Source organism: Nerophis lumbriciformis, linkage group LG02 (genome assembly GCF_033978685.3).
Source record: "Nerophis lumbriciformis linkage group LG02, RoL_Nlum_v2.1, whole genome shotgun sequence".
In the NCBI taxonomy this organism is placed as follows: Eukaryota; Metazoa; Chordata; class Actinopteri; order Syngnathiformes; family Syngnathidae; genus Nerophis; species Nerophis lumbriciformis.
The window spans coordinates 25,774,742-25,918,920 of NC_084549.2; the positions used below are offsets into that span (position 1 = coordinate 25,774,742).

The 144,179-nt window shown below is 39.9% G+C and overlaps 4 protein-coding genes across 6 annotated transcripts in view; 2 read left to right on the plus strand and 2 right to left on the minus strand.

Moving 5' to 3' along the window:
• fbln7 (fibulin 7) overlaps positions 1-16,677 on the plus strand; it is a 35,990-nt gene extending 19,313 nt beyond the window's left edge. Inside the window, exons 4-8 of one of the 2 annotated variants that reach the window (XM_061959530.1) lie at positions 1,020-1,145; positions 2,640-2,777; positions 4,880-5,017; positions 8,949-9,087; positions 14,901-16,677. In XM_061959530.1, the coding sequence (XP_061815514.1) occupies positions 1,020-1,145; positions 2,640-2,777; positions 4,880-5,017; positions 8,949-9,087; positions 14,901-15,273 (914 nt within the window). In that variant the 3' untranslated portion in view covers positions 15,274-16,677. The remainder of the gene's footprint in view (positions 1-1,019; positions 1,146-2,639; positions 2,778-4,879; positions 5,018-8,948; positions 9,088-14,900) is intronic. The other variant, XM_061959538.1, reaches the window with a different exon arrangement.
• A 13,576-nt stretch (positions 16,678-30,253) lies between these two features.
• Positions 30,254-46,383, minus strand: tmem87b (transmembrane protein 87B). 2 transcript variants are annotated; one of them, XM_061959520.1, is made up of 19 exons: positions 46,185-46,383; positions 44,205-44,265; positions 44,037-44,128; positions 43,822-43,956; positions 43,674-43,727; positions 43,423-43,591; positions 40,535-40,596; positions 38,936-39,119; positions 38,752-38,851; positions 37,789-37,882; positions 36,616-36,687; positions 34,933-35,041; positions 34,792-34,850; positions 34,608-34,711; positions 34,462-34,535; positions 31,881-31,951; positions 31,727-31,779; positions 31,605-31,635; positions 30,254-31,514 (listed from the first exon to the last, which is right to left on the minus strand). In XM_061959520.1, the coding sequence occupies exons 1-19, from the start codon at positions 46,299-46,301 to the stop codon at positions 31,473-31,475; spliced, it is 1,683 nt and encodes a 560-aa protein (XP_061815504.1). In that variant the 5' UTR covers positions 46,302-46,383; the 3' UTR covers positions 30,254-31,472. The 2 variants fall into 2 exon arrangements, with proteins under 2 accessions (XP_061815504.1, XP_061815498.1); XM_061959514.1 differs by lacking the exons at positions 30,254-31,514; positions 31,605-31,635; positions 31,727-31,779; ... (3 more) ...; positions 34,792-34,850; positions 34,933-35,041 and adding an exon at positions 36,776-36,904 and having other exon boundaries at positions 36,204-36,687.
• A 3,774-nt stretch (positions 46,384-50,157) lies between these two features.
• Positions 50,158-95,711, minus strand: mertka (c-mer proto-oncogene tyrosine kinase a). Its single transcript, XM_061959552.1, has 19 exons — positions 95,430-95,711; positions 92,626-92,941; positions 90,549-90,649; positions 90,307-90,477; positions 77,428-77,514; positions 72,521-72,636; positions 72,260-72,449; positions 71,752-71,897; positions 59,506-59,641; positions 56,427-56,577; positions 55,836-55,924; positions 54,421-54,516; positions 54,267-54,347; positions 54,100-54,192; positions 53,895-54,013; positions 52,786-52,895; positions 52,527-52,686; positions 51,009-51,145; positions 50,158-50,915 (listed from the first exon to the last, which is right to left on the minus strand). Exons 1-19 carry the CDS (start codon positions 95,509-95,511, stop codon positions 50,471-50,473), a joined length of 2,826 nt encoding a protein of 941 aa, XP_061815536.1. The 5' UTR covers positions 95,512-95,711; the 3' UTR covers positions 50,158-50,470.
• Positions 95,712-108,975: 13,264 nt separating this feature from the next.
• sft2d1 (SFT2 domain containing 1) lies at positions 108,976-134,542 on the plus strand. Its single transcript, XM_061959563.2, has 8 exons — positions 108,976-109,335; positions 111,063-111,149; positions 113,992-114,077; positions 116,447-116,528; positions 116,797-116,832; positions 116,919-116,977; positions 131,127-131,156; positions 132,909-134,542. The coding sequence occupies exons 1-8, from the start codon at positions 109,270-109,272 to the stop codon at positions 132,946-132,948; spliced, it is 486 nt and encodes a 161-aa protein (XP_061815547.1). The 5' UTR covers positions 108,976-109,269; the 3' UTR covers positions 132,949-134,542.
• Positions 134,543-144,179: the final 9,637 nt, after the last annotated feature.

Below are 144,179 nucleotides of genomic sequence, written 5' to 3' on the forward strand. Positions count from 1 at the left end.
TTTTTTTTCTCTCTTAAAACACCTCCTTGTGGTCTACATAACATATAATGGTAGTTATTTGGTCAAAATGTTGTATAGATTATGTTTTACAAGCCACTTTCTAACCGTCTCTTCAGGATGCGCCGTTTTGTGGGCGGTCTTATTTACCTGGTTCCACTTCGACACCATCTTTTCTGTTATCTTGAATTAGTTTTTAGCGCTTCCATTGCGAGACTACTGATAGATATAAGTTGGAACTGTATGCTACTTTATATTAGAAATGGCAACAGTAGAGGATGAATTCCCCCAATAACAAGAGGATAGAGGAAAAAAAGAAGCGTATTAACTACGGCACAGACTACAATGGCGGACATGCGCACATTTTGGGGATTTATTTAGATCCCAAATACATATCAGCAGGTATCTGCAAGTAAGAAAAGTTGGTTTTGCATAATAGGGCGAACAAAATGTCAGATAGTATGTCTCCTAATAGTTGCCATTTTGGGATCTTTATACACACATCATTATAATACCCGTATGTTGAAGCACAGTACGTCTGACTATGGTAGCCATATTGCTCTGACATATATCCATCAAGCTGCGCAGCTTTGTCCCTTACCAAAGTCGTACTAAAACATTTTGACAGATTTTTGAGCACCATGTGTAATGTTCTATATTCTCAATGAAATATCAAAGCTTTGGGCTTGCTTGCTTAAAGGTACTTGCTACCGTCATTTATTGAACAGGCGTCAACCTCCAGTCTACACGTATCGCTTATGTATGACTGCCATCTACTGGTCACACTTATCACAAATAAAATTGCTTTGAGGTCAGGAAGCACAACAACAATTATTACATACATTAGACACACTGTCGATTTTATCCGAAAATTCAATGATTTTAAATGTGCCATATACAGTAGTCCAAAAAATACGGTAAGTATGATTTCATTGAAACATAATGCATAGTATAACAAGACTGACTCATGATTTAGTGTCCAAAAGGCAAAATAATAAGTTCCCTGTGTCCCGTGTCCTCAGACATCAGCGAGTGTGCAAGTAACCCCTGCCAAAATGGAGGCACATGTGTGGATGGTGTCAGTCAGTACAAATGCACCTGCTCCCAGAACTGGAGTGGCTCCCACTGCCAGCACCAAACTCAGACAGGTGACATCCACTAAATCGTTGATTCTCAAACTGTGGTATGCTGGCTTCATCTTGAATCACTTGATTAGAATACAGTGTATATTCAGACACAGTATTACTGTTCAAACTGTGTGTAATAATACAGTGCCAAAAAATATGGAATTCAGTTTTTAAATAAAACATCTGCCTTGTTTTTAATGTATACATAGCCCTAATAAACTACTATATTTTAATGTTGGTCATTATGGTGGAACTTGGAGAGACAAGTTTTTTTCTGATATAGTACATGGTGAAAAAAGTTTTAGAACCACTGCACTAAATAATGCAGGCAGTGCTAGGCAGTAACACGCTACTTGAAGGTAAGCTACGTAGCTTAACTACATTTTTCAGTAGCTTGGCGGTAGTTTAGCTACTTTTTTAACGAGTAGCTTTTCCTGTAGTTTAGCTACAAAGAGAGAAAATGGACTGCGAATCCAGGCCCAAAAAATACGGAGAAAATGCAATGACCTGGATGAATGAAAACATCCATATATACGGAGAAAACCCATAATTGGTTGGAGTTCCTATGATGAGTCACAATTGGATAAGGTTAGGACAAAACATTACAGACTGGCCAATCAGAGGCAAGATAAGACGGGTCATCAAAAATAGTTAGCAAAGTCATAACAGTCACACACTCATGTCAGATGACAACAAGGGAGTCGCAGACAGAGGGACGCTTCAAGCTGACAACTAAAAAAAATCCCCCAAAAAAACACTTGAATAAATTGTGTTCCGCGGGTTAGATTTTTCTTTTAGTGATTAAGACGTGCAGGAAACCCACAATAATGCGTTTCCTTAGCCATATTTGTACAAATGTATGCATTTAGAGAAAACAATGCCCAAAACATTAGTTTTTAGATGTTTACTCTGTAAGCCAAAATCATAACTGCTCTCTTCATGACACAAATTTAGGAACACACATTATGTTGAGTTCATGAAAAGTTTTACTGCACATAACCATTACTAACTGTTCCCAAACAACACAAGTCATTGTTTTTTTTTGTCAAGATATAGATAGATGCTGTTTTTTTTTTTTTTTTTTACTGTCGGTAGAAAAAATTAATAACATTATACGGGTGGGCCGGAGAAAAGGCAAACTAAATAAATGCATACAGTGGGGTGCGGGGAACACTAAATGTCCACAGCTAGATGACATATAGTTAATAGTAACGGACTCTTATTGGGGCCATTTGTACACTCTCAGTTACATTAACACTGATATTATACATGTGGGACCATAGGTATAAATGCCGTTAAATGTAGCTTTGATGTAGCAAGCTACTATTGCTGTGCAGCTTGCTACAATTCTCCTGGGATAGCTTCCCCTGTAGCTTTGCTACATATAATCAAGAGTAACTTGTAGCTTAGCTTACTATATACTACTATCCAAGGAGCTTGCCCATCACTGCTTGCAGATTATTTTAGCTGCAGAAGCCAAACATTTTGTTTTGTCTTATTTTTTTTTTAATGCAGCTCCTCCTGAGTGGAGCGTCATGAACGATCCAGCGTTTAGCCGAAAACCTCGCTGTGCCCAAGTGAACCGAGCCCAACACTGCAGCTGTGATGCAGGCTTTCACATGAGTGGCACATCAGACAACAGTATCTGCCAGGGTGAGCTACAACCACTACAGTACAACTACTGCAATACTATTAACACTGTGCTGACCAAGCGTGACATTGTAACCATCTCTCATGCTGATGTGCAAACCATGCACAAGAAACTGCCCCTAAACTCCTGAAATAACCAGTTAATAGAAATAACAGGTTAACAACCTTGTCAAATGACATGAAACCATGTGTGATGCACAACGATTATTATTAAGCCTTAGGTCAGGCGGATTACAAAAATAAATACTAACAAAATATACTGAAAAAGAAGGGACTCCTAATAACTGATGAAAAATAAATATAACTACAATTACACAGTATTAAAAATAAAACAAATATAACTAAATGTATATATATATATGTGTGTTTCTTAAATAAACTGTCAATAACATTTAAGTGCAAATGAAAATACAACTTCACCACTTTAGTCATAATTTTTGCGCTTAAAGGGGAACTGCACTTTTTTTGGGAAATTTGCCTATCGTTCACAATCATTATAAAAGACATGACGAGGGATGTTATTTTTCTATTTTTTCTGAATATTAAATACATTTGATCAAAGGCCTGCTTACAATGGAGCCCAAAGGATCAGTTCAATTCTACCTATGGAGCCCCTAAAAAATAATCCAAACACCTCCATTATGGTTGTATATACATGATGTAAGTATATATGTAATGTACTAACGGGCATTTTTATAATAACGTTTAATATTTATATATTTTGATCATGGCTTCCGTGTTTGCGATATGCTATTGTTATGTTGGTTTATTTATGTTCTCGATTCCTCTGCGTTCGGCACTTTTCTTTTGTTTGTTTCTGTCTTTTTGGTACGGTGTATTATTTATGATTAATACATCATATCCTACCTTCACGTTTTCGTCCGGAGTGTCCGTGTTGCATCTGGAGGAACGATCCCGCATAAAGATGCGACCCCCACGTGACAACATTCAGGAGTCGACACTTTGGGTACTGTCATTTTCTGTGCAGGGGTGTTCATATAATCAGAATGGCGATCGAACTGTTTAAATTTCAGAGGATAAAACCCGAGAACGTACGTCGTCACAACATCCTGTTTTGTTGAAGTCGAAAATGCAACTTTGGGCCAAAATTATTCAGTAGCCAAAAATTTGGTGCATCACATGTTTTTTAATTATATTTCCATGGGTTTCCAAACATTTTGGAGTGCATTAACTTGCACGAAAATTCACCAAACTTTGCAAGCACATCAGGCCCGATGATAAATGTGGGATCTAAAGGGTTCCAAACTAGAGATGTTACGATCAGAGTTTTTTTTACTTTTATTTACTGAATTTCGTTCTTCTGTTTAAAGATTTTTCTTCTAATTCCACAAACTTCACTGTGGAAAGAATCTAATAAAAATGTGACAGTGAAATCCTCAGTCAAGGTTAAGTGTTAGCAGGTGTGGGAAGCGAGGCAGTCATCTACACACATGACAATGTTTTAGGGTAAAGTCTAATTTTAGGAAGTGGATATAGTCATTCAATTGTATTTTCCCAGTGTTAACAATACTTTATATTAATTGTATTTATTAGCGATGCATCAAAGCAATGGACAGCAAACATTACTGATATTGTATTGTACATATAGGGAAAAAGCAGCAGAAATGGTTGGATGAATTGTATTTCCTGGGGGACGCAAATAGCACTGATTCAGTGGTAAGTGTATACTTGGTCATTAAGTCACGACCTACTTTTGTTGAAGTCAAACCATGGGAAAATCTGCAGTCCTAAATTGAGGCCAGTTGAGAACCCCTCTTCCGCACTATGCTAAAAGTTCCCTTAACACAACTTCTTTTGCCACTTTCTTGTGTCATTTACAACCAAAAATACCCTTTCAACACGATAAAAATGGTGACCACAGGATGAATGACTTTGGTCTTAACTGTATATGTATTTAATATATTTCATGCATGTCTTGTTCATAATACCGAGGCAAGGTGGTTGACAGAAACAGTCTACCCAGATGTTTGTTCCAGTATGTGTTTTAATACGGTGAATTTCCTCCATCCCAAACATTCCTGCCGTCTTGTGTACAGCAGCCCCTGCATGGTCCTGATATGCCTGCCTTTTCCTGTTTTTAACAGATGTCAACGAGTGTGAAGTCTACCGTCTGGACCAGGGAGGCACGTTATGCGTCCATGAATGTGTCAACGTGCCGGGCTCATACCACTGCTCCTGCCCCAGCGGCTACAAGCTGCTCCCAGATGGGCGGAGCTGTGAGGGTGAGTGACGGGAGGGCACATGGGGACAAAGGCTCATTCACGAGGCTGCAGCAGCTGCACATCTTACTAGCTGTGTGGCAGCATCAACAGGGGCTACCTGGCGATCTAACAAGAAGCTTCACAACTTTAAAAAGTGTCATATTATACTATTTTTAATCATTTTAAATACGTCTCAGAGGTCCAACAATAGTGTAGAATGCATCCTTTTGTGCCTTTGTAGTTTAGAAGCACTAATGTGTACTTTATCCACTTTTTACATACTGTCATTTCCAGGCTATAGAGCGCACCCACCTATTTTTTGGAAAAATTAAACCTCTGGATGTATTGGCCACAGAAGTCTACACATTAAAACAAAAAATATTTACACAGGTGCTTGTGTTCATTCACAAATTTAATGAACAACAGTGCCTGTAACACAGCATAAGTAGCCTACCGGAAAAGTCATTTAGCACGGTCTTCGTGCTTCTCCTCCTTTTTCGATGGCCGGGTCGATCGTCTTAGGCATTGGTGCTGCATCCTGTGGATTTTGTTAGTTCTTCTCCATGATGAGGGTGAGTCTATAAAGTGCTAAACATCTGACTGCATAATTGTGTGAATGTGTTTGATTTAATGTGAACAATGTAATTGGTTTACCACGACCCATTCTGCAATTTCATCGGTCTGATGATATCATGATGACAAGGATAAATTTATTGGCGGCATGTGAAGTTCGTTAACCTGGAAGAATCCATAAATTAGCCGCATTTTGTTATATAAAATGTTATATATCACATACAACAATGTAACATTAACAAATGGGGGTGGTCACAAATGTTGTCAACACTAGCATAGCTACTGCATGTGAGCACTCGGGCTGGACGGGTAAAATCATGGCATAATAACAAATAATAACAATAATAATAACAAATAATAACAATAATAACAAATAATAACAAAGACAACTTCAGATTATTTTCTTTGTCTGACTTTGGCCAAAAATAGAACAAGTACATTCTGAAAATGTACATACTACAAATAATCCTCTTGGCAAAAAACTTGACGTAAGTTGAAAACTCTAAGGAAAAAATTGGTGCGGTTTCAAAAACACCATGAAGAACACAATGAACTTAGACTTTGTCTCAGTGTTTTTACAAAGCCATAAAACTTTAAGCACTTGCTGTTTAGCATTCCAACGTTGGCAATTTATTAAAAATGTTTGGAAAATCAACCGATTGTTTCCACAAACCGCCGCATTGGTGAAATCCGCATACTGCCACAACACATTCATTTATCATCATTCAAATATTACAATTATAATTAAACATGGTGTCAGTTATCAAAACGACACCATAGCTTTGTCCATATTCTTGTCTTTGTGTTTCTTAGACTTTTCATAGTGCCTTCTTAGATTATATTCTTTCATTACATCCACACAGAAGACACACAGGTTTGCCTTTTATCTCTGTGAACATGTACTCTGCCTGCCACCTGGCTTGAAACCCCATGTTCTCAACGTCCACCTTCCGTTTAGCCATTATTGGGGAGGGGGGTTGCTGAAAGTTGACATCTGCCCTGAATGCTGATGAATAATGAAGCTGAGGCCCACTTGCAGCGCTGCAGTGAGTTTGCAGGCTACCGTTGCATTGTGGGGAATGGAGTATTGGTGCGTGCAAAACAGCAGCAGGCGGCTGTGGCCTGCGGGCCGGTTCTAGTACTAATGAAATATTATCCCAGGGGCCATAGGCCCGCGGGCCTTGACTTTGACACATAGGCAATAGAGGGTTTCTGCTACTCGCAGATCCTAAATACACACGCGCAGATTGTATTGCGCGCATGCACTTCTGAATGTGCGCACACGTTGTATTACACGCTCAGGAATCTGGATGCGCTTGCTCCAATCTTACACGGCAGAAGTGTCGCAAAAGTCACGTGTAAGTAGACAGCCTATCGAGAGTTCTTTCTGATTAGGGGCAGACGAACAACTTAAAACACACATACGCGGATCTGAATACACACACTTGGATTGATATATAGACACACAAATTAGTAGACGTCAATTGGATTACACTAGCACAGATTAAGATACACGTTTGCAAATAATTTTGCTACAATAGTACTTCCATAGCTAACATTACACCAACATTTTAAGAGCAAATCATGCTAGGTTAGCCTTTTTGCTGTAGAAAAAATCTAAATCAGGCCACCTGCAAAATCCTAAAACATCTGTGTAACGAAGCCTGATTTTTAAATTATTATTTTTTTACAAAGCTGTCCTCTGAATTGGTGCTTGTCGGGCTCATTTAGCTAGGGGCGGGTCAAAGGTGGGCATGTGCACGGAAATGCGGCCACAATAATAGCACCAGCGCTTGTGTAAGAGGTAGTAAACTGACCGGAAAAAGAAGCTGTCAGTGCTTCATGTTGGTGCGAAATAAATGCAGTCACAGAAACCTGAGAATCAGCACCTCCAAGTCCGAGTCCATGGTTCTTGCCCGGAAAAGGGTGGAGTGCCATCTCTGGGTTGCGGAGGAGACCCAGTCCCAAGTGGAGGAGTTCAAGTACCTCGGAGTCTTGTTCACGAGTGAGGGAAGAGTGGATTGTGAGATTGACAGGCGGATCGGTGCGGCGTCTTCAGTAATGCGGACGCTGTATCGATCCGTTGTGGTGAAGAAGGAGCTGAGCCGGAAGGCAAAGCTCTCAATTTACCGGTCGATCTACGTTCCCATCCTCACCTATGGTCATGAGCTTTGGGTTATGACCGAAAGGACAAGATCACGGGTACAAGCGGCCGAAATGAGTTTCCGCCGCCGGGTGGCAGGGCTCTTCCTTAGAGATAGGGTGAGAAGCTCTGTCATCCGGGGGGAGCTCAAAGTAAAGCCGCTGCTCCTCCACATCGAGAGGAGCCAGATGAGGTGGTTCGGGCATCTGGTCAGGATGCCACCCGATCGCCTCCCCAGGGAGGTGTTTAGGGCACGTCCGACTGGTAGGAGGCCACGGGGAAGACCCAGGACACGTTGGGAAGACTATGTCTCCCGGCTGGCCTGGGAACACCTCGGGATCCCCCGGGAGGAGCTGGAGGAAGTGGCTGGGGAGAGGGAAGTCTGGGCTTCCCTGCTTAGGCTGCTGCCCCCACGACCCGACCTCGGATAAGCGGAAGAAGATGGATGGATGGGTGGCAGAAACCTGCAACAAGTACTCATGACCCCTGGAATTATGAACATCACTATTACAAATGTCGCATTTTTGCACATTTTCTGTGTTCTGTATTGCTGCAATAATTATAACAATTTGTTGTGGGTTTTAGTACTTATTTTCTAATGTACTGCCTAGTTATGTAGTAGATATAATAATGTAAATATAATGAATATACTGTCTGGTTTACTACTAATTAACTAGTCTGTTCAACTTGAATGTCACAAAATTATGTAAAAAAAAAAAGTTTAGTTTTTTCGCAAAAATTTACAAGTTTAAAAAAAAAATTTAAATACAGATGTTGTACTAGTATTGGTTAAAATGCAGAAGATTCTCAAGTGGCGTCATCGTCACTAAAAAGGAAATTCTTCCTTCATGATGTCATGAAAACACAGAATCAACCGATTGCGTGTCTCTTCTCTCAAAATAGGAGCAAACAAGTGAGAGAGATGATGGATTTTTCTCATGTTTGGTGCTCATAAACAGTTTCTAGGAACACATATTTACTGTGAGCACACCATCAAAAAGTTAATTTTGCATAACAGAGGACCTTTGCGATCCTGTCAGACACGTTTTTGGCCCTAAAATGAATGACCTCACCATTTCCCAGCAAAAGGGATCTTTAGGACATGAAGCGTTTATGTGAGACTGAACCGAAAAACCAAATAAACAGCTGGAGCTCAGCACCCGGTGCTCAGACTGCGGACGGTCTGGCTGCCGGCCCCTCGCTCTTCTTACATGCCTCTGCTGTTTTGTCTTCCAGATGTGGACGAATGTTTAAACCAGCAGCACAACTGTAGCCGAGGAACAACATGTATCAACACAGGGGGAGGCTTTCAGTGTGTCAACCCAGACTGTCCCCGCTCCCATGGCAACATCACCTACGTCAAAACATCTTCCTTGTACGTGCTCTTTTACTTCTTTTCGATCGGCCAAAGATCCAGTACGTGTATGCTAAATGTGGAAGAATGGGCTCTTGGGGGACATTTTGACTAATAGCAGGAAATAGGAGTGATAAATGTAAAAACTCTATTCTGATTTGTTTATAACCCTCAAACCATGTCCAAGTCCACCCCTGTAAGTCAGGTCTATATTTGGAGACGAGTCCTTGGATAGGATGTCGTATGTCGAAGAAAAAAATAGATTTCATACATGTTGGCTCATATTCTGTTAGTTTTGGTCAACACAAAGTTCACTGGATATAAATTTAGCGCTGTGCTCTGGGTTGGAGCTGAAGGTGTGCAGTGCATGCCTGGATGAGGAGGAAGTGTGATAAATAATAATGAAGTACCTCATCTGTTTGTACTGTAGGTGCTACTTTTCTTCTTCTTCACATGACAGCTGTTCCTGTTCCTCTGCAAACTGAGCTGAAATGTAAACCAAAATCAGCCATGAAAAATCACTGCAACACATCATACTTTCTTTAGATAGGACAGCTCTGGTCGTCCTCTGCTCTCGATTAGAGCTGTCCTATCTAGTCTCTGAACATGAACTGATGAAGCCTTCCTGGATGTTTATGTTCAAAGACTAGATAGAACAGCTCTAGTCTTGTCAGCTGTAGTCTAGTCTAAACTACAGTTTTATCTAGTCTCTGAACATGAACTGATGAATCCTTCCTGGATGTTCGTATTCAAAGACTAGATAGAACAGCACTAGTCTAATTGTTGGATCTAGTCTTTGGGCACATAAAGCTGATAAAGCCTGCTTGGATGAGAGGCGGGATGTCTTTGATACTAGATAGGATAGCTTCAGTATAGTCTAGTGAGCTAGAGTCTGGCCTAGAGTTGTTCTATCTAGTCTTTGAGCATGACCACCCAAGCAGACTTAATCAGTTTAGGACTAAGACTAGATAGGACAGCTTTAGTTTAGACTGGAGCTGCCCTATCTATTCTTTGAGCAATATTTTAGTCTTTGAGCAAGACTAGATAGGACAGCTCTAGTTTTGTCTAGAGAGCTCTAGTCTAGTGTTTTTCTACAGTAGCTAGTCTTTGAGTATAAACTGATGAAGCCGACTCGGACATTCATGCTCAAAGACTAGTTAGGACAGCTCTTGTCTAGTCTAGAGAGCTCCAAACTAGTCTAGAGTTGTTCTATCTAGTCTTTGAGCATAAACTGATTACGTTTAAGAAGATGTTCATGGTGAAACACTAGTTTGGACAGCTGCAGTCTAGTCTAAGCTGCCTATTTAGTCTTTGCATATACTAATAGGGCTTTTTCTGAAGAGAGGCAGAATGTCTTGCTCAAAGACTAAGTACGATAGCACTAGTCTAGTCTAGCGATGTCTAGGGATGTTACAGTTTAGTATAAAATTGTTCAATCTAGTCTTTTAGCACAAACTACCGTCCTCTCTACGTTATGCCTCTCATCCGAGCAAGCTTCATCAATTTATGCTTAGTTTGATGGGAAAGGATTAGATAGGACAGCTATAGAGTTGCTCTATCTTGTCTTTGAGCATAAACTGCTTACTCCTGCTTGGGTAAGATGCAAAATGTATTGTTCAAAATCTAGATAGGACAGCTCTAGTCTAGTGAGCCCTAGTCTATAGTTGTTCTACAGCATCTAATCTTTGAGCATAAACTAATGAAATACACTCGGATATTCATGCTCAGAGACTAGTTAGGACAGCTCTAATGTAGTCAAGTGCTGTCCTATCTAGTCTTTGAGTATAAACTGCTTACTCCTGCTTGGGTAAGATGAAAAACGTCTTGCTGAAAAACTAGATAGGACAGATCTAGTCTAGTCTAGAGAGCTCTAGTCAAGTCTTACCTAGTTGTTCTACAGTATCTAGTCTTTGAGCGTAAACTAATGAAGTCCACGCGGATATTATTGCTCAAAGACTAGTTAGGACAGCTCGTGTCTAGTCTTGGGGGCTTAAGTGTAGTCTGGAGTTGTTCTGTCTAGTCTTTGAGCATTAACTGATAAAGTTTAAGAAGATGTTCCTTCTGAAAGACTAGGTAGGACAGCTATAGTCTAGTCTAAGATGCCTATTTAGTCTTTGCATAAGATAAGGCTTGCTCAGAAGAGAGGCAGGACTTGTTGCTCAAAGACGAGATAGGATAGCTCTAGTCTCGTCTAGCAATGTTCTATCTAGTCTTTGAGCATGAACTGATAAAGCCGGCTCAGATGTTAATGCTCAAAGACTAGATAGGACAGCTCCAGTCTAGACAGCTGTAGTCTAGTCTAACATTTGCTTCACTTTTCAGACGATGCAGTCTTTGTTGGACCTTTTGGAAAGCATTACTAATGAAAACTGAGGAGCCGATGAGTTGGACTAATCAGTAAAATGCTGTGACTGCAAAGTACAACCACAGCAATATTACGTAATTATCAAAACTGAGCATTATCATTAATATCTTTATTGCAATTGGATTTGGCAAGCGTACATATGTTGGGGGTGTTTCATCCTTGACAACCCTGGAGGGCAGCTCCAAGGAGGGGGAGATGATTGCACGCACGCACACAGAAGCCACATGAGAAGCCACATGAAACTGTGTGGTAAAAGCTGCATAATAGTGACACAAACCATATGTGACAAGAGCATGCACGCTCAGCAGAACCTCGCTGGTGAACATTATGTTCGCTTTAATGGGATTCCAATTGCTGAGAAACATTACAACTTCTCTTGTCAAGCCAGGCCGCCTGCTCGAAAGAGCTGAAACACGGTACTGCGCGCTCCTACCGAAGCAGCAGCGTGCCAGCAAAAGGAGTGACTGAGGGTTTTGTCTTACAACAGAGGACAAAGCAAAGCATTGCTGAGTACAAACCAAACATGCAAAAAGTCTGCTTTCATAACATAATAATGTCCAGTGTTGATTGATAATGTCAGACCGATATTCATTATGTTTATTATAATAATTGTAGGACTGAACCGTAGAGACAAAAACACGAAACTTGCATTTTTCCCCCAGTTTTTCTTCACCCAAGAAACTTGATTTTTCTAGTATTTTCAAAACAAATATGCTGAAAAACCTTCATGCTTGTTTACAAACACTTGCTTGATCTTGTAAGTATAAGTGCTTGTACAGTATGTACAGAATGTGTCACATCACCTCAAAGCTTTAATGGCTTCTTAACTAACAGGCTCTGTACACTACTTACTTTCCCACAATGTTTATTAAATGTATTAATTTGCCAGTAGAGTGGAAAAACAAGTTGATGTTATACAAACCCCTAAAACCAGTGAAGTTGGCACGTTGTGTAAATTGTAAATAAAAACAAAACACAATAATTGGCAAATCCTTTTCAACCTATGTTCAATTGAATAAACTGCAAAGACAAGATATTTAACGTTCGAACTGGAAAACTTTGTTTTTTTTGCAAATATTAGCTCATTTGGAATTTGATGCCTGCAACATGTTTCAAAAAAGCTGGCACAAGTGGCAAAAAAGACTAAGAAAGTTGAGGAATGCTCATCAAACACTTATTTGGAACATCCCACAGGTGAACAGGCTGATTGGGAACAGGTGGGTGCCATGATTGGGTATAAAAGCATCTTCCATGAAATGCTCAGTCATTAACAAACAAGGATGGGGCGAGGGAACAAATGCGTGAGCAAATTGTCCAACAGTTTAAGAACAACATTTCTCAACAAGCTATTGCAAGGAATTTAGGGATTTTACCATCTACGGTCCTTAATATCATCAAAAGGTTCAGAGAATCTGGAGAAATCACTGCACGTAAGCGATGATATTACAGACCTTCGATCCCCCAGGCGGTACTGCATCAAAAACTGACATCAGTGTGTAAAGGATATCACAACATGGGCTCAAGAACACTTCTGAAAACCACTGTCAGTAACTACAGTTTGTCGCTACATCTGTAAGTGCAAGTTAAAACTCTTCTATGCAAAGCGAAAGCCATTTATCAACAACACCCATAAACGCTGCCAGCTTCGCTGGGCCAGAGCTCATCTAAGATGGACTGATGCAAAGTGGAAAAGTGTTCTGTGGTCTGACAAGTCCACATTTCAAATTGTTTTTGGAAACTGTGGACGTTGTGTCCTTCGGACCAAAGAGGAAAAGAACCATCCGGATTGTTGTAGGCGCAAAGTTTAAAACCCAGCATCTGTGATGGTATGGGGGTGTATTAGTGCCCAAGGTATGGGTAACTTACACTTCTGTGAAAGCACCATTAATGCTGAAAGGCACTTACAGGTTTTGGAGCAACATACTGTATGTTGCCATCCAAGCAACGTTATCATGGACGCCTCTGCTTATTTCAGCAAGACAATGCCAAGCCACGTGTTACAACTGCGTGGCTTCGTAGTAAAAGAGTGTGGGTACTAGACTGGCCTGCTTGTAGTCCAGACCTGTCTCCCATTGAAAATGTGTGTCGCATTATGAATCGTAAAATAGGCTGGTGCCTAACAATAAGAAGGGGGCTCGGGGTCTTTCTGTGTGTAGTTTGCATGTTTTCCCCGTGACTGCATGGGTTCTCTCTCGCTTCCTCCCACCTCCAAAGACATGCACCTGGGGATAAGTTGATTGGCAACACAAAATTGTCCCTTGTGTGTGAATGTGAATGTTGTCTGTCTATCTCTCTGTTATGAGGTGCCGATTTGTCCAGGGTGTACTGCGCCTTCCGCCCGATTGCAGCTGCAATAGGCTCCAGCCACCCTCGCGAACCAGACAGGATGAATGGACTTTATATGCTTAATTGTGTTTCAATGTATCCATTAAACCATATCCAACTGTATTTACAATTCACAAAGTATGTGAAAATACCGTCAAAACATCACAAAATGCCACAAATTCAGTCAGCCATTTTGAATATTCCGCTCCGAAACGCCTTCGGCTAGTTTCGGAGATTGACATCACGATATAACGCTTCTGCACTCTGACCATGTCATCAGATCAGTCATAATGGAAATAAACAAAAATTGGAAAGAGATGTGCTGTTTATCATTCACCATCCTAATGTAAGACAAGAACACATATGCTTGGCTTTTTTTTATGCATTCAAAATCATAAATAGCCAACAATTGAGTCAACAGATCGAGAGTCCTCTGTTGCGCTCAATATACTCTCTCTAAAACAACCAGAAACCGCTTTCAATACTCCACAGCAAATAATAACCTGTGATTAATCATGATTAATCCAAATTTAAATTTGTGATTAATCAAAAGTTTTAAATAAATAATTTGCCAGCACTAATTCATACACATTCATACAGACTGAAAGGCTGGTCTAAAAAATGTGTTTCCTGTTCAAATTCCTTGCTCCTTTAGGGCTGTCAAACAATTAATATTTTAAATGGTATTAATCACACTTTTGTATTTGTATTTATCATGATAAATCACAGGTTATTATTCACTTATTTAATTAAATTGATTTAGAAAAAAAACAGATATGTCTTGCCTTTTAAAAATATATATTTTTCACATTACATAACATTGTGACAATGGGGTTGGTTGTCACGTGTTCGAATATCTTGGATACAGTGTGAGTACCTCTGATAGTCATTTTAGCCTTGGTGGAGGTCTGAGCTCTACCAAGTAACTTGTTACAGTATATGTGGTCATTAAACATATTTAATGGTGGCTGAAGAGTGTTTTCGTTGCACATTGTAAGAGTTGTCTTCAGTGTAATGTGGGGCGTAGAACTAGAAACACTGACTTCTGAGGATGTGACTGTGGGCCTTCTACTGCACATGACAGCTAACCAAAAGTGTTGACCTTCCCTGCGCCTCTAACAGGATGTGTTTGTGTCCTGTGTAGTCAGTGTGAGAGGAACCCCTGCCCCATGGACAGCCGCTCCTGCAACCTGGCTCCAAAGACGGTCTCCTTCCACTTCCTCTCCCTCCCTTCCAACTTGCAAACACCCGCCACCCTTTTCCGTATGGCCACTGCGGGGGCCCCCGGGCGCGCGGGGCCCGACAGCCTGCGTTTCGGCATCGTAGGAGGAAACTCCCGAGGCACTTTTGTCATGCAGCGCTCGGACAGACAAACCGGCGAGCTGATACTGGTCCAGCAGCTGCGCGGCCCACAGGAGATCAGCGTGGACGTGGACATGTCGGAATATGCCGACCGCACCTTTCAAGCAAAGCATGTGGCCAGAGTCCACATTCTGGTGTCACCCTACAACTTCTGAGGAACAGATTGTACTGGTCACCTTCATCACCTCGCAGGCCGAGCCTCGCTTTATTTTGAAGTCAACTGTGCAACTGTCATAATATTCCTATTAGCACAAACAGCAGCATTAGAATGTCACTCAGTTGGATCAGCATCAAACAAATATTATTTGTCATTAGGATGCATGCTTTAATGCTCTAGGACACATGTATCAAACTCAAGGCCCGGGGACCAATTCTATCCCACCACATCATTGCAATGTGGACGCCATATCATTTTATTGAAGACCGCCACATTTTAAAGTCCATCCATCCATCCATCTTCTTCCGCTTATCCGAGGTCGGTCCCCAGCCACTTCGTCCAGCTCTTCCCGGGGGATCCCGAGGCGTTCCAAGGCCAGCCGGGAGTCATTTTAAAGTGCCCCGTCCAATAATTTTAACTTGGCCTACCACATTATGTTTATTGTGGCCCTCCACGTCATTTTATGTGGTCCGCCACATCATTTAACTGTAAACCGCCATGTTTTAAAGTGCCCCGTCCAATACTTTTGATGTGGCCCACCACATAATTTTTATTGTGGCCCTACACGTCATTTTATGTGGTCCGCCACATCATTTTAAAGTGCCCGTCACATCATTTTACTATAGACCGCCACATTTTAAAAAGCCTCGTCCAATAATTTTGAAGTGGCCTACCACTTAATTTTTATTTTGGCCCTTCACGTCATTTTATGTGGTCCGCCACATCATTTTAAAGTGACCCTCCACGTCATTTAACAATAGACAGCCAGTTTTAAAGTGCCCCGTCCAATAATTTTGATGTGGCCCTTCACGTCATTTTTTGTGGTCCGCCACATCATTTTAAAGTGGCCCTCCACGTCCTTTTACTGTACACAGACAGTTTTAAAGTGCCCCGTCCAATATTTTTGATGTGGCCTACCACATCATGTTTATCGTGGCCCTCCACGTCATTTTATGTGGCCCGCAACATCATTTTCCTGTAGACCGCCACATTTTAAAGTGCCCCATCCAATACTTTTGATGTGGCCTACCACATCATGTTTATTGTGGCCCGCCACGTCATTTTAAAGTAGCCCTCCACGTAATTTAACTGCAGACAGCCAGTTTTAAAGTGCCCTGTCAAATAATTTTAATTTGGCCAACCACATCATGTTTATTGTGGCCCTCCACGTCATTTTATGTGGTCCGCCACGTCATTTTTACTGTAGACCGCAACGTTTTAAAGTGCCCCGTCCAGTAATTATTTTTTTTGCGGCCCACCACATTATTTTATTTTGGCCCACTTTATAATTTTGATGTGGCCCTCTACGTCATTTTGTGGTCCGCCACATCATTTACGCGGCCCACTATGTCATTATGGGAACCGCGAAAGGCTGGAAATAAAAAAGCACCTTCTGGCTAAATGTATTTGTTCTTTCAACTTCGACAGACAAATGTTGCACATGCGATTGTCAACTGTATGTTCTACACTTGAATATTATCTGATGTTCCAAGCATTTATTTTGGTTATCAAAAGTAAACACTTAAATATCTGCCTGTCATCCTGACACACAATTTCAAAACAAGCTATCCATCGGTCTATAAAAATCAAAAACAGTTTTCTTTGCAAATTGTGTGACAAGGCTGCTATAAGTTTATACTCCTATATATTCACTCTTTCATGTGGCCCTCCGAGGGCAGCTATAATTGCAATGTGGCCCCCACTAATAGTTAGTTTGACACCCCTGCTCTAGGAAATAAGATTGAACCATTTTAATTAGGGATCTTCCGATCAGGGTTTTATGCAGCCAACTCCGATACAGATCATCCATGAGTGATATCGGCTGATATTAATACAGATATCGATCTCATGTATGAACTGTAATTTTTCCATTCATTAATGGTAAGTGCAATTGACAGTTTAACAATAGCAACGCAATATTTAAACTTCTCCGTATTATCTTTTGTTACATACAATTTAATCAAAACAAAGTCAATAGTGAACAATAACTAAACAAAAGCAAAAACTACTATCTACTACTCATTAACAAAACAACCAAAAAATTATTTTGAGGGAATAAAAATATTGATGTAATCACTCTATACTATAGTATCGCTTATATACTGATACCGCCTTTAATACCGACACTACAAATGTATAGATGGATCCGCCCTCCTCTTACAATGCTGACACACCAACAGTTGTTATATTAACCCCTCGCTAGACCAGGGGTGTCCAAAGTGCGGCCCGGGGGCCATTTGCGGCCCGCAGCTCGAGTTTTGTAGGGCCTGTAGCCAACTGTCAGAACAAACAGTAAAAATGTAGGGGAAAAAAAGAATGGGGAAAAAAGCTGAAATTGTAATACTAATAACTAATAATAATATAATTTGTGGCCTATACTAACACAACGCTGGGACTAAATTCTGGCTTTAAATATATTTAATGTCTGTTTTCAGCATTGTATTTTACAAAATAAAAAAATATCCAAATGGCCCCCGCATACTTTGACTTTTCCATACGCAGCCCTTGATGAAAAAAGTTTAGACAGCCCTGCTCTAGACTTATATTAATCTACTTCTAAATTTCTGTGGTTTCGTTTACCCTTCTTTAACTTTACTAAGCACTTATTTCTTGGTGGTGTTTAACGCTAATTTAGTGGTTAGCTTAGCGATTAACATGCCTGCTCCTTGCTTGTTTAGCCTTATCCTCCAATGACAGTAATACAGATATCAAGGAATGCAGTTAATTTGCAGTTATAGAGGTGATAATTATTAGCTTAGGGAAGCGTCTCCACACTGTGTATGGAGATCCATAATTAGCTGCTAGCCACTTGTCAGCCGGGGGACTAAAGATAAATACAGTGTCAGTCAGAGGGGATTGCCGTTTTCTACCGGCAATAAAAGTCATTAATCTGCAATGGCGATCACATACTTTATCACAAAAATTGTTCGATACCGATCGGCACATCCTTAATTTTAATACATCTCATGCAAAAGCAAAATAATTGAGAAAGAAAAGTTACGGTACCTGCCTGTAACTTTTCCACAGAAATGTACAGTATCTCACAAAAATGAGTGATTTTAGCAACCGTTTTGTTACAGTATATTTTCTCAAGGGGCAATACTTTAAAAATTACCTTGGATACATTTTAGAGGAGTCGGTGTATCAATGTACTATCCTCTAAAAATAGTCAACACACAACTATTTTTTTTTTTTGTTGTTGTTTTTTTACAATGCTTAGACAACTTGACGTCATCTTTACTGATGAAAAGTCTGGGGCTGCATGAGTGCCACTGGGGAGCTGTGGTTCACTGAGGGAATTCCAACACAAACTGACATTCTGACACACCTTACGTTATGACACAGTTTGTACATTCCACAATGAGGTGTAAGCTGTACGTGGACTACTTTAGTTTTACACTACCAGTACTTTAAGCTTCACTTCTATTGTATTGCCCCCTGAGAATATATGATAAATAGTTGTTCAACTGTTTATCATCACATTGCAGCATTCTAATGATAAATACCTACTTTTATATTTTGGATAAGTATTTTACATTGTTAATCCATTAAGGGAGTAATGTTTTTAAGCGCAGGTCATGTAACCTTTCATAAAGTCTTCGTAAATGAAATAAAGTCAGCGTAAACCTTGCTTTGTTAGTCACCTCACTTGTCCTTTTTTCCATTTAAGTAGGAGCATATAAAGCAAAACCATTCTGATTAATGAACCCTGGATAGTTGTTCAAAACTTTGTATGGATGACAAGGGCGCAGCTAACTGTCAAATATGTCCAAAAACCAAAACACACATCATCTCGCTGTCTTGTTTGATAGCGAAATAAGAGTCTAATGTTCAACACGTGTGTTCTCTTTCTTGCCCTTCTGTCCTCTCACATCTCCATTCAGGGCTTTGCATTTGCAATAAAATGAAATACCGTGTTTCCTGGAGGGGGTGAATGTGATGAAAACTCAGAACGTGACAACATGCTTTCATGGCCGACATGATTTCCTCCTTTAAACACATGAGAAGTCTGAGCTTGTTCAAACTGATGTTGAATTGCTATTTTCAGGAATAAGATACGTGTTTGCAGGTGAGACGTCAGACTATCAGTTCAGTGACGGGCATGTTTTGCTTCTTCCTGAACTTTTTTTTTTTGCCACACTTGATGCAAAAGATGAGCCGACGTAACGTGAGACATGCACAAACATTGCAAGACATTACCATGTTTCATAAGCTCTAAGCAATAGGATTACCGTATTTTCCGGACTATTAGGCGTTACTTTTCCCCCACGCTTTGAACCCTGCGGCTTATAAAACGTTGCAGCCAATTTATGTTTTTTTTTCGCTAACCATCATAATGTTTTGTATTCAAAAAATTGATTTCATAGAATATCGACAGAAACACTGAAAAGGTGTGTTATTGCTTGTGCTATGACGTCATCTTTTAGACGAGTTCGCTCACTGCAGATGCTGCGTGTTGAAAATGTGCTTCCTGTTTCGTTCCTTGAACCGGAAATATATTCATCCATAGCGTTTCTGCACGAAACAATTATTCGTTCATCACTTCAAACAAAGTTTGTAAGTTTTACAATGTAACTAAAACAATTCATACTTACCACCCCATGTGTGAGGACAGTAGGAGTCTTTTACTGCATATTTGCACCTGCTATTGTAATGCAATCAAGCTAGCGTCGTTAGCATTAGCTAATATGCTAACACCTTTACAACTGTCTGGTATTATTAACTTAAAAACATATTATTTTTGTTTTGTTTCAGTTTTGTAAATCCACCAAAACATCACCGTCTGTTTAGCTGATTGTAGAGCTAGCTTCCGCAGCTAGTGGGTCCATGATAAGGAGTTTTGTTTTGTTTGATCAGCTGTTTTACTGTCTTGTGACAGGCACTGTTTGGAGACAATTAAGGTATGTAAATAAACATGTACAAAACTTTTCGTTCTGGTATGTATCAACAGCTTAGTTGCGGCTAAAATATGTAAACATATTTATTTATTCTAAAATTTAGTGGGTGCGGCTTAAATACCGGTGTGCTTTATATTAATTTTGGGCTTTTTGTAGTTTTTGTGTGACACTTATTTTAAAAAAAATCAACCATTCCCATCATTGGAAGTTAAATGACCCGAGGGTGTCCAAAGTGTGGCCGGGGAGACAGGTTATCTATTGGCTCTCAGCATATTCTGAAAACAAAATTAATTCATTAGGAATTTTATATATTTGATTATTATTCCAGGTTTGTGCATGTCTTGCCAAAACACCAGCTTGAATGTAAGAGCAAGCTTAACCCTTGTGTAATGTTTATATTGTTGTTACTCAGCCAGCGTTTGTGGGTCTGAACAGATGTTTATTGGGATAAGGTAAACGTCTGTTCAGTATTTTTAATATAAAAGTGTTTGATTGTGAGGCATTAAAAGCCACAAAATGCAACGGGTCCATCAGACCCACAAACGCTGGCTGAGTAACAACAATATGAACTTTGCACGGAAAATTTCTCTGCCAGTTTCTGCATCCCACAGGGATTCTTCTTTTGTGTTTCTGCACCTGCGGTTCCCACACAAGGTTGCAACATTGTTTGTCAACACTGTCTGCGCTCATTTTCTCGCACATTTGACCCTCTGATATTCTGTGTACCTACACTCTGTCCTCCCCCTGTCTAGGCCTGCTGTGTGTGTGTGTGTGTGTGTGTGTGTGTGTGTGTGTGTGTGTGTGTGTGTGTGTGTGTGTGTGTGTGTGTGTGTGTGTGTGTGTGTGTGGTACACAGAACATCCATTTTCATACTTCTATTAGCCCCGGGTCCATTGGACCCGGAGATCTTATATGTAATAGAAATGTGTAGGGGAGGGTGTATGGTGTGTGGTCATAAAATATCTATTCTGATATATGTTCTTCACAGAAAATGAGCCAAAGTCAGTGAGTCTCAGTTTGAAAAATTAATTAATTGTATCATTTTTCTTTTTATAAAAAATGAAAACGGGTCCCCAGACCCGAACACCACACAAGGCTTTGTCGATCCACAGTGCAAAGCCGCTTCTAAAAGGTACAAATCCGCACCTCCATGACAGAAAATACACTAAGTTTCTTCCGAGTATTATTATCACTGGAGGACTAGAGAAAAAAGAATGGCTAAATATGTTGCACACGCACACCGAGCAGGACAACACTAGAAGCCAACCACTAAAGCTTCAATGTATGTTAAGCAGGAGTGATCGATCCAGATGTCTATGCTATTGATACCTAGTGATCAGATTGATATTTGTCTTTTGCCTGTTCTTATTGTGACTGAATCATTGTTTGTTTGTTTGTTTTTGTTATTGTTTACAAAGTCAGTGAGTACATCTTAAGATACAGGAAGGATTTGAGGGCAAAACCCAAATTATTTAAATAGGAGCCAATAGTATTTTTTGATTTTGTTTAGTTATTGTGCACTAGCTGTGACGATTGCGCATGTCAGGTGTTGGTGGGATCCCGGAATGCAAAGAAGGCAAGCGACGTGCAGGAAGAAAGTCTTTTAATAAGAAACTAGGCAGAAAAAGGTAATAAAGGTCTAGCAGGAACTCAAAACAACAGAACACTTTGGCATGTACTTAATAATGAACCAGTACTTAAGGAATGTTTACAAATTCTAAATTCAATAAGGTAAGCGTTATAAAATGTGTTATTTTGTTTATTTTAGTAGTTTCTAAAAATGTTTTCAATTTTATAATAGTCAAAATATCGCAACGTGACTTGAAATTGGATTGGATCTGAAACTAAACATTTTGATCACAACATCCCTTTATATGTTAATTTGCTTTACCATCTATTCTAAAAAGCTAAACTAGTACCAAAATGTATGACTCTGAGGTGTATACAGTACAGGCCAAACGTTTGGACACACCTTCTCATTTCAATGCATTTTCTTTATTTTCATGACTATTTACATTGTAGATTGTCACTGTAGGCATCAAAAGTATGACACCTGTGAAGTGAAACCCCTTTCAGGTGACTACCTCTTGAAGCTCATCGAGAGAATGCCAAGAGTGTGCAAAACAGTAATCAGAGCTAAGGGTGGCTATTTTTAAGAAACTAGAATATAAAACACGTTTTCAGTTATTTCACAAGTACATAATTCCACGTGTTCATTCATAGTGTTGATGCCTTCAGTGTCACGAAAATAAAGAAAACGCATTGAATGAGGAGAAGGTGTGTCCAAACTTTTGGCCTGTACTGTATGTGCAAAATTAGCTAAAAAAAATAGCATGCTAACATGAGCATGCTAACAGTTAACATGTGTCAAGTACCACAATATATGATTCTGAGGTGTATCTATGCAAAAATAGCTAAAAGAAGAAAATGCGGCTAGCAGCTAGTGTTAGCATTAGCAAGACCTAGACTTAGAAAATCTTTATTGTCCCCGAGGGGCAATTTGGTTTGCAGCAGTAGTCATTAAAAAACAAGGTTCAACAGTAAAACGAGGTACAACAGTAAAACAAGGTACAAATACATAAAATACATACAACATACAATCCATCATGAAAGCATTGAGCTAAAAACTAAAAACATTTGTAAAACAATAAAAACTAATCATCACACGTCGCTTCCCACTAAAGTGACTGCATAGCAGCTAAGCTTGTTTAAGAAGCTCATTTATAAAGGCAACAGCTGAGGGAACAAAGGATCTTATGTATCAGTTGATTTTGGCCTTTCTATTAGTAGGGGTGTACCTGCATCCTGAGGGTAAGAGTCTAAACTCTGAGAAGAGAGGGTGCTGAGGGTTGACCAGAATTGCCTTTGCCTTCTGGATGACTCTGGCCTGATAGATCTGGTTCAGGGGGTTCAAGGTAGAGCCTATGGTCTTTTGGCACACCTTGATTATACCACCCAATCTATTTTTATTGGCCACACTGAGGTTACCAAACCAGGAAGTGATGGAATACGTTAAAATAGATTCAATACAAGATGAATAGAACATCCTCATCAGTGTCCTATCAACCTGAAAGCCCCTCAGTCTCCTCGAGAAAAACAGCCTCTGATTGGCCTTCTTACAAATACGGTCAGTGTTGGCATAAAAGGTCAATTTATTGTCTAAAATTGTGCCTAGATACTTGTAATCACGGACTATCTCACCAGCAGAGCCATTAATGAGAATGGGTGCTTTGGCACGGGGATCACGGCAAAAGTCAATGTACATCTCCTTCGTTTTATCGCCATTAAGCTCCAGGTACGAATCATCGCACCATTTTACGAAGTTCTCCAGAACAGGACCGTGGTCTAACTCTTTGTCCTACAGGAGGCTGACTATGACCGAGTCGTCGGCAAACTTAATAATGTACCTTGACTGAAGTGTGCTCTGACAGTCATTTGTGTACAGTACAAACAGCAGGGGGGACAGGACCCGTCCCTGGGGTGATCCTGTGGAGCATAAGCGAGCATCAGACAGTGTACTATTAACACGGGTCCTCTGTGATCTTGAGGTGAGAAAGTCCACTAGCCAGTATATAGTACCAAAGGAAGGCAGCATTTTGACTTTGGAATGGTTTGAATCGTTTGAGAAACATGTGAAAAGTAGGAAAAACATTTCACTTTGAATGGGAAAACATGTCCTGGAAAATGTGGGATTTTTTGGAAAATAAAAAAATGGTAACACTCCTATCATGAATGAGCCAAACATTTTGAAAGTAGAACGCTTTGAACCGGATGAAAAATGTGGGAAAAGAAGGCGACGAAAAATAGTGTGGAATAATAATTAGCACACATAACACCTTTGTCATTCATCATTACACCTTTAGTGTTTTTTACCAATCAAAATTAGTGTTTAGCTTATTTTACACTTGTAAAGCTGTCAAAAGTGTTGAAATTCCGCTTTACAGCTCAATTTACAGTTGGTTCTCTTTCCGTAACTTCTGTGGGAAATATTGTTTGGAGATCAGAACAAATCAGAAGCTCCATTGTTTGTTTTCCAGCCTTGTCCACATTGTGCATCCATTGTGCGAGGGAGACATGTTGCCAGAGACAATTTGAGCACGCCACTTCCTGACACAACCCATTCGCTGGAGAGCGACATGGGCGAGAAGGCCTTGAGGTAAAGCCAGGCTCTAGTGTGCTTTGGCCCGTGTGTCGTATCGAGGTCTCAAACCCGCGGTGGCTTGCAGTGTGCCAAACTCACAGGGGAGGACAAAATAAGTGAGAAACCGCTAAAAGGCAAATTGATGTGGTTGACTTCAATCCTTTGAGGAGCAGTGCAACTCAGTGACCTTCTTTACATGCTTGGTGTTTACATGTGAAATAACATCGAATACGCACACTTTGGAATCAGACTTTTTTTTCGTGAAAATGAGTTAACAGATGGTGTAACTCAATGATGTTTTTATTAATCAAAAAAATATGGGGCGACAATGAGACATCTGTTATCACATTGTTGCCGTTGGGCGTCAGGCCTAAGGATGGGAAGATGTCATAAATTTGACTTGTTGGTGGAACAAATAAGATCAGATTAAAACATCTGGTCGTACTTGCTAGCATTAGCTTATACAGTAGAGGTACCGGTACCAAAATGTATTTCGATATTTTGATACTTTTCTAAATAAAGGGGACCACATAAAATTGCATTATTGGCTTTATTTTAACAAAAAATCTTATGGTACATTAAACATATGTTTCTTATTGCAAGTTTGTCCTTAAATAAAATAGTGAACATACAAGACAACTTGTCTTTTATTAGTAAGTAAACAAAGGCTCCTGATTTAGTCTGCTGACATATGCAGTAACATATTGTGTCATTTTCCATTCTATTACTTTGTCAACATTATTAAGGACAAGTGATAGAAAATGAATTATTAATCTACTTGTTCATTTACTATTAATATTTGCTTATTTTCTCTTTTAACATGTTCTATCTAGACTCCTGTTAAAATGTATTAATGACTTATTCTTCTGTTGTTTGGATGCTTTACATTAGTTTTGGATGATACCACAAATGTAGGTATCAATCTGATACCAAGTAGTTACAGAATCATACATTGGTCATATTCAAAGTCCTCATGTGTCTTTTTACGTTTTAGAGGTGATATAGTCCCAAATATGATTCATTAGTATTATTACCGGTATACCATACAACCCTACTATGGTAATCTAAGGCACAGCAGCTCAGACGAGGCACCAAGCAGTGTGGGAGTGTTTCCACAGAGCAGATAGTAGGAGGGTTTTTTTTTTAACCCTTTGCGTTCATATTTCGCTCTGTTTGTTGTATTTTTGTTGCGTTTTGCTTGATTGTAAAATATGTCGATTGAGAGGGGGTGTGACATTCATATGTTGTCAATATTCAGTGTTTTATCGATTATAGTTGATAGCGTAAATCCCACATTATTTATTTTAATGTACATCCTGGGTGCCTCATTCAGTTAAAAAAATTTAAATCCCATTCCGTTTTTAAGGTGGTCTGTCATAACATGTTTAGCATTCAATCAGACATTATTGTGAGGTTTTGTATTAGTGTTCTTAAAAATTAGATATATCGGCCCCCAGACAAATTTTTTCTCTAATTTTCTCAAAATAATTGCCCAGGTCTGCCGTAGAAGTCCACTCTCCATGATAAATGCTGTTCATTATTAATAATACATTACTTCCTAAAACTACTGTAGTGGTTAGTAGTGCATTTATAATATTTCATATTAAAAGTGTTTCTTTTTCAAATGTCCCATGTTAAAATTTGTTTCAATTTATTCGTTAAGTGTTCATTTCAAATTAAGATAAAAGTGTTTTGATTTTAAGAGGTCTAAGCTCGTAAATTGAGGTACTACATTTGAAAGGACGAGGCGTGGACCTCTGATAAAGCCAAGCAGAGAAGCCGGTGGTCTCATGTGACCCCTAACAGATAGACACACAAAACACCTACACCAGATCTAGGCAAATAAAGGCCCAGGGGCCGCATACGGCCCGCTAAGATTTTCAATCTGGCCCGCCAGACATTCCCAAATAATTTTTTTTAGATCTTTAAGATGGAAACTGTAGCTGCCATTATGATGTGCAGTGATGTTTTCAAATGACCGTAAGTCTTGAACTATACAAAGTATTTCAATGGTTGGAATCTACGCTTTTGCATGATATACTAGTTACTATGGTAATCTAATTAGCTTCTATGGTAATCTAAATCCCATCAGCTCAGACTGTGGGTGGGGAGCATTTCCACAGAGTGTTTCCAGAGCAGCCAGCCTGTAATGCGGGTGTCAGGGACAGACACAGAAGGGGATTTTTACAACAAAGTTCTAAAGCTTAGTGATATATCAGATTGTAGGTGGGGTTTTTTTACCCTTCGCGTTCATATTTCGCTGTGTTTGTTGCATTGTTGTTGCATTTCGCTTGATTATAAAATATGTCGATCGAGAGGGGGTGTGACGTTCATATGTTGTCAATATTCAGCGTTTTACCGTTCATAGTTAATATTGTAAATCCCCCATTTATTTATTTTAATGTACATGCTGGGTGTCTCATTCAGTAAAAAAAATGTAAAAGTCCATTCCGTTTTTTCAGGCGGTCTGTCATGTTTTTAGCATTCAGACATTATTGTGAGGTTTTGTATTTGTGTTTCTAAAAATCAGATATACCTGCCCCTAGACACATTTTTTCTCTAAATTTGACCCCCCCCCCCCGAGTCAAAATAATTGCCCATGTCTGCCGTAGAAAATCAATACATTACTTGGGGACGGCGTGGTGCGGTTGGGAGAGTGGCCATGCCAGCAACCTGAGGGTTCCTGGTTCGATCCCCAGCTTCTACCAACCTAGTCACATCTGTTGTGTCCTTAAGCAAGACACGTCATCTTTTCTCCTGATGGGTCCTGGTTAGGGCCATGCATGGCAGCTCCCGCCATCAGTGTGTGAATGTGTGTGTGAATGGCATACTTGTTCGGCCACCGTGTTCAATGGAGAAGTCTGATCTACAAAATTTGCAGGCAGCATACCCCTTCCCCTTCGAGCTGTCCTGGATGAACTGAAATTATTTTTTCCAATCATTTTGGAATTTGCAAGCGTACTTCTTCTTACTCGTAGTCGCCATGTCTCTTCTTCATTCTTCTGCTTCGTCTCTGTTATGTTTTTGAACATTACTACTTGCCGTAGATTTGAAGCAATGCATGGTGGGAATCCGGTAGTTGTGTGTCAGTGTGTTAACGTGCCTGCTGGAATAAACACACGCTGAGAAATAGCTCTGTGCCTGCCTACTTTATGGGTTATAGATAAACCTATGGATAACGGAGACATATATAATAGTCTCCTTTTCAGGTGAGAGAGGACGCTAAAGGCAGTGCCTTTAAGGCATGCCCCCAATATTGTTGTCAGTGTGGAAATCGGGAGAAATTCGGGAGAATAGTTGCCCCGGGAGATTTTCGGGAGGGGCACTGAAATTTGGTAGTCTCCCGGGAATATCGGGAGGGTTGGCAAGTATGGAATGGGCATACTTATATCCATCCATCCATCCATTTTCTACCGCTTATTCCCTTTGGGGTCGCGGGGGGCGCTGGAGCCTATCTCAGCTACAATCGGGCGGAAGGCGGGGTACACCCTGGACAAGTCGCCACCTCATCGCAGGGCCAACACAGATATATATATATATATATATATATATATATATATATATATATATATATATATATATATATATACACCGTATTTTTCGGACTATAAGTCGCTCCGGGGTATAAGTCGCACCGGCCGAAAATGCATAATAAAGAAGGAAAAAAACATATATAAGTCGCACTGGAGTATAAGTCGCATTTTTGGGAGAAATTTATTTGATAAAAGCCAACACCAAGAATAGACATTTGACAGGCAATTTAAAATAAATAAAGAATAGTGAACAACAGGCTGAATAAGTGTACATTATATGAGGCATAAATAACCAACTGAGAACGTGCCTGGTATGTTAACGTAACATATTATGGTAAGAGTCATTCAAATAACTATAACATATAGAACATGCTATACGTTTACCAAACAATCTGTCACTCCTAATCGCTAAATCCCATGAAATCTTATATGTCTAGTCTCTTACGTGAATGAGATAAATAATATTATTTGATATTTTACGCTAATGTGTTAATAATTTCACACATAAGTCGCTCCTGAGTATAAGTCGCACCCCCGGCCAAACTATGAAAAAAACTGCGACTTAATAGTCCGAAAAATACAGGGCGGCGTGGGGAAGTTGGTAGAGTGGCCATGCCAGCAATCGGAGGGTTGCTGGTTACTGGGGTTCAATCCCCACCTTCTACCATCCTAGTCAATTCCGTTCTGTCCTTGGGCAAGACACTTCACCCTTGCTCCTGGTGGGTGCTGTTAGCGCCTTGCATGGCAGCTCCCGCCATCAGTGTGTGAATGTGTGTGAATGGGTGAATGTGGAAATACTGTCAAAGTGCTTTGAGTACCTTGAAGGTAGAAAAGCGCTATACAAGTATAACCCATTTATCATTTATTTATATGAAATACTTGACTTGGTGAATTCTAGCTGTAAATATACTCCTCCCCGTGGCATAGGCCGTATAGGCAAATGCTAAGGGCGCCGTCCATCAGGGGGCGCCACGCCATTGCCACAAATGTTGGAGAAAAAAAAAAAAAAAGAAAAAAAAAGTTGGTACTATTATACAAAAAATAATCCCACGTTAATTAAAATGCAAAGTAAAGCCTATTTAATAGAAATATTATTTGTAACATTTGCCAGGGGCTAACATTTAAGTCCCATCTTAAAACTCATTTGTATACTCTAGCCTTTAAATAGACCCCCCCTTTTAGACTAGTTGATCTGCCGTTTCTTTCCTGCTCTGCCCCCCTCTCCCTCGTGGAGGGGGGGGCACAAGTTCGGTGGCTACGGATGAAGCGCTGGCTGTCCAAAGTCGGGACCCAGGGTGGACTGCTCGCCTGTGCATGGGTTGGGGACATCTCCGCTCGGGATGGTCTCCTGCTGGACTCACTATGGACTGGACTCTCACTATTATGTTAGATCCACTATGGACTGGACTTTCACAATATAATGCTAGATCCACTCGACGTCCATTGCACCGGTCGCTCTAGGGGTGGGGTCCCCACATCTGCGGTCCTCTCCAAGGTTTCTCATTGTCCCATTGGGTTGAGTTTTTCCTTGCCCTGATGTGGGATCTGAACCGAGGTTGTCGTTGTGGCTTGTACAGCCCTTTGAGACACTCGTGATTTAGGGCTATATAAATAAACATTGATTGAAACATTGAATGGGCAGCCTATGACGGCGTAAGCTTACTTGGTAGCTTTGTTGGGTCTGTTCCTGTCTCCCACCCCAGCAGACGATGGTGTGGAGCACTGCAGAGGCCACCGGGATGTATGTGGGTGTTGTTTGTCTATGAATGGTGCATTCGTATGTGTGCAATATGCATTAATTATTGCTGTTTTTTTGGTTTTTCGTTGTTTTATTTTGTGTAGAAATGGCGCAGCTGAAGTGGCAGCTGGTTGCATCAGCTCTTTTAATGCTTTTTATGTCTTTTAATGTTTCCCTCTTGTTTTCACCTTATCTTGTGGACTTTTTGCATCTGCACTGCAACCACATAATTTTCACATTGTGGCACAAATAAAGTCTCTCCTATTCTATCCTCATCATGTTGGAAAACTGCCATGCTGACAAGTTTCCTAAGCAAGGCGGTCGTGCTCTGCTTCAGATATTGGAATTCTTGCTTACCTTCGATAAACCACCGCTCCAGTTACTTACTTCGCACTTACACACTACAAAGTAGTATACATTTACCTTAGTACTCACTTGTGTTGCCAAATCAAATTTATGCCATTACTGTATATTAAAACTATAAGACACATTTTCTGTTTTCAGTGGACTTCTTTCAGTCTTTTCTTCTGTGTTTCATTACCACTTGTCACAAATGTTTGCCACAACGACCAATTCAAAATGCAGTGTTTGTATCCAATCCCTTTTTGAGCCCACTTTAAAAGAAAAAAACATTACCATAATTATGGGATGACGCAAACATTACAACCTTTGTAAAAAAAAACTTCATTTTATTGCCGTAATGGAGCAATTTACAGCCCAGGAAACAAACATACTCCTGCATATAATCTCATTTGAATCATTGAGAAAAATGTGCATGAAAAAAAAAATGACACGTGTAACCCCACACACCTCCTGAATTATGACGTTAAACAAAGTCGGCCACTCGCCATGATAAACACATCATATCCCATGCTTCCTACAACCCTTGACATGGAAACAATCATGAAACATTTTAACCCTCTTGGGGTGTTTGTGCTAACCACTGAAATCATCACACACGTCAACAGCGTCCAACTCCACAATGACGACAACATCCAAGAGTGCTGTGAGCAAAGCAAACTTGGTCAATAAAGAAGAACACATTGCCGTTTTTCCCAGTACAGTATGAGATTGGTCCAGCTCTCAAGTATACATTAATGTAAACACAACAATAGTAAACATGGGCAGACATAAGTACACTTTAAACAAATAAATACACAATTCCTTATTAACGCACAGTATTGCTGCTTATTTCCAAAGACACACACCAGGACCCCCTCAAGGTTACACTATACTAAACATGTTTTAAATTGTACTAATGATAGTTGATCATGTTCACGCTCACACACACACACACCAGTATTGTGACTTTTGGAATATCACATCAGGCCTCACACAAGTAGGCACAGTTTTGATGGCCAAAATGCATAGAAGCAAAATGTTCTTTTCCAAAGTTCATGTCAGCGTCTTCACACTTATATTTTATATATTATTTCCTAAATCCCACTTTGTAAATGTAATGCAAAAGTTGAATAAATAAGTTCTGGTGTTTACAAAAGCTTTTGAATTCGCCCCACCTTTATATATAAGCGTCTGATTTGAAAGTCTCACCAAGACAGTGTATGTTCATGCATGAGGCCCTCTGTTATTACTTGCAATAAAAAAAAAAAAACACCATATCAACATAACGGAAATAAATACAGCACTTAATATAAAAGTAGTTCATCTCTTTGGAAAAGAAGGCTTAAACTGATTCTTCCTCAGCTGTTTTTGATGGTGGAAGTTGAAGGAAATGAGCACAGGCTCCCCCTAGAGCTCTGCCATGGCCCGCCACCAGCAATAACACCTATTTCTGCACATTTGATTTCGACAGCAGGGTCACGAGCATCCGCCTATTTTTTGTTCTCCACTACCTTTGCGGAATGCTTTAAATAGTAAGGTGTCCCCTCACTCCAGCTTGGACATCTCATACTTGGTCGTCATGATTTCCTGCACAATAAAAGTACATTTTCTTTTACATTAAGGCGATAATTCTTACCTTAAAACCCACAATAAGGTCCATGACTTAAAAAGTAGTACCTCGTCGGAGTCAAGAAGGATTGGAAGAGCTCTGCAATGATAAATGCGACATTGTTCAAAACCCCTAAGTCTTGCAAACACTGAGCTAAACTGAATAAATATAAATTCTGAAGGACACTTACACATCAGCGAGAGAAGTGGGAATGTTATCCTCAACCCACTTTAGGTCTTCTTCCTGCATGGGGACAAAAAGAGTGTCAACACTGCCCTCTGCTGCTCAACTCTATAACCAGCTCTAACAGAAACAGCAGAATTATTGCATTTTATGTTACTGACTGCGTTTGTTTCTGAAGATTTCACAGCACCATTGGTGTCACTCTTAGCAGCTCTCAGTTTAACCCCATCAGCTGGGGGGGGGAAAAACACAAGTAAACATTTGAAAATAACAGGTGTGCAGTGCTGTGATTTAAGGTATCCTATTATGCAAAATTGACTTTTAATGATATTGTAACAGTAATATGTGTTCCAAGAGCCTGTTTATAACCACCAAACATGACAAATATCTCTCAACTCCTTTACTTCACAGGAGAAGAGACGCTAAACATCATAAAATAAACTAGGAATGTGCCAATGGATCGGCCACCAATTGGTGTCAGCCGAGTTTTGTGAAAAAGTATGTGATCGGCCAATGCTAACTATTGTCTTTTAACGCTGAACAAAAACGCTGATCCTCTTTGGCTGATAAGCGGCTAGCAGCCAATGATGGGTCAACATACACAGTGTGGAGCTGCTCTCCTAAACTAATAATAATCACCTCCATTACAGCAAATAAACAGCATTTCTTAGTATCTTAAATATCATTATCAAGTATTATTATCACTGTTACACACTGAGAGCTAGCCAGTAGCAGGCATGCTACAGTAATAGCGAAGCTCACTGAGCTAGAAACAACACCAAAAAACAAGTGCTTAGTAAAGTGTAAGAAGTGTAGATTGAACCACCTTACAGCAGAAAGTAAACAGTTATTAATAGGAAATTAACAGAGATTAAATAGGAACTGAACTGTTTTTGGAATTTCCCCTATCGTACACAATCCTTATGAGAGACAAGAATATGTCTTTTTATTTTTTAGGATTCTGAAGATGTTAATAAAGGCCTGCAAGTGAGAGTCAACACTGTAGCCTTCAAAGCCCTCTAAACAACTTCAAAACCCTCCACCAACGTTTTATATACACACTGTAATTCAAGCAAATATATAATATAGTAACAGACACGTTCATAATAATATGTACAATATTTACCAAGTTTTGGTCATTTTAAGCAATACCGGAACTTATTTCCTCAGCGCATTTATGTCTGTTTCCATAGCAGGGCACTTCCAACTTCCGGCTACAAATGTGTGTTCCGACTTCCGGAAACAAATGCAAGTGTGTTTTAATCATGGCAGACTTGGTAATAGATGACAAAGATGGCTATTTTTGGACAAATGAGGATTTACAATCTTATCTTTTTGAACCTGAATATACGGAGGATGAATTGCTGCTTTTAAAAGCAAAACAAACAGAGGGTGAAATGTTGGAGCAGACTGAAGCCGAGAGAGTGAGGTTGGCGTGACTTGACGCTGCAAATGTGGAAACTATGCCAAAGTAAATGGAGTGCTTACCCAAAATCAACTGGAAAGAACTTCCCCGGCCAGCTGAACCAAACGGACTACTGTCCGTCGAGTGAGCCACTATAATATTGATCATGATACATGCAGCACATCATACTTATTATAACACCAGTACATATGCTGTCGAGCTAGCTGTGTACAAACAAAACATGAAATGTGGGCTAATACTTTACAGATACTGTAATATGACTGTTCATGTTTTTCACTCAGTACAGATTGGTGTCCTATCGCATTGTGCTGTGTATTGCAAACTCAAAAGCCATTCAGCTGCTGAGGCAGTAGCTAGCTTACGGCTAATACCGTAGCATGCCATCGCAAGACGATGTGTTACTCCGCTAGAAAAATAATTCCTCAGTTTTTTAATTTTTTTACAATAACGATGATACTGCTTGGTTATTATACAGTTTATGGAATATAAATGAAGTATTATTGACGGTTTTTCGATGTATTTTCAAAGTGATTTAGAGGCAGAATAGATTGATCCCATTAGGTGTATTGCTAGCTACATGGAACGAGCCGATTATTAAAAATTAGAATATAAAAAAAATAAATACAATTGTCTTCTTGTCTCTCATAGGGATTGTGAACAATAGGCAATATTTAAAAAAAAAAAAGTGCAGTTCCCTTTTAATAATAGTCTAGAGCAGGAGTCCCTAAAATCGCCAGCGTCCACAATCTGGCCCGCGGGACGTACCAAATATTTTTTTTTAATCTTTAAATGAATTTGAATCATTGCAATTGTGCTGCCATATAGTGAATGTTTTCAATATTGTTTTTCTTTGAACATGAGCATTATACCTTTGCCAAAGTGCATAGAATCAATATATAGGTACCAATTTACCAATTGAGACAATCTTTCCCACCCATGGTCCAAATAATCCAAAACCAACACAGAAAGTTAATACTTGTGGTACAGTTATTTAACTTTTTTTTTTACTAATGTACATATGTTAAAAGTGTAATTTCAATTTCAATAATGTGCATTCATTGGCAAGCATAACATTCAAATACACACTAAGGCTATAATGTGTGTTTTATCTGATTAATCAAACTAATTGATAGATTACTTGATTACAAAAATAATCGATAACTGCAGCCCGATAGGATACCACCTCTAACGTTTGTGTCCTTGTTACCTTGTTGTGTGTGTGATATATGACATATATTACACTGAACAGGTGTGACGTTGCAGTGTATATGTAAAAAGTGGATAAAGTGCACAATATTGCTGAGATGTTATCGTACCACCATTTGAAGAGGCGATAAATTCCTCAATTTCCTCATCATCTGAGTCATCCATAAGAGGTGTGAAGGCGTACCTGAGGGTGTTACGTTCAGTGAGAAAAGGGGGTAATAGATATGGATAAAAGTAGTGCTGAAGATGAACTTGCCTTTGGTTGTTTGCAGATGGTCTCCATAGAAACATTATGACAAGCAGAATGACGGAGAACAAAAACCTCCAGAAAGCATCTTCCACCCACAGCTCAATCCAATCCTGAGCACAAAATGGGCCCCAGTTAAGAATTCCCTTATATTTTCCAAACAAGGCAACATAAATGTAATAAACGTACTCACCGAGAGGCAATCTGCTAGTCGGAATTTCTTTGCTGTCCATCCCATGAAAATAATGGAAGCTGATGGACAGCAGATCATGGGTGAGTCTGTTAACATACCTCCATGTGACTGATTACATGTGTCTTATTGTGGTATACTCACCAATGACAGCAAATATGAGCGTGTTTGTGAAGTGCCTGTAGAGGGACAACTTGACTGGGTTTCTCCTCAGTTTAAGAGTCTTGATAGTTTGAGCCAGGCTGACAAATATGTAACCGGTAGTCAAGGTGAACACACAGCTCAACTTAAACCTACCAGGGACTGCATTCAATCAATACGAAGACTTAGAGAGTGAAACATTTTGACAGCTTAGATCAGGGTTGTCCAAACTACAACCGCATGCCAAATGCGGCCTGCTGGCGTCTTCCATTTGGCCCACGAGACGGCACAAGTCCAATAAACAAATTGGGTAGCGCGTTGTTTTCATATCTTATACAAACAGTACATTTTCACATATTCTTAATAACCAATTATAATAATTATTAATTATATATCCATGATATTGTTATAATAAGTAACTATATATATATATATATATATATATATATAAATATATATATATATATATACATATATATATACACACACACACACACAGACACTGGTTAAAGCTGCTGTATGTCAGGCTTAAACAAAAAGAAAATCAACCAACGAATGTAAGAATACCACCACCGGCAAGCACATGTTAGTTAACATAAGTTGTATAAAATAACAGATTTAAAAAAAAAGTATTTCGCACAATTACAAATTAAATTGAATAAAAATTGTTGTTCAGGTCAATTAAGATCAATGGCATTAACACACACAAAAGCAGTCCCAATGAGTGTGTGTGTGTAGTTTATGAGCTAAACGCCGGATAAGGGTGGGATGCAATGCTTGCAGAAGGTTTTTGAAAGTTAACACCCTATAGGCCAGTGGTCCCCAACCTTTTTGTAGCTGCGGACCGGCCAACGCTTGAAAATTTGTCCCACGGACCGGGGGGGTTATGGTATTTTTTTTAATTTTTTTTTTGTCACAAAGAAATACAATCATGTGTGCTTACGGACTGTATCCCTGTAGACTGTATTGATCTATATTGATATATAATGTATATATTGTGTTTTTTATGTAGATTTAATAAACAAAATAATACAATGAAAAAAATAAAATAAATGTATATATAAATATATATATATATATATATATATGTTTTTTAATTGGTTGGGGACCACTGCTATAGGCAGCTGCTTTGGCATACAGCAGCAAATATTTACCCAAGGGGTTGGGAGCAGGTCAGCAATTACATTACAGTATCGTAATGTGTGGAGACATTAAGGCAAAGCTAAGGTTTCTTAATTATCTAGCTATGAATAAAAACGTAAAATTATGATCACAATATGCTATCTCTTCAGCATTTAAATAACAAGACATGTTTTGCAGTTCAATACCACTACAAACGACAACCACAACAGTAAACTACTTGTATAGGACACATTAAGATGTGCCAATGTACCTAATGTTGTGGTCAGCGAGTATACACATCCTAATTAAAAACCTGAAAAAAGTAGTGCAGTGTCATGCAGAAGCAAAAGTTAGAGAAGAAGGCATGCTAATCATATTAGACTAAGAGGGGCTACATGGCAGAATATATTACTGTCTTAATCCCAATCATGCTAGTTCGTATTATTTGATTTGTTTTTTGTTTTTTTTAACTACAGTATAACTGCACATAAGCCTCTCTTGGTCTAAGTGCTTCAAAAGAAGGGAAGCCACAGAAGGAAAGGTTGCATGTGCATGGAAGGATATCCACCAGCATAGAGAGGAGTCAAGCAGTGCCAGGGGAATGTTGGCCAGTAGGGCCAAGTCAGAGTCTTTTGCCTGGAAAGAAGGACAGAAAGGTACACGAGGAGGTGGAGAAAACCAGAAGCATTCACTGATGTACATTAGGTGAAACCGGTAACCTGACCAGAAAGAGCCAAATGATGACAAACGAGCTGAGATTAGTTGACTTTTGAAAGGATATGAACCAGATGATGATGGAGTCAAACACAGCCAAAACAATTGCTGTAATGAGAGCTGGGCCGTTGTCCCGATCCTTAAATGCATCAGCACAAAAACATGATATTCTAACTTGTGGACATAACTGAAGTTCAACTATTTTTGCAAAACTGCAGAAATATCCAACTTAATTGTTTTGGGTGGCACATTTCTAGAAAGCTAAGGACCGGGGGGGGGCCAGACTTCACCCTTCACTATTAGTCTTATTTTGTATATTCCGGAGAACCAGCATCCTCCTCTACAGTAAACATTTATACTTTTTGTTTTTTTGTTTGTATTATTTTTTTTGAGTTACAAGAGACGCTGGTTTTTCGGACATACTGCAAAAAAGGCTAGCCAAAGATCATCTCTATGACAGCACTCTAGTGTTGTTTTCTGCTGCAAAAGTATTTTTTGAACTGAACTCACAGGCCACCATTGTATAGTCCAAATGGAACCTTGAGGAACACTACTACTATAAATACAGAAGTTAAACAAATGTTTACTGACTGCATCTGAAGTAAACAAGCTGCAGCAGCTTACGTAAATTACATTATATAACTGACAAAAATGTGAGGTCTTAAAAGGGTCCCTTGAGGAAGTAAATCAAAAGTTTGGCCCCAGTGTTTGAAAACAAGGTTAACATGTCAATACAAGGATCTGCCAATGTGTTAACAGTGGTCCAAGTTCCTCTATACAACAGGAGCATTCTCGTGTTTTAAGGAATTTGTAACAAAAATGTTGGTCCCCCAAGTTTTAAACTGAACTCGGGGCAGGTGTAGTGTCCTTCCCGGGTAGGATTTAGCCCCTAAGTTGCCAGATGAATAGCTTTGACATATAGTATCAAGTCAGAAAACCTGATATTTCCTGAGATAGATTGTGACTGTTGTCATCCGTTTAACATCAAAGAAAACATTTTTTAATTTACAGGCAGACTCTCACCCCGGTTATTCTCAGCACGCCTTCGATGGCAGCAAAGACAAAGTACAGAATTCCAAGACCAACAACTCGGTGCATTACTGTTCCCAATCGAGGCCTTAAAGGATAGAGACGCAAAGTAAGTATCGCTAATGAATGAACTATTATTTGCAGTGTGTACAGACTAGGGCTGGGCGATATGGACCAAAACTGATATCCCGGTATTTTTAGGCTGAATCGCTATATACGATATATATCGGTATTTTAAACAAAACGTGCAAAGTGTTAAGTTTAAACTCAAAACCACATTACTACCAGTGTTCTGAAAATTACTTTGAAAAAGTAATGAATTATAGTTACTAGTTACTTAACCAAAAAAGTAATTTAATTACTAATGTAATTAATCTTTAATAAATGTAATTAATTACTAGGGAAAGTAATTACTGCATTACTTTAAAAAAATTTAATATATGTCATATGCAGTAGAGAGGAGTTTATAAGAGCAGCGTGTGCGTGCGTGTGAGTGCTTTTAAAAGGCGGCATCTGCTGCCAAGCGACGTGTGACGTCAGCAAAGGTTTTAACTGCGATGTATTTGTTAGCTTTAGCAGTTAGCAGCAGAAGTTTGTCGGCTCTGACGGCTGTCTTGTTGAATCTTTGCACCGGCTTGTGTTACCTCTGGTTAAAAAGGAGTAGCCAGCGCCCGCCCCCGCCAGCTGCCAGAGCTACGGTGCGGGTATGTAGGCTGTGCGGTAAGATGAATGTGGCAGGGGGGTCGTCGGTGACTGCAATGCGTGGTCGCGGCTCTGCCTGCCGGGTCCCCCAGTGGTGGCGCACCACACCGGCCGCAAATGGCCGTAAAAAATTCAAATCAAAAGATACCGGTATGACGGTATCGTCTCAAATATATATATTTTGCTAAAATATACCTGTATTAACTGTAATTACGGTATACCGCCCAGCCCTAGTACAGACATGTGCTGACATACTTAACAATGCCATAGCCAAGGCTGACAATGATGACAAGCAATCGGGCTAAAGTTCTCTTGAGAGCAGAGACCAGCTCGGCAAAGATCAGCAGGCCTGGAGCTGAAAACAAACCAAACGGGACTATTACCTACAAAGACAGAAAGGTCGGTGGGATATGTCTTATCGGTGTCAGTGGATACTCACAAGCAGAGCCAACAGTGTTGGTGTTTTCATATTCAGCGCAGAAGACCGCCTTCTCCACCATTCCCAGGAATATGACCCCTGCGATCCAGAACTGGATTCTCAGTAGGTCTTTCCAGTAGCAGGCGGCCCACATGAACCAAAGCAGGGCAAACAGGATGTAGACCACACACATGATCATGTAGAACTGTGAACAAATAAATGCTAGCTGTTATACTACATTTTGGGGAATGTTTAACTTTTTTTTTTTTTAAATAAAAAGCAGATAAATCCTTTTTCAAATCCATCCATCCATTTTTTATACCGCTTCTCCAAATACACCTTGGACTGCTTGTCCTTCACAACGTAAGGACAATTTACATGTGATAAGAGCAGCCAGTATTTTGCAATCTGATAGAGTTGTAATCCCTCTGGAAATGACTTTTTTTTTTAAAAGGTCAAAATATGAGATTTTGACTTTTCAGGAAAAATGTTCTAATACGTAAAGTAGTTCAAGCGTACACACGTACATTTGTGTATTAAACATTTCATTATATCTTACCTTTTATTCAAGTTGTATTTTACACTTTTTATATCCATGGATTCATTTTATTCTTAGTTACAATTTGTGTATTTTTTTCTGTTGTTAAAATGATCTAATGCTACAAAATGTTTAGGTGAGTGAAAATTCTAAATAGTGATGTCACTGTCAAAGCATGGGGATATAACACCACATTATGGAATGTTTACAATAAAAAACACAGAAAAAAAGTTCCAATATTTCAGAATGCAGTAATTCCCACCAATAATGTAATATTTCTGTAAATTTAAATTAGTCTGATCCAAATCTTATCTTATAACTGCTACCACCAATTGTTTCCTTGATAAACAACAAATATTAGAACTATAATAACAAGCCAACTTTTGGAATGTCTTTAATCCGGCTCCCTTCAAAGAACCATAAATCCCTACTGGCTGGGACAGTATGAAGTGACTACTTCTTCTACTGCTGCTCTTCCGGCAGCTTGTACGCGTAGCGATACCTGGTGGCCTGCCGTGTAATTACACAAACAGTAGTGTATTTTAAGGTGACAGTATTAGTAGACACAATGGAAATAACCAGCATGGCAGCTTTACATAAATTAATTCATTATCACTATAAATACTGTTTTAATTGTTATTTGAGTTATTTTCCTATTTTGGATATGGTTGGTGTTGGAGTTATATTAGGTTTGACTGTCTGTGAGGTTGTGAATTTGTTCAGGCAGAGTCCTGACTGGTGATTGGATGAACATATGAGTAAAATAAGGCAGAGGAGATGGTGTGTGGGATATTTTGAGTGGTTGCAGCCAACATTAACCTGTTCCCTTCAATGAAGAGACTGCTGATCAATCAACTCCTTGTTATCCTTACAACATCTGAGCAGACACAACAGTATTTTATATCCACACAAAAACATCCCATGACTCATGTTTAATTTCTGCGTGTTTCCGACAGAACCTGGAAGAGTTTGTGTTTTCTATGTTATTGAAGTGTGAAAAGGAACCAGAGCACCGGGACAAAAAAACAATCCACACAGAAATAGCTGCTTCAAATTATAATCACAAAATGTTGTCGACTCACAATCATGAGAGGGTATTCTGTGACAGATATGTAGCCATGGCTTCCTTTCATCACAACAGTCACTGTAAAGACAAAAATTAACAAATATTAAGGAATGAACAATCAAATGTGTGCTAGGGTAAATGATGCCAGCTAGTGTGGCAGTGTAGTAGTACGTGTGTATACTTCACTCCCTGATACATAAAGAGTAGCGCTGATCAACGGCCTAAAAAATAATTTTTCCCCGAGCGCTAAGCTCGCGATATTTGCTGCATTGCATGAAGATGGTGACCCAAACTAATTTTTCCAGAAATCATCCCATAAAACTCAGAAAAAAAGATGACCTAAGAGTAGGGTTTTACGGTATACCGGTACTAATTCAGTACCGCGGTATTAATGAATTCAAAGGTACTATACTTACTTTGAAAAATACCGCTACCTTTTTTTTCATGGACATGATGGCGCACTGTGGTGACATTGCTGGTAATATGAGCCGAGGCGCATGTCGTGAGTCAACACGCGCACAGGACATTTGCAAGCCAAAACAGTGTGGAGTTGGATGGAGAATGGACGTATTTTAGCTTAAAAACTAACGATAAAGGTGAAGCTATAAACAAGCGGTGCTTTAAAACATAGCTAGCAAGTGACTAACGTTTGTCCACAGTGTTTTAGCTACTTTCAATCACTAATCCTCACCTCCATGGCAACAAAAAACTATGTTTCCTACAATAATCATCCCAGTAGGACGAGGAATAGCTAAACATGCTTTGCTACACACCGTAGGCAACTAAAATAGCTAACCGCTAACAGCAAGCTAGCGCTCCTGAATGTGTGGATCTATACAAATATCGACTGTAACTATACCAAGTACACAAGCAATATATAATCAATATTTTTTATTATGACAAAATATTTTGTCTTTTATTATTGTTTATAAACTCAGGAAATACATCTCTGGACAAAAAGACAAAGTTGTTGTGTTTTTCGCTTTCTAACAAATAAAAATTGTCTCGTTCTAGGTGGCTATCAATGCAGATAATGGGCGCAATCAATTCTATCTCTAAATCACTTTAAAATGCCTTAAAAAACATCAACAATACTTCATTAACGTTTCGTAATCCGTATAATAACCAAGCTGTAGCGACATTGTTATTGTAAGAGCGAACACTGACAAATTATTTTTCTAGTGTAGTAACACATCGGCGTGCTTCAGTATTAGCCGTAAAAGCTAACTACGGAAAGCAATAATCTAGCTTCTACGTCAACACGAAAGGCGTTTGGGTTTGTAATTCACAACACTACAGTACGACACCAATCTGTACTGACTGAAAAACATGAACAATCACATTACAGTATCTGTAAAGTATTAGCCCACATTTCATCTTTTGTTTGTAGAGCAATGAGCTAGCCAGACAGTTTATGTACTGTAGTTGTACTAACACGCATTGCGTGCATTATGATCAATATTAAAGGGGCTCACTCGATGGACAGTTGTTCGTCTGGTCCAGCGGGCTGGGGACATTTCCTGTTGATTTTGAATAAGCAATCCATTTATGTCAAAATCATCCCCGTTTCCCAGCTTCTATCTGCTCCAACGTCTCACTCTTCCTTTGTGCTCGCTTCTATAAGCAGCAGTATTGTTAGCTTCAAAAGTATATAGTTGCAAATCCTCATTTGTCCAAAATTAGTCGTCTTCATTGTCTCTTACCAAGTCTGCCATGATTAGAGAACACACTCGTGTTTGATTCCGAAAGTAGGAACACAAGTTGTTGCCAGAAGTCAGACGTGCGCTGCTATGGAAACAGAAATCAATGCTCGGAATAAATCAGTCCCGGAAATTATTACAATTATGAACATACGATAAATATTGAACATATTACATAATGTTATGAACATGTCTGTTACTACATTATATTGCAGTGTGTATATAAAACATAGTTGGAGGATTTTGAAGTTGTTTTTAGAGGACTTTGAAGGCTACAATGGTGACTCCCATTCGCTGCATCTTTCAAGCATTTTTTATCATCTTTAAAATCGTAAGAAAAAAAAAGACAGGTATTCTTCCATCCATCAATTTGTCTACCGCTTGTCCTTTTCGGGGTCACGGACAGTGCTGGAGCCTATCCCAGCTGCACTCGGGCAGAAGGCGGCGTACACTTGTCTCTCATATTGATTGTGAACGATAGGCAAAATTCCAAAAAAAGTGCAATTACCCCTTAAGTATAACTAATGTATGACCCTGTAACTACTTGGTATTAGATAGATACCCAAATGGGTTGTATCCCCCAAAACGTATGTAAAGTATCCAAACAACAGAATATTAAGTGTTTATTTACATTTTAACAGAAGTGTAGATAGAACATGTTAAAACAAAAAGTAACCAGATATTAACAGTAAATGAACAAGAAGATTAATAACACATCCATCCATTCATTTTCTACCGCTTGTCTCTCATAATTTTGAAAAAATAATGCATCGGAAATTACACAATATATTACTGCATACGTCAGCAGCCATATTAGAATTGTTTGCTTACTTACTACTAAAAGAGAAGTTGTCTAGTATGTGCACTATCTTATTTATTGCCAAAATTGTTCTTTGATTGCAATAAGTAACGTATGTTTAATGTAGCATAAGATTTTCTGTTAAAATAAAGCCAATAATGACATCTTTGCGGTCCCCTTTACTTTGAAGGGTACCAAAATGTTGTACTGTTCCAGTACCAAAATATTTGCATTGGGACAACTCTACCCCAGGGTATTCAATTCTGCTGTTCAACTGTATTCTTTTCACTGTTCTTTGGTAATTTGGTTTGTTATTAACAACTGTAATAATGTCGGAGTATTCCGTGTTATTTTCGTGTGGCCGTTATCATCCAAAGTGGTGGGGGGTTAAAAAATAAATCTCACCGGTTAAATTCCAGTTAGCATCTTGTTTACTGGGCTCAATCTTCACCACCAGTAGGTAAGGCCCATCTTTCCAAGTGGAAGTTACGACATTGTCTTTGACATTTGCGCTGCTGTTTGTCTTTGTGTTGCTGTCATACTCCTCGGTAAGCCATCTGATTTCACTCGCATCCTGCAATGATGCAAGCAACACAGGCTTCAAAATAATGTCAAACTCAATTACTCATTATTTAACATCTCATTGCTTTACTGACCAACACTTGTCCCTCAACTGGTGGACTCACAGGAAGTGGCCCCGCCTTAGCTTTCTGCAGCAAGTGGACGAGGTGACATATTGTAATAAATACCACAATGACATGTGTGAGTGTGATAAGCAAGAGGAATGCAACAAAAAAACCCTACTTTTAGCATTGGAAAGGAGCGCAGGTCACTGTTGCATGTTATTGGCTTGTGTTTGTGCTCAATGTACTCTCCTTGCACACTGGGATTTGGATCCAGGCTCAGCCCGCGACTCAGTGGCGTTCGATCATACATTTCCTACAGATAATGCAAACAATTCATCTTGTTATCAAGCCAAGACAGACTTAATTATCAGTATTATAATGCATTATACTTACTTCAATATTATTGAAATTGTTGTGACAGGGGTAGTACTTCAGATACCAATGAATAGTGAAAGTTACCTCCTCAGGACAGCCAAATGACACAACTGAAAGTTAAACATTCAAGAGGGTCAATGCAAGACAGGTATGTATTATTTGTGCAAACCTCAGAGTGCATCTCACCTTTCAACTCAATGCTGGTGTCTTTGTACATGGATTTCCTTAACAGTAGCGGTCTTGAGGTCTGTCGAGGAGAAAATAATACATATACATACATATGCCAAGTATGTACTTTTGGCCTGTACATCAGTACAGGCCAAAAGTTTGGACACACCTTCTCATTTCAATGTTTTCTTTATTTTCATGACTATATACATTGTATATTGTCACTGAAGGCATCAAAACTATGACACCTGTGAAGTGAAAACCCTTTCAGGTGACTACCTCTTGAAGCTCACCGAGAGAATGCCAAGAGTATGCAAAGCAGTAATTAGAGCAAAGGGTGGCTATTTTGAAGAAACTAGAATATAAACCATGTTTTCAGTTATTTACCCTTTTTTTGTTAAGTACATAGCTCCACATGTGTTCATTCATAGTTTTGATGCCTTCAGTGAGAATCTAAAAAGTAAATTCAAGTTAAAGTACCAATGATTGTCACACACACACTAGGTGTGGTGAAATTACTCTGCATTTGACCCATCACCCTTGATCACCCCCTGGGAGGTGAGGGGAGCAGTGAGCAGCAGTGGTGGCCGCGCCCGGGAATCATTTTGGTGATTTAACCCGCGATTCCAACCCTTGATGCTGAGTGTCAAGCAGGGAGGTAATGGGTCCCATTTTTATAGTCTTTGGTATGAATCGGCCGGGGTTTGAACTCACAACCTGCCGATTTCAGGGCGGACACTCCAACCACAAAGGCATAGTCATGAAAATAAAGAAAACACATTGAATGAGAAGGTGTGTCCAAACTTTTGGCCTGTATTTTATATATATATATATATATATATATATAGTCAAGGTTTCTGTGGTCTATCCGTTATACAGTGTTCAATACCGGGGTAGAGCAGAATATACGTTAGGTCAGAAAAAACACAAAGGCTAAATAATGCCTGTTTCGCAGGTTTCCCTGTTCGTCAATAAAATCCCCCGACGAGCAGGGAAACCTGCGAAACAGGCTTTAAATAGCCTTTGTGTTTTTTCTGACCTAATATATATATATATATATATATATATATATATATATATATATATATATATGTTTTGTATTTGATTTATGTACGACGTACAATCAATAACTAATTGACTGTTGACTTGCTTGTATGTTTGTAATCATACAAATCAATGAAACATATCAAATAACAAGCAACAGTATGTCAACTGTGTATGGATATGCATGTTTGCATGGCAAAAACAACTCTTCCGTTAAGAGGTCGAATGAAGAAGTGAAGTGTATGCATAGCTTCAGCTGTGGCCAGTTCAAAGTTGGAAGCAAACATGGCACCCTTTGGTCACGTGAGTGCCTTTCGCCCAATCATTTAAGAGATGGTCTGAAACCGAGTTGGCCATATTCTCTTTAAACACAACTCTGTATCCCAGTGTCCCCCCTATTTGAGAAGCACTGCTGTAAAATGTATGCTGGTGATTCAGACCAGCTTGAACAATACTCAAAATGATAGATGTTGTTTGTCTTATTTTAAAAGCTTGTGGTTGACAGGTGAGCTGTGCAGGTTAACCAATGCAGGCATCCAGGAACTAGAGACAACAGAGAACAAGCGAAACGTCTCTGCAGTTGAATTATTTAAACTTTGGCTTTTTTGGGGAAGGAGTAAATCTGTTGATAAAGCTAAACAAAGTAGACTGAGTAAATATGAAGCCAGTGACAGATTAGAACGGAGATGATCACAACTATCCTGACAAATACACTCCCAGTCAGTTAGCTAGCCAGCTGCTAAAACAACATCATTGCGCATCTCTTTATATGTAATATTCAACGACACATTGTAAGGAAATGTGTATAAAGCAGTTAGGATGACGTTTATGCACGTACTAGCGTGCAGGTAAAAACCATTAACACCACTCTCTCCGATGACAGCAAGCTAGCATAATACGGCTAACACAGCTAGCCCCGCCACTGGCCGGTGTAACTTCCCAGGCTGTACTCACACTTAAAGCGGTGGTTTTCCAAAACCCTGCCTCTGGCGCTGCCACCGCTGATTCTGTATCAATAAGTACAAGTATGTAAAGAAGTGTCCATAACCCATGCCTGGCCCGCGTACTCATTCTTACAGCTGCTGCGCTGTCTAAACGAAACGCGTGACGTGTGACTATGAACTCTTTCCTAAACGAGGCGCCCTGAACGCACCAGAGAAGAGCGCCTCTGTCCAGTAGCACAGTAGGTCATTGTTGACATGTACACTATATTGCCAAAAGTATTTGGCCACCCATCCAAATGATCAGAATTAGGTGTCCTAATCACTTGGCCCTGACTCAAAATCAAGCACTTAGGCATGGAGACTGTTTCTAAAAACATTTGTGAAAGAATGGGCCACTCTCTGGAGCTCAGTGATTTCCAGCGTGGAACTGTCATAGGATGCCACTTGTGCAACAAATCCAGTCATGAAATTTCCTCGCTCCTAAATATTCCAAAGTCAACTTTATTATAAGAAAATGGAAGAGTTTGGGAACAACAGCAACTCAGCCACATAAACTGACAGAGGGGTCAGGGGATGCTGAAGCGCATAGTGCAAAGACTTTCTGCACAGTCAGTTGCTTCAGAGCTCCAAACTTCATGTGACCTTCCAATTAGCTCACGTACAGTACACAGAGAGCTTCATGCAATGGGTTTCCATGGCCAAGCAGCTGGATCTGAGCCATACATCACCAAGTCCAATGCAAGCACGTTGCCACTGGACTCTAAAGCAGTGGAGACGCCTTCTCCGGAGTGATGAATCACGCTTTTCCATATGGCAATCTGATGGACGAGTCTGGGTTTGGAGGTTGCCAGGAGAACGGTACATTTCGGACTGCATTGTGCCGAGTTTGAAATTTGGTGGAGGAGAAATTATGGTGTGGGGTTGTTTTTCAGGAGTTGGACTCGGCCCCTTAGTTCCAGTGAAAGGAACTTTCAATGCTCCAGGATACCAAAACATTTTGGACAATTCCATGCTCCCAACCTTGTGGGAACAGTTTGGAGCGGGCCCCTTCCTCTTCCAACATGACTGTGCACCAGTGCACAAAGCAAGGTCCATAAAAACATGGATGACATAGTCTGGTGTGGATGAACTTGACTGGACTGCACAGAGTCCTGACCTGAACCCGATAGAACACCTTTGAGATGAATTAGAACAGAGACTGATAGCCAGGGCTTCTCGACCAACATCAGTGTGTGACCTCACCAAAGGGCTTTTGGAAGAATGGTGGAAAATTCCTATAAACACACTCTGCAACCTTGTGGACAGCCTTCGCAGAAGAGTTGAAGCTGTAATAGCTGCAAAAGGTGGACCGACATCATATTGAACCCTTTGGGTTAGGAATGGGATGGCACTTCAAGTTCATATGTGAGTCAAGGCAGGTGGTCAAATACTTGTGGCAATATAGTGTATGAAAGTGTCTTAGCCTTTTGTCAGTGCAATATGGTTAGTTAGTTATTACAACACATTTCCACACAACACATTTGTAATAATGGATAAAGGCTTCACCCTGACGTGGAATTAAATGTACAACATTCCAAATTACCAGACTTGGATGGTTATGGTTATGGTTATAGTTATGGTGTGAGTTTATTCCGGACATGCATACACTTACAATATGATATATCACAAAATTACAGTTTCTCATGACATCATGTCCAAAAAGGAGTAAGAAGCAGATCTTATTTAACAATACCCCTTTTCATACCATATGGCAATTACTGACATTTGTTACTACCAATCGGCAACACAACAGTGAATAAATAAATACATTAGTACAGTATATAAATAAATAAATAGATATATTAGTAAGTAAATGATTATTAAAAACTTAAATAACAATTAATAAAGATCACATAAATAAATAGCTAAGTAATTTATGATTCACATTATGAGATGAAGGATTTTATTTCAGTTGAATTTTGTAGAGAAAAAAAACATGACAGACATGATACACATCTATAGTCATTTCAAATGGCAACTTTCTAGCTTTAGGAAACACTAGAATAAATCAAAAATATAAATTGTGGTAGCCAATAACAGCTTCATTTTCAGATCAAGTAGCATGAAAAAAATATGGATTTACTCCATCCCGAGAATAATCTATGGAATCACCCTGTAAATGTTCATTCCCAAAGCTAACACCTGCATCAAATCAAATATGTTCATTAGCCTGCAGTTAAAAAGGAGTGTTTACACTGTTGCACCAGTTGGGTTGAGATGAATCATAGCTCTAACACGATAGATGTCAAATGAAACAAAGGAGAGGATTATCAAACTTCCATCCATCCATCCATTTTTCTACCGCTTATTCCCTTCGGGGTCGCGGGGGGCGCTGGAGCCTATCTCAGCTACAATCGGGCGGAAGGCGGGGTACACCCTGGACAAGTCGCCACCTCATCGCAGGGCCAACACAGATAGACAGACAACATTCACACTCACATTCACACACTAGGGCCAATTTAGTGTTGCCAATCAACCTATCCCCAGGTGCATGTCTTTGGAGGTGGGAGGAAGCCGGAGTACCCGGAGGGAACCCACGCAGTCACGGGGAGAACATGCAAACTCCACACAGAAAGATCCCGAGGCCGGGATTGAACTCACGACTACTCAGGACCTTCGTATTGTGAGGCAGACGCACTAACCCCTCTCCTACCGTGCTGCCCGATTATCAAACTTCTGGAAGGTAAATCCTCACACAATGTTGCAAAAGATGTTGATTGTTCGGCTGTGTCTAAAATCAGGACCAAGTACAAACAACATGGGAAGGTTTTGAAAGGCAAGCACACTGGTAGACCAACGAAAACATCAAAGTGTCAAGACAGAAAAATTCAAGCAATATGTCTTGAAAACAGAAAATGCACAGCAAAACAAATGAAGAACAAATGGGCGGAAACTGGAGTAACCTTCTGTAACTGTAATAAACGGCTTAAGGGAAATGGGATTTAAATTAAAAAAAAAAGCTAAACAAAAGCCATCATAAACACCTAAACAAAACAAATAAAGTTCCAATGGGCTAAGCCGGAAAAGCAACCGTGGACTATGTATGACTGAATGAAAGTCATATACTTATTATTTTTTAAGATGATTGTCCATGTTATCACAGATCAAAAACTGAAAACTTTCCTTTTAAGAAAGATACATAAGGTCAATTATGACTCCTGCAACTAGTCCGGATCTCAATCCAATTGAAAATCTGGTGGAAATTGAAGAGAATAGTCCATGACAAGACTCCAATATGCAAAGCTGATCTGACAACAGCAATCAGAATGTTGGATAGTACTTTGTCACTTGTTAAATCCATGCCTCAGAGGTTACAAGCTGGTATAAAAGCCAGATTAGAGCAACAAAGTACTATAGTAGTGTGTTGGAGTGTTTTTCGTTTGTATTTCATTATTCCATATTGTCTTCAGAATTGAGTGATTCCCTAGTTTGTTTTCACTCTGCTTGATCTAAAAATTAAACTGGCACTGATGACCACAATTTATTTTCTTGATTTCTTTTGGTTTTGCCATTCGAAATGACTATATTTAGTGTCATGTCTGTTATATGCTTTTGTTCCCCTACAAATTTAAACAACTGAATGAACAGCCTCCAAGACTATAGTCCATATTTTTTTCCTCCATGCATTCCCCCTTTTGTAGTGTGCTTTTTTTGGTCATTTCCTCATATCTCCACACAAAACCTCAAATATGGTAACCCCAGTGAACAGAAGAGTGTGTAGAGATTCTTGTTTCTCGACACTGAGATTTACAGCTCACTATTAGTATGATACCTAGAAATGTATTTTCTGTGTAACTTAGCTATCTTTTTCATTTCCACCGCAATCACTCATTTACTGTAAGTTCTCCCCAGCTAGTTTTTAACATGTTCCTCACAATAAAACATTGCCCATACACTATAATTGTCAAAGTTTTACAATAACAGACAGAACAATTGTCTTGAAACTCTATAAATTATTTATTCTTACAGTATACAATGTTCTGTACATTGAAATATTTACATCAACAGCCACAAAAATAATCACTACAATACATTTCACAGTCCAGTGAATCCTAAGCTTATAGGAATGTGCAAAACAATGTTTAAAAGTTGAAAAACAGTTTCATCAATACTGACATACTTTGAACTGGCCAAAAAAGTATTTCCTGATGGAACGTAATAATGCTGGCTGCTCTCAGTGCAACATAACAAAACATTATTAGTACTTAACCACTGCACGCCATTTTTAATACAGTTTTAAGCTTCTCGGTACCCAATTTACAGCAGGAGAGAAGTATCACTCGAGATGTTCTCTGTCCCTGTACCATCAGGAGCCATGGTTCCATTTGAGCGACTTGAGGAACCACTCGATAAAAGAGGAGTGTCCAGTGTTGGTGATCTCAGTGAAGGATCTGGGGAGATGACCACCACGTAACGATCATAATCGTCATCCTCACCCTCCATGTTGCCGTGAATGTCCGCGGTAATCGTTGGGTTTTCTGCCTGCTGGTGGCTGCAGGAAGGCGACGAGCTAAGCACGGGATATTTTGTGGCCTCTCCATCAGGGTCGTCATCCTGAAAGCTGGTGTTAATATAGATGATATCCTCCTTGCTAGAAGACTCGGGAAGCCTTTCTGTGAGTTTTTCCAACAGTTCTCGCAGTTGGGGAAAGAGAGGTCGGTCCAGAGGATCGGCCCTCCAGCAGCCATACATGAGCTCATACCTAGTAGCCACAAGGACAAAACGCAAATAACAGGCATATAAACCGGTGCCTCTAAATTAGAGTAAAATCTGCCAGTAGGTCGGAAACACTCACAGGTCATCCAAGCAGTCCGCTGGCTGCTTCAGCCTGTTTCCTTCAAGAAGGTAGTCGTAAATCTCGTGGTTCTGTATGCCAGGATATGGCGTCATCCCTCGTGTAGCGATCTCCCACATGGTTATACCGAATGCCCACTGCAGGACAAAGAATATTCAGATTTGATCATTTAATGCACAATACTGATAACACAGAGTTGCATATGGCAATGACACTTCTATGAAGAAGCTGTATTTAAAACAAAAATATTGATAATTTTTAGCCTATAGATTGTGTCTTAGTTGATGCGAATGGTGTTTGATGGTGTCTCTGTGTCTGGATCGCAACCAAGTGACTGATGAATGTGAGTGACAGGAAGAAAAGCTCAGGGAGAAGTTGTTTGCAACTATAAGTCTCTACAACCATAGAAATATTGTCTTAGAAATCTAAATCAATGCAGGTTAAATATTATGGAGTGTGTCCTAATACTTTTGCTTACATTGTGCATCACAATCAAAAATGATATGAATACATGTACTGTTACCAGGGGCGCTGAAGTGGAAAGGTAAGTGAAGCACAGGGAGGCCCTAAACTTTTTGTAAAGTTTGAAGATATTTTTTTTCTGTCATTTCAATATGAAACTTATAAAACAATGTCATAATGTTTTATACACAATTAAAAAAATACAGCAGTGAAAGTTTGATAATAATGTTGCTTGAATCAAATTAAGAATGTTAAACACTACCTACACTCCGCTGGCAAAATGGTTCTACCTGGATAGCGGCAAACCTAGTTTCACTCAACATGGATGTCATGTGATCAAAGCTCACCTTTAAGCATTCACATACAGCACCAACATTTTGAAAGGAGGAAGAAGAGATAGAAGAAAGGTTAACATACACTATCTAACTGTGGCAGCACAGGAGAAAGTTATGTACAAGTTTCACTTTTGCATCTCATTGCACATAACTGCGTTCAAAGACCCTCAATTAAAGTTACTATCTTTTAAAGACAGGGGAGACGCAACGCCAAGGGGATGCACTAATAATAATAATATAATCATGATAATAATAATGATGTATTATTATGATTCGTATTATCCACTGATGATAATATTAGTATTAGATAATCTCTATTTTACACTTAGAAGTAAAGGAACACTCGACATAATAATGATTATATTTAAGTAAATATTGGTAGGTTATATGATTTATATTAAATTTGTTGGCACTTTTTTTGTAAAAAAAACAAGAAAACTCCAGAAAATATATGTATATATTTAGGTGGTTTATCAAGATATGTTAATCCTATTTTAGAAAGTCAAAAACAGTTTTTAGATGTGTTTAAAAGGCCAAACCAATGCAATAATTAGTTTTAGTGCATATAAAACATACTGAGCTTGTGTGTATATGTGGGGCGGCAATGTTGGGTATAGGGTGGGATCGGGCGCCCTTTAGGAGTCTTGTGTATGGGGGCCCAGAATTTGGTGCTACACCCATGACTGTTACACCCCTCTATTAAACGACAGGCTGTTCTTACCACATCACTTTTTACAGTGAAAACTCTGTCTGCCAGACTCTCAACTGCTATCCATTTGACAGGCATTTTGGCGATTCTGCCCTGCCTGTAATAATCTCCACTGTAGATTTTCTTTGATAAACCGAAGTCTGCCACACATACTGTCATGTCATCACGTAGCCTACAGACAAAAACACAAAAGAACACATGAACAACATAATCACACAAGGCTATAGAGTACATAAAAACAACACAAATTGAGGCAGCTTCAGTCACTCACATGCAATTGCGAGCAGCCAAGTCTCGATGCAGAAAGTTTCGACCGCTGAGGTACTCCATACCAGAAGCAATGTCCACCATGAACTTTAAGAGCGTCTGTGTTGGCAAGAACTGTGGAATAACAACGCATACGTAAAATATGGAGAAGTGGTCATCGGGCCTGATCTGCTAAGATCTGAATAACTGTGTGCAAACTCTACAATTGGGGTTGATCTACTAAGACTGCATGTGCAATTGATAAGTACAAAAGTGGTGCAAAATACCCTTTTTAAATAGGGTTTTTGCATTTATATTGTCTATTGCCATGGACACACTCGTTTGCCTCCTTATTTATGGTATCATATAGTCCTACCTGTTGCGTTTCGTCATGTTGACATGTAGCACATAAATATAATAAAACCTTTTCTGGGCTATGCTGAAGTGGGCTCTAGACTACAGAACCAACTTTTAGCACACTGTGTTGTGATGGTTTGTCTGGAATGACCCAGTTACAAGAAAATGCATATTGCAAGAATTTTTTTCATATACTGTAGCAGCTGCAGAATTATAAAATGTCATTACTGAATAGATATGTCTAATATTTTAATTTCTGACACCTGTGGCGACTTGTCCAGGGTGTAGCCCGCCTTCTGCCCGAATGCAGCTGAGATAGGCTCCAGCACCCCCCGCGACCCCAAAAGGGACAAGCGGTAGAAAATGGATAGATGGATGGATGTTGACACACACGTTGGACAAAGGATTCTGTGTCTATTGTATGTCTTTGCAGCGCGATCCCCTCTTTTCTTACGCCATTTCTGCGTAACTGCCAGTTTGCACAAACATTTTGCACATGCTAAATAGATGCAAAACAGCGGCCCATTTCAGTCTTGATAAATCACATTGCAAGCGCTAAATTATTATATTTGCATTTTCTCCTTTCAGATTCTGGGTGTTCTGATTATCAGCCTATCTTCTGCATATTTATAAAGAGACACGCAAAACGTATTGTATTCTCTAGTTTTGTTCATTTAAGCACGAGCTTAGTGGATCAGATTTACTTGCCCTATCAAGTTTGCACATGTTTTAATAATAAGGCCCATAATGTAGTATATTACTTCACTCATTCCTTACAATTGGATTCTCTCCTAGGCGTGAACGCAGCAGGAAGGTATGTAGATCTCCATATTTCATGAAAGGCAAGATGACCATAGGCTTAGGGAAGTGTCCAGAGCCCAATTCCAGGCACACACCTGGCAAAAACAGGTACAGAAATGACAAAAGTTAGATGGAAATTATCAAAGGGAAAACATGATGTACACTAATGTGTTAGTCCAACCAAGCAGTCTGATGACATTTGGATGGTGGAAATCTTTCATGCAGGCCGCCTCATTCAGGAACTCCTCTATTTCTCTCTGGGAAAAGCTATCCACTGCGCAAAAAAATGAGGTAATCAGAGTTTTTCTTTTTAAATAATTATATGATTCTCATAGCAGTACTGCTTACATTTCATCGTCTTCACGGCTACTTTTTCTGATGTCCCATCTGGTTGTCTTAGATTTCCTTCCACTACTGAGCCAAATTCACCTAAAAGTAAAAAAACCTCCACTTTAAATTCTGTCATTTTTTTTTATTCACCATATTTGAATTGCATAGTCACCTTCTCCGAGAATCTTTCCAATGGAAAGCAAGTTCCTCGTGACCATCACATCTTGAAGTTTGGCATGGAGCTCGTCACTGACGCCAAGGTTTCCAACTGCAGACAAAAGTCACATAAAGTTAATTTGGACTGTAAGGTATTTGTGGCGCCCCCTATGGGTTATGTTTAAAATGCTTTGGCATTATTGTAACAGATATCCTCAAACTTTTATAATCATAAGACAAATAGTAAATTACAATTACTTGCGAAATCATAATCCTGCAAAGACATTTTGCTGGATGGTGACCATTTAAAAGAAAAACATCTATTTTTACATACACATACTTGTCAGTCCTCAGCAGCAAAATGCCAATCACTATAGCATTCGTTTTTAAACAATTTAATTCTCAAAGATGTATTCTGCATATGTGCAGCTATTGACAGATATGAACACTAATCATTTTATTCAGACAGAACTGCATTCTATTTTTTCAAAGTTTAATTTCTAAATGTTGACAAATATAGACACACATTTTTTTGTTTAATTCTCTTAAACCCCAGTACCTATTTTTGGTAACATTTGCTATCTTATCCTGGTTCTTGTTTTTTTTTTTTTTGGTCTAAGAAAATGTTTTGAGCTGGTACTATGCAACAGCTTCAATTGATCCACAATTTAAATATAATGTGCAGTTATCTAATATATTGTGTATTTTCTATTAACTCACAAAGCTAATAAATAATATAAGTAAATTATTTTCTAAAATAAATGATACTTACGTGAGGGCTTTCAAAAATCACAAGTTAACTCATGTGATTAATCACAAAAAATATTGCATTACTCAAGTATAAACACAGATTAATCACACAATATATTTGATTGTACATGCTCCTTAAGCTTAACCGTGGATGGTTACCAAAAAGGCAGCACAGGTTATCGTACAGTCAGTGATCAGGTCAATGCATACGTCAGTGCAAAGATGAAATGGAAAATTTTACTTCAAAATACCCACTGACTAAATTTGAGCTTAAACTGTTCCCGGACAAAAAGGCGTGCATTCAAGTAAAAATAAATACAAATGTTCCTGGATGACATTCTGACAATACAATTGCATTTGTGTCCATATATTGAGCTCTTTTCTTAAGTAAATTTTAATTAATTAATTATTTATTTTATTTTATTAATTCCATTTTCTTTTCTTTTTTGTGAAATAACAATACTGCCATTGAGCACAAGACTGTTCACTTATGTATTTATATTATGTACTACATGTATGATGTGGAGCTGACTATGACATACTCAATAAACAACTAAACAAACAAAAACAATTAAGCAAGCGAGTACTGGCCTGTGATTAATCCTGATTAACTCAAATGCAAAATTGTGATTACTTTGATTAAAAAAATAATCACTTGACAGCATTCATTTCTGTACATACGTGTTATCCCAACAGTAGACCGATTGTAGGACCTCTGAGGTTTGTATTGGACGACCGGCTGGAGCTTTTCTCTACTTCCCAACACCCGCCTGCAGGGGGAGCCAGTGACAAAAAAGACAGTGGTTAATAATAAATCACTCCATGGTCTTGAGTCATTATGTTGTTGTAGTGCTCTAAACACAGGCTGAGATGGAGTACAATAGGTAGTCAAAGCGGACAATCTCTCTTTCTGGGGGTCGACTGTTGTTTTCTTCTTTGTGTGGTGACACATTCCTAGCTGCATCCTGAGACTGAGTCATTGACTTCTTCAACGACTTGTTGTGAACATTTTCACGCCAGCAGCTGCACAGTATACACGCTTCAGGTGCAAAGAGTAGTGATTAAGAGGAAGCAAAGACGGAAGAGTCAGATTTTTTTCCAAGTCTACTGAGGTCGACGATTGAAAAAAAGAAAAAGAAAAAAGATGACTCAGCTCATTTTTGTGAACTACTGAGCAGCGTCGCATTAGAGTTATTTCACAGATAAGGTCGTCAAATTTAGAGAAAGAGTTGCTGATTAAATCGACTTCAGAGTGTTAAGGTTTCGGCATACCCAAGCCAAGAGTCTGATGTCCTGTTGTGTACACAGATGGCCCCCCAGAGGACGAGCATCAAAAGACAGACTCCACACACCACACCCAGAATTACACTGACAGAGTCTGGAATCTTGGTGCCAGGGCTGGAGGATGGTGCGGGACCCGATTCTGAGAAGAGAAAAAACGGAAAAAAAACAAACGCATTAGTTTTAAAGAAAAAACAATTGAAAATGTCCTTATGTCACATGACATTTATTAGTTTCTTGCACTTTGTATTATTTCCTGCCCAGCGGTTTTATTTTTCGATCTATTTCCTGTTTGCCTCCATTTGCCAACACACCTCTGGTCTGAGCGCTGGCTCCCTCACCAGTCCCATATTGGCAAATCAGGACACACCTGTCCCTGGTTGCCAATCAGGATACTTCTTATGCCAGCCCTGTCCACTGGATGGAGCTCGATCACTTGTTTGTCCCTGCTGCACATCTATGTTTTTGCGTTACCTGCATTTCCCTAATAAAAATGACTTGTTTTTTTGCACTTCGCCTGTCGTCTCTGCATCTACACAAACACCAAAACGTAACAGAAAAGCTAATTATAATGTATTATAAAATATGACAGCCAAAAAAATATACAGTGAACTAGGGTTGTACGCTATACCGATATTAGTATAGTACCACGATACTAATGAATCATATTCGGTACTATACCACCTCTGAAATGTACCGGTCCACCACCCCCCCTCTCGCCGTCACGTCGTGTCATTGCTGGTTTACGAGGAGATGAGCATGTTTGGTAGTGCACAATCACGGAGTACTTAGCAACAGACAAGGTGTGTGGACAGAAAAGGGAAAACGGACGCATTATGGCTTAAAAACTAAAGATAAAGGTGAAGTTAGAAAACTAAAAAGCCCACCAGAAGAGGTGCTTTAAAACATGGCTAGCGAGCTAGCGGCTAAAGTTCAGCTGCAGTAGGCAGTGTTTTAGCTATTTCTAAATCACTAATCCTCGCCTCCATGGCGACAAATAAAGTAAGTTTCTTACAAGTATCATCCCTGCAGGACGAGGAATAGCTGAACATGCTTCACTACACACCGTAGCTCACCGGCGTCAAAGTGTAAACAAACGCCATGGGTGGATCTACACCTAACATCCACTGTAATGATACCAAGTACAGGAGCGTATCTAGTCGATTCTACTACCATTACGTCGATATTTTTTGGTATCTCAACATCTTCTTTTGTTTTTTTTTAAATTTATATTATTTTCAATATATAAAATACGTCCCTGGACACATGAGGACTTTGTATATGACCAATGTATGATCCTGTAATGACTTGGTATCGGATTGATACCCAAATTTGTGATATCATCCAAAACTAATGTAAAGTATCAGAAGAAGTAACAGAAGAATAAATGCTTTTTACATTTTTCCAGAAGTGTAGACAGAACATGTTAAAAGACAAAGTAAGCCAATATTAACAGTAAATGAATAAGTTGATTAATAATTCATTTTCTACCACTTGTCTTTAATAATTTTGACAAAATAATAGAATGGACAATTACACAATGTGTTACTGCATATGTCAGCAGACTAATTAGGAGCCTTTGTTTGTTTACTTACTACTAAAAGACAAGTTGTCTTGTATGTTCACTATTTTATTTAAGGACAAACTTGCAATAAGAAATATATGTTTAATGTACCCTAAGATTTTTTGTTAAAATAAAGCCAATAATGCAATTTTTTTGTGGTCTCCCTTATTTAGAAAAGTATCGAAAAATACCGAAAATTATAAAAATAATTTTAGTACCGGTATCAGTACCAAAATTGGTATCGGGACAACAATATAGTGAACATATAACAGAACCTGAATTTGCATGGAATAATTACGTAATTAATCAATACCTTCAAAGATCATCATCAAACCTTTATTATCTCTACTGACAATTTTGTTATAGAAGTGTAAAAATAACCACTATATATTAAATAAACATTGCTGCAAATACAGTGGAGGACATTTTAAAATACATTTTTGATGGTAATAGCCACATTGTACTGAGCAGCCAGGGCTCAGGTGTTTATACTGCTTTCAGACATATGCAAAGTTTAACTTGTGCCTCGATGGATATCTTAACTCTTTACCATCACACTGCAAAAACTGAAATCTAAGTAAGATTAAATATCTCAAATAAGGGTGATATTTTCTTATTTTCTGTCAGATAAGATAATTCTTCTCACTAAGCAGATTTTATGTTAGAGTGTTTTACTTGTTTTAAGGGTTTTGGTCCTAAATTATCTCAGTAAGATATTACAGCTTGTTGCTGAGATTTTATCACCTACAGTATATTGAGTAAAACATGCTTGAAACTAGAATATCAACTGATGCAAAGCTGTGTCATCAACACTCAGTATAACAGTGCTTTTTTAAAGTAATAATTTCTTACTTCAAGCATGAAAAAAAAAATCATGATGTCGAACACATATCATTATGTCAAGATAATGGCACGAGCATTTACTTAATTTAAGAATATTTTTCAACATATTGAGCAAAAAGGTCTCTTTTTTTTCTACCAAAAAAAGTGCACTTGTTATTAGTGAGAATATAGTTATTTTAAGGTATTTTTGGGTTCATTGAGGTTAGCTAATTTTACTTGTTTTGGAAAGTCTTGACAAGCCAAATTTTCTTGTTCTATTGGCAGATAATTTTGCTTAGTTCAAAGAAAATACCCCTAATTTTTGTATGTTTTTTCCTTGTTTTTGAACACTGACTTTTTGCAGTGCACTGCTAACCTTTTGTGGCGGTGTCACAGACCAGAAAAAAGAATTACGAACTGTGTAACTACAGCAGAAAGATAATTCAGATGTTTCACTGTATTTAAATGGGACCTATGATGGTTTTCGTCTTTTCTGACTTATAAATGTTGGACACTCATGTTTCACAACGCCAAAGCATCAAATTATAAGGTTCACGTATTTGGCCGTGAGCTTGGACGCAGTTTTGGATGCCTCTGAATGCTGTCATATGTCCCCTTTAAGGTACAAATCAACATTGGTCCAGTTCATCAAATAGGAGGAACTAAGTCACGAGAGTAGCTTACTGTCCTCTGGCACAAACAACCAGACTCGTGGGCTGACCATGCCGCTCCCTGCTCGAGTGCATGCAGCCACCTCCACGCTGTACGTGGTGTTGAAGTCCTGCACCGCTACAAAGGCCATGTTGGTGTAGCTGTGGACCTAAACAACACACACGACATGAATCACAGTGCAAAAACACTTATCTTTTCAAGGTTAATCATTGCACATTTAGAGATAACAACCGATAGAGGAATAAGGTCACTGGCTTGAGGTAGTGTTCATGATTTAATAAGCCATGAAGTGAAACATCAGCATGCCTGAGAAATTCTTTCATGACATCTCATAGCCAGCTTGAACCGCTAAAGCACTTGCCATGACCTTGTTGTAATGATGGCCCCTTCCTCTTTTTCTCCGAATGCATTATTATGATTAAACCTCCAAAAAAAACTCCCTTTAAGTAAATACTTATTTACAGAAAGAAACATTTCCTCCAAAAAACCCAAAGGAACTGCATGCACTTGCAATTACGAATAATGCGCCGAAAAAAAGAAAACACAATTGCCCTCCTGCAATGGAAGTGAGCATGTGACGGACATAACCTTGTATTTCACAACAGTGGATGGAAGCATCAGCGGTTCCTCTGTTCCCAATATGCTGACAGTCAACGCTGAACCCATGATTAACACGATATGTCATGTCTGTGGCACCAAACAGTGCATGTGCTAACAAAACTGTATACAAAACTCAAAACCAGTGAAGTTGGCATGTTGTGTAATTTGTAAATAAAAACAGAAAACAATGATTTGCAAATCCTTTTCAACCTATATTCAATTGAATAGACTGCAAAGACAAGATACTTAATGTTCAAACTGGAAAACTTTGGGTTTGTTTTGCAAATATTAGCTCATTTGTAATTTGATGCCTGCAACATGTTTCAAAAAAGCTGGCATAAGTGGAAAAAAAGACTGAGAAAGTTGAGAAATGCTCATCAAACACTTATTTGGAACATCCCACAGGTGAACAGGCTAATTGGGAACAGGTGGGTGCCAAGATTGGGTATAAAAGCAGCTTCTGTGAAATGCTCAGTCATTCACAAACAAGGATGGGGCGAGGGTCACCACCTTGTGAACAAATGCGTGAGCAAAATGGTTTAAGAACAACATTTCTCAACGAGCTACTGCAAGGAATTTAGGGATTTCACCATCTACCGTCCGTAATATCATCAAAAGGTTCAGAGAATCTGGAGAAATCACCGCACGTAAGCGGCTAGGCCCGTGACCTTCGATCCCTCAGGCGGTACTCCATCAAAAACCGACATCAGTGTGTAAAGGATATCACCACACGGGCTCAGGGACACTTCAGAAAACAGTACGGTAATTACAGTTTGTCGCTACATCTGTAAGTGCAAGTTAAAACTCTACTATGCAAAGTGAAAGCCATTTATCAACAACACCCAGAAATGCCGCCGGCTTCGCTGGGCCCGAGCTCATCTAAGATGGACTGATGCAAAGTGGAAAAGTGTCCTGTGGTCTGACGAGTCCAATACCAATACTGTTGAACAACTTAAGCTGTACATCAAGCAAGAATGGGAAATCATTCCACCTGAAAAGCTTTAAAAAATGGTCTCTTCAGTTCCCAAATGTTTACTGAGTGTTGTTAAAAGGAAAGGCCATGTAACACAGTGGTAAAAATGCCCCTGTGCCAACTTTTTTGCAATGTGTTGCTGCCATTAAATTCTAAGTTAATGATTATTTGCAAAAAACAATTACGTTTCTCAGTTTGAACATTAAATATCTTGTCTTTGCCGTCTATTCAATTGAATATAAGTTGAAAAGGATTTGCAAATCATTGTATTCTGTTTTAATTTACAAATTACACAACGTGCCAACTTCACTGGTTTTGAGTTTTGTATATTGCAGTATGCTTTTCAACAAACACTTTTCAGTAGGGTTAAAAATCAATGCAAACGGCTTAATTTTTAGAAAGCAATCCACGCTTTTATTACATCAAGCCTTGACTACTGAAATTCACTTTATATCGGACTTGACCAGTCCTCCCTTCACTGCCTCCAGGGGGTGTTGACAGGAACCAAAAGCTGGGAGCACCTAACACCTGTGCTCTTGGTTCTCGCCTCTCTATATATTGGCTCCCAGTACATCTAATTATCGATTATAAAATGCAGTTGTTGTTTAAATAGGGCACCACTTGTCTGAGCTCCTGCAGCCTCAATCCCTATGCAGGGCATTGAGGTTTGCAGACAAACTGCACCTGTCTTTCCCTCGCTCCTAATTCCCTACTCGAGGGGACAGAGCCTTTTTTTGTGGTTGCCCCCAAATTATGGAACAATTTGCCTCAGCACATTAGGGCAACACAAATAATGTGTTAAAATCTTTCAAAAAACTCATCTATTTTCACTAGCATTCGACAAATAGCACCTTGGTTTAGTCTAGTTTTAATTGTATTACTGTATATTGTATTATTCACTGTTTTATTTATTTTACTACTTTTTTTTGTCTTATGTGCGGGACTTTGGTCAACCTAGGTTATTTTAATGTGCTATACTGTATGAAAAAAGTCTGACTTGACTTGAGTGATACCGCAGTTTACATAAGCCCTACTTTTCGTACTGTTCGCCACCTTTTTTTGCACACCCTTTTGAATATCATGTCATACATTATAACATTGCGCTTAACAAGCTAGTCTGTTTGCCCACGTACCATTCTGCAGAATTGAGTGCCCAAACAAAGAATCCCATGTGTTGGTAGTTTAAAAAAAAAAATACAACTGGGGCTTCACGGTGGCAGAGGGGTTAGTGCATCTGCCTCACAATACGAAGGTCCTGAGTAGTCTTGGGTTCAATCCCGGGCTCGGGATCTTTCTGTGTGGAGTTTGCATGTCCTCCCCGTGACTGCGTGGGTTCCCTCCGGGTACTCCGGCTTCCTCCCACCTCCAAAGACATGCACCTGGGGATAAGTTGATTGGCAACACTAAATTGGCCCTAGTGTGTGAATGTGAGTGTGAATGTTGTCTGTCTATCTGTGTTGGCCCTGCGATGAGGTGGCGACTTGTCCAGGGTGTACCCCGCCTTCCGCCCGATTGTAGCTGAGATAGGCTCCAGCGCCCCCCGCGACTCCAAAGGGAATAAGCGGTAGAAAATGGATGGATGGATGGATAAATACAACTGTACACCATAGAGCCAAAGGAAGTTTCAAGTGACAGCCCTTTGATAAAGAAGGTGAGGAACTCTATTTAATTCAAGAAAGAACTCATTGCAATGTATGGAGGTGGCGTTTGTGCGGCCAACATGAGTCTTCAGTAAAAAATAAAAGTAATGCTAAATGTTCATTCATGTATTTTGTATTATTTTCTGCATGTAAAACTATACTTATTCTCTATAAAATGTGTTATAGTATATAGGGCAGCAAGCCCTATAAGTAGAACATGTGCTGTGTGAAGAAGCGCATATAAAATGTCAATTAATGAATGACAGGGTGCTTTGTATGAAATTTACCACAACCATATTCCTAGCTTCCCTCTACACAGTCATACTGGCTTCTGTGGTGCACAGCATTAGTCCTTATTTCGTAAGGCAGAGGTCCTGGGTCTGCATCCCAATCAGGGTTGATGTAAGAAGGTTAATAAATGTATGTTTTGATGAAGTTACAATTTGTATTTTGCACAAAACAAAAAAAATTAAATTGAACAATGTATTTCCCATGAACAAAAAACATTCAGCAAATTTAAATCTAGTTTGATTAAAAAATTATGAAAATATATTAATAGTTAAAAAAAAGCGTGGACAATTTATGGACAGGGTCTGCGCCTTCAAATAAAATTCTGCTTAGGGCCGGACATTAGCCTGGGGTGGCCCGGTTTTTGGTGTGTGGAGCAAATTATTTGATTTACAGTGTATCCGAAAATAGGTTGATTGGCAACACTAAATTGGCCCTAGTGTGTGAATGTGAGTGTGAATGTTGTCTGTCTATCTGTGTTGGTCCTGTGATGAGGTGGCGACTTGTCCAGGGTGTACCGAGCCTTCCGCCCGAATGCAGCTGAGATAGGCTCCAGCACCCCCGCAACCCTGAACGGGACTAGCGGTAGACAATGGATGGATGGATGGATGTATCCGGAAAGTATACACGTTTTCCACGTTTTCTTATGTTACAGTCTTATTCCAAAATGGAATAAATTAATTGTTGTCCTTTCGACACACACAACTCCATAATAATAATGACATTTTTTTAATTTTTTTAAATGTATTAAAAATTAAAACAATCTCATCTACATACCGTAAGTATTAACAGATTATGCTCAATACTTTACCTTTGGCAGTAATTACAGCCTCAAGTGTTTTATTTATTTATTTATTTATTTTTATTTTTTTCAAGTGGTTTTTTTTTATTTTTTATTTTTTAATTTTTTTTAATTATTTTTTTTATGTCCTGTCCAGCTTCTCAGGCAAATCATATAGTTGATGTAGATGCCCATGTCGGCTGTTCAGATTTACTTTACAAAAGAGAAGTGTAGGATACTTCTCTTGTTGCCTTATTTGTATTTGACTTTATTAAATGTATTTATATTATCATTTAGTGCAGCCGGGCCGGAGCAGGAGGGGATAGAAAGAGAGAAAAAAAGAAGACAGAGGGGGAAATTGTGGGGACAAGAGGGGGATTAGACAGAGAGACAAAAACAACAACAGCAAACAACAACAACAACAACAATAGAGCAACATCAGCAAATATGACATGTACAAATATGATGGTAAAAGTAATAGCAAATAAGCAGTTAGCGAAAAATAAAAAATAATACAGAAATGACAATGAGCATTATTACACTACAAATGGATCAATACAAATACCAATAGAAATAGCGCTATTGATAATGAACAATACAAATAATTTACCTTTATTATCAACAATACAGTTGTTTAAATGCAACAATACATATACGTAATGATAACTTGAGATACGAAAGAATGCAGAAAAATGGAGGGGGAGAAAGAGAAGCAACCTACATTAACCTTGTAGATTGTTATAGTCACAATAGGTTAAGCTTTGTCAGTGTGCCATGTGTTACACCCAGTTTACCCTAGGGCAACAACGTTAATATATGTTTGATGAAACGTGATTATGTGCATGAGTGTAAGTATGCATATGTACTTGTATATGTACAGAATGTGTATATGTGTTTGTACAATGAATGTATATGTACAGAATGTGTATATGTGTTTGTACAGTGAATGTATATGTACAGTATGTTTATGTGTATGTTTGTATATTGAATGTGCGTGTGGATGTACGAACATTAGGTAGGTAAATATGTACTGTATTTGTGTATGTATGTGGGAGCGTAGGTACCTATGTACGTATGTGAGCATATGTGAATTTGCATGTACAATACATTCGACTCCCAGAGTGCGTGGGAGCCAGAGCACGGCCCCATCACCCCCGAGAGCCCAACCCACAAACAGGAGGCGTGGTGCCCAGGGAACCAGGGACCACCGCCCCCACGCAGCCAAGCCGGCCAGCGACAGGAACCCCAGAGCCCGACCCACCGTACCGCCCACAAGGGCCAGCAGCAGGCCGCAGACAGACGCACCCGGCAGAGGACAGGGCACGAGAAAAGCAGGGGACAGCCAGACCCCAAGCCAGCGAGAGACCACACCCCACACGGGCAGAAAGGCGAGACGCCCCGCCCGAGGGACCCAGAGACTCCCCGCAACCGGACGGGAAGACCGCCCCCGCCCCACCGGCAACCGGGCCCCCACGAGCCCACCCCCCACCCCCGGAGAGCGCGGCGAGGCCAGCCCCCGGCCACCCCACCCAAACCGGCCGCCGCAGGACCACCCAGGCACAGGGCCACGGGAACCACCCACCCCACCCGCAGGGACCCCCACGATGGAGATGGAACAACCAGCAACCGCCCCGCCGAGCCCCCCCCCTGAGGGAGGGGAAAAATTAAAAAAATAATATTAATAAAATATATTAAAAAATAAATAAATAAATAAATTAATTAATTAATTAATTTAAAAAAAAAGAATTAAAAGAAGATCACAGACATGCTGACAAACAAGGTCACTACCCCAGCAACTGGCCGACTCGCAGCACCTCGGAATACCTTGCAGCACCAAGCTACCACAATAGACGCAGGGACTAGGCCCAACAGGCCCCAACCAAGACGGGCACCCGGAAGGGATGGACAGCGGGACCCAGGAGCTCCAGACACGCAGTTCGGATGCAGTAGCCTGAGGCGTCGACCCCCGTCTGACAGGCAGGCCCAGAGCGTACCCCCAGAAATATACATACATACATACATATATACATACACATACACACATACACGTATACATACCCACACATACACATATATACATATACATACACATATGTACACATACACATATATAAACATACATACATACACACACATATACATACATATACACAGTTCGTCAGCCCCGACAGCCATCACGCGCGCGCTGCCACCAGTCACAACATCAGCCACACCCCTGCACCAGACCCAGCAGCCACGGGCGCCCACACCACAAACAAACGGCAGCAGAAACAGCAGCCGCAATAACCCCAGACAGCCAGCACCAGCCAATCAAATCAAAGCGATCAAAAAAAAACTGCGACCAGCAACCACACGCCACCAGGGCCACGGAGACCAGCCGGCGCCAGCCCGCCGGTCAGCCCGAACGCCAACACGCAAACAAGAGAGACCAACAACCCCCCCAACCAAAAGGCCCCCCACCCCAACCCAAACCCGCACAAACACACCACCGCCCAAACAACCGAGACACAGCATCCAGACCAGACACGGGGGCTGCGCCGCCACCACACCAAGTCACCAACAGAGACCCCACAGCGCAAGGTCGGGCCACACGGGCACGGACCCCATCCAACAGGAAGTGAGACCCGCGCGACGCCACACACAAATAAATAATAAGATTAAAAAAATAAAAAATAAAAAAATAAAATAAAATAAAAAATAAAATTTAAAAAATAAAATAAAATAAAAATAAGTAAATAATAAAAATAAAAATAATAAATACATTAAAAATAAAAAAATATATACAACAATAATAAATGAATAAAAGCCTGGCAGGCCACCAGACCGCAGTCCCCGCCGGCCGACGAGGCAATGAGGGGTGCGCCGAACCCCAAACCCCCCATGCATGTGTACAAGGCCCCCAGAGTGTCTACTGTGTAGTTAAAATTAGGAGGTTAGCCGTTACAGCCGACCTCCAGTCCCTATTGATGTGTGTACTGTAGCGTGAGTGAGATATGTATGCTTGTGGGAACTAATAATGCGATTAAAATTGGGGGACATCAAGGTCATGGTGGGTCCCAACCAAACCAAGCCCCCCAAATCCTAAGTGTCTAATATGCAGCTAAGATTGAGGGATGGACGAGCAGGGGACAAGACAGGAGGACTGGAGCCCCATTGGAGGCATCCTCAACCCCCCGCCATGCCTCCCCGCAGGACAATCCCCAAAGTCCTATATATGTGTGACTGTGTGCGCTATAAGTAGGAGGAGTAGAGGGCCCGGACATCCCCCCAGTCCACGCGGCCGACAACCAGGAACTACGGCCAGGAGGCCGCCACAGCCCGTGACCCACACCAGACCACTTTAACGTGACGCCACGCGAGCCCCTCCCCCCGCCAAACAAAGCCAGCCCCCGCCCGCCCCAACCCAACCCTGCAGAGCCCATACCGGCAACCAAACGCAGAGAAACCGCACAGCCCCCACGCCCAATGCAAACACCGCATCCCGGCCATCCACACAGCAACGTGCCCATACGAGTCCCGGCCAGGGGAAGGAGCCCCCCAACGGGGGAAGAAGCCAATGCATCCCGTCCGCCCGCCAGCCCCCAAACCAGCCGGCAAGCCAACGCCAGCCAGCCCCACAACCCCACAAGCGCACAGACACCAGCCACAGTCCCCCAACCACTCCAACCCAACACAGCGATGCCAACCGCTGGTATCACCGCAGCAACCATCACCACCACCGCCCGTCCGCAGCGTAAACACCCGCGGCCGCCGAAACCAAAACAAAAAAGCGACCGACCCCGTAAACCACAACAACGCACACCCCCGGCTACCACCGAGGCCACCAACCCACCTACCCCAACTCATCCACAGCCAGGCCAATTGAGCCACCGGACATCCACACCCATGCACACACCTACACATTCATATACACATACATACACACATACATATATGCATATACATATACATACACATACACACATATACACACGCATGCATATACATATAAACATACACATCCACACATATATACACATTAATACACCCACACACATATACATAAGCCCACATATACACAAACACATACATACACAACACACACACAAAAAAAAATTAAAAATAAATAAATAAATAAATAAATTAAAAAAATTAAAAAAAATAGAAAGAAAAGAAAAGAGTGTTTTAAATACCATGTCACAAGCTTGGCACACCTATATTTGGGCATCTTCGCCCATTCCTCTTTGCAGCACCTCTCAAGCTCCATCAGGTTGGAGGGAAGCTTTGGTTTTCATCCAGGATTTCTCTGTACATTGCTGCATTCATCTTTACCTCTATCTTGACTAGTCTCCTAGATCTTGCAGCTGAAAAACATCCCCACATTAGATGCTGCCACCACCATGCTTCACTGTAGCTTCACTGATAGTATTGGCTTGGTGATGAGCGGTGCCTGTTCAATCTTCGTCTCATCAGACCAGAGAATTTGGTATCTCATGGTCTGAGAGTCTTTTAGGTGCATTTTGGCAAACTTTTTTTACTAAGAAATGGCTTCCGTCTGGCCACTATAACATACAGACCTGATAGGTGGATTACTGCAGAGATGGTTGTCCTTCCGGATGGTTCTTCTCTCTCCACAGAGGAATGCTGTAGCTCTGACAGAGACCATCGGGTTCTTGGTCACCTCCCTGACTAGACTAAGATGAATGTAGCAATGTACAGAGACATCCTGGATTAAAACCAACGCTTCCTATCCAATCTGATGGAGTTTGAGAGGTGCTTTTCACATTGACAATATGGGGTATCATCAGTATTTTGACGACAAAAATGTATGTAGTCTATTTTGGAATAAGGCTGTAACATAACAAAATGTAGAAAAAGTGAAGAGGTATGAATACTTTTCGGATGCAATGTACATTCATTATTTTTGGAAAAATTGCTTCGGTTTTCATATGATTCAGTTCAGTGGACCTTTTGGAACTTCAGTGATTCAGTAAGATCACAAATTGTGCATTAAGGCAACCTATGCACACTCTTCCAGAAAGTGCTGATATTTAACTCTTTTGTAAATACTGTTGTGACGTCAGCAACTAAGCGGACAACACAAAGGAGATGAAAGCCTACAATACACATCCTGTTGTATTCATATTCCATTGACTCTGTGGTGACTCACGGCCACATGCCCAATGAGGAAAAACACTGACAATTTTTTTTAACGCAATCAGCTTCCTTAACTTCCCCGCAGACAGGAAGATCAGGAAATACACCACTGTATTAGAAAGCACTACTGCCACAGAAAAAAAGCCATCGTGGAAAAGCAGATCATCGCTATAAGCAGGTTGATAACTGTGCGAGCCAGCATATAAAATGTATTGTTAGTTGACACTTGTGCAGAGATAAAAGTATAAACCCCGTTTCAATATGAGTTGGGTAATTGTGCTAGATGTAAATATAAACGGAATACAAGGATTTGCAAATCCTTTTCAACCCATATTCAGTTGAATATGCTACAAAGACAACATATTTGATGTTCAAACTGATAAACATTTTTTTTTTGCAAATAATCATTAACTTTAGAATTTGATGCCAGCAACACGTGACAAAGAAGTTGGGAAAAGTCCACAAGGGAGACCCCCGGACCTCTGAACAACTTAAGCTGTACATAAAACAAGAATGGGAAAGAATTCCACCTGAGAAGCTTAAAAAATGTGTCTCCTCAGTTCTCAAATGTTTACTGAGTGTTGTTAAAAGGAAAGGCCATGTAACACAGTGGTGAACATGCCTTTTCCCAACTACTTTGGCACGTGTTGCAGCCATGAAATTCTAAGTTAAATATTATTTGCAAAAAAAAAATAAAGTTTATGAGTTTGAACATCAAATATCTTGTCTTTGTAGTGCATTCAATTGAATATGGGTTGAAAAGGATTTGCAAATCATTGTATTCCGTTTATATTTACATCTAACACAATTTCCCAACTCATGTAGAAACGGGGTTTGTAGTTTACCGCTAACTCAGACATGGGTCTGATCTACAAAGATCCAAATAAGTGCTAAATACCGTGTACAAACTATAAAATTGCGTGTACTATTAGTGGGCGTGTTGCGGGTGATCTACTAAGACTGCATGTCCAATGGATAACAAGTGCAAAAGTGGTGTAGACTGCCCTATTTAAATGAGTTTTTGCATTATGGTTACAGTATGTAAATCGGTTATCATAATGGAGACATCTATATCAATATATGCTCCAACCTGTGGCAGTTTGTCATGTTGTTGACATGTAGCACACAAATATAAAGTATACCATCTCTTCTAGGCTATATTGAAGCGCGATCAAGACAACAGAACATTCTTTTAGCATGCTGAAAGTGCGCCTTGGGGCACGCTGTGGTGTTGTGATGCTGTGCCTGGATGCACATTGCAAGACATTTCTTCATACAGGAGATAAATTATATTCTTTATAAAAAAACTTTTACCATTAAAAAAAACACCAACAGACAACAAAAACAATCAATTACCGTATTTTTCGGAGTATAAGTCGCACCGGAGTATAAGTCGCACCTGCCGAAAATGCATAATAAAAAAGGAAAAAAACATATATAAGTCGCACTGGAACTGCGACTTATAGTCCGAAAAATACGGTACATTTGTTTTAATCATCCCTTTAAGTCATACAGTAGATATCAAATTATAAATTGATATTGCTGAATAGACGATGTGTGTAATATATATATTTTTGTGTAACTATGTCAGTTTGAACTCCCATGTAGACATGCTAAATATAGGCGCAAAACAGTTTTAGTCTTGTTAATTTATATTGCGAGTAGTAAATGATTATATATGCATATTCTTTGCCCAGTGTTGTGGGTGTTCTAATAATCAGCATATATTTTGCATATACATGCAGGCAGACACACTAAATGGATTGCACTTTCTGTTTTGCTCGTTTAAGAGACACAATTCTCTGCGCACAAGCTTGAGCTTTGAGTGCGCTATGAAGTTTGTACATTTTTTATACATGCAAACCTCATTGTATTCATATTATTAGTCATCTTTTGTTATTGTTATTTGGGAAAGGTATCATATTAGTAAAGACATGCTGGCTCATTCTCCCTGAATTATACAATAGCTGGAATAAATAATGTTGATAGAATTAACGTAACCAATTCATACACATCCATTATGTGCTTGAATGTAGTGACAAAATGCATAACTAATAGAGATCCGGATTTAACTACATTTCCTTATTGATCATGAGCAAAATTAACCAATCTTAAGGATAATATTATTGATGGTAAGGAATACTGTCCGCTCTGTTAATGTTCTGGACTCCTGTTTTAAACCCAGTGATAAGAATAACGCAGTCCAGAGGAGCCACTGCAACAATGTGGTCAACTTTCCACTGCTGACAAAACGTTGTTCTTTTCTAGACCTCAAACCAGTTACAACTGAATCAACACTGCCTCTGCTATGTGCAGCCAAGTAGTGCACTCCCGTATGCCTTACAGCAGAGATATTCAATTAAATTGGAAGCGGAAAAAAATAAATGGATGGATGAATGTTTTGAGGGGCTTCATTTACAGAAAGCTAAGGACCGGGGGGCCGGACTTCTCCCTTCACTTTAATTCTTATTTTCTATATTCCTGCAGAACCAGCATCTTCTACAGTAGATATAGGTCAAACTTATTGCTGCTTTTAACAACCTTGTGCAAAAATCTAGTCAAAGATCATCTTAATGACAGCACTGTTTTCAAGAATTTAATTTTTTTTAAGTGGAATTGCATGCCACCAGTTGAATAGCCCAAATGAGGAAAAAAAGAGGCTCTAAAATGGAACTTTGAGGAACAATACTAGTGTTAATCAAAACTTAAAAATAATTAACTTTAACTTAGTGTATTGTAACATACATTGTACAACATTGCATTTATATACTATAGGAACAAAAACTCTGAACTAAGACAGAATAGAGCAATATAATCACCATAACCATTAAGTGACTCACCTTATTTACTTGCACTCCATGTCTGACAATAATGTCGTAACCTTGCAGGACTCCATTAATCTTATCATCCGGCGGGGGCTTCCACCGGATCACCAGCCACGACTCATTCAGCTGCACGGACACATTCCGAGGATACACAGACGGCACTGAGAATATGACAGAAATTACAGGACATAATTATGCTACCACTATATTAAAACATGACAGCACAAAAGCAGCAAGTTTAATGGAAAGTGAACTATTAAAAAAAGAATGTCCTGTTTAAACTTTGATAACAGTTTGGTATGTGGTTCTTTCCGGGCTAAATATCCCCCACAGTGGCTCCAGGAAGGAAACTCTACCCTGTAGCAACTTTTTCAATGAGGCCATTCCTATTGTATCTTTAGGAAAATTGGCAGGAACTTACCAACAACAGGACAGGTATTTTAATGCATTCCAATTAAAACATAGGATTTCTTGCATTTTTGTAAAGTGAAAGTACTTTTGTCATAAATCAGTAGTCACACACCTCCCTCTGTCGTGTTACTCTGGATCCAGGGGGAAACTGGAGAAGCCCCCACGTCATTGCTGCAGGAAACGCTCATGTTGTAAGAAGTCATGGCTTGCAGCCCAGAGATTTCCCACTGGAACGGAGGCACGGTGGCATTGAGGAACCTGGTGGTTGTCACTTCCCCTATCCTCCGGCTCACCTCCTTTACCTTGAATGGGAGAGGGAATGCGCAATTACTTATCTGCAGGCCAATAAAACTTCAAACGATTTGACACGAACCCTGATATGGCACTTTGTTAACGGAGAGAAGCCATCATGTCCGGGTATCCATCTTAGTGTCAACTTACTGGAGTCCCTCGCTACCACAGCGATGTTAGACACAGGACTGGGAAGCACTAGAAACCACGATAAGATCACAAAATACATTGAGAGCAGAAATTGCATGTGAATGCAGCAGCGGTCATTACATCACAACATATAATAGAAATTCTACAGGAGTCAGATGTTGCAAATCGCAGTAAGCAAAATTTGACCCAACAAACATGCAGTAATGTTAATCACTTGATTTTGCCAATTGTGCCATTACATTAATTGCTCATTTGTTAAGTAAACAGGCAATGAAACATGACGAAGCTAAGACGACTTGGGCGCATGATGATGCAAGGTTGTTCTCCCAGGAATGCAGACTGCTTCGGACACAGCGTGCAGGTAGGAAAATGATTTATTAAAGACATAAATCATACGAGAACAAACAAAATCGTGCTCATAGCACTTAAGGAAAAAAAACAGAGGCACTAGCGTGGGAGCTAGCAAGCAAAGAGCCTAGCGTGTAAGCTAGCAAGAATACAAAATAGTCGTCAATTGTTGCATACAGCAAATTAGGAAGCCAGACCAAGTGAGGCCAGCGCATAGACTAAATAGCCCTCTGATTAGCGCCCAAGCAACAAGTGCGCGTCCCGAACACTAACCAGAGGCAGGTGAATGTAATCTGCCGTCATGGCAAAGGAAACAAACAAACTCAAGGTGCTGAAAACGTAAACAAACTATGATCCGGGCAGCGGATCATAACAGTAGCCTTCCTATTGGTGGGAAAAAAGCTTGTCGTCAATCAGTCAAAGCATTACAGGCTATTTGGTTGCAGAGGTAGACGGTAAGCCAACTTTGCTGTCCAGTGGCCAACTGACATCATGGCTTTGAAATTTCTACGCAGGCCTAGACTTGAACTTGAGCCGATAATCAATAAATAAATAAAGGGTTCTCTCTGTACATCATTCACAGCACCTGAGCGCATTTATTCAAAAGCAGAATGCAGAGGTAGGCCGTCAGGGCCTGCAAGGCCTTCTCTGCTGGCCTAACTAATCAAAAATGAATAAAAGTATTTTAAATTTACTTTCCCTAAATATATTGAAGTTAAAGTTAAAGTACCAATGATAGTCACACACACACTAGGTGTGGGGAAATTATCCTCTGCATTTGACCCATCCCCATGTTCCTCTGGGAGGTGAGGGGAACAGTGAGCAGCAGCGGTGGCCGCACTCGGTGGCGATTTAACCCCCAATTCCAACCCTTGATGCTGAGTGCCAAGCAGCGAGGCAATGGGTCCCATTTTTATACTCTTTGGTCTGACCCGGCCGGGGTTTCAACTCACGACCTTCCAGTCTCAGGGCAGACACTCTAACCACATATTTCGACCTGAGCAGGTCGAAATATGAAAGTATTCATCATATTCTCTTCATGCCATATTAGGCTCTAGTGTTGCTGTTTTTACATTAGAGCTTTCATCCAATCAGAATTCAGCTAGCTTGTTGCCAGCGCTGTATGAAACCTGCCAGAGGCCTTCTGAATCAACAACGCGGCGGTCTGTGCAGTGTAGGTGAACGGGGCACATTCAGTTGATAGACAGTTGCAATAGCCAATCAGATCACGAGTTGTTGACAGTAGGCCTCCCTTGGTTCCCAATCCAATCCGATCATAAGTTGTGAGCTGCGAAAACAGGAAGCAAGCATACTTGCTTCCTTTAGGTTTCTCATAGTCATTCACATCGACGTCCCACTGGGGTGAGTTTTTCCTTGCCCTTATGTGGGCTCTGTACCGAGGATGTCGTTGTGGCTTGTGCAGCCCTTTGAGACACTTGTGATTTAGGGCTATATAAATAAACATTGATTGACTTGTAACGAGCCACACTTGGCTAGCAGAGAAATCTTATATGTACTTGCTTTTTTTAACCCACGATTACCGAAGGAGAGCAAAACATTGATTACGGTGCAGATATATAATTGCAAAATCATTTTCAAGAAGGACATTTCAAGAGAAGCTAGATCTCATGAGACAAGGTCGGCGGACCAGTGAAATGGTTTGTCCGCCACTTCCAATCGAATCAACCAACTATGAGCGGTACCCCTGGCTTATGGCTTCTGACGGGGGCTGCAAACTGTGAGTTCAAATATTGTATTTCTTTATTTTTTTTCTCATTTAATGTTTTTAAAATTATTTAAAATTTGACCTTACAATGCAGGGATATGCTTTAATTGCGGATGCAAGTTTATTGATTTTTAAATGCGCTGGAAAATAGTCCGTTTTGTACACTATTGAGGCAACTCAATGCCCAGTAGCGCGCAAATGTGTTTCTGTATAGTATTTATCCAGCCATGGTCGTGTGGTGACATGATTATGGTATTTTCAAATGTATTTATTAAACATTTGGACTAAATAGGGCATCACTGAAGGCCTAAGTGGGAAATGCATGGCCCGCCACTGACAGAATGAAATGGACAGAGGGAATCCTCTTTTCAGTTATCCACAATTTTTGGGTGAAGGGGGGATTGCTAGCGGCTAACCTACACAAAGAGGATGCACCGAAAGAGAGTCTCGCTAGTCACAACTGGCTAGTGAGAAGCACTGCAAAGTAACTAAAAACAGGAGGAAAAAATGTGATAGCTGAGATAAATCTTAGTATCTTGTGGTAATATTTCGGCTTCAAACCTATAATGAGCAACATGAGCCCTTAACAAGGACTAGCAAGATATGATGCCGAATTGGTTGAAAAGTGATGGTAACAAAAAAAGCAGACAGTTTTTCCAACCGGGGAAAATGCACTTCATGATGTTCAATATTTATTGAAGTAAAATTTTTGTTAACAGAGATTGAGAGTCCATGTTATTTCTTTGTTTGCTTATTTTTTGCCATCCAACTACAATGGTAAAAAGTACTAATGAGAAATGAAAACCTATCGCGTTTGACAGTGTTAAATTGCATTATTATTACTATATATTATGATTACATTAGTGCTTAATTTTGTCTCAAAATAATGTTGACAATATTATCAGCAATAATTTGTGGAACAATACATCATCCAACAAAAGGTGTACGCAGGCCTTACACTTCAATGATACTATCGTCATTTGTCTTGAGTTGGACAAAAGCAGTTTTTACTTTAAACCGCTAAATACTACCCTTGGCTGCAGAGGGTTTCTCTGCTCCACATTTAAGATCAACTAAAACACATTCTGTGTCAAGGAAACATCTAATTTCATTGCTTTGACTGAAATGGGACCTTTAAAGATACCTGCACTTAAAAAAAAAAAAAACAACTTTGCTTACCATTCACAATCATTATGAGAGACAAGAAGACACGTTTCTGAAGATTTAAAAAACACTCGCAATATGCGGCTAACATTGCAGCTAATGGAAGTCACCTACTTTATGTTTCCTTTATGTTTTATGCACCCTCTAAAGCAACTTCGAAACCCTCCATCAACATATTATATACACACTGCAAGAAAAAAAAATGTTTAAATAAATATATATATATATATATATATATATATATATATATATATATATATATATATATATATATATGTATATATATTAAGGCTGAAACGACGCGTCGACATAGTCGACGTCATCGATTACGTAAATACGTCGCATACCGTATTTCCGTGAATAGCCGCCGGGGCAATAATTAATTTAAAACCTCTTCTCACTCCTGCGCTTACCAAAAGGCGTGGTAGTTTGAAAAAACTGGCCTACATTTATTTTTTCATCTTCATTTTAAATAAAAAAATAATTGGTAAAAGGAAAAATAATCTATAAATTAATCGAATAAATAATCTATAGATTAACCGATTAATCGAAAAAAATAATCTATAGATTAATCGATAGAAAAATAATCGTTAGCTGCAGCCTTAATATATATATGTAACACACTGTAAAAATTACATGTACATGTAAATTAGTAACAGACATATTCATAACGATACGTAATATGTACAATATTTACCGTATTTTGGTCATTTTAAGCATTACTGAAACTTAATTCCTGGGCGCATTGATAGAAATTAGAACAAAAAATCTTATCTTTTTAAACCTGAATATACAGAGAATGAACTGCTGGTTATTGGAGCTTTCGGGGGGTGAGAGAATTAGGACCGGCAAGACTTGACTGTGTAAATGTGGAGATTGCCAAGATATGCAGACAGAAATGGAGTGCTTCTGCTGCACTGAGTGGCACACAATGTTATTATCGATGGAAAGGCTTCTTGTATCTAATGAGGGGAACACTGCTTAAAGAAACTGCATTTCAACAAAAGACAAACTGTTTGCGCTAACAAAAAAAAAAGTAGAAACTTTTTTCCACCTACCCAAAATCAACTGGAAACATCCCCGGCCAGCTTGACCAAACGGACAACTGTCCATCGAGTAAGTCATCATAATATTGCTCATAATACATGCAGCAAGTCATGCTTGTTATTACAAATACATACACTGTCGAGGTAGCTGTGTACAAACAAAACATTAAATGTAGTATAATACTTTACATATACTGTAATATGATTATTTGTGTTATTCGTTCAGGACAGATTGGTTTCCTATTGGATTGTGTTGTTTGTTACAAACTCAAAAGCTAACACAGAAGTCTCTCATAATGATTGTGACCGATAGGGAAAATTCCAAAAAAAGTGCAAATCCCCTTAAATAAATGGCCAACTTCTGTACATGCGTTAGTATAACTGTGTTGAGGTATTTTGAGGATTCATTGCAAACTATTCCAAAGTTCATACACTTTGCAAATACACATATTTCAAAATGAGGGTTTATTAATATTGTGTGCTACTGAATATCTGGGTTTCAAATCTTAAATAATAACGGCACTGCAAATTATTTTAATCAAACAGGTGTATTACCTTTTATGTTGATGTTTGCTTCTCTGGATGTACTGACCCCCTTTGAGTTGTAGGCTTCACAGCTGAACTGAGTGTACGTGTTCACACCTGCATTGGACAAATTGAACAGGATTAGTCAATAATGTCAGTTCCAAGCTCAGTAGGGCAGGGATATTCAACTAAATTGTTTTGGGAGACACATTTCCAGATTTTAGCTGAGATAGGCTCCAGCGCCCCCCACGACCCCGTAGGGAATAAGCGGTAGAAAATGGATGGATGGATGGATGGATTTCCAGAAACCTAAGGACCATGAGTGGGATTGGATTTCTCCCTTCACTATTGGTCATATTTTATGTATTCCGGGGAACCAGTGTCCTTTACAGTCGACATTTGATTGAAAATGTGAGTCTCTCACAAGTTTTTTCAATTGAACTTGTGGGTCACCAGTTGAACAGCCCAAATGAAGAAAAAGAGAGGCCCTAAAATGGAACCTTGAGAAACACCACTTGTACAACTAAAGACGTTGAACAAATGACTACCGACTGCATCTGAAGTAAACAAATTATAGCAACACGTTTGTTACATAAATCGCATTACGAAAAATAATTGTAACCGCCAAAAAGAAGAGAACTTAAAGGGGTGCTTTGAGGAGCGCCTCAGTTATGTAAATCCCAAGTTTGGATCCGTGTGGTCTATCTTTGCTCGCAATGTTAAAATGTCAATGCGAGAATCTGCCAATCTGCCAAGTTCCTCTACACCAGGGGTGTGAAACGTACAGCCCGCGGGCCGGATTAGGCCCGCAAACAGGTTTTATCCGGCCCGCGAACAGGTTTTATCTGGCCTGCGGTGTTACGGCGCACGCGCAGTCCACTTTTCCCTCTTCTGCGGGAGCACCTAGAAGCTCCACTGAGAGCGCCGCTAGACACGCCCCCGCGCTCACTGCGCAGACCGCGCCCACGCGCCGCCACAGCCGGAGGCAATCTGCAATCAACACACCTGGTACTAATGAGAAGCGACAGGATAAAGAGCCTCGCCGTAGCCCTGTGTACAGTAAGCTTCTCGTCTCTGACTTCCCTCCTGCTCTCTCTCTCGCTTGCTTGTCTCCCTCGTGCCTTGCTCTGATTGTCCTTGTCGTCTCTTGTCCCCACAGCCCTCCGTGTCTCAGCTTTTGCTGTGCGCTTCTGCTGCTGCTCCTCAACCCCACGCTTGGACTTCTGGACGCCTCTCTCCTGCCCCACGACCCCGCTCGGACCACGGACCTCTTTGCTTCTTCCCCTCTGGACTTGATCGCTGCCACATCCAACACGCACTCCAGCAAACCCTCCAGTATTTACATACGGTTAATTTACACACATAGTATTCCATTCACACACATAGTAGCATACACACCCCACGTAATCATCAAGTGCTCAATAAAACCCGTTGAGCTAGATCGTCTGTTGTCGTGCCGTCTCCTTCCCCCTTGTCGTCACATAACACGTGGGATGAGTTTGCTAAGTATAAAAATGAGCCGAAATTTTGAAATGAAAGAAACTGCTGTTCTAAATGTGTCCACTAGATGTAGCAATAGCAATTCTTTGTATCTTTGTAGATTATGCTACATGTGTAAAAAAAAAAATAAACCACATGATGTTAGTGCACCAGTCAAGGAATATAAGCAAACTACATAAATAACATCCTGTAATTTGATTTTGATATTTTGTTTTTATCTTGATAGATTGAAAATTAACATCAATGAGTTGACTGATGAACATTATCACATAATTTACTCAGAAAGTATAAATAACGACAAATAAAGATAGAATATTATCAACCGGAACCTGTAAGTGTAAAAAAACAACAACAACGGCATGATGTGTACATTTTCAGAATGTGCTTATTCTATTTTTAAACAGAGAAAACAATCTGAAGTTGTCTTTATTTTTAAGTTATCGTGCCGTGATTTTACCAGTCCGGCCCACTTGGGAGAAGATTTTTCTCCATGTGGCCCCCCCATCTAAAATGAGTTTGACACCCCTGCTCTACACAGTAGGAGGACTCTAGTGTTTTTAGGAATGTACTGCAAACATTTTTGTCTCTCAACTTTTCAACTGAGCTCGGGCACCGGTATGGTGTCATTACCAGAGCCGGATTTGGCCCGCGGACCGCCAGTTAAGTATCCCTTCAGTAAGGGCTAAGTATTTCAGGAAAACACAAATATAACAATATCTGAAACTGTAACAACTGAAATAGCGTGCCTTCAGTTGACTAGTCCCAATGATAAAAAAGAGAAGACTTCAAATGGAACCCTTAGGAGCACTACTACTATAACTAAAGGAGTTGAACAAATGACTACTGACTGCATCTGAAGTAAACACGCAATAACATATCTTCCATCCATCCATCCATTTTCTACCGCTTGTCCCTTTCACCTTAGTTACATTACAAATAAAATATGTAACTGCCAAAAAGGAGAGTATTCAAAGGGGTGCCTTAAGGACGACCTCAGTTATGTAAATCACAAGTTTGGATCCCAGTGTTCTATGTTTACGAGCAAGGTTAACAGGTCAATGCAAGGATTTGCCAATATCTCTACAGTTTTTCTATACCAGTGATTCTCAAACTGGCGGGCTCCATCTAGTGGTACGCCAAAGAATCACTTGATTAAAGTACAGTGTTTTATTTTCTTATATTCAAACACAGTGTTACTGTTCAAACTGTGTGTAATGTTAAGGTGGACAAAATATTAAATACATTTGTTAAATACCACCTCTGCCTTGTTTTAATGAATATGTAGGCCTACTACGCTACTGTATTTAAATGTTGGTCATTATGGTGGTACTTGGAAAGCTAAGTGTTTACTAAGGTGGTGCTTCGTGAAAAAAGTTTGAGAACAACAAAAGCGCTCCAGTGTTTCTAGGAATTTAGTCCAAGAATGTTTGTCTCCCATGTTTTGAACTGAATACAACCAGTTGAATATTCCTGCAGTAAGGGCTGAATATTTTAGGAAAACACATATACAACAACAGCCTCTTGGTTTATGACTGCTTCATATCAGCTTTACTTGACGCATGAAAATTTGTTTTAACTGAAAAAATGGCACAATAAGGGTGAGTTTCTTCTTTGTTTCACTAAAAGGTTTTGGTCTTGAAATAGTCTATTGTCCGGACTGATTGTCTTCCCAAAGCCACAACAAGCTATAGCCAGTTAGAAAAGAACTGGAACAAGTGTCTCTTTTGTGCTCTATTTCGGAAACCTTTCCACAATGCAAGGCACAACCCTGCCGAAGAAAAAGCACTGCGATGCCTTTTTTATGTTTTTAAGAGTATCTTGACCCTTCTCTGGAGCACCAGTGTATAAACAGAGAACACTGACCACGCCACATTTTTTTTCTTTTTACATCCAAGTGTCAAAGTCTGATGTGCAATAAACTCTGACAATTCAGCGGAGACTTTGGGAGTACCATGCGAATACCTTCACACATTTCTCAGCAAGCTGTGCAAATGCCCGACTGCATGCTTCACTGTTAAAGTGCACAGAAAACAGATGTTGGAAGCAAAGTGGGAAGTGAGCTGGTTTGACTTGAGTCACAACAGGAACCATTCATTTTTGTCAAATTAGGGAAAAACAAAAGAGAAACTGAGATAATGATACAGGTATGTTTCCTGGGAAGAAAGTATGACAAGAAGATCTTTGCATTACAAACAGTATAAAACATATATTTCTAAAATAAGACTCCCTTCAAAAGATATGCAAATATGCAATATGCAAATAATGTTTAATGCATGTTCTCCCCGTGACTGCGTGGGTTCCCTCCGGGTACTCCGGCTTCCTCCCACCTCCAAAGACATGCACCTGGGGATAGGTTGACTGGCAACACTAAATTGTCCCTAGTGTGTGAATGTGAGTGTGAATCTTGTCTATCTGTGTTTGCCCTGCGGCGAGGTGGCGACTTGTCCAGGGTGTACCCCGCCTTCCACCCGAGTGCAGCTGGGATAGGCTGCAGCACCCTCGCGACCCCGAGAGAGACAAGCGGTAGAAAATGGATGCATAGAAAATATATAGTCGTCCATCACCACAACGCTTTAAATATTGCGGCTTCACCACATCACATTTTAATTTTCACAAAATTCTTTAAGCATATTCTACATTTTCGTGGTCCTAAATTAAGCATTTTGAAGCATAAACATAATGGCACATTAATAACTAAATAAACTAATCATATCAATACTACAGTAGTATTGGCCACGAGAGGAGACCAAACCAATCAGAGCTGTTCAGTATCCTGGCCATTGATTGGCTCACCCTCAGGCAGTATTACTATATTGAACTAAAAAAATGTTAAGGTGACTAAAGGTTGTTATTGAAAGGGCACCTATTATGAAAAACAAACTTTTCTTTTTCTTTTACTCGGTACCTGTTTTTGTGTGTTTGGGATCCACATAAGTCCCGAAAATTTGAAATCAATGGCATGGGGGAGATATTTATGGGTTGAGTTTTTCCTTGCCCTGATGTGGGATCTGAACCGAGGATGTCGTTGTGGCTTGTGCAGCCCTTTGAGACACTTGAGATTTAGGGTCACATAAATAAACATTGATTGATTAATTGATTGATTTATAAAACAAGTTTGCCTTCCTTCATACTTTGTCCTAACGAGCCGTTTGGAATTTGCCCAATTTGTGACGTTTTTCCCAAGTGTGACATCAGCGGATATATCCATTTATCCAAAGATCTTTGCATGAATTCGCCATTGTAGTCTGACACTGTTGTCAATAAGTTCCTTCTTTTTCTCTATCCTCTTGTTGTGGAGCAGACTGGCTCGTACATGCACATGCATCCTCCGTTGTTGCCATTTCTATTACAAAATACCGTATAGTTCAAATTTAATCTGTCAGTAGACTTGATATAGAATTGCTAAAAACTACAACAAAGATGGTAGGGCGAAGACACTGTCAAAGTGGAGGCACGTAAATATGACCGCCAACAAATTGGCAAATCCTAAGGAGATGGTCAGAAAGTGGCTTTAAGATGTCTGTAAAACATAATCTATGCAAAATTTTGACCATAGAACCACCATTACATGTTATGTAGACCACAAGGAAGTGTTTCAAATGTAGAAAAAAAAACATACTATGTCTTAAAAGGGGTTCATAATGTCAAAAAAACTTATTTAGAAGGTCGTAAACAGGTTTTTTATGCTCTAACTATGAAAACAATGTATTTCTAATTAATGATACTAGAAGGTAATACGTTTATCGCTATAATGTCTGGAATCAATTAATAGCAATAAACGAGGGATGACTGTGATCCAAAATGCACATTTAGTCCCACTACTTGGCTTGTGGAGGTGCATCGCAATACCAAACGTAAGTTTCTTGTCCCTCACTTGAAATGTGTACCGAGTGGGTAGTCAGTAAGGAGCTTTCGGTTTGGTACGATGCAAATAAATACAGTGGTGCCTCAACTTATGAGCGTTTTGATATAAGAGCGGTCTCTTGTCTAATTGTTATGCTTTAAGTTGCAAGGAAATATAAGAGTTACAAGCATCCCCGCCATTAGTTGGTGTAGAAAATGTCACAGTGAACCTTGTAAGATCCTCTGGTCTTCCTCGCTAGCATTAGCTTATAGCTAGAGATTGACATAACTTTTTTTTTTGCAAAAATTAAAAGGATGAAAGTGAGTGTGAAGGACAGTGCTGCTGAGAAGAAGAAGTGCGTGTTATTCATCGAATTATACAAAATAAATCATCAAAAACATGACCGAGCATGTTGCCAACTTGGTGAAGCAATTTGATCGCATCACTGCAAGTCTGAAGCAGAATGAGTTGATAACGCCAACCAGGATTTTTAAAACAATACCTACATGTTGGATATTTTGTCATGGCGATATGGAAAAGCTGCTGATGGTGTGTTTGACAGAGAAGCAGCTGGAAAGAGATACCGTAGAAGTCCACTCTTCAAGGTAATTACTGTATATTATTATTACATTACTTCACAAAACTACTGTAGTTGTTAATAGTACATTTTATCATATTGTTTTTATTAAATTTTTTTTTTTTTTTTTTTTTTAAAGCGTGTTACATGTTAAAATTGTGCTGTTTTGCGGCGTCAAGCATGGATTAATTGATTTCAATTATTTTCAAAGGGAGATATTGATTTGAGTTAAGAGCTGCATAACCGAACCGATTAAGCTCCTAAGTTGAGGTACTACAGTACTTACTTACGTCCCTAATTAAAAGTCATACAAGTATCTTTCAAGAATGAGTAGTTTTACTTAATTTTAGTTATACATAGTTGTATTACACCGTGTTTTTAGTGTTGGTATGACAGAATGTCACATAAAAACATTGCCTTCACAGTTAATAAAAGTTATTCATGGTGATAGTCTGAGGTAAAAATAATTCACTTGGCATTATTACATTTGCTAGTACTATACAAAAAGTAAAAGCAATGTTGCATTGGTTATTGAGATAGAAACATAACAAAATGGAGCAAATTCAGAGTAGCAAGTGGTTTTGTGAGAGTACGGCAGGAGGAAGTCTTGCAGCATACATCCAGCAGCCTACTGTATAATTATGAGGTTTTTGGAAGACTGCCTGTAACATTAAGTTTCCATTTATATAGTCAAGTACAGGCAAATTAAGACACATAATACTTTTTCCTCCTAAGTACAACGTTTCAGGGAACACAATCTTGTTTTTAGGAGAAGTGCACTAAAGGATCCTATTACAGCATACTTGCCAACCTTGAGACCTCCGATTTCGGGAGGTGGGGGGCGGGGGGCGTGGTCGGGGGCGTGGTTAAGATATATATATGTATATATATATAAGAAATACTTGACTTTCAGTGAATTCTAGCTATATATATATATATATATATATATATATATATATATATATATATATATATATATATATATATATATATATATATATATATACATATACATACATATATATTTTATTATATATATACATACATAAATAAAAATAAATACTTGAATTTCAGTGTTCATTTATTTACACATATACACACACATAACACTCCTCTACTCATTGTTGAGTTAAGGGTTGAATTGTCCATCCTTGTTCTATTCTCTGTCACTATTTCAGAACACACACATTATACAAATATACATTATAAAATCAATAAGAAAACGGGAGCTCTAATTTGGGAGTCTGAATTAGGATCAGAAGTTCCTATATAAACATTGCGCACTCACGTCGTTGTATTGATTACTGCAGCTGTGCACTGGATTCATTCACAAATAGAAACTACAACTCACAAACACTTTAGAGTTAGGCTCAACCATCAGAATGTGTACTTAAACTTATAAAGATCACATGGATATTATTCAGCGAGTTGATTCACCAAAACTAACCTGTTATACAGGAGGAAAAAGCACACAGGACGTTTCAATTGTTCACAGACTGGTCGCGCTCATCAGAATGACAAGACACTTCTGGTCTGCAGGTGATAGCATTCAATTGGGAAGAAACGCCCTACTGCCCCCTACTGACCAATGTGAATACTGATAAATGTGGAATGACAGCTCCAAAAACTAATTCAAACCACAAAATAAACTAAATAAATCAACACAAAAATGTGACACATTATGGGTGGGTCACATATGCATGTACAACAGGCTGTCAACACGTCACTCAGGTCCGCATGGAGTTGGAGGGGGCGTGGCCTCAAGCTCCGCCTGAATTTCGGGAGATTTTCGGGAGAAAATTTGTCCCGGGAGGTTTTCGGGAGAGGCGCTGAATTTCGGGAGTCTCCCGGAAAATCCGGGAGGGTTGGCAAGTATGACATATACACACACATAACACTCATTTACTCATTGTTGAGTTAAGGGTTGAATTGTCCATCCTTGTTCTATTCTGTCACTATTTTTCTAACCATGCTGAACACCCTCTCATTGATGTGTGGCACGCAGAAAAGTGCTTTCATCAAATGCACTAGATGGCAGTATTGTCCTGTTTAAGAGTGTCACAACATTGCTGTTTACTGCAGACGAACTGCTTTACGGTATAGAAAAACGTGACTGCTGTTGTTGTGTGTTGTTGCCGCGCTGGGAGGACGTTATGAAACTGCCTAACAATAAACCCACATAAGAAACCAAGAACTCGCCCTCCATCATTCTACAGTTATAACGTGATTGGGCAGGTATGCTGGTTATATTGTGGGTTAGTGGACTCAGGTCCATGACCTGAATTTCGGGAGATTTTCGGGAGAAAATTTGTCCCGGGAGGTTTTTGGGAGAGGCGCTGAATTTCGGGAGTCTCCCGGAAAATCCGGGAGGGTTGGCAAGTATGTATTACAGTATCATGGGGACTCACTTGTTGACTGAATTCAATAATACAGTAGACCTAAATGTCAAAACTGTAATCCTTACAATTTGACTAAATTCAGTGGTGCCTCAAAAAGTTGTACGAAAAAACAAAAACATTCAGTAATACTGTAACAAAATGTCTCAAAAGTTGCACAAAAACAATGTCAACTTAGTACATCCAATCAGCGTCCGTCACTAAAGCTCAATTCACTCAGCTTCAATAGAATAACTCTGTGCATGTGCCTAACTGTAAATATTGTGAGTGTTAAGTGAAGTGAAGAATATTTATATAGTGCTTTTCGGTAAGTAGGTAAAGTGTCTAGCCAAAAGACACAACGACAGTGACGGGGTTGGTGGAAGCTGGAATCGAACTTGGAACACTTAAGTTCCAAAAAACATGGGATTGATGAAGGGCCTAAATTGGGGTCCTAGGCAGAATTGTATTTATCAATTTAAAGAACCCTTCCTTTGAAACAGGCTGACTTGTAGCATGGAACAAGTGTGCAGCACAGTGTGTGTTGTGGGAGTACTGAGCTCTGCTAGTCTGCAGCCTCTAGCCCCTCCTTGCTGGTGCAGTGGGCTGTCCTGTGAATGAGGTCTTTGTGCCTGGAGCCAACCCCCGGACAGAGTGCCTGCAAATGGCCCCCCACACCTCATCCCCTTCCAGCATGGGCCCTTGCACACACTGGACCAAAGCAGAGTTTTAAACCTTTAACCCATTCCAAGACTGAATGTGTCTGTGTAGCCTGCGGCCAACTCAAAATGAATGCTTGACCCTGAACCAAGAGGGCATACTTGTAATAACAATTACATTCGATGCCAAAATTTTGATTTTGCAATCTTCAGTGTAAAATGTATCATTTTACTCAACATTTCCTAGTTTGAACTAAAAAATATATACAAATTTATTCTTAAACTATTTCAGTTTTCCTTAAAACTTTTTAATATACATGCTTTAATATTGTTTTCTAGTTTGAAATCAATCTGTATTTTATCACTAACAATGCAAATAAGAAATAAGGGAATAATGCCCTACTTTATTTAACAGCTAGCACTTAGTGCTGCTCTTAAAAAACACTGATCTTGCATAAAAGGCGGGTGGCTGTTGAACACTCAGTGACATTAATGGTGGCCTCAGTGACACCAAGCGTGGTAATGCGTGTCTTTGTATAAGCACAGTGGAGATGCTGAGGCAGCGGAGATGAAGCAGAATAGAAACCACCAACAGACCATTCTAACCTTAAATGGAGCAACTGACTTTGCCTCTATTATAAGGAATTTTTTTGGAATACATACCGTAAAGTTGTCTGAGTTATTATTTTATGCTACGTTGCCGATTCCAAAACCGATCATCCTTGAGTGAGATCGGCCGATACTGATCACATGTATTAACTGTAAATTTATCAACCTATTTATGGTGAGTTCTATTGACAGATTAACACTATAAACACAGTATTGAAAACTCTTCCTTATTCGAGTTAATAGTACACAATAATTAAACAAAAACAAAAACTATAATCTGCTACTCATTTAAAGCCTTTAGTTTTTTACCCTAAAGTCCTCCTGTGTCCAGGGAATTAAAATCTGAGTTTTTAAACATTAACAAAAACAATATAAAAATAATTTTGAGAAAAATTTAAATATCGACCTAATCACTCTAGTATGGATCATAAACTGATGCTACGTTTGGTATTGACACCTCCAATTTATGGATCGATCCGCCCTGTGTGCTGACAATGCTGACACGCCAACAGTTGTGGTTATATTATCCTCTCTCTAGGCTCTTATTAATGTACGTCTTCTGTTAATAGCTGATTTCTTTCTGCTGCAACGTGGTTTCATCTGCACTTCTTAGACTTTACTAAACACCTATTTTTTTGGGTTGTTTCAAGCCACCTTAGTGATTAGACAAGCTGTTGGCATGCTTACTCCTGCCCTGATCTCATGTTAGCTTCGTCCTTCAGCGATAATGATACTTGGTAATGCTACTTCAGATACTAAGAAATGCAGTTCGATAGCTGCAATGGAAGTGATTATTATTATTATTTTAGGGGTGTGGCTCCACACTGTGTATGCAGACACATTAGCTGCTAGCCGCATGTCAGCCGGGGAACTAAAAATAAATTCAGTGTCAGCCGATCGATCCGCACATCTCTACTTATCACTAACAGTTTTAATTACTGTAAATATAGCATACTTTTTTTTAGACTTGTTTTTAATCTTATTTTATTTATTTATTTTTGTTTTATTTTGTAAAAATGTTGCAACGTTTTCCTTAACCCTCCTCAACATTCTAAGAAATTAATTTGACACAGTAAGGCTAATTTTAACACATTGTGCCCAATCTACTAAAGATTTGTGTGTACAAAAATACGTGCAAATTTGATAGCACACGCAAAGCTGATCTACGGAACTTGTGAGCAGAGGATTGAGTGAGCAGAAAAGGAGCACACTCAATTTAGCGCATCTGTCTTCAAGAATATGCAGAATATATGCTGATCTTCAGAATGCCCACAATTAGGGCTGGGCGATATATCGAGTTTGTAAGATACATCGATATATTTTTTTAAACAAGATATGAATTAACAAAATATTGTGGTATCGATATAACTTATTTCACGTTAAAATATCTGTGTTGGCCCTGTGATGAGGTGGCGACTTGTCCAGGGTGTACCCCGCCTTCCGCCCACTTGTAGCTGAGATAGGCTCCAGCACTTCCCGCCACCCGAAAGGGATAAGCGGTAGAAAATGGATGGATGGATGGCCAAACGGCGCTTATTTGTTGTGTTTCTTGTTCTCCCCCGCTCCCTCTCCATGGGCTACTAAACCCCTCCCCTTCCTCCTTCCAAGAGTGCTTGCACTATGAGAACATCCATGATTGATTGGTTGTTTACTATGATGAGTCACGATTGGTTAGGGACAGACCAATCAGAGGCAAGATAGGACGGGTCATCGAACCAGGAAGAGAAATCACAAAGTGCCTGCCTGCAAATGTATTTTTTTTACATACATACATTTTGTATTATTTGCACAGCTATGTTATTTATTTTATGTAGAAAATAATATTTTTTCTATTTTATTTATGTTATGTGATTCTGTACTACTTAAACCGTTTATTTTCTGTGCTGTTAATACCCATCTTGAATAACTGGGTTAATAAAAGTGCCACTGACTGTTTACAGGACAGTTGTCATTCACTTCAATTTTACTGAATATCGCTCAAAAATGAATATCTTTATACGCATACTTTCACCGGAAAATATATTGAGATATATATCGAATATCGAGTTTAAGTAAAAATATATCGAGATATACTTTTTTCGTCCATATCGCCCAGCCCTACCCACAATACAAGAGGAGGAAACGCAAATGTAATTATTATGCAAGCGCAGTGTGATTTATCAAGGCTGAAACTGTTATGCGGATGCTATTTTGCGTCTTTTTTAAGAATGTCTGAAATCTATGTGCAATCTGACACAATTACACACACAGCTACGGGAAAATACGTGATCGCGCTGCAAAGACAGATGATGGACAGTCTGTCCTATCTGTCCTATATGTGTGTAACAACATATTTGGACTGTCAGAAATAAAAAAATATTGGCCATATCATTTATTCAGCTATATTATTTAATTTTTTTAGCTGCTGGATGACTTAAGGTGCTGATTAAAACCAATTGTTTTGGTGTCTGCCTTTATAATATACCTCTGATAAGAAAATGTTTTTCTTGCATTTGGATTATTCCAGACGCATGAATGCACTGCGATTTTGTGATGGTCCACAGCCTCCCTGCAGAGTGTGGGCCATCAGCGTGCTAAAAATGGTTTCGGTTATCTAGATTGCAATTTTATATTGCAGATAATGAGTTACATATTATAGATGTGTGCTGCTAGTTCAGATACATTGCACACAGGTTGGAGACCACAATAACATGAATGTGGAGGGAAATGAGCATTTCCATGGTCACATAATGCCGGTAACAGACATCCATCCATCCATTTTCTACCGCTTACTCCCTTCGGGGTCGCGGTCGGCGCTGGAGCCTATCTCAGCTACAATCGGGCGGGAGGCGGGGTACACCCTGGACAAGTCGCCACCTCATCGCAGGGCCAACACAGATAGACAGACAACATTCACACTCACATTCACACACTAGGGCCAATTTAGTGTTGCCAATCGACCTATCCACAGGTGCATGTCTTTGGAGGTGGGAGGAAGCCGGAGTACCCGGAGGGAACCCACGCAGTCACGGGGAGAACATGCAAACTCCACACAGAAAGATCCCGAGCCCGGGATTGAACCCCAGACTTCTCAGGACCTTCGTATTGTGAGGCAGATGCACTAACTCCTCTGCCACCGTGTTGCCCCCGGTAACAGACACAACATTTTTAAATAGGGCACCACTTTTGTACTTGTTATCAATTGCATACACAGTCTTAGTAGATCACACGCAATACGCCCACTAATAGTACACACACATTTAAAGTTTGCACCTGCTGTTTAGCGCGTGTTATTTGGATCCTAGTAGAGCAGGTCCAAAATGTACAAAACTGATTAAGAAGAAGTGAATGTGAACGTGGGCTCACCTTCCACAGAGTAAGTGCTGGGAGAGCTATGGTAGTCACTGTCAGGTATTCCATCCCGCAGCCAGCGAATGTTGACAGGGTCTGGAGGTCCCACTGCCTCACATGACAGATTAAAAGGGGCGTCTTTTGTTATGTTTCTGTCCTCAGGTTGCTGGAAAAATGTTGGAAGACCTGCAAAGAAAACACTTTGCTGTAAAACAAGCGGACATTCAAAGAAGATCCAAAAGCTCCCTCGAACTTACCTTCTACCTTGATGGTGATAGGCTGAGACTCCACCATCATGTTGCCGATGCTGAGCCTGCAGCGGTACTCGCCAGCGTCCAGCCTCTGCACCTGGGTAATGCTGGAAGACATTATTTAAGAGGCCACTTAGAAATTACAGCGTGAGAATCCTGAGTGATGCCATAGAAACAACTCTATGTTTTGTCTATGTTTGCCTTCTGTTCAGGGTTTCAAGACCAGCAAGTGGTGTCAAATGTCTTTCCAAATCAGAGCTTTATTTCATGAATGAATACAAAAACAAAGAAACATATACATACACACATACATATATATATATATATATATATATATATATATATATATATATATATATATATATATATATATATATATATATATATATATATATATATATATATATATATATATGTATATATATACATGTATATTTATACATACATACATACATACATACATACATATATATATATATATATATATATATATATATATATATATATATATATACATACACACACCCACACATATATATGTATGTATGTATGTATGTATGTATATACATATATGTATAAACACATATACAGGTTTATACTTATATAAAGCTATATGTATAATGTATATACATATATACACATATAAACATATATAAATATATACGCTAATACATAGTTATATATAATCATATATGTATATACTGTATATATAAACACATTATATATATATGTGTGTGTGTATGATTGTATACACACACACACACACACACACACACACACACACACACACACACACACACACACACACACACACACACACACACATATATATATGTAGTAATAATAATAAAATAATAATTATAATAATAATGTATTATTATAATTAATATTATCCACTGATGATAATCCCACATGAATCTCTACCTTATACTATGAAGTAAAAGGAAACTTGGCAGATTTATAATCATATTTAAGTGAATATTGACACTTACATTCTGTTAAATTTGTTGACAATATTTTGTAAAAAAAACAAACAAAAAAACATTAAGATAATTAGTTATTTAGTGCATGTAAACATACTGAGTATATGTATATGGGGTAGTAATGTTAGGTCAACGGTGGAGTGAGGCACTTCAGGAGTCGGGACGGCGTGGCTCGGTTGGTAGAGGGTTCCAGGTTCGATCTCTGCTTCCGCCATCCTAGTCACTTCCGCTGTGTCTTTGGACAAGACACTCCCAGTGACAACCACACTGGTTTAAATGTAGCTTAAAAAAGGATGTAGATAATGGTTCTCACTATGTAAAGCGCTTTGAGTCTCTAGAGAATAACGCTATATAAATATAATTAACTTCATATCACTGATAATAACAATAAATTACTAATATTAAAGACCCAAAATGGGGCCACAAACTAAATCTTGTTTAGGAAAAAAAACTCTAAAGCTGGTCCTAACAGACCTGCGGTAATGCGGTGGCGTACTCGAAAACTGTCTCAAAGGTTGTTAGCCAGTTATGACGCTAATTTGAAGGTAATGGTGATCATTTAAGCAGGAATAAAACAACTGTTGAGTGGCTGAGAAATATGATTTTATGTTTTATTCAATCCGTGGTTCTGATTTAGATTTTTTTACAACAAAAATAAACAGTGTTGAAAAAGAGCAGTCGTCGTATATTCTGGGTCGTCTTATATTTGGGTCAATCCAGTACTTTAGCACTTTATAGACAATTAACAACACTAAAATGTTACATAAATCATTGCCTGCTATGCTAACTCCTAAAACACATTATTTTATTCGGATCAAATTTGAACAAATTGAAGATTGTTCATTTTGTCTATTTTATGTTGGTTGTACAGTTTGTTATATTACTAGGTTCTACGTGCTTTTATGATTATGATCATGTTTTCTTTTGATGACGTAATCTAATACATTGAGGAAGCACAAAGATTTTCAGGTAATGCCATGATGTGTTCTTGTAGAATAAAGTCCTATATTTAAAAAAAAATAATAGCACTCACTCCAACAAAATGTTTTCTCATGGGGCGTGCACAATTCAAAAGAATGGAAGAATAATTTTCCCCATACCTGACTGTGGAGAGGAGAGTCGTAACCCTGTCCGTGATGGTCTGCAGTTCATTGATCATCACCTGCATGTTTTCAGCCAGGTCCTGTCCGTTCTTCTTCCACAAGATGGTGGGCTCCAGTGTGGTATCAGGGATATCAATGGAGCAGCTGAACTTAGCCTCATGTCCTTCGGACAGCTCGAGAGAGTCTGTGTTGGTTCTAAAATGAAGTCGTTTGAGCTCATCCGGGCTCAGGTATGCCTTCGAAGCATGGTCCTGCTCAACCAGAGGCTCTGAGGTCCTGATTCGCCGGTGGGGATGCTTCCTAGATTCCTGGGCTGTTCACACATTTAGGTCTTGCATTAATAAACAGTCAAAGCCAAATGCCCCAAAAGTCGAACATTCCAGAGTTCAACTAAAGTTTTCTGGAAAAATCAAAAGCTCAATCTATCATCATCAGTCAGCAAGGGTGTTTTACCTTTTCTTTGGATTTATTTTTTTGTATATTTGTGACGATAACCATGAAATCAAAAAATTTAACTCAGTACCATACAATCAATGCAATCAATTAAATACCAAATACATACACAAATTATTTTCACAAAACACAGTCTAACAAGAACAGCATGTCCTTGTAAACATGGTAGCTATTGACCAACAAAGCATCATTTTACTTTATTTAAAGATTTATTCAGACCAGTGGTTCTTAACCTTGTTTGAGGTACCGAACCCCACCAGTTTCATATGTGCATCCATCGAACCCTTCTTTAGTGAAAAATAAAATGTTGGTTTTTTTTTTAATTCAAGACAAAGTTACATGTTTTTTTACAGGTGCACAAAATGAACCGTGCATGAACATCACTATGTTCAAAGAAAAAACCAACACAGTGCATGAACTCGCAACAAATTACACGCCTGAAAATCAGATGGAAAATTAGAGGGAACATTCTTTGGGGCTATCCATAATACGCCAGTAGGGAGAAGTTTTTATTTACATGATGAGTCGGGTGTGTCTTGACCTCCGCGGCAGAGGCTCCGCCAAACCCCTGAGGCAGACTCACCGAACCCCTAGGGTTCGATCGAACCCAGGTTAAGAACCACTGATTTAGACTTACTATACACTCGTTAGTTACATTTTTAAACAATGAATTTTCAAGACATTGTCTTTTAAATTGGAAGTCTGATATAATTTAGGTCTACTTTAATCCACTGTATAGCTTTAGGACCAAGTTATTAAATACAACATAGAGTAGTAGATCAACTTAGCTTAATTGGCTCTGTGACGAAGCTCTTTACTCAAAACACTTGTACCTCAAATAAATGTCACCAACTGAAACAATCTTAAATAAATTTGTGCTTGCCCCCCCTCACACCATTCCCTCCCAAAAACAGCACAATTATAACATGTAACATGCTTTTAAAAAGAAAGACAACATTTTAGAAATATTTTATAAAATGATAGAATGTATTACAAACAACTGCAGTAGTTGTATCAAGTAATGTGATAATAGAGTATTTATCTTGGAGAGTGGACTTTTACGGTATCTCTTTTGTATCTCCGTCAAACTCACAAACAGCAGCTTTACCATATGTTAATGGGTAAATGTCCGCCATTAACATACATATACTATATTTATATACGTGTATAAATACGCACACACACACACACACATACATATATATATATATATATATATATATATATATATATATATATACATGTATATATATATATACATTCCAAAGACATGCACCTGGGGATAAGTTGATTGGCAACACTAAATTGTCCCTAGTGTGTGAATGTGAGTGTGAATGTTGTCTGTCTATCTGTGTTGGCCCTGCGATGAGGTGGCGACTTGTCCAGGGTGTACCCCGCCTTCCGCCCGATTGTAGCTGAGATAGGCTCCAGCGCCCCCCGCGACCCCAAAAAGGGAATAAGCGGTAGAAATGGATGGATGGATGGATATATATATACATGTGTATATATATATATATATATATATATATATATGTATACAAACGTTTGTACATATACATATATATACACATCCACATACATGATGATACATATGATGTGGATAATGACAGTTATAACTCATATATTTGCTTGCAATTTGAAGCATAACAATAAGCCAAGAGACAGCTCTTATTAGACAACACTAAATTGAGGTACCACTGTATTAGAAATGATTGTGTGAATATGCTATTTTTATTCCAAAACTTTGACATCAAAATTGATAATTATCTTAAAACTAAATATAAAATAATATACATATTAAAATAATACAGATAGCTAATATATATGAGAATGGAAAATAATATTGTCAGTAATCCAAACTCAAACACGCAGGTGTCGTTTGAAAATGGTTTTGGTCCAATAACATTTAGATTTTTTTTTTTACTTAAACTTGTGAATTTCCACAAATCTCTGAAAAAATATCCATGTATTTGATTAGTATGAAGAGCAAAACCCACTCAAACTACAACCAGCCAAGTTAGAAATGACCACAACACATTGTTGCTAACAAAGTAAACAACCTAATCGTTCACTTTAAGCATTTACCAAATAGGTCAAAGTTTAACACTAAATAAATGGTCATTATTCACTTATGCTTAATCTATCGTTCAACGCATGATGGAACATAATTGTATTGTAATTATGGGTATGGTGTTAAAGTAGCTACAGGTTTTTAAAGTGTTTCCTAGGTTTCCACTTGGAAACGCGTGATAATTTGTTTTAGCTGAATTCTTGTCACGCACAAGTAAAACCTGCTTGTTAGACGCCTGAAAATAGAAGACCCCCTCGAAAAAAAATAAACAAATTACCATTGCTGGAATTCCACACTGTTAGTGCCATGGTTGCCGTGGAGAGAACAATTCCAAACCATCCCGATGTAATCTTTGCCATTTTCTAAGCCGTACTACAAACTTTTTTAACGACTGTTCCAGTGTAGGCTCCAACGGACGACGACTGACCTACATCAGTTACACTGGAAGGAGCTTTGACGCAGCCTGAGAGGAGACTTGTTGATCCAAAATCACGTTTGGCTGCAGGAAAAAAAAAGTTTACTTGCGGCAACGTCACAGAAGGGATCCCATGGAGGCGGTACTGAGCGTGGAAAATATGTTTGTGCCAACTCTGCCACTATGCGGTCAGCTTTAGCTACTTCAGCAGTCTCATTAGACTTAGACTTAGACTTCGTTTTTATTGTCATTCAAATTTGAACTTTACAGCACAGATAAGAACGAAATTTCGTTACATAAGCTCACGGTAGTGCAGGATAAAGAAGCAATAAGGTGCATATATAAATAAATAAATATATATAAATAATATATAAATATATATATAAAATAAATATCCATCCATCCATCCATCTTCTTCAGCTTATCCGAGGTTGGGTCGCGGGGGCAGCAGCTTAAGCAGGGAAGCCCAGACTTCCCTCTCTCCAGCCACTTCGTCCAGCTCCTCCCGGGGGATCCCGAGGCGTTCCCAGGCCAGCCGGGAGAGATAGTCTTCCCAGCGTGTCCTGGGTCTTCCCCGTGGCCTCCTACCGGTCGGACGTGCCCGAAACACCTTCCTAGGGAGGCGTTCGGGTGGCATCCTGACCAGATGCCCGAACCACCTCATCTGGCTCCTCTCGATGTGGAGGAGCAGCGGCTTTACTTTGAGCTCCCCCCGAATGACAGAGCTTCTCACCCTATCTCTAAGGGAGAGCCCCGCCACTCGGCGGAGGAAACTCATTTCGGCCGCTTGTACCCGTGATCTTGTCCTTTCGGTCATGACCCAAAGCTCATGACCATAGGTGAGGATGGGAACGTAGATCGACCGGTAAATCGAGAGCTTTGCCTTCCGGCTCAGCTCCTTCTTCACCACAACGGATCGATACAGCGTCCGCATTACTGAAGACGCCGCACCGATCCACCTGTCGATCTCACGATCCACTCTTCCCCAACTCGTGAACAAGACTCCGAGGTACTTGAACTCTTCCACTTGGGGCAAGATCTCCTCCCCAACCCGGAGATGGCACTCCACCCTTATCCGGGAGAGAACCATGGACTCGGACTTGGAGGTGCTGATTCCCATCCCAGTCGCTTCACACTCGGCTGCGAACCGATCCAGTGAGAGCTGAAGATCTTGGCCGGAGGAAGCCATCAGGACCACATCATCTGCAAATAGCAGAGACCTAATCCTGCAGCCACCAAACCAGATACCCTCAACGCCCTGACTGCGCCTAGAAATTCTGTCCATAAAGGTTATGAACAGAATCGGTGACAAAGGGCAGCCTTGGCGGAGTCCAACCCTCACTGGAAACGTGTCCGACTTACTGCCGGCAATGCGGACCAAGCTCTGACACTGATTATACAGGGAGCGAACTGCCACAATAAGACAGTCCGTTACCCCATACTCTCTGAGCACTCCCCACAGGACTTCCCGGGGTACACGGTCGAATGCCTTCTCCAAGTCCACAAGGCACATGTAGACTGGTTGGGCAAACTCCCATGCACCCTCAAGGACCCTGCCGAGAGTATAGAGCTGGTCCACAGTTCCACGACCAGGACGAAAACCACACTGTTCCTCCTGAATCCGAGGTTCGACTATCCGGCGTAGCCTCCTCTCCAGTACAACTGAATAGACCTTACCGGGAAGGCTGAGGAGTGTGATCCCACGATAGTGGCCTAGTGGTTAGAGTGTCCACCCTGAGATCGGTAGGTTGTGGGCTCAAACCCCGGCCGAGTCATACCAAAGACTATAAAAATGAGACCCATTACCTCCCTGCTTGGCACTCAGTATCAAAGGTTGGAATTGGGGGTTAAATCACCAAAAATGATTCCCGGGCGCGGCCACCGCTGCTGCCCACTGCTCCCCTCACCTCCCAGGGGGTGATCAAGGGTGATGGGTTAAATGCAGAGAATTATTTCGCCACACCTAGTGTGTGTGTGACAATCATTGGTACTTTAACTTTTTTAACTTTAGTTAGAACACACCCTCCGGTTCCCCTTCTTAAAGAGAGGAACCACCACCCCGGTCTGCCAATCCAGAGGTACCGCCCCCGATGTCCACGCGATGTTGCAGAGTCTTGTCAACCAAGACAGCCCCACAACATCCAGAGCCCTAAGGAACTCCGGGCGGATCTCATCCACCCCCGGGGCCTTGCCACCGAGGAGCTTTTTAACTACCTCGGCAACCTCAGCCCCAGAAATAGGAGAGCCCACCACAGATTCCCCAGGCCCTGCTTCCTCATAGGAAGATGTGCTGGTAGGATTGAGGAGGTCTTCGAAGTATTCTCTCCACCGATCCACAACATCTGCAGTCGAGGTCAGCAGAGCACCATCCCCACCATACACGGTGTTGACACTGCACTGCTTCCCCTTCCTGAGGCGGCGGATGGTGGTCCAGAATTGCTTCGAAGCCGTCCGGAAGTCTTTTTCCATGGCCTCCCCGAACTCCTCCCATGTCCGAGTTTTTGCCTCCGCGACCGCTGAAGCCGCACACCGCTTGGCCTGTCAGTACCTGTCTGCTGCCTCAGGAGTCCCATGAGCCAAAAGAACCCGATAGGACTCCTTCTTCAGCCTGACGGCATCCCTCACCGCCGGCGTCCACCAACGGGTTCTAGGATTACCACCACGACAGGCACCAACCACCTTGCGGCCACAGCTCCAATCGGCCGCCTCGACAACAGAGGCACGGAACATCGTCCACTCAGACTCAATGTCCAGCGCCTCCTTCATGACATTTTCAAAGTTCTTCCGGAGGTGGGAATTGAAACTCTCTCTGACAGGAGACTCTGCCAGGCGTTCCCAGCAAACCCTCACAATGCGTTTGGGCCTGCCAGGTCTGTCCGGCATCCTCCCCCACCATCGCAGCCAACTCACCACCAGGTGGTGATCGGTAGAAAGCTCCGCCCCTCTCTTCACCCGAGTGTCCAAAACATGAAACCGCAAATCCGATGACACAACTACAAAGTCGATCATGGAACTGCGGCCTAGGGTGTCCTGGTGCCAAGTGCACATATGGACACCCTTATGTTTGAACATGGTGTTTGTTATCGACAATCTGTGACGAGCACAAAAGTCCAATAACAGAACACCACTCGGGTTCAGATCCGAAATAAAATAAATAAATATATATAAATAAATAAATAGATTACTGTACAGATAAATATATTGCACTTTTTCACATGCGTCCACGTTTATGGATGTATGTTATATTGTATTTTTTATTCCAGCGAGTTAATCCATTTTGGGGGGAGTTGAGGGGATAATTTAATTATGATGCGTTCAAGAGTCTTACGGCTTGAGGGAAGAAGCTGTTACAGAACCTGGAGGTTCTGCTTCGGAGGCTGCGGAACCTCTTTCTAGAGTCCAGCAGTGAAAACAGTCCTTGGTGGGGGTGGGAGAAGTCTTTGCAGATTTTCTGAGCCCTGGTCAGGCAGCGGCTTTTTGCGATCTCCTGGATAGGAGGAAGAGGAGTCCTGATGATTTTTTCCGCCGTCCTCACCACTCTCTGGAGAGACTTCCAGTCTGAGGCAATGCAGGCTCCAGTCCAGACAGAGATGCTGTTGGTCAGCAGGCTCTCTATAGTGCCTCTGTAGAATGTGGTGAGTGGGGGTAGGGAGCTGTGCTCTTTTCATCCGACGCAAAAAGTGCATGCGCTGCTGAGCTCTTTTTACAAGAGCTCCAGTGTGTAGGGACCAGGTTATATTGTCAGTTATCTGCACCCCCAGGAACTTGGTGTTGCTCACTATCTCCACCGCTGTGCCGTTGATGAAGAGTAGAGCGTGGCTGGACTTGTGCTTCCTGAAGTCAACGATGATCTCCTTGGTCTTGTTGACATTCAGGACCAGGTTGTTGGTTCTGCACCAGTCAACCAGATGTTTCACCTCCTCCCTGTAGTCCATGTCATTGTTGTCACGGATGAGGCCCACTACTGTCGTGTCGTCCGCATACTTCACAATGTGGTTGGTAGTGGACCTTGCGCAGCAGTCATGGGTCATCAACGTGAACAGCAGCGGACTCAGGACACAGCCCTGGGGGGAGCCGGTGCTCAGGGAGATGGCACTGGAGGTGTCGTTGCCCACTCTCACAGATTGGGGTCTGTCTGTGAGGAAGTCAAGCAGCCAGTTGATCATTGATTGATTGATTGAGACTTTTATTAGTAGATTGCACAGTACACTACATATTCCGTACAATTGACCACTAAATGGTAACACCCGAATAAGTTTTTCAACTTCCATGTTAACCAATTCATGGTATAAATATATACTATCAGCATAATACAGTCATCACACAAGTTAATCATCATCAGAGTATATACATTGAATTATTTACATTATTTACAATCCGGGGGGTGGGATGTGGAGGGGTTTGGGGTGGGGGGGGGGGGGGGGGGTAGGTTTGGTACAGTGTAGGTCTGACTTCGTAGGATATGTACAGCGAGCAGTGAACATAGTGAGCTCAGAAAGTATAAGAACAAGTATATACATTTGTTTATTTACGTTTGATTATTTACAATCCGGGGAGGTGGGATGTGGTGGGGGGAGGGTGTTAGTCTAGGGTTGTAGTTACCATGAATTGATTTACGTGGACCCCGACTTAAACAAGTTGAAAAACTTATTTGGGTCTTACCATTTAGTGGTCAATTGTACGGAATATGTACTGTACTGTGCAATCTACTAATAAAAGATTCAATCAATCAATGGAGGTGTTCTTTTAGTGCAGTTTTGAAGGAGGGTAAGAGATGCACTAGGAGGGTAGCAGAGGTGGGTAGTAACGCGCTACATTTACTCCGTTACATCTACTTGAGTAACTTTTGGGATAAATTGTAGCTGAGATAGGCTCCAGCGACCCCCGCGACCCCAAAGGGAATAAGCGGTAGAAAATGGATGGATGGATGTACTTCTAAGAGTAGTTTTAATGCAACTTACTTTTACTTTTACTTGAGTATATTTATAGAGAAGAAACGCTACTTTTACTCCGTTACTTTTATCTACATTTAGCTCGCTACTCGCTACTAATTTTTATCGATCTGTTAATGCACGCTTTGTTTGTTTTGGTCTGTCAGACAGACCTTCAAAGTGCCTGCCTTACTGGTGACGTTTCACTCCGTTCCACCAATAAAATGCAGTCACTAGTGACGTTTGACTCCGTTCCACCAATCAGATGCAGTCACTGGTGACGTTGGACCAATCAAACAGAGCCAGGCGGTCACATGACCTGACTTAAACAAGTTGAAAAACTTATTGGGGTGTTACCATTTAGTGGTCAATTGTACGGAATATGTACTGTACTGTGCAATCTACTAATACAAGTTTCAATCAATCAATCAAAAGTGTGAAGGAAAAAAGACACTTTTTTATTTCAAACGTACATCCCGTCACAAGCCTAAAGACTGACTGCACAGTTCCTGTCTTCACAATAAAAGTGCCGCTCCATCGCGCCTGCGCTTTCAAAATAAGAGTCTCCGAAAGCCAGCGCAAACAAGCTAGCAAGCTACGGAATTTGCCGCCAATGTATTTCTTGTAAAGTGTGTGAAAACGAATATGGAAGCTGGACAAATAAGATACCAAAAACCAACCACTTTCATGTGGTATTAGAGAGAAAGGAGGAACTTTTTTTCTCCTGCATTTGAAAACGTGGACGTTAAGCACTGCTGTCTGATTACAATCAATGCAAGTCATCAGAATCAGGTAATACACCAACTTATATTCTTGTCAACATGAAAGAAAGGAATCTATATGTGTTAAACATGCATGTATATTCATTAAAACACCTTTAACATGTAAACAAAAACGGCAAAATAAATAAATATAAATGATATACTGTATATATCAATGTATGTGTATATATATATATATATATATATATATATATATATATATATATATATATATATATATGATATGTGTGTGTATGTTACTCATCAGTTACTCAGTACTTGAGTAGTTTTTTCACAACATACTTTTTACTTTTACTCAAGTAAATATTTGGGTGACTACTCATTACTTTTACTTGAGTAATAAATCTCTAAAGTAACAGTACTCTTACTTGAGTACAATTTCTGGCTACTCTACCCACCTCTGGAGGGTAGAGATGCACTAAGAGGGTAGAGATGCATAATTTACTAGAGTGCATTTTACTCACTGATGCCAGAAAAATAAAGCTGTGGAATTTAAATGATTGTGAAGTTACTATAGGTACTTTTATTTTTTTTGGTGATATAGCTTGTATATGTTGTATTCAAATGTGTATAGTATACTTGGTGTATACGATGTTGTGCAAAAGTGTAGCTACATTTATCCAGTGGTGGGCCGCCAGGGCCAGCAAGGCCTTCTCTGCTGGCCTAACACAACCATAAATCATGATCATAATTAAAGATAAAATTATTGTTTTATTTACTTTCCCTAAATATCTGAACGTATTCATATTCTCTTCATGTCATATTATGCTTGTTCCAGTGCTTTTGTTTTTAGTTTTAGTTTGTATCCAATCAGAATTCAGCTATCTTATGTTGCCATGCTGTACCAAATCTGCCCGAGGTCTTCAGAATCAACAATGCGGGCATCAGTGCACGGGGACATACAGTTGATAGACCGTTGCGATAGCCAATCAGACCACGAGTTGTTGTCAGTAAGGCCTTCTAGAGGGCCTCACGTTGAACGTGACGTTTACGCGTCCTGTGATTGGCTACTCACCGGGACCGTTAGCGGGTGAATTTGAGAACACATCGAGTTGAGAGACAGTTTCCATACCCAATCAAATCACAAGTTGTTGACAGTAGCCTATCTAAGTAGCCTGATGTTAACGAAACTGTGATTGTATACTCACTTGTCACTCCAAAGTGAGTATCCAATCACAAGTTTCAATTTAGCAGGAAGCGAGAAGTGTTGCGCCGTAGCCATACCAGGATAGCAAAGAAGGAGAACAAAATGGTGATAAGGTGGCAGATATATATTTACAAGGCCATTTTCAAGAAGGATATTTAAAGAGAAACTACATGTCGGCCAACCCCGGAAGCTAGCTCAGCTGTTCAGGCGATAAAATGGGGAAATGCCCGCCATTTCCACTCGAATAGAAGCCTTTAAGTCCCATCTTAAAACTCATTTGTATACTCTAGCCTTTAAATAGACCCCCTTTTTAGACCAGTTGATCTGTCGTTTCTTTTCTTTTTTGCTCTGTTCCCCTCTCCCTTGTGGGGGGGGGCACAGCAGGTCCGGTGGCCATGGATGAAGTGCTGGCTGCCCAGAGTCGGGACCAGGGGTGGACCGCTCGCCTGTGCATCGGTTGGGGACTTGTCTGCGCTGCTGACCTGTCTCTGCTCGGGATGGTCTCCTGCTTGCCCCACTATGGACTGGACTCTCACTATTATGTTAGATCCACTATGGACTGGACTTTCACAATATTATGCTAGACCCACTCGACGTCCATTGCACCGGTCTCCTCTAGAGGGGGGGGTGTCACCCACATCTGCGGTCCTCTCCAAGGTTTCTCATTGTCTTCCCACTGGGTTGAGTTTTTCCTTGCCCTGATGTGACCTCTGAACCGAGGATGTCGTTGTGGCTTGTGCAGCCTTTTGAGACACTTGTTATTTAGGGCTATATAAATAAACATTGATTGATTGATTGAATAAGCCGGCGACGAGGGGTACCACTGGTTTATGCGGCGTCGAATAGGTGCTACAAATTATGAGTTCAAATATTAAATTTTTTCACTCGTAATATGTTTTTTGCAATTTTTATTTTGACAGTACCACATAAGATATGTTTATAATTGCTGATGCGTTTTAATTGATTTTTAAATGCGCCAGAAAATAACCCGTTTTGTACACTGTTGATGTGGTTCAATGATCAGTAGGGCGTACATGTGTTGCTGTATAGTATTTCTCCAGCAATGGTCATGTGGTGACATAAATGATGGTATTTTGAGAGGTAATCATTGAAGTCGGACATCACTGAAGGCCATACTTGCCAACCTTGAGACCTCCGAGTTCGGGAGATGGGGGCGGGGGGGTTGAGGTGATATTTATTTATATATATATATATATATATATATATATATATATATATATATATATATATATATAAAATCCGTAAATAATCCGTTCATGAATGAGTATATCTGTTCTGCCACCGTGTTCAATGGAGAAGTCTGATCTACAAAATTTGCAGGCAGCATACCCCTTCCCCTTCGAGCTGTCCTGGATGAACTGAAATTATTTTTTCCAATCATTTTTGAACTTGCAAGCGTACTTCTTCTTACTCGTCGTCGCCATGTCTCTTCTTCGTTCTTCTGCTTCGTCTCTGTTATGTTTTTGGACATTACTACTTGCCGTAGTTTTGAAGCAATGCATGATGGGAATCCGGATGTTGTGTGTCAGTGTATTAATGTGCCGGCTGGAATAAACACACGCTGAGAAATAGCTCCGTGCCTGCCTACTTTATGGGTTATAGATAAACCTATGGATAACAGAGACATATATAATAGTCTCCTTTTCAGGTGAGAGAGGACGCTAAAGGCAGTGCCTTTAAGGCACGCCCCCAATATTGTTGTTTGGGTGGAAATCGGGAGAAATTCGGGAGAATGGTTGCCCCGGGAGATTTTCGGGAGGGGCACTGAAATTCAGGAGTCTCCCGGGAAAATCGGGAGGGTTGGCAAGTATGCTGAAGGCCTAGGTGGGAAACGCACGGCCCGCCACTGCATTTATCTATTTATCAATTTACCTATCTATAGTCAATTTTGCATTCAGGAATATTAATAAAAACAAAACATTTTAAAAACTACATTTTTATTGAGCTTTGTGTGTGTTTAATCAGCTGACAAGTTTAAAACGAGGGCAGCACGGTGGCATAGGGGTTAGTACATGTACCTCACAATACGAAGGTGCTGGGTTCAATCCTGGGCTCGGGGTCTTTCTGTGTGGAGTTTGCTTGTTCTCCCCGTGTCTGCGTGGGTTCCCTCCGGGTACTCCGGCTTCCTCCCACCTCCAAAGACATGCACCTGGGGATAGGTTGATTGGCAACACTAAAGTGGCTCTAGTGAATGAATGTGAATGTTGCCTGTCTATTGTCGACGTATTCCCTTAATCTAGATTCAGAAGATGTTTAAAGAGGACACGATGCGTAAACTTAAAATCAGAAGTATTTATTCCCTATTGGATACAGTTCTCTGAGCGCTCTCTGTCCCTAGTAGCATTCAACACGGGCGGCTTACACAGGGGGATCCGGACGCGCTCTTCCCCTTGCGCTCTTACAATACATAACACAATGTATGAATATGCAATGAGGTGGCATCCTCCAGGCGTGGCCTTTCGAGAATCTTCCTCTGTTTTCTCCTCCCTGGACTCCGACTTCATATCTGGTGTTGTCCTTCAGACCTCGGCAAAGGAGCACGTGGCAAGAATGTGGGTGATAAGAGTGTATGTGCGTAGGCATGAACTTTCACCCAATTTCAACTGGAACTTTAGAGCATATGATTAGTTGCACGGCCTATTCTAAGCACATCTATACTAAACATTTCTTAATCACTTCCTCCTTCATTATCTTAATTATAAACCAACATCCCCCCTTTTGATCTCTTTTAAGAGATCAACACAAAATATAAACAACTTTGGCATGTGAGAGCTTATGGGGACAGAGGGATGTTGTCTATATCCTGTTGGTCAGGGTCAAGATCCTCACTGCCTCGGCGTCTCAGGAGCACATACTCACCCCTTGCTGGACCCTTTCCGGGCTGCCTAAATAGGATAAATTGGCCGCCAACCCCAAAAGTGGAGTTGATCATTCTCCCTATCATAGCCAGCACACAGACTGCAAAAACACAGAACAAAATCAAGATGATAAGGAAGGGAGTTAGATATTTGAGTAGGAGTTGCCACCAAGTGCCAGTGTTCAACTAATTCCACAAATTCCATAACCAATCAGCCTGACTATCCATTTTCCGCTTCCGATTCTCCAATTGGTCCACGATTATGGAATAATTAGTTGTGCCGTCTGTAATGAATGTGCAGCAGTGGTCTGGTCCTACCATTTGACACACTCCGCCATGCACGAGCTAAGATGAGGTCTAAATCCAAACAAAAAGAGTCAGATTATGTAGCACGAAAACAGCCCCTCTCGCCCAGGATTGAGCACAGCTAAGGCCTTGAAAACACATAACAACTTGCCAAAACAGCTCTGTGAGCCGACCAACAGGAGCCCTTAAAACAAAACAAAGACTTTACTAACGGACATAAGATAAAAGCACGGAGATCACGAAAAGACACACTACATAGGAAAATACTAACTGTTTTAAACATGACTGTGGATTAAAAAAGAACACTTAAAAATATCTCATTCTCACACTATCTGTGTTGGCCCTGCGATGAGAAGACGGCTTGTACCCCGCCTTCCGCCCGTGTGCACCTGAGATAGGCTCCAGCAGAAGAAAGTGGAAACAAGCGCAATACATTGCCGACTTTTTTTGGAAAAGGTGGTCAAAGGAATATCTTGCCACACCACAGGAAAAAAAGAAGTGGATTGAGACTAAACGCAACTTGAGAAAAGGAGACGTTGTTTTGATTGTGGATCCCACTGCTCCCCGGAACACTTAGTTAATTGGAAGGATACTCGAAGTGTTCCCTGATAAGGCTGATGTGGTATGGTCAGTTCACTTACAGACAAAGACCAGTGTCATTGAAAGACCTGTAACAAAACTGTGTATGTTAATGAAAAATTATGTGTAATATGTTATTGGTATGGTAAGATAAGTTTGCCTGATGCCTGATAATCAGTGTTAAAATCAGGGGCTTTTGTTTGAGTTTCTTTAATTATTATTTATTATGTATGGCTCCAGGATAATAGTACATTAATTGTTATGTCTTCCATGGTCATAAACAATTGGGGGCCGGTTGTGGTGGAACCATTGTCCTTAGGTGCCTTAGTGGCGCTGTGGGGAAGAAGCCAATGTCATTTAGGTGCTCACTGATTGGCTCCAGCACCCCCAAAAAAGGCACAAGCGGTAGAAAATGGATGGATTGATGATTGTACTCAGATATGGCGCACCAGTATGGAAGTAGAATGGTCCATGGTCACCAACCTGGCCTTTTGTATTGACAGTGATTTTAAAATGGACCGTCAGATTGGCACAGTGGTGAAAGCCAGCTTTTTTTTTATTTACGTCAGCTGGCCAAGGTTAAAAAACGTCTTTTTAGGCAACAATTTGAGACAGTAATCCATGCCTTTATCACATCTCGGCTGGATTGGCTCTTTGTATTTTGGAATTAGTCAATCCTCCCTCCCACGTCTGCAGCTGGATCAGCTGCCCGACTTTTAACTAACACACAAAAAAAGAGTGCACATTACTCCTGTTTTAGCCTCACTTCACTGGCTGCCTGTATCTTTTGGAGTCCATTTTAAAATTATTTTACTTGTTTTTAAATGCTTCCGTGGTCTTGCCACACTTTACCTCTTTGAGCTGCTCCACATCTGTGCCCCCAGGTGAGCTGATCAGCTGCTCCTGGAGGTACCCAAATCAAAGCGCAAGCTTAGAGGGGACAGAGCCTTCTCTGTTGCGGGTCCCAAACTCTGGAACGATCTCCCTCTTTGTGTGAGACAGGCCCCTTCTTTGGCTACTTTTAAGACCCTTCTTAAAATGAAACTGTTTTTAACTGTTTTTTATCTAACAAATTGTTCTTAAGATCATTTGTATTTTCTTTTTCAATGTGTGTTTCACCTCTGTTTTAAATGTTATTTATTTATTTAAAAAAAAATTTTTTTTTTTAGTCTGTCCTTTGCCTCTATTTCTTTGTGGTGTACAGCCCTTTGTTCTTCAACTGTGGTTGTTTTTAAAGGGCTTTATAAATAAAGTTGGTATGGTATGGTATGGTAGAATTGTCTCACATTAACTTGTATAAATAAATATGATAATAATACATATGCATACACCAATAAATATACAAATACAAATACAAATGTGATAAAAAAATAAATAAATAATTTGTATAAATAAACGCGTATTTGTAAATATATTTTTGAGATTTGAAAATATAAATAAATAACATTTATAAACATAAAAATGTGACATACAAATAAATCAAGAATTTGTATAAATAAACGTGTATTTATAAATATATTTTTGAGATTTGAATATAAATATGCTTGATTTTGTATTTGTATTTGTATTGAATTTACATATGTGGATCGCTTTTTTGCTTTTGTGTCGATGAGACATTCCTCCCACAAACCACATGCACAAATAAATGTGACCTACACACTCCCCTGAACAACCAGCAGAGAGCACTGCAGCCAGAGCGGTCTGGGTCACAGAGCATTATATGCATTATATGCAAAATGCCCTGAGTTCTCTGCACAAAAACAATCCATGTCTTTACAGAGAGAACACACAACGGGCCCGAGCTAGCTAATGTTAGCGTTGTATTAGCTAATGCTAATGTATCCAGTTCATCTGAAAGACTGTGCTAGCTGCTTATTTTATTGTATCAATGCCGTTTAATGACCTTGTCCCGATGTAGATACTGATCTCTTATCAGTGCAATGTGTGCTCTCTGCTGGTTGTTCAGGGGAGTGTGTAGGCCACAGTTATTTGTGCATCTGGTTTGGGGTAGAAATGTCTCATCGACACAAAAGCAAAAAAGCGATCCACAAATGCAAATTCAATACAAATACAAATACAAAATCAAGCATATTTATATTCAAATCTCAAAAATATATTTACAAAAACACGTTTATTTATACAAATTCTTGATTTATTTGTATGTCACATTTTTATATTTATACATTTTATTTATATATATTTTCAAATCTCAAAAATGTATTTACAAATACGCTTTTATTTATACAAACTATGTATTTATTTGTATATCACATTTGTATTTGTATTTGTATATTTATTAATATATGCATATGTATTAATAACATATTGATATATATAAGTTGATGTGAGACAATTCTACTTCCATACACCAGAGACTTATTGTTTTTTGAACGCAGGCTGACGGCAGCGTGAGTTTTGTGTTATGAGAATGTATGCTTTGTTTGAAAATAAATTAAAATTGACTTTCGCATCACAAAGGAAGTGTTTTTGCTCTTTTATTTAACGACTTAATGGTTCAAGTGTGTTATCAAAAGAAAGTGCATTAACTAAGGTGCGTCTCCGTAGGTCAAGTAAAAAAGAGTCCCCGTAAGGGACAAGCGGTAGAAAATGGATGGATGGAAGTTTAAAACGCATCCAGTCAACTTTAAATTGTAGCACCGCTTCTATCCAACAGGTGGCAATAAATTGTAAAACACAAGCAACAAGTCACATGCCATGCTTATTTGTTAGAAACCAAACTCGATATACTCAAAGAGTGTTAATATAACTCTAACTTGTTGATATTATTTCTCACATCATTCAAACATTTCAACAATTTAGTAGTGGACGACGGAAAGGCGGAAGCCTGATGCTGGCTGATCTGGAATCAGTTTGTTACACATCTCTCAAACACTTTGTCCCCTAACTTCTACGTCATTACTGACTTTCAGACAGTCCGCACACAGGAAGCGAGATTCGGAGAGGCAGGAAGTCCCTCTTGCTTAAACTTCTGAACATAACTGTAAATGTGCCGAAGTAAACACTGTGTATCTATTAAGATCACGTCGACATATAAAACACTTAACAGCTCTGGGAGACTATGGACAAGCTTCGTCGAGTACTAAACGGCCGAGAAGAAAACGAAGAGTTGGGTCTTACGGCGCAGGTACAGTCAAGTTACGAAGCTAATGCTAACATGTCATCATGTATCCAATCAGTGCTATAGCAGTATATTTGCTAACGTTACACTTAACAGCCGTTTATCAATAATTGAAATACTTTTCTTTTCCACTGGCATATAATAGAATTGTCAAATTGTCAATTGACGCGTCTTTAGTCATACTTTGTGTCATTTGTCATAGCGGTTGTCAATACAAGCAATGGCGTTTCCTTAACTTGCTTTAATTTCGATCTTCAATACTGTTGTTTTGTTGCTTACATGCTATTGTTGCATTTGTGTATTGATATTTATTACACGCTTTTCCGAGGAGCATGAATTAAGGTAAGATTCTCACTTTACACTTTATTACTCAGTCCTGTTGAACTTGTATCAAAGAGAAGGTACATCTTGACTGCCTAATTCAGTAATGAAATGATTCAAATGATGCCAAATAGAAGACCAAATGCTAACATTCTCACTACATGAAGGTATTTTACAACATGTTGAGATGTTTGCTATCATACCTGTAGTCTATTTATCCAGATCTCCAGAATACTTCCCTAATTTGAGTATAAAGGAAGATACAGTAACTTTTATGGTGATATATTATGCTGTCTGTCGTTTATTTAATTATTTTTTACATTCAATTAAAACAAAAGCAGTGATGGACAACACAACTGTATCATTTTAATTAATTTAAGGACATAATATTGAGATGTTTAGTAACATACCTGTAATCTATTTATCCAGATAATCTCCAGAATACTTCTAATTTTGTATCTAACTCGCATCCCTAACTTGAGTATAAAGGAAGATACAGTAACTTTTATGGTGATATATTATGCTGTCGTTTATTTATTTATTTTTACATTCAATTAAAACAAAAGCTGTGATGGACAACATAACTCTGTATCTTTTTAATTATTTACATCAATTTAAGGACATAAGAATCAGAATCAGAATCAGCTTTATTGTCATTACGCAAGGTAACGAGATTGAGGCCATTCCATACAGTGCGATGTGTGCATGCTAGAAAAACAATGTGCAAATATATAAAAATATAAAAAATGTAGAAGTGCAATGAATATGGTGTGAAATGAATATATACATGAAAAAAAAAAAAAAATCCCAATCCCAATTTGTAGAATTACGTTTATGGTAAGTATTAGAACTAATTTTTATTTTTATTTATTGTTATCCCAATTAATGCACAACACTCAAATGGATCAATATAAGACACACACAGATGGACATGACAGGAAAGGACATGCCCTAATTTATAAAGTATATTTTCCACAATTAGAGTTTGATCAAATTTCACATGAGCACAAATTGTAGTCACCCAGCATTGGCCACTTGGGATCGTTATGATTTAAATCTGCATATATATTTGATACCAAATTGAAGAGGAAAGTTTGACAAACATGATAACAGTAGAAGTATAAACACATTTATACTGGCGATAAAGCCCTCATTTTCATTTAACTTGTTATGACACAATCAGTTTAACATATCCATGCAATGATACGTCTCCTGAATTGAGACACACCTCATGTTGCCTCACTGTCTTCCGAGTTCCTTGTGTGTTTGAAGGATCTTCTTAAAGTGTGTCCCGTTTCTTCAAGCCACACCAGCACTGTTGCAACATGTGTTAAAACACCAGATGGAAATCTGCAAGCCTCTGTGTAGGTCACTTGAGCTTGTCTTGTGACATCCTCCCATTGTTCTGATAGGTCCTCGATGCCACCTCGCTCAGCTACAGCACCAGGGTGAAATGGTTCGCCATATGCTTCGCCGGAGGCATCTTGTGCTCACTACTTGTGAGTGCTTCTTTCATATTTCATCAACTTGCCTTGTCTATATTTTATAATGTACATACCCTAAATACTGACTAAATGGTATGGTGAGATCAGTTATATACAGTTGTGGTCAACAGTTTACATACACTTGTAAAGAACATAATGTCATGGCTGTCTTGAGTCTCCAATAATTTCTACAACTCTTATTTTTTTGTCATAGAGTGATTGGAGCACATACTTGTTTGTCACAAAAAACATTCATGAAGTTTGGTTCTTTTATAAATTTATTATGGGTCTACTGAAAATGTGAGCAAATCTGCCGGGTCAAAAGTATACATACAGCAATGTTAATATTTGGTTACATGTCCCTTGGCAAGTTTCACTGCAATAAAGCGCTTCTGGTTGAATTTTTGACCACTCCTCTTGACAAAATTGGTGCAGTTCAGCTAAATTTGATGGTTTTCTGACATAGACTTGTTTCTTCAGCATTGTCCATTGAGTGAAACCTCTTATCAGTCATCGAGAATCTTTGTCTCAGTAGGCGGAGGCACACTGCTAGCTTTCACAAATAGGATGCACGGACAGCGAGACTCGCTTGTTGCGACTTGCTGGTGAAAAGCACAGCAAAGCCCATCAACACGAACGAACAAGTATGTCCAATTTTTTGGAAAGTGATGGCAACAAAAAACAAACCACCTGACCCAGTTTTTCCAACTGGAGGAAAAAATTGCACTTCAAGATGTGCAATTTTTTATAACAGAGATTGAAAGTAATTCTACAGGTAAAAGCCAGTAAATTAGAATATTTTGAAAAACTTGATTTATTTCAGTAATTGCATTCAAAAGGTGTAACTTGTACATTATATTTATTCATTGCACACAGACTGATGCATTCAAATGTTTATTTCATTTAATTTTGATGATTTGAAGTGGCAACAAATGAAAATCCAAAATTCCGTGTGTCACAAAATTAGAATATTACTTAAGGCTAATACAAAAAAAGGGATTTTTAGAAATGTTGGCCAACTGAAAAGTATGAAAATGAAAAATATGAGCATGTACAATACTCAATACTTGGTTGGAGCTCCTTTTGCCTCAATTACTGCGTTAATGCGGCGTGGCATGGAGTCGATGAGTTTCTGGCACTGCTCAGGTGTTATGAGAGCCCAGGTTGCTCTGATAGTGGCCTTCAACTCTTCTGCGTTTTTGGGTCTGGCATTCTGCATCTTCCTTTTCACAATACCCCACAGATTTTCTATGGGGCTAAGGTCAGGGGAGTTGGCGGGCCAATTTAGAACAGAAATACCATGGTCCGTAAACCAGGCACGGGTAGATTTTGCGCTGTGTGCAGGCGCCAAGTCCTGTTGGAACTTGAAATCTCCATCTCCATAGAGCAGGTCAGCAGCAGGAAGCATGAAGTGCTCTAAAACTTGCTGGTAGACGGCTGCGTTGACCCTGGATCTCAGGAAACAGAGTGGACCGACACCAGCAGATGACATGGCACCCCAAACCATCACCCAACCATGCAAATTTTGCATTTCCTTTGGAAATCGAGGTCCCAGAGTCTGGAGGAAGACAGGAGAGGCACAGGATCCACGTTGCCTGAAGTCTAGTGTAAAGTTTCCACCATCAGTGATGGTTTGGGGTGCCATATCATCTGCTGGTGTCGGTCCACTCTGTTTCCTGAGATCCAGGGTCAACGCAGCCGTCTACCAGCAAGTTTTAGAGCACTTCATGCTTCCTGCTGCTGACCTGCTCTATGGAGATGGAGATTTCAAGTTCCAACAGGACTTGGCGCCTGCACACAGCGCAAAATCTACCCGTGCCTGGTTTACGGACCATGGTATTTCTGTTCTAAATTGGCCCGCCAACTCCCCTGACCTTAGCCCCATAGAAAATCTGTGGGGTATTGTGAAAAGGAAGATGCGGAATGCCAGACCCAAAAACGCAGAAGAGTTGAAGGCCACTATCAGAGCAACCTGGGCTCTCATAACACCCGAGCAGTGCCAGAAACTCATCGACTCCATGCCACGCCGCATTAACGCAGTAATTGAGGCAAAAGGAGCTCCAACCAAGTATTGAGTATTGTACATGCTCATATTTTTCATTTTCATACTTTTCAGTTGGCCAACATTTCTAAAAATCCCTTTTTTGTATTAGCCTTAAGTAATATTCTAATTTTGTGACACACGGAATTTTGGATTTTCATTTGTTGCCACTTCAAATCATCAAAATTAAATGAAATAAACATTTGAATGCATCAGTCTGTGCAATGAATAAATATAATGTACAAGTTACACCTTTTGAATGCAATTACTGAAATAAATCAAGTTTTTCAAAATATTCAAATTTACTGGCTTTTACCTGTATGTGTGTTTTCACTTATTTAAGATAATTAAAAGTTATTGACCTTCCAATTACAATGGTGGTAAAAAATATAACCATATCAAGGTTAGGCACAATAAACTTTGATTTTTCATTAGCAGTTAGCAATGCGTTCAAAAGGAATACTTGCATTATTATTATTTTATATTATTAATACATTAGTGCTTAATTTGGTTTAAAATAATGCTGACAATAATACTGTTTATTGGCAATAATTTGTGTGACAATATATCATCCAGCAACGTTTATTTTTTGGACTCAAGTAATGATTAATTGAGGCATGGCCATCATTTAAGTATAGGCTTGTATACTGCACTCTGCACGGCATGCCCAGCAGCAAGTAACAGAGAACATTAGAATAGGATAATGATAATCTTTCATCTTCCTATCTGCTTTCATCACTCCTTCTAATGAATTGTGGACGTCTTTATTTTTTTCTGTAGCTGACAGATGCTCATTGCCATTTATTGACCATATAGGGTTCAGCACTACTGTTCATTCCCGGCAAGGGCATCAAACTCTTCGCCGTCTTCTACACATTGGGAAATGTTGCAGCGCTTTCCAGGTATGCAATATTCACCTGACATTTTTCCCTTATACTGTTCATACATTTAACACAATAAAATACATTTCTGATGTTCAGTTCAGTTCAGTTTCAGTTTATTTCGAACATGCATACGATACAATGTAATGTATCACACAATTCCTGTTGTTTGATTACAGCGCGTCCGAAAAGGAGTAGGAAGAAGCAGAGCTTATTTAATCCTATCCCTTTTCATACCATAGCAATTGTATCCAATTTCCTTGTTCTCTGTAACAGAACAGTGAACAAATAAATGATAAATACATATACCATAGTAAGTAAACAAAAATAAATACATAAATAATCTTTGTCTCAATATAAAAAGAAAAAAAAGGGTTCAAGATGTTCATCATAATTCTTGTTCTGTGTACTTTGTGACAGTCTCTTAAACTAAATCATATTGGTGCCTTTTTTTAATTTCTTTGGTTAATCCGTTCTATAATTTAATTCCACTTAGAGATATGCTAAAGGTTTTAAGTGTTGTACGAGCATACAAATGTTTAAATTAGATTTTCCTCTAAGGTTATATTTCTCCTCTTTTGTTGAGAAGAATTGTTGTACATTCTTGGGTAGAAGGTTATAGTTTGTTTTATACATAATTTTAGCTGTTTGCAAATGCACCAAATCATTTCAGGGTTTGTATGTTCTCTATATCCAACATTATGTATTATTCTAATTGATCTTTTTTGTAACACCGTTAGTGAATGAAGTGCACATCTGTAGTTGTTTCCCCATATTTCTACACAGTAACTCAGATATGGTAACACTAGCAAGCAGTAAAGAATATGAAGTAATTTTTGGTCTAGAACATGTTTTGCTTTATTCATTATTGATGTGTTTCTTGCTACTTTATGTTGTATGTTTTTACATGAGATTTCCAATTCATTTTATCATCTATTATTACACCCAAACATTTGTTTTCTTTTACCCTTTCAATATTTACTCCGTCTATCTGTATTTGTGTTTGACTTTCTCGTCTACTGGTACCAAATAGCATTATCTTAGTTTTACAGAGATTCAAAGAGAGTCTGTTTTTGGCAAACCATCTTTTTAATTTGGTAATTTCTTCTGTTATTATTTGTATTATCTTCTGTGTGTTCTCTCCTGAACAAAATGCAGTTGGCAGCGCATGTTTGAGCCAATGCAAATAAAACATATAAAGATACCTTAGGTAGTAAAATATTCCTATCTGCAATTAAAATATATAATGTTCAATAAGTACTGAAAGTAGTGACGGAAATATAGAAAACTAGTGAAAGATGCAATGAGGGTTTCTTCAGTGCTATAGAGTTGATTTACAAGTCAAAACAGAAATTTAATTATACATGGCACAAATCTGTGTTTAGTTTAAGGTGCATTACTAGTGATGTACTGCTTTTCCAGTAAGTCCCAAATTGAAATTTAAAACATGTGCATTTACTGTCGTGGTTTGCTGCCACTATGTTTGAAAAGCAGCCACTAACTAATATGTACATTTCTATTCAATTGTCAAAGTTTAACTGGTCATTATATTCCATATAATTCTCTACTCGGTTTTTTGAATCAATATGTAATGCATGATGCTCTGCTGTCATGTTTAAGTTCCATTCATTTCTTACTCGGTAATCAACACCTTACAGCAGCATATCATGCTGTCACTATTTTTCGTATCGTATATCCACAAGGTTTAGACGCCTCAATAAACTAGGTCAACCTCTGCTTTCATAGCCCAGGCTGCTAATCCTAAACAAGACACAGCCATAATGAACTAATTTGGACATGTTTATAGTCGTGTATTACTGTTAAGTACTTTAAGGAAACTTGAGTTTAATGATTTTGTGATTGTGTCATGGGAGACATCCTTCTGTTGATGTAGCAAATCATCTGCATAATATTACCACAAGCTCAGAATTGAAGGTTCACCAACAATTTACCACTTACAATACAACATAAAACAATGTGTGGGTGTGCTTTGTAAGCGTAGTAGTAAAAACAGCCTGCGTCAACTGGGCCCCTGTCGGGTCTCATCTAACAGACGTGACGTGACGCTCCACAGGCTCCATCTTCCCACTCACAGCTCAGTTGAGCACAAATCTGGTGCTTTGTCAGTGAGGGAAAGCTTCTGTCGGGTTACTGACGTCATCTAAGCATCAGGAAGCTTTGAATGTGTCTTTGGGGTGATGGGCATCAAATATTAATTGCAGCCTGCACAGTGTACATGTTCTTTATGCTGCTCACATTTATAAATGTGACATGAACACATAAATGTATTATTCACTAATAAACATTTTATACCTCATTTGTCCTGATCGGAAATTTAAAAGTTGGATATTTAAATATAGAGCATAACCAGCTTGTTTTGTCTTCTAAAGCACCTGTTTCCTAATGGGACCACTAAAGCAACTGAAGCGCATGTTTGAGCCAACAAGACTTATAGCGACCGTCGTTATGTTGGTAAGAATATTATCACTGATTGAACCTTTTTTTTGTTTTTTGTTTTTCACTCAAATAACTTTTCTCTCAAAATAACTTTCTTGAGTTCTTTGTATGCGCTCTTACAAGGTTTTTAGGCTTTAGGTCAGCTATGTTTTTACTTTTACCAAGAGACAAGCCTGACAAGACATTTTTCTAAGAACTAGTGCAGACTTTGTGAGCCTAGCTGCTTTGGCTTATTTTGCAAACATATAAAACATTAACATCTCTCATGTCCTCTTCCCCGCAGCTTTGTCTCGTCTTAACACTCTGTGCAGCGTTTTGGGTAAGTTGACAACAAGCTAAACAGTCGTGATTATTTTTTACATTTGTGTATTTACAAAGATTAAAATACATGTTTATTTTTTACAGTGGGAAAAAAACATACTGGCCTTCGTTTTTTGTATTCTTCAGTTTCTGGCGTTGACATGGTAAGTGTTTAGGTCTGAGTACAGAATTCAGTATTTTCAGCTTAATGGCAAAGACTACTTCCTGACTAGGCAACACACCGTAGCCTATACAGCCGTCTAACGTCTTGGAATTTAGGCATCCCGAATGTCCACTATTTGGCTGTATTTTGTTATTTTTGTATCTAAAATGGTAGTTTTTTTTTAGATTACCGTTCAAAACCGCTAACTCGACCGCTCTCCGGCGCACGTGGCTAGCTGGTTGCAAAAGTCAAAGCTTGCTACGCTAGCCACGCAATAGTCCAAGTGCAGTCTGCGCTAACTGGCGTGTCCCTGCTGTCTAAATGTATCTTATTAGTCTGTTCTAACATATGGACAGGTCCCACTAGCAGGGACAGCCTCTCTAGGAGAAGTGTGCATTGTTAGATGAAGTAGGCCTGGGCCGATAACAATTTTGCTCAACGATATATCCATCCATCCATTTTCTACCGCTTGTCCCTTTTGCGGTCGCGGGGGGTTGCTGGAACACATAATAATAATGCATGTATATGCTTTCAAATGCAATTAACTTGTATCTTTGGTATCAGAATCAGAATCAGCTTTATTGTCATTACGCAAGGTAACGAGATTGAGGCCATTCCATACAGTGCGATGTGTGCATGCTAGAAAAACAATGTGCAAATATATAAAAATATAAAAAATGTAGAAGTGCAATGAATATGGTGTGAAATGAATATATACATGAAAAAAAACAAAAACAAAAACAGGGTGGTTGGTGGAATGGGTTATTGCACCGAAGAGAAGGCAGTTATGAGGGACAATGGGGCAGTCCGTTCAGGATGGTTATGGCCCTGGGGAAGAAGCTGTTCTTTAGCCTGTTTGTTTTGGTTTTAATGCACTTGTAGCGCTTCCCAGAGGGCAGCAGGTGGGACAGGTCAGAGCCAGGGTGGGTGCTGTCCTTGATGATGGCACTGGCTCTGTTGAGGCAGCGGGAGGTGTAGATGTCCGTCAGAGAGGGGAGAGGGCGGCCGATGATCTTCTGAGCCGTCTTGACCACTCTTTGCAGCCTCTCCCTGTCTGCTGCAGTGCAGCTGCCGTACCATACCGTAATACAGTAGGTCAGCAGGCTCTCGATGGACGAGCGGTAGAAGGTCAGCAGCAGGTCAGGCTTCAGGTTGTACTTCCCGAGGACTCTAAGGAAGTGTAGCCGCTGCTGAGCCTTCTTGATGATTGATGTGGTGTTGACTGTCCAGGAGAAGTCATTAGAGATGTGGACTCCAAGGTACCTGAAGGTGTGGACCCTGTCTACACGCTCGCCGTTGATGTAGAGGGGGGCAGGGTCGGTGCTGCTCCTCCTGAAGTCGACGATGATCTCTGGTCTTGCTGGTGTTGAGAGCGAGGTTGTTCTCCGAAGACCAGGCCGTCAGCTTCAGGACCTCCTCTCTGTAGGCAGCCTCGTCACCCCTGGAGATGAGCCCGACCACTGTGGTATCGTCGGCGAACTTGACGGTAAGGTTGTCACTGTGGGCCGGACTGCAGTCATGGGTGTAAAGGCAGTAGAGGAGGGGGCTCAGCACACAGCCCTGTGGGGAGCCGATGCTCAGCGTGCGGGAGGATGAGAGGTGCGGGCCAAGTCTCACATTCTGGGGTCGGTCCGTTAGGAAGTCCCTTATCCAGGCGTTTGTGAGAGGGGGGAGGCCAAGAGTGTCCAGTTTATTGCAGAGTCTGTCCGGGATTATTGTATTGAAGGCAGAGCTATAGTCCACAGAGAGCATCCGTACGTAGCTCTGCTGCTGCTCCAGGTGGTTCAGAGCAGAGTGGAGAGCAACAGCGATGGCGTCCTCTGTGGACCTGTTCGCCCGGTATGCGAACTGGTGGGGGTCGAAGTCTGGAGGGATATGGTCCTTGATGTGCTGGAGAACAAGTCGCTCGAAGCACTTCATGATTACCGGAGTGAGGGCCACTGGTCGGTAATCATTCAGGCTGGTGATGGGAGACTTCTTCGGCACCGGGATTATTGTAGATGACTTCAGGCAGGATGGGATGACTGCCTGAGCCAGGGAGAGGTTGAAGATCCTGGTGAGGGGGGGAGCGAGCTGGTGGGCGCACGTCCTGAGCACCTTTCCAGGTACTCCGTCTGGTCCGGTAGCCTTCCTGGGGTTCACAGCCAGGAGCACTCGTCTGACACTGTGCTCCTGTACAGTGAGTGGAGTGGCACCGGAGCCCGGTGGGGGCGGGGGCAGGGCTGGAGCAGATGAGTGTCGCTGGGGGGTTTCGAAACGGGCAAAGAAACAGTTAAGCTCCTCTGCCAGTGTCGCACTCTGATCCGCAGTTGTCATATTGCAGCCTCTGAAGTTCGTGATGTCATGAATGCCCCGCCACACCTCCCGTGAGTTTTTGCTGGACAGATGGGACTCTATGCACCTCCTGTGGTCCGCCTTTGCTTTTTTAATCCCTCTCTTCAGGTCGGCTCTAGCAACACTGTACAGTGCCCTGTCCCCTGACCTGAAGGCTGCGTCGCGGGCCCTGAGGAGTGTGCGGACCTGGCTGGTCATCCAGGGTTTCTTGTTGGGGTAAACCCGGATGGTTTTTTCCACAGTCACATTCCCGATGCAGAACTTTATGTAGTCCAGCACCGTTCCTGTGGCTGTCTCCAGCTCCTGTTGTTGGAAGAGGTCCCAGTCTGTGTGTTGGAAGCAGTCCTGAAGTTTGGGGAGTGCATCGTCAGGCCAGGTCATAACAGTCTTTGTGATAGGCCTGGCCTGGCGTCTGATGGGGGTGTAGGTAGGAGAGAGCAGGAGGGAAAGATGGTCTGACTGTCCAAGCTGGGGGAGGGGTGTAGCTCTGTACGCGTGCTTTATGTTGGTATACACGTGGTCCAGGGTGTTCTTGCCCCTTGTAGAACACTTCACGTGCTGGTAGAACTTAGGGAGTACAGTCTTCAGATTGGCCTTATTAAAATCCCCTGCTATGATATGAACACCGTCGGGGTGGACCCGCTGCTGTTCGTTGACGGTGTTCAGCAGAAGAGAGAGCGCTGTGTTTACTTTGGCGTCCGGTGGAATATACACAGCCGTGATGATAACAGACAGCCAGCTCTCTCGGGAGAAAAAAAGGCCGACATCTAACAGACATGTACTCCACGTCCGGGCAACAGTGCTGTTTAGTGATTGTCCCGTTGTTGCACCAGTTCTCATGCACGTAGATACAGAGCCCCCCTCCTCTGCTCTTACCGGAGTCCTTAGTTCTGTCCCGGCGGAGCAGAGTGCGTCCGGCTAGCTGCATGCTAGCATCGGGTATTTCCGGGTGAAGCCAGGTTTCGGTGATAATCATAGCACAACAGTCCCGAACATAGCGGTTTCCAGCAAGTTGTAACTCCAGGTCGTCCATCTTCTGTACAAGGGATCTGGCATTAGAGAGGAACAGGCTCGGTAGAGGTGGCTTGTGGGGTTGTTTCCTAAGCCTGAGCAAGACGCCGGACCTGTGGCCACGCTTCTTCTTCCTCTCCCTCCTCCGTCTGCGCCGTCTCCCAGACCCGACAACAAACCACGGAGAGCCCTGTGCTCTCGCTATGTCATCTGGGATGTTGTGCTCGTGGTGAAAGTCGCTCGAAACAGATATCTGGTGCGAGTTACCGATATCCAAGAGTGACTGGCGGGTGTACCGGGTGTTTGCAGTACAGGTGGTGCACAAAAGGAAAAAAAACATGAAGAAAAGAAGGAAGAAAGAGCACTGAAATGGAGAGCCGTAATCCGCTGCGTCTGTGCACGCCGCCATCTTGGATTTATATATTTTAACGTTGTATTGGAATGTAGATTTTTAAATGTCAAAATTAAATAAAACAAATACTAACAATAACCTATACTTCCTGTTAGCAAACTTTTGTACTTGAATGAAAATGAAATATTTGAAGGAGTGGGTGGTGAGGCCTCAAATATACTCAACCAAAACTAATAATAAGGCTAAATAAAGTATTGACAAAGTTGCACTTTAATATTGAACATGTAGGCAGACGTAAAGTTGTACATTTGAAAACAAAAAGTGCAGAGTAAAAATATAAATACTACAGTATTAACAGGTAATGCAGTAAAAAACTTGAGTCTGGCTGATTCCGAGTGAGGAATACCAACATGACATGACAACGTGACAAATGTTTGTCAAACCTTTGAAGCACTTTTCAAAATGCTAGTTTAATAAAAGTATTAAATGACAGCATGTCTCTGGCGATTTATTAAACCACACTTTCTTTGAGCGCACACTATTTTGTACTGTTTCGTTTGTACTGACGTGGCTTGTTCACCGAACGCCTCAGTGAGTGTGGACTGTTGGGTGGTTGTGTTTCAAGTGAGAGCAGGTTTGTCGTATTTGCGCACATTCTCGGTGTTGATAGGCTCATCTTTTTTCACAGGTTTTAACTGAAATATTCACAAACTGGTGCAAAGGTATTTAGTTCTGTGATCAATTTGTTGATGTTTGGTACTACATGTTAACTTGTTGCACTGTGTGATGTGATGCTAGCGGGCCTGCATCGTCACACAAAGAGTCAAAGACACTTAATGGAGGACAAGATAATTCACACCCTTTTCTTTTCGCTATGGCACAACCGCGTGTAGCTGCAAAAACCGACAGAAAGCGCGAATACTCTTGAAGCATACACATAGCGATTTATCAACGCTGGAAAACTTACCGACTTAATTTTCATTTATCGTTTCTTAATTGACTTATCGAATATCGGCCCAAGCCTAAGATGAAGCCGTACTAGCGTTTTTCGGAGCTAACAAAGCTAGGCTAAGCTATCCTGTGTATGAAGCGATGACAAATCAGAGTGAATGCTTTGATTGATTAGTAGTGCGGTAAAGGGGATGAAAGTAGATGGAGAAAAGCAGGAGACGTTTGCTGTAACACACGTCCTGTTTCATAAATATATTGCTGTTTACGAGTAGGCCCTGCGATGAGGTGGCGACTTGTCCAGGGTGTACCCCCCCTTTCGCCCGAATGCAGCTGAGATAGGCTGCAGCACCCCCCACGACCCAGAAAGGGACAAGCGGTAGAAAATGGATGGATGGATGGATGTTTACGAGTAGGTATTATGTCTCATGGTTTAATCATGATTTAAAATACTAAACCAGGGGTCTGCAACCTTTACTATCAAGAAACATTTTGTCGCCTCTTCCACTAAAGAAAAATAGTAAAGAGCCGCAAAACGTAACATAGCTTATGAACTTTAATAGTTTTCTTTTTTATGTTTTATATTACAGGTAGAGCAATCTGTCCATGTGAAATTAAACTATATTTTATTTTCTCCCTCTTTTTTTTTTGCAAGTATTTATGGTTAGCTTACCCAAAGAATTGTACACTCAAGAAGCTGAACTGAACACACAGGCTTGCGGTTTCTTTTACTTGCCTTCCTTGCACTTCAGCACTCAGCCTGTGCACATTCACAGCCTCAAAGACAGTCAGAAATTATACAACTCTTTAAAAATGCTAACTTTTCTTACTCTGGGATTAATAAAAAAATCACAACAAGCAGGTAGAAGAACCACGCGTGGCTCCAGAGCCGTGGGTTGCAGCCCTCCTGTATAACTAAAGCCACTAACATGTTCTAGATCTACGGCTGTACGGCCAAAGTTGACTAAAAAGCACTGTGAAGTGTCGTAGCAATAGGAATATTATATAGTGAAGTTACTTGAAAGGAGGGTCCAGCCGATAGTCGGACCTCAGATTCAAGAGGAGCAATGTGGATTCCTTCTTGGTCGTGGAACAACTGACCAGCTCTTTACTCTTGCGAAAATCTTGAATAAGGCCTGCGAGTATGGTGCTGTGTGGATTTGGAGAAGGCGTATGACCGGGTCCTCCGGGAGATCCTGTGGGAGGTGCTGAGGGAGTACGGGGTGAGATGGATCCTGCTGAGAGCCATCCAATTTCTGTACATCCAAAGCGAGAGTTGTGTCCGTGTGCTCGGTTCGTGACCTTCAGCTCTCACTGAATCGGTTCGCAGCCGAGTGTTCAGCGGCTGGCATGAGGATCAGCATCTCCAAATCTGAGGGCATGGTTCTCAGCAGGAAACCGGTGGTTTGTACAGTCCAGGTAGAGAACGAGACTCTGTCCCAGGTGGAGGGGTTTAAGTATCTTGGTGTCTTGTTCACGAGTGAGGGAAAGATGGAGAAGGAAATCAGCCGGAGAATCGGAGCAGCTGGGGCAGTATTGCAGTCTCTCTGCTGCACGGTTGTGACGAAACGAGAGCTGAGCCAGAAGGCAAAGCTCTCGGCCTACCGAGCTATCTACATTCCTACTCTCACCTATGGTCATGAAGTGTGGGTCAAGCGGATACAAGCGGCCGAAATGAGTTTCCTCAGAAGGGTGGCTGGAATCTCCCTTAGAGATAGGTTGAGAAGTTCAGTCACCCGGGAGAGACTCGGAGTAGAGCCGCTGCTCCCTCGCTTGGAAAGGAGCCCGCTTAGGTGGTTCGGGCATCTCGTGCGGATGCCTCACGAGCGTCTCCCGAGGGAGGTCCACATTGCACATCCCCCTGGGAAGAGACCCCGGGGCAGGCCAAGGACCAGATGAGGGGATTACATCTCCTCCCTGGCCTGGGAACGCTTCGGGATCCCCCAGGAGGAATTTGCTAATGTTGCTCTGGAGATCGAAGTCTGGGGGTCTCTGCTGGAGCTGTTGTCCCCGCGGTTGAAGATGGATGGAACTGTAGTTACCCGGTGTGGTCTGCAGAAGGCAGTGGCGGTCTTGCTGCAGTGTTGGACCTATTCTGGCAGCGAAGAAGAAATGAAGAAGTGTTGGAGGAGCTGTTCTCGCGAATGTGTGTCGCGCTCTTGCCTGTTAGCTATACAGTGCTAGTTTTATGAAAACACGGTCATTCTGCCTTCTTCATATCGTCGCCGCCGTTACAGTGTAATAATGAATGTAATGGCATGTAATAAAAAGCTTTTTATTACATGTAATAAAAAGGTTCATGTATAATAAAATAAACTTTTAGCAGATACTACGAATACAATCTTACATCTATGACTTTACTAAGTGATTCTCTAATTCAGAGGTCTGAAACCTGTGACTTTGGAGTCACATGTGGCTCTTCTGCCTTCTTGTGGTGGCTCCCTCAAAAATTTTTTAAACTCCAGAGTGAGAAAAGTTTGCATTTTTAAAAAGAGTTCTATAATTTCCAACTGCCTGTGAGGCCGTAAATGCTTACAGGCTGAGTTCCTAGTCGCAAGGAAGGCAAGTAAAAGAGACTGGAAGCCTGTGTGTTCAGTTCAGCTTCTCGAGTGTGCAACCCCTTGGGTAGACTAACCATGAATATTTGCCAAAAAAAGAAAACTAAATAGTTTAATTTCACATTGACAGATTGGTTTTCTTGTCAAATAAAAAAGTTGAAAACTTTTAGACGTTTATAAGCTGCTACGTTTTGCTGCTCTATACTATGTTTCTTTAGTGAAAGAGGAGGCAAAATGTCTTTTGATAGTAAAGGTTGCAGACCCCTGCAGTAGTCGAGCAAACTATTAGAGATTTTTACAATTACAATATTTGTTATCAAATATAGCCATCATATCTCATGTATTCATTATTGTTTTACCTCACTGGGATTCCTGTGAAATTGCATCTGCATGCAAAGTCAACTAATTAAACTTCCCATTTTTAGAAGTGTAATGAATCAAGATATAACAACTGGACAGCACAGTTATTATCAGCTCACTGTTAAATGTTAAATTTAAAAACATATATTTTACAATATTATTAAACAAATGAACATTTATCAAAACATGAACAGTCCTGAAGATTGGTACCGTTGTAGACAGACATCGATTTCTAGGTACTGGTAATTGTTACCGTATTGGTTCAAATGTTAAAGGTACCCATCCCTATAAATGTGACTACTGAATCAGAATATAATGAAGTCATGTGTCTGAGAGGGAACTTGGTTTCTTGACCAGTTTTGAGAGTCATTAATTAGTCATTAATTTGATTTCATTGCTTGTGCTTTTACACTAATGCGTAGTATGTCAGTAAACTGTTTTACATCATCAGTATGCTTAACACTTAGCTTATATTTTATCTGATCCAGATAATACGACTATATTCAACATTATAGTGGAAGTAAAATGATTTCCTGTAGTTGGGTGGGAATGTTGGGGGGGAATGTTTGTTTAAGCCTTGCCTGATCGGTTGCCAGGTGGGTCAGCTTTGTTTTGGCCGGTCCTAGCAGGTAAATGACAGATGGGTTCTATCTTATTGTGCTGTTTATAGACCGGACAAAAACAGTACCAGACTCTGTACTGCTCCATTATCAGTTACACACATCTCACCTCAAGAATTGTGTGGGAATGTGTAGCTTTAACTGGTTCATTCACATTTAACACTCAACTTATTTCATGTATGTTACCTCACCTATAATGGAGTAGCACGGTCATGATTAAGTCCCATCTATAGTAGGGCTGCGACGATGAATTGATCAATTAAATTAAAAAAATGCTTTACTTTATATTCTGGTGCTTTGAGTAATCATTTGAGTGTAACTAATAAAAAAATTTTTTTTTTTTTAAATCCAAACCGCATGGAGTACCCAGAGTTTAAACACATTGACGTAGTTTTGAAAAAAAAGAATAAAGGGCATGTTGAACAGAAAAATTGTTTATTTAAACAATTGTCCCTGAAGTACGCACTAAGCCGATAAAATGTTTTGTCCAATTACTCGATTTATTGAGCAAACTAATCAATAGATTACTCAATTGAGCAAGTTAATATATATATTAAGTGATTAAGAAAATGATCGATAGCTGCAGGCCTAATCTGTAACAATGATCTGACTTTTTATTTTCAACAAGGATGAGCACAATCCATTTTAGACATTGGTAGACCTCAGATTTGTTCATATGTAAAATGTATTGGTCGCATATGAAATAATGGAACTTAAATGGGTGTTTATGTTGAATTCCAAATGTTATGGTTTTAAGGAAATTTTACTTTACAGTTTCCATGGTATTGCAAATAATTTTGAAGGCTCTCAGTTTTAGCATATTACACATATAACGACAAATGTAATACATTTTCGTTCAAACATTTAAGCAAAAACACATCTGTATAAGTAAATGATTGCTTATAAACATGTTCATAAACATTACTAATCACACTACACACTAATCCTCGTCACCATGGCGACAAATAAACTACGGTTTTTGCAACTATCATCCCTGCAGGACGATAGCGAAACATGCTTCACAACACACTGTAGGAGGATACAATAGCTAACCACTATCAGCAAGTTAGCGCTCCTGAATGTAAACAAATGCAATAGGTGGATCTACACAGACATCGAATGTAACGATACCAAGTACAAGAGCGTGTATAGTCGATACTACAATAATTACGTCAATATTTTTTATTGTCACAAAATCTTTTGTCTTTTATTGTTCATAAACAAATTAAATATGTCCCAGGACAGAGGAGAACTTAAACCAATGTATGACCCTGTAACTACTTGGTATTGGATTAATAACAAAATTTGTAGTATCACCCAGAAGGTATGTAAAGTATCAAACAGAAGATTACGTGATTATTACATTTAAACAGAAGCGTAGCTAGAACATGTGAAAAGAGAAAGTACCGTAAGCAGATATTAACAGTAAGTGAACAAGTAGATTAATAATCCATTTTCTACCGCGTGTCCCTCATAATTTTTATAAAATAATAAAACCAGAAATGACACAATAGGTTACTGCGTAAGTCAACATCCTATTGGGAGCCTTTGTTTGCTTACTTACTACTAAAAGAGAACTTGTCTGGTACATTTACTAATTACTTAATGCCAAAATTCTTATTTGATTGCAATGAGAAATGTATGTTTAATGTATCATAAGGTTTTCTGTTAAAATAAAGCCAATAATGAAAAGTAACAAAATCCATTTAGGTACCGGTACCTAAATATTGGTATAAGGTTTTCTGTTAAAATATAGCCAATAATGAAAAGTAACAAAATCCATTTAGGTACCGGTACCTAAATATTGGTATCGGGACAACCCTAATTTAGAGTATAATGAGGCATGACCATTAATACATTGACTACTTGGGGTTTATTAGGGTTAAGGTCCTCCATAGCCGTCGACAAAAAGCCTTGGCGTTGTGAATTTCAGCATGTCTTTGCTTGCATACTCCTTAATAAGCATATTTACACAATGTGTGACAAAGGATGTCAGTGAAATCCCCTGGGCAACTCGGAGGATAATAAAGAAAGGAGTGTTTCGGTATGACTGCCAGCGTCGTTGCGACCCACTATTGCACATACGTAAGAAACATTCACTTCCGCTCTTGCCTGCGTTCCCAGAGCCGTCACCACGGCAACCACAAGTCACACATCCCAAGCTCATTCCTAACAGATTCTGGGGTAGAGAACACTCCCACGCAAGAGCCCAGCTGTCTGGATGAAGGTGGTTTTGCAAAAAGACGTCGGCACTGACCCACACACTGGGGTGGGCAAAGTTCAGACCTCAGGCTGAAATCTAAGACAGGATCACATGTCACTAGACAGTGTGTGTGTGTGTGTGTGTGTGTGTGTGTGTGTGTGTGTGTGTGTGTGTGTGTGTGTGTGTGTGTGTGTGTGTGTGTGTGTGTGTGTGTGTGTGTGTGTGTGTGTGTGTGTGTGTGTGCGCAGTCTCTGCTGTTGGACAAATTAGATACCTTGGAAGGAGTTCATACTTAAGCCTATTTCCTTTATATGGTTAATTAAGATGCTGACAATGGCATAGGCTTGTAAAAATCAATTTTGTAAAGTTAGTCAATGCCTAACATGACAAGTTTCTTGTTAACTGACGATACACAATAACACTGATCTACTGTTAATCATTCAACTACTACGGATTCCTTTCATATTTCAGGTCTATTAGCTCTTTAATTGGGGAGCTCTCTAAGCTAGCCCTAAACTACTTTCTACACTCCAAGCTATCATGGCTTAATGTGTTAAGTCTTTGTTTTGAAATCTGTCTTTAATCATCAGCACAAAGATTAGTGTGCAGTTAACTCACGATTATGTTGCATTTAATCCCTTGTTGCATCACAGACCCTGTCGTTCAGTTAGAACTACAGTTATGCTCATAAGTTTACATACCCTGGGAGAATTTATGATTTATTGGCCATTTTTCAGAGAATATGAATGATAACACAAAAACCTTTCTTCCACCCATGCTTAATGGTTGTGTGAAGCTATTTATTGGCAAACAACTGTTTACTCTTTTTAAATCAAAATGACAAAAGAAAGTACGCAAATGACCCTGATCAAAAGTTTATATTGGCTGCTGGTTAGCGCCTTGCATGGCAGCTCCCGCCATCAGTGTGTGGATGTGTGTGTGAATGGGTGAATGTGGAAATACTGTCAAAGCGCTTTGAGTACCTTGAAGGTAGAAAAGCGCTATACAAGTATAACCCATTTATCATTTATCATTTACCCCAGTGACTTTGATCTGATAACATGCACAAAAGTTGACACAAACAGGTTTTAATGGCTAAGCAAGGTTCAAATCCTCACCTGTGACCTGTTTGTTTGTAATTAATGTGTGTGTATAAAAGGTCAGTGAGTTTCTGGGCTTCTGACAGACCATTGCATCTTTCATCCAGTGCTGTACAGATGTTTCTGGATTCTGAGTCATGGGGAATGCAAAAGAATTGTCAAAGGATCTGCGAGAAAAGGTAATGGAACTGCATAAAACAGGAAAGGGGTATATAAAGATATCCAAGAAATTGAGAATGCCAATCAGCAGTATTCAAACGCTGATTAAGAAGTGGAAAATGGGGGATTCAGGTAGACCAGCAAAGATTTCAGCCACAACTGCAAGGAAAATTGTTTGAGATGCAATGAAAAATCCACAAATAACTTCAGCTGAAATACAGGACTCTCTGAAAAATTGTGGTGTGGCTATTTCAAGATGCACAATAAGGAGGCACTTGAAGAAAAATGGGCTGCATGGTCGAGTGGCCAAAAAGTACTGACCTTTTATACACACACATTAATTACAAACAAACAGGTCACAGGTGAGGATTGGAACCTTGATTAGCCATTCGAACCTGTTTGTGTCAACTTTTGTGCATGTTATCAGATCAAAGTCACTGGGGTATGTAAACTTTTGATCAGGGTCTTTTGGGTACTTTCTTTTGTCATTTTGATTTAAAAAGAGTAAACACAGTTGTTTGCCAATAAATAGCTTCACACAACCATTAAGCATGAGTGGAAGAAAGGTTTTTGTGTTATCATTCATATTCTCTGAAGAATGGCCAAGAAATCATACATTCTCCCAGGGTATGTGAACTTATGAGCACAACTGTACGTCATTTTTTTTTAATGTTTGCTTTTGTGTCTTGATTAACCTATTCTATATTACACACATGACATGCAGCTTTATAACATGGAAGTTGACGCTTGAGAGAAAATGTGTGTACTGTGATGTACAAGACATTTATAACGTTATACAGGATATGAAACATGTTGTAAACTATGTCCTACATTTAATGGTCATTGCTTTCAGTGTTTTTATTTGCAGCGGTTGATTTGAGATTTCTTTGTGTTTTTTGTAATTGATTGGTGTATTTTTGATGACATCCTGCCCACATTGACAAGGCATATCCGATCTCTCTGTTTATGGTGCTGTCATATTTGTATTTGTATTGTAATAGTTTATTTTGAACAGTCATACAGTTTCAATATGGTGCATCATGTAGTTCCAATTTGTCATTGCAACATGTCCGAAAAAGAGTAGGAAAGAGCAGATCTTATTTCATCCTACCCCTTTTCCGTTTCATAGCAATTGCTAACACATTTGTTTGTTCACTTCCTGTTCTCAATCTGTAACACAAACAAATACAGAAATGATAAATGAATAATAAAGTTCTCGTGAATAAATCGTTGTAAATTGCAATTCACATAATGCGATACATAAAAGGATCACCTTATTTGACCAGGTACATAGAGTTTATCAGGATTCTACTTCTTTGTACTTTGTAAACAGTTTATTAAACTAGATCCTATTAGTACATTGTTTAACTTATTTGCTTAATTTATTGCATATTTTAGTTCCTCATATTGATATGCTAAAAGTTTTAAGTGTTGTACGTGCCTACAAATGTTTTAAGAACATTTTTTCCCAAAGGTTACAGTATATTTATTTTTTATTTTATAGAAGAATTGTTAAACATAATTGGCTAGCAGGTTATAGTTTTCTTAGTGCATAATTGTAGCTCTTTGTAACTGCACCAAATCATTGAATTGCAATGTTTTTTATTTAAAATATAGTGTTTGAGTGTACTTCGATACCAACATTATATACAATCCTAACAGACCATTTGTAATTATTTTCCATATTCTTACACAATGCCTTAAAGAATAGCAGTAGAGCAACAAATTCATATTTATAGTAGAGATTATGGAATGATTTTTGGTCCAGAACATATTTAGCTTTGTTCATGATTGAAGCATTTATTGCCATCTTGGGTTGTAAATTTTTTTATTTGAGATTTCCAGATCATTTTATCATCTATCATTACACTAAAAAAATATTTATTTTACCCTGTCAATCTGTTTGAGTTTTTTTCCATACTGTTACTGAATGGCGTTATTTTAGCTTTACTGAGTTCCAAGATTGTCTGTCAATTCATCTCTCTGTGTTAATTTTTTCTGTAATTACTTGTATTAGCTTCTATGTGCTCTCTCCTGAGCAACATGCGGTCATATCATCTGTGTATATAGTACTAACCTTAGGTTATTTGCAACTTTACATGTCATTTGTTTAGCGATTTAACTTTACATGCCATTTATATAGCGATTCAACAATTTTGGTCCCAGTATCGAACCCTGGGGTACACCTTAATATATATTCAAAAAATATATTTAGAGCTGTTGACATGTGTTTTCGTAGCTTCAAGTATTGCTTCCTGTTGATTCATACTGTCTTTTTAAGCACCTGGAATCGGATTTGCGGACATCAAATTCCATGTGTTTTCTGCCTTTTTGCACTACCATGGCCCATATTCAAATAGTGCCACAGAGGAGCAAAACAATCTCAATTGCCTCTTGAACCATATGGTGCACAGTAAACCTATCCGAATTGCAGTCACTTGCCCTTATTGTGGTATCTTTTATTGTCAACACCGTTACTTAAACATGCTGTTCTTTGTCTTTCAGGTACAGCATCTCTTACATTCCTTTTGCCAGGTAAGACATTGTTTGTGGGTCAAATCTGAAAACATACACTTTTCACTTGATCGTTGGCTGCTGTCAAAGTCAAAACTGTTGCCTCTCCCATGTTTTTATTCTAAATCTCTGAGCCATAGAACCAGTGGGAAAACAACATGTTTTTATTTACTTCTAAAAATGTCTGTTTGCGTTCCCCATTTGGCTGTAATCCTCTTCCTCCCCCTCCCACAACCACTTAGTCCAACAAATGGCTGCTTGTTGTTTCACACTCTGTGACGTCATTTGCTTTATCCATACTATCAACATAAAATCCTTTTCACACAATAAAGCTCTGTCGGCCTCACTTACCCCTTCCCATGTGATAGGCCCCCATCACTGTGATTAGTTTATCTTGAGAAGGTAAGATTTTGAATTATATCTCGACACAAATACTGAAAATGATCCTTAATTCTCAATCTCATAGTTACATAAATCTGCCTTCCGCATGGTAGTTACACAGGTCAACCTAACAATGAAAACTGAATGCTTTGAAAGCATTCTGCCACTAAACGCTAGATATTATCGCTCAGTTCACCTGTCACATTCCTCCTTGTGGTAAACCTCCCAGGCAAGCATGAGGTGCAATGTTGTTTTGCCAATCCAGATGTGAGCAGGATTATGTCTCGTTTTGGAAAGACGACCTCCCCAACAAAGCCTGTGTGTTTTGGTGACCCTTTAATCCACCCTAACAGCTGAGAAACCTGCTATAACCTCCCCATAGTTCCCCCTCCCCCAACCCAAACGCTGGCAACAAAACAAAGACCATCTCGCTCGCATGCAGCCGCTGCCAGAAACCAAATTCCTGAGGACAAAAGTTTGATGGCTTACTATGGTCTTGCTGTTGGTATTCTCATTGATGCTCAAATATAGACTTAAATTTGTTTATGTTTCCTGCTTTAAACCATGTTTCATTATTTGGGAGGTTAATACTACAATTATCTACAGCTATATATTTGCATTTATTTCTCAAACTGTGAATTGAGGACAGACACAACACCACATGGCAGTTGGATTTGATCCTTTAATGTGTTTTACTCCGCTGCCTGCTCATAAGCTCCCTCACCTAAACACTGAGGTAATAAAGTATGTGTACTTCCCACAGTGCTTGGAGGCTATGGTTGCTCTACATTTTCATAAGAAATAAGGCAGTTCTCAGAGGTGCATTATTTAGTCATGAAGCTGTGAGGTGATGCAAAAAATAGCATCAAGAGAAAAAAAACAACCTCAGGCCGTGAGGATGCTGGTATGCACAGCCAAAGTCTCCTTTCTTACACATTGACCTCCCCTCCCCCTAGCCAATGATTCCCCAGACCCCCATTCTCCTTTTAACCTTGACGGGCTTCACACCTCCTCCACTGAAATGTAACTGTGGCTACAGCCAAAGTCTGCATAGCAACACACTCATGGCAAGACCCCCAAATCAGGGAAAAAGAGTTGGCAATGTGTGGTTGCCATGGAGATGACTCTTCTTGCATCATCGTTTAACAGAGAGAGCACCTGGCGGAAGGGAGCTCCACACCACGTCGAACACGTGGAGCTTCCCCGCCACAACACACTCTCTTATTCATGAGCAGCCCCTACTAGAATTAAAGCGACGAACGGTGAAAGTGCTTTTTTGTCACTTTCCATTTTGTGTGCATGACTGTGTTTTGTCCTCTGGGATGTATGTTCAGTCGTAACTGTATCTCTTTATTTAAGATTTGACCATTTCGTCTTTCCCACCCCCAACAGGGATGCTGTGATGAAATGCTTCACAACCTGTCTGAGCTAGGATTCAGGAGTCCACAAACTCATGTGAAGACTGGTCCTAATATGCAACTGCCAGAACAGTAACTCTGTAAAATATTGTTTTCTTTCCTTTTCCTTTTTTTTTTAATACTTTAGCTCCTTACATTATACATAATGACATCTTGCTTTTTGAAGGTCTACTATATTATACTGAATGGTTTTATACATGATATAAGTGCCTTTAATGCTTAATATATTGAAATATATATTGATACATCAGAGTGCTAAATAATGCACCAAATACAATTTTACAAAATTTATAAATGATGTATTTATGTGCTTAACAGTCTATGGCATGTTTCTTTTAAATTGCATTTTGATCAGCACACGCACAAATATGGGCAAAAATAATGTATTTCTCTGTCTTTAATATAAGCAGTTGATCTGTAAAGATGCTACAGACTAGTTTTTAATACAATGCAATTTCCCTTTGGCATGTAAGACACTGCTTCAGTGATTCTGCACGGGCATCTTTGATGTCCTTGAGCTTAACTGTAAAAAAAAGCACCATATGTCTAGTCTGTGTGTATGTGAGCATACATTAGCCCCCTCCCCCAAACTGGCAAATTACATTAAAATAGAGTATTTTAAAATTTGATTTCCTGCCAGACGCAACAATGACCCGGTTAATTATGCTTTCCTGAGCAATGTGGTTTTAGCGTGACCTAATAACCCAAGATAGCTTCCAACTGGATCCCTGCATTGCTTCAGCATGATGGCTTCTAGCCTTTGAGGATGGAGTTGTCATGACAACCTCTTCTAGGGGATTCATTACCTCAGTCCACCCCCATCTGCGGTGCAGATGTTCATATTATGGTGACGAGAAGGTGTGAATATGCGTTTGTCTTACACTGTTTGTGACTTTAAAGCTGTTATTTTGCAGGAAGTCACAGTGCTCAGTTTCTTACTTTGTACCAATGTGCTTTGTGTTTTGCAAGCCCCCACATAGATTCATTAGGCCCTTGCAAAGTAGGATTATGGACAAAGTATCCCTTTTAGTACAACTTGTTCAAGTTACTTGTTAAATAAAAAGCAAATCCCTCAGCACCATACCCTCTTTATGTAATCTGCGGGATCAAATAATGCTGTAGAATTAAGGGACGCCTGTTGTTTTTTTGTGATCAGGTTTCTTTTTGGATTAAAAGTTTGAGAACGTATCCTGACTTCGGCAATCTGCCAGTGTCCCAACTGTTTCCTGCAGCATTACGTTTAATGCAGAAGTCAGTGAGAAACGGGATCACACGCACACGCACACGCACACACACACAATGCCAGCCTCCAAAAAATAAACACATGGTTGTTCTGCTAAATATGAATATAAATAAAAGGCAAAACTAACAATGTTTTGGACATCAAATCTATACAAAAGGTATTATTGCAATAAGTTCTAGTTAATGTTTATATAATGTGTACTTGTTGCTCATTCCGGTTCATAAAGTGTAATTTATTCACCAGTATTGTAAATGACTCCTGCACTTAACAAGAGGTTGTAGCCAATATGCCCAGTTGCTTCAGTACAAAATGTCTTGCAAATTGTAACGGAAAAAGCAGTTTTTAATAAAGGATGTGTACATTCAGATGGAGTATTGATTTCCTCAAGCTCCCACTTCAACCAACTATCGGTATCAAAAACAAAAGTGACTATAGAAATCAATGTTGCAGTTCATTCATTTATTTATAAATTGCCTTCTTTGTTCACAGGTTCGCTCGGTTGAAAGCACCACTATAGGCCATTGATGCGCATCAGTAAATTGACATTTCAGCCGATTATTAACTGAAAAGTTCAAATCACTCATGCGTGTCCTTATGTGACTGACGTGTGAGTTCAAGGACAGCCGGCGATATAGGAATCTATAAACCTTAGGTACAGCACACACCATTTTTAATGCTTCACGAAGACAATTGGTACTGATTGAGGTTTTAGATTCAATGTTTTGAATTTTGCAGGTGTGATTTGCATCCTGGAACAGTATGGTGGGGTAGTGGTTAGCACGTCTACCTTAAAATCACGCGGTCTGGGCTGTGGGCTAAAGGCTAATTAAGCTAATTGGATACTCTAATTCAGGTGTCTCCAACCAGTGGCTCGTGAGCTGGTTTTCAAATAGCTCACTAAGTTTTCAAAGAATATTTGCTTGAATTAACTCTCAGTATTTTTATAACTGGTCAATTCAGACATGATGCCACTATTTAATGACAAATGACCACAAAATACAGGGTGATTCAAAAAGAATACGCCAAAATCATCACGCATTTATTCAGTTCTAAAGCATTCTAATAGACTGAATCAATGGTCATTTGATACAGGAGTTATCCATGTTTTATTGTGTTACAATTTCACCGTTGTGGTCATGTAATTCTTTCGGCGCCATTCAATTATAGGAAGACCACGTGTTTATTTACCCTCAAAATGGCGACTTCTCTACTGAAAGGGTTTTGTATGCTTAAGTTTGCGAAAACAAATGCCATTGTCATAATGCAGCGTGCTTTTAGAATAGAAATTGGCATTGATTCACCCCATCCTGAAGGCATTCAATGGTGGGTTGAACAGTTTATGGAGACTTGCTGCTTGTGTAAAGGAAAGAGTCCTGGAAGACCTCGATGACATGAAAGATCGAATAACGGCAGCAATCAACACAGTGGATCGAGACATTATGGGGCGCGTTTTGGAGGAATTCTCATATCGTCTTGATGTTGCCCGTGCTGCCGGTGTTGGCCATATTGAGCACTTGTAAAGCATGAAATAAATACTCAGTTATGTACAACAGGTGTTCAAGCTAGGTTTTCTATTGTTTTTCATTTTTGAAATATCGAGTGATAATTTTGGCGTATTTTTTTTTAATCACCCTGTAGAATAAATACAAAGGCCGCACTGTTTGAGTGGCGACCAAATCTTTTTTTCTTTTTTTTTGTCAAAGTATAGCTCAAATAGTGATTAAAGAACTGCACTAGAAAGAAATGCATACTGAAAATAAGACTGCAGCTATCGGTTATTTTAGTAATCAAGTAATCTATTGACTATTTTTTTCGATAATCGAGTAATAAGATAAAACACATTTATTACTCTAAGGGTCTGACTTACAAAAGCGTTGCGTGTACAAATGTGCAAACCTCATAGCACACGCAAAGCTGATCTACTAAATGTGTGCAAAGTGGATTGCGTCTGTAAAGTGAGCAGAGTAAGGCATGTAATCAATTTTTCGTCTCTGTTATCATTCATATGCAAAATATATGCTGATCATCAAAATGCCCACAAAACTGGGAGGAAAAATGCAAATATAATTATTTAGCATAAACAGAGGTGGGTAGAGTAGCCAGAAATTGTACTCAAGTAAGAGTACTGTTACTTTAGAGTTTTATTACTCAAGTAAAAGTAAGGAGTAGTCACCCAAATATTTACTTGAGTAAAAGTAAAAAGTATGTTGTGAAAAAACTACTCAAGTACTGAGTAACTGATGAGTAACCTGTTCGTTTAATGATGACGGCAACAAATAATGCACAAAAACATAAAAATAGCAATGAGCAAATTCAGAGCCAGGAATATCTCTTAAGCAACTAAAACAATAATATATATTAAATAATAATACATTAACATAAAAAAAAATTATAGCAAATTGAGCCACAATAACTTAACAGCACCATAGGCTCAGTAAGTAGAGATTATAAAGGAAAATAACAAGTTAACCTTTACGCAAACCATAAACTGATAGGTGTGGGCTGCACCTGGGAACACACTGTGCACTTCTGATTGGTGTTTCTATGCATGCGTGTTTTGATTGAAACTTTTATTAGTAGATTGCACAGTGTAGTACATATTCCGTACAATTGACCAGTAAATGGTAACACCCGAATAAGTTTTTCAACTTGTTTAAGTCAGTGTGTGTGTGTGTGTGTGTGTGTGTGTGTGTGTGTGTGTGTGTGTGTGTGTGTGTGTGTGTGTGTGTGTGTGTGTGTGTGTGTGTGTGTGTGTGTGTGTGTGTGTGTGTGTGTGTGTGTGTGTGTGTCTGTGTGTGTCTATGAGGCTGCAGTGCGTTAATAAATGTCCCCACACGATGTACATTTGACAGTGATTCATAGCAGGGAAGCTAACATCAGCCTACGGTGACAGCCAAAATATCTACTAACGTTACTTACCGTGATGTGCTTCCTCAAATTTGACGTTGAGTTCATGTAAGCTTAAGCTTGTTGCCGCTGAAACTTTATTTGCAGTTAATCACGTGACCGCCTGGCTCTGTTTGATTGGTGAAACGGAGTCAAACGTCACCAGTGACTGTATTTGATTGGTGAAACGCAGGCATGCGATAGAGCCTACTTTGAAGGTCTGTCTGACAAACCAAAACAAACAAAGCGTGCATTAACAGATTGATAAAAATCAGTAGCGAGTAGCGAGCTGAATGTAGATAAATGGAGCGCAGTAAAAGTAGCGTTTCTTCTCTATAAATATACTCAAGTAAAAGTATGTTGCATTATTACTCTTAGAAGTACAATTCATCCCAAAAGTTACTCAAGTAGATGTAACGGAGTAAATGTAGCGCGTTACTACCCACCTCTGAGCATGAGCAACATGATTTATCAACACCAGGACAGTTCCACATGCGGCTGCAGGATCAGTGCTCGCGCCGCAAACACAGATATTAGAAACATTAGACATATTGTCTATTCAGAAACATAATTTTATAATTGTATAGCTGATAGTGGGCCTAAGGGGCTGATTAAAACTAATTGATGCGTTCCGCAGGCCTCGAATTTTTACTTTTTAAGGACAAGGCAAGTGTTGCCTTAAAGGAGGGCTCATATTTTAGGGCACCAAGGCAAACCTAATTTTCTTTTGAGGCAGGATACATATATATATACAGGTAAAAGCCAGTAAATTAGAAGCAGCCCCATAGAAAAAAGATGACATGGCACCCCAAACCATCACCCAACCATGCAAATTTTGCATTTCCTTTGGAAATCGAGGTCCCAGAGTCTGGAGGAAGACAGGAGAGGCACAGGATCCACGTTGCCTGAAGTCTAGTGTAAAGTTTCCACCATCAGTGATGGTTTGGGGTGCCATGTCATCTGCTGGTGTCGGTCCACTCTGTTTCCTGAGATCCAGGGTCAACGCAGCCGTCTACCAGCAAGTTTTAGAGCACTTCATGCTTCCTGCTGCTGACCTGCTCTATGGAGATGGAGATTTCAAGTTCCAACAGGACTTGGCGCCTGCACACAGCGCAAAATCTACCCGTGCCTGGTTTACGGACCATGGTATTTCTGTTCTAAATTGGCCCGCCAACTCCCCTGACCTTAGCCCCATAGAAAATCTGTGGGGTATTGTGAAAAGGAAGATGCAGAATGCCAGACCCAAAAACGCAGAAGAGTTGAAGGCCACTATCAGAGCAACCTGGGCTCTCATAACACCTGAGCAGTGCCAGAAACTCATCGACTCCATGCCACGCCGCATTAACGCAGTAATTGAGGCAAAAGGAGCTCCAACCAAGTATTGAGTATTGTACATGCTCATATTTTTCATTTTCATACTTTTCAGTTGGCCAACATTTCTAAAAATCCCTTTTTTGTATTAGCCTTAAGTAATATTCTAATTTTGTGACACACGGAATTTTGGATTTTCATTTGTTGCCACTTCAAATCATCAAAATTAAATGAAATAAACATTTGAATGCATCAGTCTGTGTGCAATGAATAAATATAATGTACAAGTTACACCTTTTGAATGCAATTACTGAAATAAATCAAGTTTTTCAAAATATTCTAATTTACTGGCTTTTACCTGTGTGTGTGTGTGTATATATATATATATATATATATATATATATATATGTGTGTATATATATATATATATATATATATATATATATATATATATATATATATATATATATATATGCACTTTTGATCGAGGGCTGCCAATTATGGCCAAAGTAATAATTTAGATTATTGTTATCCATATTGAAATCATGTTCACTGATTGTTAGGTATAGCAGTGTTGGGGTGTGAACGTAATACCATCATGTCATTTGTAATGTCTAACAAAAAGGCTATAGATAAACGTTATCCGTATATTTAAAGACACATATCAGATTTGTTTAAAGTTTTATATTCATTCATATATATATATATATATGTTCATGTACATGCGGTATCGGGACAGATCTATTAAGAGTTTGAGCAGAAATATGTCGTATAAGAATTAACTACACACAATAAAACATTAACAAAATGATGTGTCACATGAATTATGTTTTAAGTAACACCTTTGTGACATGAAAAAAACACAAGTAATGTAAAAAAAAACTTCATGAATGTTTTTTGTGACCAACAAGTATGTGCTCCAATCACTTATCACAAAAAAATAAGAGTTGTAGAAATTATTGGAAACTCAAGGCAGCCATGACATTATGTTCTTTACAAGTGTATGTAAACTTTTGACCATGACTCTATGCACTAGTAAGGGAACCTCTGAAGGTCCTAAGTCCGATGTGGCCCTCAATGAAAACGAGTTTTGACACCACTGGTGGAAAATGTCTCTAAAATTCGTCATGCATCTTAATAAAAATATGATGCAGAAAACCCTCAAAGCACTATTAATCAGCGTTTTTCAACCACTGTGCCACGGCACACTAGTTTGCCGTGAGATACAGTCTGGTGTGCTGCGGGAGATTATGCAATTTCACCTATTTGGGTTACAAATGTTTTTTGCAAACCAGTAATTATAATCTGCAAATAATGTGCCATTTGCGGCCCGCAGCTCGGTTTTTATTGGCCCGCGACACATTCTATAGACAAACTAAACAGGTCCCAAATTAGAACAAAAAAATATGATAAATTAAACGGGACCAAATCCCCCCAAAATGGGACCTGAAAACCAAAATGGCCGACAACCTGAGTGTCTTACTGAATAAGGTCTTTGATGATTTCCGTGTGTCCTGTCATGATAAAAAGTGTACAAACTTCATGATATGTCTTTGAGTGTACTAAAGCCCTCAAAAGCATTTCAGTTGACTGTATAATAACAATATTAGTAAATACAGGCTTACTTTAGAGCACAGTTAACATAAATACAAATAAAATCATTATTAAAATAGTCATGAATTATTTTATTGCTTTGTTATCTATAACACAAAGCTAAGATTTAGATTTTTTTTTTCAAATGTTAGCATTCACCTACATTGTTTTGGTTTGAGTATTTTTCATTTAAAAAATTTATAAAAGTGGCGCTCGCATCCTTCAATTTTTCTCTATGTGGCCCTCGTTGGAAAATGTTTGGACATCTCTGCCCTAAGAAAAGGCATTGAAGCTTAGGGATGGCTATGCAGAACGAAACTAAAACAGAACTGGCTACAAAGTAAACAAAAACAGAATGCTGGACGACAGCAAAGACTTACTGTGGAGCAAAGACGGCATCCACAATGTACATCCGAACATGACATGACGATCAACAGTGTCCCCACAAAGAAGGATAGCAACAACTGAAATAGTCTTGAATAGCGCTCAAAGAAGATATGAAACTGCTACAGGAATATACCAACAAAACAGGAAAAGCCACCAAAATAGGAGCGCAAGACAAGAACTAAAACACTACACACAGGAAAACAGCAAACAACTCAAAATAAGTCACGGTGTGATGTGACAGGTCGTGACAGTACACCTACTTTGAGACAAGAGCTATATTGATGCATGCTTGGTTATGGTTTAAAGTCCATCCATCTTCTACCGCTTATCCGAGGTCGGGTTGCGGGGACAGCAGCCTAAGCAGGGAAGCCCAAACTTCCCTCTTCCCAGCCACTTCGTCCAGCTCGTCCCGGGGGATCCCGAGGCGTTCCCAGGCCAGCCGGGAAAAAGATAGTCTTCCCAACTTGTCCTGGGTCTTCCCCGTGGCCTCCTACTGGTCGGACGTGCCCTAAACACCTCCCTAGGGAGGCGTTTGGGTGGCATCCTGACCAGATGCCCGAACCACCTCATCTGGCTCCTCTCGATGTGGAGGAGCAGCTGCTTTACTTTGAGCTCCTCCCGGATGACAGAGCTTCTCACCCTATCTCTAAGGGAGAGCCCTGCCACCCGGCGGAGGAAACTCATTTTGGCCGCTTGTACCCGTGATCTTGTCCTTTCGGTCATAACCCAAAGCTCATGACCATAGGTGAGGATGGGAACGTAGTTCGACCGGTAAATTGAGAGCTTTGCCTTCCGGCTCAGCTCCTTCTTCACCACAACTGATTGATACAGCGTCCGCATTACTGAAGACGCCGCACCGATCCGCCTGTCGACCTCACGATCCACTCTTCCCTCACTCATGAACAAGACTCTGAGGTACTTGAACTCCTCCACTTGGGGCAAGGTCTCCTCCCCAACCCGGAGATGGCACTCCACCCGTTTCCGGGCGGGAACCATGGACTCGGACTTGAAGGTGCTGATTCCCATCCCAGTCGCTTCACACTCAACTGCGAACCGATTCAGTTGAGAGCTGAAGATCCTGACCAGATGAAGCCATCAGGACCACATCATCTGCAAAAAAGAAGAGACCTAATCCTGCAGCCACCAAACCAGATCCCCTCAATACCCTGACTGTACCTAGAAATTCTGTCCATAAAAGTTATGAACAGAATCGGTGACAAAGGGCAGCCTTGGCCGAGTCCAACCCTCACTGGAAACGGGTCCGACTTACTCCCTGGTTTAAAGTTTTGATTGATTGATTGATTGAAACTTTTATTAGTAGATTTCACAGTACAGTACATATTCCGTACAATTGACCACTAAATGGTAACACCCGAATAAGTTTTTCAACTTGTTTAAGTCGGGGGTCCACGTTAATCAATTCATGGTAAACCTCTTTCTTTTTCTTTCTTTATTTAGCTAAACAGGCTTCACTACACACCGTAGCTCATCGGTGTCAAAATGTAAACAAATGCCATTGGTGGATCTATACCTAACACCCACTGTAATGATATCAAGTACAGGCACGCATCTAGTCGATACTACTATGATCACGTCGATATTTTTTAGCATCACAACATCCATCCATCCATTTTCTACCGCTTGTCCCTTTTAGGGTCGCGGGGGGTGCTGGAGCCTATCTCAGCTGCATTCGGGCGGAAGGCGGGGCACACCCTGGCCAAGTCGCCACCTCATCACAGGGCCAACACAGATAGACAGACAACATTCACACTCACATTCACACACTAGGGCCAATTTTAGTGTTGCCAATCAACCTATCCCAAGGTGCATGTCTTCTTCTGGCGGTCATTTACATTATGGAAGTAGTTTGATACCGAAGTACTTGTCAAACTACTTCCATAACGTAAATGACCGCCATAACCACAACACCAGGGGGAGCTCCACAAACCATGTTAAACCCAGATTCCGATCTAACAAAGGTCTTAACTCGTTCTCTTTCTATGCCACATCAATGTGGAATGCACTCCCAACAGGTGTAAAAGAAAGTGCATCTCTATCCTCCTTCAGAACCGCACTAAAAGAACACCTCCAGGCAACTACAACCCTAGACTAGCACCCTCCCCCCACCACATCCCACCTCCCCGGATTGTAAATAATCAAATGTAAATAATCAAATGTAAATAATCAAATGTATATACTTGTTCTTATGCTTTCTGAGCTCACTGTGTTCACTGCTCGCTGTACATATCCTACCAAGTCAGACCTACACTGTTTCAATGTCCATTTCTCAGATGATATCATTGTTGATGACTGAAGTGCTGATATCAACCAAACCTAACCCCCCCACCCCAACCCCCTCCACATCCCACCTCCCGGATTGTAAATAATGTAAATAATTCAATGTATATACTCTGATGATTAACTTGTGTGATGACTGTATTATGCTGATAGTATATATTCATACCATGAATTGATAACGTGGACCCCGACTTAAACAAGTTGAAAAACGTATTCGGGTGTTACCATTTAGTGGTCAATTGTACGGAATTTGTACTGTACTGGCAGCACGGTGGAAGAGGGGTTAGTACATATGCCTTACAATACAAAGGTCCTGAGTAGTCCTGAGTTCAATCCCGGGCTCGGGATCTTTCTGTGTTCTCCCCATGACAGCGTGGGTTCCCTCCAGGTACTCCGGCTTCCTCCTACCTCCAAAGACATGCACCTGGGGATAGGTTGATTGGCAACACTAATTGGGCCCTAGTGTGTGAATGTGAGTGTGAATGTTGTCTGTCTATCTGTGTTGGCCCTGCGATGAGGTGGCGACTTGTCCAGGGTGTACCCCGCCTTCCGAATGCAGCTGAGATAGGCTCCAGCACCCCCCGCGACCCCAAAAAGGGACAAGCGGTAGAAAATGGATGGATGGATGTAGGGCTGGCCGATATGGCCTTTTTTTAATATCTCGATATTTTTAGGCCATATCGTGATACACGATATATATGTCGATATTTTGCCTTAGCCTTGAATGAACACTTAATGCATATCACAGCAGTATGATGATTCTATGTGTCTACATCAGTGGTTCTTAACCTTGTTAGAGGTACCGAACCCAACCAGTTTCATATGCGCATACACCGAACCCTTCTTTAGTGAAAAATAAAATGGTTTTTTTTTTTCAAATTCAAGACAAAGTTAAATGTTTTTTACTGGTGCACACAATGAACCGTGCATGAACATCACCATGTTCAAAGAACAAAACCAACACAGTGCATGAACTCACAACAAATTACACACCTGCAAATCAGATGGAAAATTAGTTAGTTAGATTAGACTTCCTTTTATTGTCATTCAAATGTGAACTTTACAGTACAGATAAGAACACAATTTTGTTGCATTAGCTTGTTGTAGTGCAGGATAAATAAATAATTACTGTACAGATAAATATATTGCACTTTTGCATATGCATCCACGTTTATGGATGTATGTTATATTGTCTTTGTATTCCAGCGAGTTAATCCGTTTTTGGGGGGAATTGAAGGGATTATTATGATGCGTTCAAGAGTCTTACGGCCTGAGGGAAGAAGCTGTTACAGAACCTGGAGGTTCTGCTACGGAGGCTGCGGAACCTCTTTCTAGAGTCCAGCAGTGAAAACAGTCCTTGGTGGGGGTGGGAGGAGTCTCGACAGATTTTCTGAGCCCTGGTCAGGCAGCGGCTTTTTGCGATCTGCTGGATAGGAGGAAGAGGAGTCCTGATGATCTTTTCCGCCGTCCTCACCACTCTCTGCAGAGACTTCCAGTCTGAGGCACTGCAGGCTCCAGTCCAGACAG

Bases quoted from the DNA above. Each gene is read 5' to 3' on its own strand.
- sft2d1 (XM_061959563.2), top strand. From the start codon at position 109,270: ATGGACAAGCTTCGTCGAGTACTAAACGGCCGAGAAGAAAACGAAGAG. The intron at 116,529-116,796 runs GTAAGAATATTA...TCTTCCCCGCAG, and splicing joins TAGCGACCGTCGTTATGTTG to CTTTGTCTCGTCTTAACACT. The intron at 116,978-131,126 runs GTAAGTGTTTAG...TTTGTCTTTCAG, and splicing joins CAGTTTCTGGCGTTGACATG to GTACAGCATCTCTTACATTC.
- mertka (XM_061959552.1), bottom strand. From the start codon at position 95,511: ATGGCAAAGATTACATCGGGATGGTTTGGAATTGTTCTCTCCACGGCA. The intron at 54,517-55,835 runs GTATGTACAGAA...TTTTGTCTGCAG, and splicing joins GTCTACTGTTGGGATAACAC to TTGGAAACCTTGGCGTCAGT. The intron at 54,193-54,266 runs GTAAGCAGTACT...TTTTTTGCGCAG, and splicing joins AGCCGTGAAGACGATGAAAT to TGGATAGCTTTTCCCAGAGA.
- tmem87b (XM_061959520.1), bottom strand. From the start codon at position 46,301: ATGAGTACGCGGGCCAGGCATGGGTTATGGACACTTCTTTACATACTT. The intron at 44,266-46,184 runs GTGAGTACAGCC...TCTCCTCGACAG, and splicing joins GGAAAACCACCGCTTTAAGT to ACCTCAAGACCGCTACTGTT. The intron at 43,728-43,821 runs GTAGGGTTTTTT...CACTTGCTGCAG, and splicing joins GCTCCTTTCCAATGCTAAAA to AAAGCTAAGGCGGGGCCACT.